At 42.6% G+C, this 134,840-nt stretch overlaps 1 protein-coding gene across 1 annotated transcript; it reads left to right on the forward strand.

Moving 5' to 3' along the window:
- Positions 1–30,505: 30,505 nt before the first annotated feature.
- Positions 30,506–94,132, forward strand: LOC147465015 (uncharacterized). The gene is made up of 9 exons (XM_086517447.1): positions 30,506–30,769; positions 47,349–47,593; positions 47,744–47,828; positions 48,434–48,619; positions 91,479–91,649; positions 92,900–93,103; positions 93,182–93,353; positions 93,438–93,609; positions 93,699–94,132. Exons 1-9 carry the CDS (start codon positions 30,527–30,529, stop codon positions 93,799–93,801), a joined length of 1,581 nt encoding a protein of 526 aa, XP_086373573.1. The 5' UTR covers positions 30,506–30,526; the 3' UTR covers positions 93,802–94,132.
- The last annotated feature ends 40,708 nt before the right edge of the window (positions 94,133–134,840 follow it).

Consider the following 134,840-nt stretch of genomic DNA (forward strand, 5'->3'; position numbering starts at 1 on the left):
GAAGAAATGCCTTTTCTGTCCTTGTCCTCACGTGGAAGAACGTTCAAACCACTTCTTGAACTTGTTAGCTACATCAATGGAGGGTTTCTTTGTAGGAGGCACAAAAGGCTTTGCTGCAACATTGCCCTTGGTTGAAAATTGTTTTCCCTAGGATCCTCTCTTGTTGCCATTAAATCCATCTTAATTTCCTTTCTAGCCACTATTGCATTCTCAATCAACTATACCATATTCATGACATTAGTCTTGGTACAATAGTCCTTGATTAACTTGGGCAATCCACAATAGTACTTCTCAATCTGTTCTGACAACGGCACAAACACGTAGGAGCTTATCGGAAATAGTGTAGCCCAGAACTGCTTACTGTACTCTTCAAGGTTCGCACAATTTTCAACATTTAACTCGTGCCATGCTATTATCACATCCACTTTAAAAGTGTTTGTAAGCCACATAGGTGTGAAAAACTATTTGAATTGGACCCATGTTGCAGGTGCTTGACCTTGGTTCAATAATGTGGTCCACCGCTGAAGCGCATTTCCTTTCAAGAAAGTGACAGCCTTGTATATCTTCGAATCCTTAGGTTGACTCAACGGAGACAACCTGTCATAAACAGGTGCCCTTAAGAGTGGTGCTCCAGAATTGACCGTTCCAGCACTGGGATCACTTGTTTTACCTGTCATATCCTTGTCCTCACGTGGAAGAAGGTTCAAACCACTTCTTGAACTTGTAAGCTACATCATTGGAGGTTTCTTTGTAGGAGGCACAAAAGGCTTTGCTGCAACATTGCCCTTGGTTGAAAATTGTTTTCCCTAGGACCCTCTCTTGTTGCCATTAAATCCATCTTAATTTCCTTTCTGGCCACTATTGCATTCTCAATCAACTATACCATATTCATGACATTAGTCTTGGTACAATAGTCCTTGATTAACTTGGGCAATCTACAATAGTACTTCTCAATGTGTTCTGACAATGGCACAAACTTGTAGGAGCTTATCGGAAGTAGTGTAGCCCAGAACTGCTTACTGTACTCTTCAAGGTTCGCATAATTTTCCACATTTAACTCGTGCCATGCTATTATCACATCCACTTTAAGAGTGTTTGTAAGCCACGTAGGTGTGAAAAGCTGTTTGAATTGGATCCATGTTGCAGGTGCTAGACCTTGGTTCAATAATGCGGTCCACTGCTGAAGCGCATTTCCTTTCAAGAAAGTGATAGCCTTGCATATCTTCGAAGACTCTGTGAAGTTTCCTCCCGCATAAGCTACATCAAACTGCTGTATGAAGTCAAAGCCTTCAATTGATCCTCTGTTTCAAACTTCACTGCCTGCCTACCTTCCTTGTAATCCTTGTTACCATATACATGTGGTAGTGTTGTGTGTGAACACACTAGGACCGCCGGGGCATTTTTTCCCTCTTTATGAGGTTTTTTCCCCGTGCATTGTATATACGCACATCACTCTGGGGCTATCTATCTTTCCATTGCACACTAAGTAACACACTCTCTATTGTGTGACTTGAGCTTCCTTCGTCTTCTCCAAGCTGTGTGCGTTTCCTTTCAACCCTAACTCCAACAATTGGTATCAGAGCAGGTTGCGTCCTCCCGAGCTGAGTCGCGAGCTGCTCCAGCACACACCTCCTAACTTTCTCCGATTTTTGTGAGCTTTGGCGAGCGTTCGCAGCTCATATTTCTGATTCGAGCTCATTTCGGCCTCCGTTTTCACTATAGGCAGGTCTGCACAAGCAATTTCGTCATTTTGTGCAAAATTTCTGTCAGTGCCGTTTTCTGCATAACAGGTGCCTTACAGTCTTCTACGGTTTGTTCTATATAGTACGTGTTGTTCCCGCTTCATTTCTTCTCTTTTCGGGCAGTTTTCACATCAGGTGCAGCATTTACTATGGCTAACAACAACACAGATGTGTTCAAGATGTTTGCTGCAGAGGACAGGTTGGATGGGGACAATTACCCTATGTGGGCTTACATGATGCAACATGTTCTTGTGTCAAAGGGCGTCTGGAATATTGTGTAGGGCATTGATGTACGTCCTGGTTCTGAGGATGCAGGCGATGTTGAGGATGTTGCAGGTCTTGCTTCAAGAATTGTTGCTATTAGAGTTGTTTTGCCTACGGCAGAACAATCTCGTTGAGATGTAAAGGATGCGCAGGCTCATGCATTGATTGCGTCGTCTGTGAAGCGCACCATTGTTCCTCACATTCGTTTAGCAAAATCTGCAAAACAGGCTTGCGATATTTTGGCTGGTCTTTATGCAAGTCGCAATGAGGCTAAAATTGCTTTGCTGCGTAAAGAGCTGGAGTCCAAGATTATGCATGAGGAAGATGATATGGACACTTTCCTTGCTAGTGTCAAGGATATCAATGAGCAACTTATTTCTGCAGTTGAAGTCATTTCAGACAGTTCCCTTGTGCAGACTGTTCTTGATGCCTTACCAGATTCTTACCAGACTTTTGCTAGTACTTGGAGACTTATGACCCAAGGAAATCCTGAAGTTGTCAAGTTTGATGCATTATGCACATTGCTGTTGCAAGAGTCACTTTCCAGGAAAAACAGGACTAGGCAGCGTACAGTTGAACATGCTTTTATTGCTTCTCAAAGAAAGGGTGGTAACAGCAATGCAGCCACTTTGTATGGTTCTGCTGCGAGCGGCAAAAATTCTGTTCCTAATGCTTCTGCTGGCAGCAATTCGTTTGGAAATTCTGGTGATAAGGGCAAAAAGAAGATGCGTTGTCATTGTAAAGCTAATGATCACTTGATCAAGCAGTGTCCTAAATTGAAGGCCAAAGAGGCTAAGAAGAAAGAGGGTGGTTCCACTGCAAATGCTGTTTCCACTACAAATGCAGTGATTGTTGAGTCTTCTGTGAAAGGAGACTATGATGCTGATGTTGATGCAGAATAGGCTTTTAGCGCAGAGTGCACTTACAGTCATGTTGTCCATGATGCATGCTTGTCAGTTGTTGCAGATTCACATGTGTGGTATTTTAGCAGTGGTGCTACAAAGCACATTACCTCACATCGTGAATTGTTCACCTCTCTCGAGTCTGTCCCTCATGGGAATTTAGTCACTTGTGCCAACAATGCCTCTTATCCGGTTCTGGGAGTTGGAAAGATTGTGCTTACTGCTGCAAATGGCAGTTCTTTCACACTTGTTGATGCACTTTACGTACCTGGGATCAAGAAGAATCTTTTGTCTGTATCTGCACTTGCTAGACTTGGACTTGTAGTCAAATTTGTGGATGGCAGATGTACAGTTGATGATCTTAGTTTTGGTGATGAAATTGTTGCATCTCGCCTTTTGTGCCGTGGGCAGTAGAAGCTCACTTTGTATGACAAGTGTGGACAAAATTTTGCAAATGCAGTTGTAGATTCAAGGGCTATTTCAGATGCAAACTTTGGCATGCACGTTTTGGTCATCTGAATTTTGCCAGTTTGTTGCGTTTGCAGAAATCTGATATGGTTGCTTCTTTGCCGCCTCTTGAAGGCTATATTTTACGTAAAATGCAGCGTTCTAAGTTTCCAAAGGGGATGCTTCAGTTAGGGCCACATGCAGATTGCAGCTTGTGCATAGTGATGTTTGTGGGCCCATGCAAACTCTGTCCTTGGGCAATTACCTGTACTTCGTGACTTTTCATTGATAATTACTCTAGGCATGCATGGGTATTTCCGCTTAAAGCGAAGTCCGAAGTTTTTATGTGCTTCAAACAATTTTTGGCTATCGCTGAAAATATATCGAAATGTACTATGGGCACCCTCCGTTCCGATCGAGGGAGGGAGTATATGTCTCATGAATTTAATGCATTTCTGGCTAGTCCTGGGATAAAATACCAATGTACAGTGTCTTATACACCTCAATAAAGTGGTGTTGCTGAGAGGAAAAAGAGATCACTTACGGAAATGGCACGATGTATGGTCAAAAGTCAAGCTTTGCTGCATTCTTTTTTTGCTTGAGGCCATCATGTGTACCACTTATGTACTAAACAGGTGTCCTACGAAAGCTTTGCAGTCCACTAGTCCATATGAAGCATGGCATGATAGAAAGCCTTCTATTGAGCACATGCGTGTTTTTGGTTGTTTGCCATATTCTTTGGTGCCACAAACACAGCGCAGAAAATTGGATGATAAGGCTGTCAAATGTATTTTTGGACGTTACAGTGCTGAAAGCAAAGGTTACAAGTTGTATCATCCGAAAACAAAGCGTATTCTGGTTTCATGGGATGTAGTGTTTGTGGAACATTTGGTTCAGTCCTTGCTGTCATGTACTAGAGACAGTAATGTAAGCTCACAGGACATTTATGACACTTTTTGTTGCCTCTTTTCAGTGGTGGAAGTTCGAATGTAAATTCCAATGAGGCAAATGTACAGTCTATTGTGTTTCCGAAAATGTTACAGATCAGCCTATTACTGATGTAGATGTACATGATGTACTTGACGAGGAAAGGGCTGAAAATGAGCAGGCTAGAGGTATGCCAAAATGGCTGGTGCATACATTGCGTGACAGTATATTGGATGCACCTTTGTCTAGTCGTACTCGTTCAGGCTCTCGCCATGCATCTTATGCATCAGATTGTTATGCTTTGGCTGTGTCTAGCTTACATGATGTTGAGGAACCTCCGTCTTTTGATGAAGCACAGAATTCAGAAAATTGGATGCCTGCCATGCAATCAGAATATGATGCTTTTATAGAAAATGACACATAGACTTTATGTGATTTGCCTCCTGGCAAAAAGGCCATTGGTATGAAGTGGGTTTACAAGTTGAAACGCAAGCCGGATGGTGAGATCGATCGCCATAAGGCTCGACTTGTTGCAAAGGGTTATGCACAACAAAAAGGCATAGATTATAAAGAGACTTTTGCTCACACTTGTCGTATGACTACTGTGCGTTTTCTATATGCATTGGCAGATCATTTTGGTTGAGATGTACATCAATCAGACATTGTTACTGCTTTCTTGAATGGTGACATATTTGAGGAAGTTTATGTAACGCAGCCTCGCGGTTTGTCAAGAAAGGACAAGAGGACAAAGTGTGCAGATGTAAGAAGGCTTTGTATGGGTTGAAGCAATCTCCTCGTGCTTGGTATGAGAAAACTCACACTCATTTGGTCAAACAAGGCTTTCGTAGTCCAACAGAAAGCACATTGTATGTAAAGCGTGAGGGTGATGTACTTGTCATTGTGGTTCTTTATGTAGATGATTTGTTGATCACTAGACCAAATGAGAGACATATTGCTGAATTCAAGGCTGATTTGAATGCTACTTTTAAGATGAAAGATTTGGGACTGTTGCATCATTACTTGGGTATATAGTTTAAGCAGTGTGATGGTGGTATTGCCTTGTGTCAGAAAAGTTACATAGAGACATTGATATGTAAGTTTGGACTTGAGAATTACAAACCTATTGCCACTCCCCTGGAAACAGGTTGAAATTGAGTCTTCATGATGCTCGTGATCCTGCAGATGTCACTCTTTATCAAAGTGTTGTTAGATGCCTCATTTATGTATGCAACACGAGATCGGATATTCAGTTTGCAGTCTCACAAGTCAGCAGATTTATGCATATCTCAGGGTCTAAGCATTGGCATGCTGTCAAGAGGATTTTTTGCTACCTTAGTGGCATTTTACATCTTGGCTTGTTTTATCCCAAGGGGGGATCATTGCCCCCACACTTACATGCTTTTTCGAACTCAGATTGGACTGGTTGTTTTGACAAGCGAGTGTCCACAAGTGGTTTTTGTTTCATGCTTGGCAGTTCATGTATATCATGGTTGAGCAAGAAGCAACCTACTGTGGCCAGTTCGAGTTGTGAGGCTGAGTACAGGGCAGTCTTCACAGCTACGGTTGAGTGTGTATGGCTCAGACGCCTTATGGCTGATTTGGATGTTGGACAGGACACTGCCAACACTATCTACACTGACAGCCAGAGCGCATTGGCAATTGCGAGGAACCTAGTTTTTCATGCTCGCACAAAGCACATTGAGGTGCATTACCACTATGTCAGGGAGAGGATCTCAGCAGAGAGATCAGCTTGGTTATGTGCCAACACAGGACAACCTTGCAGATCTTTTCACAAAGGAATTGTCTCCTGAGAAGCTCGAAGCTTTCTGCAAAGCTTTGGGCTTATTCCCCTTTGTGGACTGATCATGTCCTCAGGGCATGGCACTTCCCTTTACGCATGGCACTCCAGGGGGATTTTTTACCATATACATGTGGTAGTGATGTGTGTGAACACACTAGGACCGTCGGGGTATTTTTTCCCTCTTTAGGAGGTTTTTCGCCCGTGAATTGTATATACGCCCATCACTCTAGGGCTATCTACCTTTCCATTGCATACTAAGTAACACACTCTCTATTGTGTGCCTTGAGCTTTCTTCGTCTTCTCCAAGCTGTTTGCGTTTCCTTGCAACCCTAATTCCAACAATCCTTAGGTTGACTCAACGGAGACAACCTGTCATAAGCAGGTTCCCTTAAGAGTGGTGCTCCAGAATTGACCATTCCAAGACTCGGATCACTTGTTTTACATGTCATATCTACATTTTGGACATATGGTTGTGAGAAACTAGCCATACCAAAGTGTGTTTGAGACATTTGAAAATGACCATAGGCACCGTAGAAACCTCGTTGGAGACCTATGTTCCTATACATAGGGTTAACCATGCCTGGTTGCATTGTCCCAAAGACATTTCTTGGCACATAACCTTGCAAACTTGTGAAAGGTTTAGCCATAGCTGGAAACTTGTGGAAGGTCCACGCATAGCTTGAATCACTGAACCCTAAACCTGTCCTCTTCTTGAAGAATTGTAGGAACTTTCTCTGTGCCATGTGAGGAAGATCCTCTTCAAATACCTGGTCTCTCTTCTTTGCCATAAAGATATGCTCTGTGTTGCTTTCACCCCCAACAATCTACGTTGCACTTTTTGACGAAAAAGTGACTATCCTGTCGATGGAACCATATAACTGGCGTGTACACATTAGAGGGCGGTACTCATTCAGTTAATTGTTAATTTTCACACAGAGGATTGAGAAGAAGAGAGAACATAGATACATCTAGCAGCTGGATTGTCGCTACGCACATGCAGACCGACACTCTGTAGGCCCCAAAGACTGGCACCCCTTTTGGTATTTCTTTAATCAATTGAAAACAAATGATCCGGACACTTCGACCAAACTTCCACCAAGTTGTCCAAATATGTCAAGGGCTGAAATTGCAAGCTTTCGATCGGTAGCATAACACCGCCAAAATCTATGTAGGTCAAAAGTACAAGTCTAGGACGGATTCCCTTGCACTTTAGAAGCTTTTTGGTGAATTGTACGTAAATTTCAGTGTGCTGTAATTCACTGTTTTGGTCACTGATAGGTGCCCAAACTCTTGAATAACCACCCCAAGGTTGCTTCGAAGCTTCCCAGGTGTTATCTTGCAGTTTAAATGCCAAACCCTAAACCTGCAAATGAACACAGCAAGCTGAAATTCTCTTTTTTGGATTGTTTTGAGCGTAGCAAACACGTCTATGAGTGTTTCAAGAGCTCCCACACACAATGGGACATTTCCCCTTTGATTTGGACGAGTTTTAACGCGAGAAAACTCTCATGTTTCGTAATCTTTCGTGATGGAACTATGCGTACCTGTGGGGATTAGCAGTTAGCTAATCCGGTTTATGTTCAGAAGGCTCTTGCCTGGCAAACGCACATAAAACCCACAAGACTCTACAGTCATCTGAGGAGCCCAACTAGAGGGGCATTAGCATATGTGTAAGGGAGAGAGATGCACGAGAGAAAAATCATTGCACTACATGAGACAAGGGAGAAGGCAGCTTTCCAGTAACGCTATGAACCTAAAAATCCACTCACAAAAATGAAAAATCGGCCCCCTCTTTCTTTTGGGCGCCCCCAAGCTGGGAATCAACCTTTTCGAGTGTGTATTGACCAGTAGGTTGCTCTCCTACCAACATGTGTCCACTCCAAATCCCATTTACGTGCACCCATGCTTCCATACTCATATGAATTCACTGCTAACTAGCTCAACTAGTCACCAACCTAGATTCCCGATTTGAGAAGCCCATTGCCGTTTCACACTGGCCATGGGATGTCCACTTGTACCTTTTCAAGGGTTTCGGGGGAAACAAGTAAAAATAAAATAAATAAGATATATAATACATATTTTATTTATTTTATTGAAAAAAACGATTCGGACACTTAGGCCAAACTCCCACCAAGCTGTCCAGACCTATCAAGTGCTGAAATTGCAAGTTTTCGACCCAATTTCGGCAACATAACGGCACCAAAATCTCTCTTTTGGGCGCCCCTAAGCTAACAATTAGCCTTCTGGAGTGTGTGTTGACCAGTAGGTTGCTCTCCTATTGACATGTGTCCACTATGCCCCTTATGGTAAAGTTTCCTAACCCCTCCCAACTTATAAAAATGTCAGTGACTTTCTGCGTGGCCCAAATTCTATTGAGGCACACCCATGCTTTCATACTCATATGAATTCACTGTTAACTGGCTCAACCAGTCACCGACTAACCAACCTAGATTCCCGACGTGAGAAACCCGTTGCCGTTTCACACTCTAAGGGAAAACCAAGTAAAAATAAACTAAAGAAAAATATGTAACACATATTTAGAGAAGGTAACAGGGAAAATAAAAAAATCTTGACTGAATGAATTCCAACCCACAAAACGATGATCTCGACAATACCAATGTGATAATGACCAAGGCTTAGATGATCCACTGATCAAGTCGCAAAAGGAAGCTAATAGAGTGGCTAAGTATGGAAACCCAATGTAACTGAACAAAACAAGGCGAGATGCTCCTCCCCCCGAAAAGGAACACTCTGACCAGAAGGAGAGAAATTGCCAAGGTGAGAAACTGGCAATAAGTGCAAGTCAAGGAGTCTTTGGCATAGGAGGGAGGAAGTAGTCTCGAGATAATAGAAGCTGCAAAATTATCTACCCTTCCAAAATAGACACACAATATCGGCACAATACTCAGAGGAGATCGTGGCTATGTCTACGTATGGAATCAAGTCCACCACCGGGGTCAAGATAAAATATCTATGAGATGTCTTGCAAATGCAAGTCAGACAAGCACATTGCATAGCAGAACACCCCTAGAACAGTGATACAATGCCAAGAGGTAAGGAGCAATTGATAGGATCTATTGGAAAGAATGAATGTCAAAATACAAGCCAAGAGTAGACCATCTTGGCACAATCTACAAGTTGAAGAAGACATGATGCAAGTACAAAGAGAGAGATGCCCACCAAGAAGCCAACACCAAAGCAGGAATCATACAGAGGTCTTATGTACACAGAATACAACCCCTTTTCTCACCAAAAGTAAATAAATAAATAAAAAATCATCAATGACATCTTTCACTGTACCAAGGTTACATAGGTACATCCAAACTGAAGAGGTAGAAACCACAAGCCCAAGGAGAAGCTAGCTAGAAGCTCCACCAACAAGAGACAAGGATAGAGAATCACAAGAAATCAGTATGTAGTTGAATACGAAGCGGGCATCCAAATGCCAAAGGATACTCAACTCCAGAGGAATATTTTCAAAAGTAGTATCTGACGTGCCAAGAGTAGGCATGGGTCTATTGTCACAAACTGTTGATGTGTCAAGCCACTGAAGACCAGAGCCAACCTACAGATCCCAGCCGAGGGTCCTAAACTCTAGAAGCAGTAGCAGAAATTCTCACCATCTTACGGATCCTCGCTGAGTGGGCAATTAAAATAAATAAAGTTTACCAACTTATGAAATTCCCATCTGATGGGGCGCCAGTGACCCAAAGATAGTTAAAATAAAGCACCCATGCAGACACACTTTGAAGATTAGAATAGAAAACTGATGACTTCACAGCAATTGTACGGATTGTCTAGATTTCGCATTGACATGATGATGTGGCAGATTGTAAGAACAAGCCCGCGAATCATGTTGACAGCATGTTGATGTGGTGTCTTCACGTTACAGTGGTATCAAAGCTTTAGTCGTGTGCTTTTCTGAAAGCATACCGGTCCTCCAAAAGAGCAGCCAAAGCAAGATGGCGCTTCCAAATTTCACATGAATTTTTTTTCCCCCTTTGCAAAAGAGAAAGATTTGATAAAAGATTTACAGTATTTGCAGTAGTTTGAAACCATCTATGCCAGAGGGAATTACTCCAAAGAATCAAAGATCATTCGAGCCATCGCTTTTCTCAGATAAAGTGCCATGCGGTGGTGGATGTCTATAGCTACCAAGCCGCATACTGCAAGGACTTCGCAAGCTTCCAAGAAATGCCCGAAGTTACATGCCATTTGACATCTTCCTTCGGAGTGCAGCTTCTAGTAGAGTGGGGTATACTGGAATGTTTGCCACGCAAACCCTAGCAGATTACAACTTGAAATTTTTTGATACCTCTCAGTAGGTGTCTTTTCTTGAGCCGATAACCTTGGAGGCCCAATATGATTGCTATATTATTGTACTGCCATCACTGCTACGGAAACACTATCTGTCCAAGCTGGTTTTGACCATTCAAGAGCTTATGGACCATGTTGTGGTCGGCTACAAGTTTTTGGCTTCTTTCAAGAACGGGGTATGTCACAAACTACTGACGTTGTCGTATTGTGGCATGCATATAATGTGAAAATGTCTTGAAAACTCACTTTCTATGCCTTTTGGATCAATGGGAACAATTCCCATCATGAACATAGTATGCTATGTGTGGGAACGGTTGCTGTCGTGTACATACCTTCAAGGGGAGTTATGGCCCCGGACGCAACGCTGTAAGTGCTTTTATTATGTAAACAATCCCTTATATGCTTTGGGAATGTTGATGGACCTAATACAACGTGGTCGACCACTCGTCTCGTCTAGAAAGTTCAATGCGGACGATCACGTCCAAAAATAGCAGGTTCTATGCACAGCCGCAAACAAGGCATCTAAAGTGCTTGCCAAGTGGAAAAATAAGGTTTAGCATGTAATTTGAGCCAAAGGGGGGTTTTATACAATTTAAGGGATTTTTTCCAACTCGTTTGGGCTTTTTACGGTCAGAAAATAGCATTTTTGGGTGAAAAATGGCCATAAAATGGTAAAAAATAACCCAAAATTGGCAAAAGATAGGTCAACATGCCACATCAACAACGGTAGGTGCTACTTCTAGTGTGTGGGAATCTTTTGAAGGAAAAAAATCAGCACTTTAAGCCTCTCTATGAAGGGATACACAGGCCGCTTCTATGGTGTGCTAGTGTTGGTCGCCATACTCGCCAGCAGGAAAACGCATAACCCTGACCTCCTCACAGTAGCAGACACAGATGACGGCTTGTGCTCCACCCCAGAGGGACTCACAGGAAGCCCCCTCGCCCGACCCCGCCAAGCCCACCATCCGACTTGCTATGCCGCTAGCGAAGCAAGCGAGCCTTGCAACATAGGTGGAGCGCCTCCAGGCCACCTCTATTATCTGCAAGGTCATTGATAGTCGACCCAGCCAAGGCGGAGTATACGACTTCCAGGCTTGCCTTCTTGCAAGGGTGGGAAAGATCATCGACATACAGCTTCTCGGGCGAGGATACCACCAGATCGAGTTTGAGACTCTCGAGATGGCTACCAAAGTCATCTCGATGAACCCACTGGCCATCCGAGCGGTCAAGGCTCATTTTCGACAATTGCGCCATGGTTTTGACCTAGCTTTCGATGTTCTTGTCAAGGAAGCAGATCTGTCAATCTCGGTCTTCTTCGCTGACCTAAGGAGAAAGTATCTCCTGCTTGTTTCCAGGATTGGTTCCTAGATCGAAACAGTCTTGGAGACCCTCTCAACACAGCTTGCTAGTCTCGACTTGTCGGAAATGGTATTATGTTTTTGGCCACTAATTTGCAGATATTGGTCACATCCAAGAAAGACACTGTACAATGCTTCAAGAATCAATACTATTATTCATAATTGTAATCTTCTTGTTTTAGACACCATTGGTCGTTGTTTGTTCTTTATGTTAATAGAGGTGCAAAGCTCCTTCGCTTGCCCGGAAAGAAGCACTATTTGCTCTATTTTGACTCCTTACATCTCACCAGTCTGTTTGAGTGCCTTGACACTATGCACATGTCAATATTCTTAATACCTACGTACGTACATTGCTTTCTTCTACATGACCTCAAGTAACTACCCGATTTAGTGCCATGAATTTTTTGTAGTGGCCTTCGGAGCCTTGCTCAAGTGGTGCATGATACAACCCTTCAATGTGCCTTGGTTGATGAGTCACAGCTTGAGCTCAAGTTTGTGGATGCCCCGCAACAGCCGAATAGAGTTGATTGTGGATTTTATGTCATGAAATACCAGGTACCTATTGATTGAAGGGGAAATTGAAATGTGTTGAAGTCCTTGCCTTTGAATCTGTTGGTTAGGGTATGCAGTTGTGTTCTCAACAAGTGAAGTTGCAATCGTCTCCATCTTTGAACTCATAAGTTATGACCATTGTCACCTCATTATGCACCCATTTAAATTTTCTAGTTAAGGTTGCTAAGTCTCAATATGCTGGTTATGATCATTTGTTATGTCTCTGGCATTATGTCTCGAATGGTCATTGATTATGCAAATTGTGCCTTGACCAAGGTCACTGCCTGTGGTTTCAAACTTTTTATTTCGATTCATAGTGCCCGGCTTTGTTGGTTATAGCTATGCTTTGAAGGTTATGGTTTGCAAATGCATTCTGTAAAGGTGAAATTGAAATGTGTTGAAGTCCTAGCCTTTGAATCTCTTGGTTATGGCATGCGGTTGTGTTCTCAGTAAGTGAAGTTGCAATCGTCTCCATCTTTGGACTCATAAGTTATGGCCTTTATCACCTCATTATGCGCCCATTTAAATTGGCAGACTTTACAACCTTAGCCTCTGAGGAAACATCATTTTTGGCTTGCGATTTAGTTTAATATATGCCCAACCCATGAGCCAAACTTGAGGAAGAGATCGTTAGTATTCCATCCTGATATTGAGGTCTCTCTACATTCGTCAGATGGTATGAAATTGTGGAAACAACAATCTCCTCAACCAGATCGCTGAGCAACATCTTAATCGTTACATTGATCATGTCCAAATCATCACATTCAATGTCCTTGGCTGCCAGCACACCTGTGATATGGTTTCTATTGCCGCATGCCCGTGCGACCTCCATGTCCTCCTCTAATCAAGTCCGCCACTTTACAAGCTGTGCATTATCCTCTGGAGGCATTGTGTCAATGTTGTAGGGGAAATGAGTGGCAAGTCTCTGATTGACAGGAGCTGGAGCAGCCTGTGCATTTTTCAAATTCTCTACGATTTTAGAACCCAAGATGAAGACAGGTCCACATAGCTTGGCAACCATCCATCGGAGAAGGAACAAAGTTTTGGGGCCGTTGGAAACCAGGTTCTCTACGTTGCACGGGAAGAGAACATTTACTCAACTTTGGAGAGCTTCAGCAAAGCCCCATGCAGCACAACCACCAGCGTCACATCCTCAAAATCCCAGGACCTGGTCCTCTAAAAGATCAAATTTTTCATCCATGAATTCCCTTTCGAGCTGGATGACCGAGAGCTGTAATTGCTTCTGCCGCTCCAGATGATCTGGCATTGCAACATTTGCATTGCACCTTTTAGGAGAAGTCTGTTATGTCAAGAATGAGCAGTTTGGCATCGAACAAGTGTGCTCGAGCCTTGGCCGACATCTGATGATAGGTTTCCGTCCCAGAAGGACCGGAGAGGAGGACTGTTTGACTGGCAGGTGACAAGCTCCTGGCAGCTGCTGCTTCAAATGCACCCAAGCTACATTTGTAAGAAGCACCCTTGTGTGCTCGTTGACATAATCGAACCTAACTGTGCTCTCCTTGCCATCTTCAGCCTGCAACATAAGCTCCATCTCCAGGAGCTGCACAGAAGGGCAGGAGTATGTGCCTGTTGTCCGCTTGTAAAATTTAGTGCGTGTGCAGGTAGTCGCAAAAGCCATACTTAGCCCTAGTCCCAGAGCCAGAGCCAGTCCAGCTACTCTTAGCACTATCTAACACGGGGTCTTAATTACCCAAGGTGGTGGGATCAACTGTGACGGGATTGCCTTGGGGCTAGGCATGGGATGGTGGGATCTACAACTGGGGGATTGTGGGCCGTAGATCTGGAATGCGAGTATGCTAAATTACTTTTGTAATCTAAGGTACTCGTGTTTCGAAAGTAATGTGTGTGGGTTCTGAACCTATGACCCCACCTTTGATAGATGCACACCCTAACCACTTTGCCATGCATGCGTTATGAAGTGTGGGGGCCCTAATTTACTTAAAAAACATGTATGCAAAGTGGTGACAGTTGAAAGTAATCTAGGGTACCCTAGATTACAAAAAGTAATCTAGGTTACCCTAGATTATTATCGGTGCCGCCACCTAGATCTACGGCCCACAATCCCCCGGCCGTAGATCCCACCCTCCCGTGCCCGTGCCACTTAGTCCCGAGGGCCGGATTGGTTGCGGGAATCTTGAGGAGGACGAACGACAGAGAAAAGTGTCAACGCATTGACTCGCAAAGCCCCCCCCCCCTCTAGGGACTCAAACTCGGGACCTCGTGGTTGGCAGCCCAATGCCCCAACCACGCGTCCGCGTGGGGTTGCACTCTCCCAACCAAAAGCCCAATGCTTTCCTGGCAAGACCGCAAACTTCTCAACAACGTCCAAAATAAGGCATCTAGTAGCTTTGCAGCCAATGGAGCTGGCATGGCTGAGCTCAAGAAGTGGAATGAACTATATAGAGAAGACGGAAGTCGCAAAAAAGAGGAGCTTACCTACTTCTTGTAGTCCATTGGTCAGATGCAAGTCAAAGAAAACATAAGAGTAGAAGTTGCACCATAGCACCTGCTATGATTGGTTGTGCTCAATACACAAACCTGAGAGAGCAAGGATAAAGAGCAAGAAAGAGACTTCCCTTGGGAATGTCATTCGCTATTATGAGATAGAATTTACAAACAAAGATGTGTCTGATTTTTGGGTTCCTTGGGGATATTTCTAGCTTGTGGCTTGACCACTATATCGCTTATCTCAGATTGAATAAACTATGGTTTTTCTACTATATTAGTCATTCCATGTCAGCTACTACAATGTCTTCTAAAGAGCTCATCTTATCATAGCTATAGCAAAGTTCTCATTACAATGATTTTGTTGCTTGAAACTGTACTAAGCTAGGTTCCATACTGATTGCTACATAGCTAGGCTGGTTGCTATATAGCTAGCTCTTCTAAACACAATAATAGAAAAAGGCCTCATTATTTGGTTATATTATTTGTATTGTGTTTTATGGTTCTTCTTTCAAACTAAGTGTTATTTGAAACTCAAATAGAAGTAACCCTATGTGCAAGTTGGGCAAAGGTCGCTTGAGATGTTGAAGCCTTGACTTGTACAAATGGTAAAAGATCAAAATAAGTGTCTTTGTGTATACCAATTACAACTCAAATATTTGAAGAATGCATTTAACATTATGCACTCACCTACTTTGTGTATACCAATTACAACTCAAACATTTGACTTTTACAAATGGTAAAAGATCAAAATAACTCTCTTTGTGTATACCAATTACAACTAATATTTGAAGGATGCAAATAACATTATTGTAATGGAAATGGCATATGAACTTTGAGAGTAGCGGAATTAGAAAATTAGATGAAGCACTTTTGTGAGATTTTACTTTGTGAGCATAGCGGGTGAACTTAATTGATGGTAGCAACATAAACATGGTACTTAGTTAACTTGGCACGAACAATACTTTTGCACAAGAGAGAGTTTAGAGAACATGACAACAATTGAGGATTGGATTCATAAGGAGCCGGTCCCCCCTCCAATAGGCATTTGTATTATAGTTTCTCCCATCAAGAGAGACTTGGTACAATACAATCTTTGTGTTCCTTGTGACCTTGGTGATGCAATGAAGATGGAAAGCTTCATGCATCATAAGCATAACATAAACTTTGTAGAAAGCATTAACTATCCCAAGCCTCAGTCCCAAGGCCTCAAACACCTTCGAAGGTGGAGAGAGCTAGCAGGCAATGAGGGTAGGGAAGAGGAAGAAGAAACATTCCATAGGAGAAAGAAACAGTTCCTCACTTATCATCACTCTTCTTGCTAGCATACATAATAGCATAGTAATGAAGATGGAGAAGATGGAAAGCTTAAGCATTGAAGCATGGTTCTTGGTTGGATTTGCATTCCATAACCAAGAGTGTTGGTGTAAGTTCTCACTTCTCACAAGCTTGGAGAAGGAGGTGGAGTTCCTCTACTTACACCAAATGAGAATGAATCCACAAAATGAGTGTGTGTGTGGTGTATACCCCCCATCATACCCCTTGCTTGCTTGGGGCAAGTTCTACTTTTTGCTCATTCCTCAAGATCATTGGACGCCTCTCCCCCTAGCCAATCATATGCACCATGCATTTCAAGTACATGGGTAGTCTTTAAACAAGTGTACTCATTACCCCCCTTAGAGAGAGAGAGAGAGAGAGAGAGAGAGCTTGAAAATATCTAGATATTTGTTGAATGGAACTAGAAGCTCATTGGATCCCTCTTTAGCCCAGCCAATAGCATTCAAGCACACCATGTGGCTAAGCATAGGGAGAGTCTGACATGTGTCCCATGTACCCCTTGAGGAAAGGGTGCCCTTTGAGTGAGTGGGAGGTTAAGTCAAATATTTTCCTAACTTTGGGCTTTCCCCCTCCTTTGTAGGGTCTCTTTTTTACTCAAGCACCTTATCCCCCATGCATAGGAAGATTCTAAGGCACCTTCTTCATCAAGCACGACAAGCACCTCAATTACCTTAGTCATCAAGCACCTCAAGCACCTTAGTCATCAAGCACCTCAAGCTTAGGTCGGGTTCCCACCTCAAGCTCAGCCCTAGCTTGCCTAAGGTCAAAGGACTTTTAACACTAACTATTGGAGGTCTTTAATGAAGCTAACCCTAAGGTCTTTTAAGCTCCATTAGATGTAGGTTGCTATTTGATAGACTACCTCCTTTTGGATCCGTATTGAGATATAACCATCTCTCCTCTTGGTCCCCTATTGTGATAAGTCTAGAAGCACTTATTGCACATTGCTCTTTGGTAGACCGTCTTCTTTTGGACCCCTATTGAGATGCAACCATCTCTCCTTTTGGTCCCCTGCTGGGATAGGTCTAGAAGCACATGTTTCTATTCTAACTCTTGTTCCCGTTTATTCTCCCACATTAAATGATCAGTTTAATATGAGAAAACCATTTGGGTTAGCTAGATATTAGATTTTATGACATTACCTCTCTCTTGAAATCATAGTCGTCCTCGACTATGAGGTAGAGAAGATAAAGCCTAGTCATTAGTCCATGTTACTTAGGAGGTAGAGGATCCCTTTTTACCCTACGACATCATTCCAAGATGGATGACTAATCCATTTGGTGCTTGGGAGACGGAGCTGCCGCAAGCATGTCTGCTCTTTAGTTCATTTCATCCTCCCAAGTAGGGTGACAAATTCTACTTGGTGTTTGAGAGACGTCGTCATCACAAACATGATTCTAAGCATGTATACTATTTAAATTTGTGTACAATAAAAAGAGAACTAGTCTTATAAGACAAAAATAAAAATTCATTTAAAATGTATTTTCATATGCTTACTCTAGTGCGACATTGTAAGCATTGACAAGGTTCATATTATCCTTAAGCTAGTTCCTTGCATCCATTTAGCATCTTTTAAAGGATAATTCTTTAACTTAATAAGATATCATCAAATAATCTTGCCGTTTCTTGATACCTTGACTTCATGTCATAGGATGGACTCAGATTGGAGTACTTCTTCTTGATCTTCGATTTTTGGAGGGTCTGCAACTATTGCTTCTTTTGGTGGCACTCCTTTGTAAGGCTTACGTAGGCTTTTATGGAAAACATTGTGCATGAGCCAATGGTTGGGCAAATTTACTTGATAAGCCATCTCATTGATTAGCTTAAGAATTTAAAAAGAACCATAGTATCTTTTTGTTAGTTTAGCATAATACTCTTGGTGGCCCGTAGGATTCTTGCCCCCCGTAGTATGCCTTAGATGAGCCTTGAGAAACTTTAGCAAACACAATCATTTTTCTTAAAGGCTGAGGCTCTTTTGTGCTTATTAGCAGCAACCCTTTTTGCCTTTGCTATGAGATGGATATAACCATTTTAATCTTTGAAAAAGATTCTTATAAGTCTTGGCTATATTCATCAGTAGTGAAGATCTTCCCATGTACTTTAAGTAGTAAGGGATTTTTGGATCTTCCCTCTTTAACCTCAAAGGGTGCTTTCCCCCCGGGGCAGTCACTTATCAAAAGACCCCTATATCATGTGTGTTCAAGAGGTAATTAATAATATCCCAATATACATACTATACTTACACTCTGAGCCTATTTAAAAAACTCCCACCCCCCTCTGTATGTATACATTTTTATACATTTTGGTCTTTTAATAATCCTCTCCGGTTAACTCACGTGATATCATACACATTCTAAAAAGTGACCGCCCAGTGCTTTCCCCATAGAAGTATGTACAATGTCATTGTACGCATACTCTATAAGAGGTAGGTACTTCTCTGATTGAGAATGTGGATCTACATCCATGACATAGGCTTTTAGTAGATTCAAGAATCATTAGATTATTTATTTCACTTTGGTCATCCGTTTGTGGATGATAGGCCGAAAGAGAAATTTAATCTACTTCTTAGGTTCTCAAAGAGACCCTTCCATAAATTACTGGTCATTCTAAGATCTTTGTCCGACACTGTGGATGTTGGCAAGCCATGATACTTGAAAATTTGAGATCTGAAGAGGGTTGCCGTTTGATGTGCCTTAATAGTCTTTTTGATGGGCATAGACCGTGTTTTCTTGCTAAGCTTGTCGACCGAAACAACCCAAGTTGCTTCCCTCAATCAAATTTCAACTTTTAGTATACCACACATTTTGAAACATACTCTTGTATGTTTACTTTTCATGGTAGACCAACAAAAATACAATTCTACTCCACAGTAGATTATGGAATCCCTCTTTGCTCCGCATAAGGAGAAGCATGGGATTCATACATGACTTTCGTATTGTATGGGTGAGTAACACATAGCCTATTGCCGTTTGGAAGATAACCATCCTTCAAGGTGAATGGTTCTTTTTTCTTCCCTATTGCAAAGGCTGTAATTACATACTTAAAGTCTTGGTGAGTATCATACTCATCTATCATGAAAGATAGATCATTGTGAGTTGCTATAGACACCACATTTACCCTTGGTCGTTGTGAAAGTGCATCGACCACTTGATTGTGCTTGCTAGCAATGTGCGCAATATGAAATTTAAATTGCAAAAGAAAATTTGCCCACCTATTTGTTTGTCAGAGAGCTTGATTTGCGTCATGAAGTTCTTGAGGCTTTGTGATCCATTTGCAGGATGAATGGAGGCCCCAAGAGATAGCATTTCCACGTGTCTAGGGCATATAGAAAAACTAGTAGCTCTTTCTCGTATTTGTCCAATACTCGCTTATAGGAGTTGAGTCTTTGAATCTCATATGCTATGGCATGCCCTTCTTGAAGCAAAACAGCTCCAAGGCAATCACCACAAGCATCACATTGGACCTCAAATGGCTTTGAGAGATCTAGTAGTGTGAGCACACGTTGAGAGATAAACTTCTCCTTAAGCTTCTCAAAAGCTTCTTGCTATTTTTTAGTCCATGAATAACGTCCTTTTTTTTGTTAAGTCATGTAATGGGCACACATACCTACAAAGCTTTGTACCTCCCGTAGATTCCTTGGATTAGGCCATCTTTTTATTACCTCTTACTTTGTTGGATCCATAGGGGTGGTATCTTTAGAAATAATGTGACCTAAATATTGAATCTCTTGTAGGAAAATTCACTTTTCTTTTGATTAATGAAAAGCTTATTCTCACTCACAACTTGAAAGATGACCTGGAAGTGTCGCTTGTACTCCTCAAGAGAATTTGAATGGCCTGAAGATTATTGTCCATCATGAGTTTGAATGCGTCTGGAGCATTTGTCAAGCCAAAACTTGTATCTTATCAAATAAATCTTCTACCCCCGGCACAGGAAATCTATTTTTGATAGTGATCTTATTTAGTTCTCTATAGTCGACACACATGTGATATGTGTCATCTTTCTTTTGCATTGAAAGCAATGGTGAACAAAATGGAGAGGAGCTAGACCTCACCATCCCTTTTTCCACCACTTCATGCACTTACCTCGTGATCTCCTCTTGTTGAGCTTGTGAAACTCGATAAGGAGGCTTGTTAGGCAATGAGCTTCCTAGTAGGGAGCTCAATTGCATGGTCATCATCCCTAGTTTTGGAGGTAGCTCACTAGGGATGTCATCAATGAAAACATCTTGGAATCCATTTAGGAAATTAGGCAACTGTAATTCCTCTTGATTCCCTTTATTGCAGGGATATGGTGTTCCCCAACTCATTAGCATCTATGTACATGCTCTTTTCCCTGTAGGTGAAGTAGATTCTCCTTTCTAGGAACTTCATGTTGGAAGCCATCCGGTTAAACCATGGTGCCCCAAAAATATCATCCTCATGTTTGAGAGGGGAGATAAAGACATCCTCTTTGTCCACATTTGGTTTTCCTCTTGGCACCACTTTTGTCTTTATTTTCCATGGGCTTGACATTTTGTTTAGCCCTTGATGCGCGAAGCAACCATGGTGTGGTGGATTACTTCAGTGATAGAACCAGGCCGTTGAGAGTTGACATACTCGGTCATCTCTTTGGATAATCCCACACAGAATTGTTGCTTTTGCTCGGTAAAGTCTATCTTTTGAAAGACAATAGCCTTGAGATATAAATCCCAAAACTTGTCCACATATTTGTGGATAGACTCATGAGAGAGAAGCTTCTAACTTCGACATTTGATAAGCACTTTGTCTTTGCATCACTTGCAAGGAGTTGTTTCATGATGGAAACTCATAGAGTTTTCCATGTCTTTGGGGCTTCACCGTTGCCACGAAGGCTAGCCCCACCATTGACGAGCCAATTTTTGGAAGTGTATAGCTACATGGCGTAGCTTGGAGGACTCGTTTAAGCCCTCATCTCCAAAGACCGCATCAAATTGTTGGATGAAGGACAATACTTTGTCGGTAGCACCAAAGGTGCCATCATAGGTAAGGAAAGAGATATTCTTTCCTCCCTCTTTGAACTTATTGAGCTTTTGTGACCTTCGCATGTAGGATAAGATTTGTGATGTCCTACCCTCTTGTATTCTCTAGGAGAATAACTATTTCTTTCGTCGGAAGAGGAGGAAGGTGAAGAAGAAGGAGAAGAGGGTGACCTCTTTCTTGTCATTTTCTTCCTTTGTTTCCTCTCTTCCCTTTTTGAAGTGATAAGAAGGACTATGGGTTGACCGTTTCCTCTTGGGAGGAGTTGGCGATTGTATAGTCCGTTGTCTTCGTGGAGCCACATCTTTGGAGGAACTTAGGGATTCATTACTTTCTTGTTCTTTGGATTCCTCCTCTTGTATGGGAGAGTCTTCTTTTGGGGGTCTCATCAAGAGGCATCCTAAGCTCTCTCTCCTCTTGGAGAGGAAAGGAAATCCCATAAGCACGAAGTTGTTGAGTAACTTCGGCTTGCAAAGAGGGGTTGCCCATAGCTTGTTGCAACCTAGTAACAAGATAATCAACAAACATGGGGGCATCATCATTAGCACCTTCATGTGCAAAATCAAAGTTGTTAATGTTCATTCTACTCTCTTGGTTATTGTCAGCCATGTTAATTAAACTTATGTGTTTACTTAGTGTATGCTTTGGCAATTCTAAACCTTAGTTGCTACTCCTCTTAGCCTTTGAAAATAGGCACTTAAGTATCTACACCCATGGCTCGAATTGGTTAATTATAGAGACTAGTGGAGTGGGTCTAACATAGCAGAGTTTTTGAGGGATAGCTCCTTTCGGACTTCTTATGACTCAATAATGGTAAAGCTGTTGGGGTATAGGCGTCTGTGCCTTGCCCGGCCGCCCAGAGTCTGGGCGCCCACTGACTTGTATACCTTATACATAGCATAAGTGTATAGGGGGTTGCTCACTCTTTGAGTCTCCCCACCCACATCGTGTGTGTCTCCTTCTCTCTCTCACTCTCCGTCTGTGGTGTGCTCCCCGATCCCCTTCAATTGGTATCAGAGTGTAGGTGCGGAGGGAGCGCGTATGTGCACAGTCACGACGACAGCGGAGAGCCAGTTTTATTCCCGAAATCGCGTCCGCGCGCGCGTACTTTCAAGAGTGCAAACAGGGTTTCGACTTCGGCATCGGCAAATTCAGCTTTCCGAGAGCGTTTCCTCCAGGTGTCCTACGTTTTACCCCCCTTTCGAAGCCATTCGAGCCATCAAAAACTTCATTCGAGCTACGGTTGAGGAGCTGCATTTTCAGTCCTCTTTTGGCAGTTTATGCTGCGTTTTTGGGTCGAAACGAGGTTTTGTGGCATAGCTTTCATACCCGGACTCGGATACATGTGATCCAGGAGTCTACCTTGGGGTTTTGGCACGCTCCGGACGCGCTCATCATATCAGAATTTTAAAATTCTGAACGCTGAATTTTCTGCAGCAGCAGTTGTTTATTGTGTGTCGAGGATTCCACACATGGTTTGCTCTCAGATGTGAGAGTGATATTTGCTGCAAGTTTCCTCACAGGTGGGAGGATACGATGTATGCCTTATGTGGTTTGATGCTCAGGGAGACTAATGTGATTGCATTTTGAGCTCGGCAATGTATGCCTCGAGCATGTTTTTTGGCAGTCACAGGTAGAGAAGATATTTGTGTACTAGATTTGCAGGTGTTTGCAATGATGTATGCAAAGTGTGGAGATTGGTGCATGCATTTGGAGTGCGGTTTGATGCGCTTTGGTTGCTCATGGTTTTGAGCGTGTAGTCAGTTTGGTTACTGGTTTTGTGACCGTTTTATTGACGAAACTCTGGCGAAATTTTCCCATGAGTTTTATGCGTATCATTTATGCGATCTAGGTAGAGATTGCGGGTTGCACTCAGCATTTGCGTGCGGTGTTCTCTGCAGGTGGGAGATTTGTGCGTGTGTATGCATCGATACCGCACAGTGTGGGCTTGGTGATTAGCTCACAGATTGCAGTGTGATACTAGAGCAGGTGAGGCTTGTATTGACATTGCGGGAGCTCTATTTTGGAGTGTGTCTCACAGGTTTTACATTGTGTTTCTGGCCATATTTGTAGACAGTTTCTAGGTGTTGTTGGTGAGGTGGTTGTGCTTTCTAGTTTGCTACATTGTGCTCATGGCAGAGATAGGTGATCGATCAGATTGTGACCTCTCACAGATGCGCGTGTTTGATGGGTCAGACTTTGCGGCATGGAGAGAGTGTATGCTTGATGCATTGACACAGCGAGGGTTGCATCGACCATTGAGTGGTGATGCAGGTAGACCTTCAAACATGTCTGACGATCAGTGGCAGGAGCTAGAGGAGATGGCACTATCTACGCTCTCTTTGCACCTTGCGGAATCTGTATATGCTCTTGTTATGTATGAGACTACTTCGAGAGCAGTTTGGCGCAGATTACATGATATGTATGATAGATCTGAGACATCACGGACTCGTGTGAGACATGTACATTCACGAGTACGTCGACAGGTGACATGTTGGTATTGTGGTCATTCTGGACACGTTAGACGGCGTTGTTTTCGTCGTATGCGACATCGTAGGAGACATGGTAGTCTCAGAGATGTATGTAGTGATGCCATGGACTCAGTTGCTTTGACAGTTGAGGCACATGTAGTGTCGGAGTATACTAGTGACGGGGATGTCACTTTTACCTCGAGCTATGCACGAGATGCTATACATGTGGATAGTGCACTCCCTTCGCAGTGGTTGCTAGACGCAGATGCTATGTTTCATGTCACGCCGTATCGTGCATGGTTTTGTAGCTATTCTAGCGGGATGCTTGGTAGTGTACGTTTGATCGATGGATCCGTGCATGCAATAGCAGGTGCAGGAGATGTGAGACTGTCATTACCGAGTGGTGCATCTTACTTGTTACGACATGTGCGCTATGTACCAGATTTGACAGTGAGTTTGATCTCGATTGGTCAGCTTAGAGATTGTGGATGTCAGATTTCGCTACGAGAGCGAGATTTTGTGATGCATTTGGGTTCGCTAGTGATTGCGAGAGGTGCCAGGAGTGGTACAGGTTACCCATTGCATGTGGATCACGTGAGAGACAGTGTTGTCTCTGTGATCATGCAGCCAGGTAGAGAGTGAGAGAGCAGGCGAGTCTCTTTTGCTCATGGGTTGCAGGATGCTTTGCATGGAGTGCAGAGTAGTGAGCTCGTTGTGCACACAGTTGGGGCACGACTTGAGCAGTCACACAGAGAGGTGACAGAGTCAGACATGCATGCTTTGCTAGTGACTGAGCAAAGCAGAGAGTCAGTTGTGCAAGATACTTCTATGCAGGATAGACAGGTAGAGCGGTCTTGCTCTAGTGAGTCACGACAGGAGGACGTTGTGCAAGAGTCTATGCATACGGAGTTAGAGCATGAGAGCTCTAGTGAGTCACAGCAGATTGAGTGGTCATGTTTACAGTGGATGATTGCAGAGGAGACTGAGATGTCAGCGATTATGCAGTCATTCCTTTCTATGCTCGACAGTGAGCATGGGGATATAGTTGTGCAGGATATGTCTTCCAGCAGACACCTAGAGCAGCTGGTTTGCTTTGAGGTTGCACGACAGGTTGATGCGTCTTTTGCGGACAGTCAGGAGATGCATGTGGCTGACACGCCTTGTCAGTCAGAGATGCCTATTGCCAGGGATATATATGTTGATGCATGCTCCGTAGAGCTAGCAGGGCCCGCTAGCATTGCATCGGCATTCGGTGGTCTCATGTATGAGATGTTGATCTTGAGACCGGATATCGCAGCTGCAGTGGGAGCATTTGCAGTTGGGGTTGTCAGTCGTTTGTTGATTGATGATGGCATAGTGCACGAGGGAGATATGCAGGTATTGCGTACATACTTGCAGTACGTGTGCGGTACGTCTGGTGGTGTATGGACTTACACGGGAGTAGGACAGTCGGATGCACACGATCACAGCCAGCCAGTGGACATCGGTTGAGAGCGGTTTTCTCTCACCTTTTGTAGTCTTTAGACTAGGTTCCCTTGCTTAAAGGCACAGTCGCCTTTAAGTGGGAGGTTCTTGGGGTATAGGCGTCTGTGCCTTGCCCGACCGCCCAGAGTCTGGGCGCCCACTGACTTGTATACCTTATACATAGCATAAGTGTATAGGGGGCTGGTCACTCTTTGAGTCTCCCCACCCACATCGTGTGTGTCTCCTTCTCTCTCTCACTCTCCGTCTGTGGTGTGCTCCCCGATCCCCTTCAAAAGCCATAGGCAAGTCTAAAAAGACTCCATTATTAAGACCAAAGCTCCCGAGGTGTGCACCATATCCCACATAGTGGGCTCAACAAAACCGATAATAAATCCCAGTCCCACTGACCCTAATATAATTAACAAAATCAACCATTAATAGGCTACTTAAGGTCCTCTCTTCTTAAGCAAAAAAAGAGAAACCAAATGCTCTGATACCAATGTAATGGAAATGGCCTATGAACTTTGAGGACAGCGGAATTAGAAAATAAGATGAAGCACTTTTGCCCGAGATTTCTTTGTGAGCATAGCGGGTGAACTTAATTGATGGTAGCAACATAAACATGGTACTTAGTTAACTTGGCATGAACAATACTTTTGCACAAGAGAGAGAGTTTAGAGAACATGACAACAATTGAACACCGGATTCATACAGAGCCGGTCCCCCCACCAATAGGCATTTGTATTATAGTTTCTCCCATCAAGAGAGACTTGGTACAATACAATCTTTGTGTTCCTTGTGACCTTGGTGATGCAATGAAGATGGAAAGCTTCATGCATCACAAGCATAACATAAACTTTGTAGAAAACATTAACTATTCCAAGCCTCAATCCCAAGGCCTCAAACACCTTTGAAGGTGGAGAGAGCTAGCAGCGAATGAGGGTAGGGAAGAGGAAGAGGAAACATTCCATAGGAGAAAGAAACAGTTCCTCACTTATCATCACTCTTCTTGCTAGCATACATAATAGCATAGTAATGAAGATGGAGAATATGACAAGCTTAAGCATTGAATCATGGCTCTTGGTTGGATTTGCATTCCATAACCAAGAGTGTTGGTGTAAGCTCTCACTTCTCACAAGCTTGGAGAAAGAGGTGGAGTTCATCTACTTTCACCAAGTGAGAATGAATCCACAAAATGAGTGTGTGTGCGGTGTATAGGGAGAGTCCGACATGTGTCCCATATGCCCCTTGAGAAAAGGGTGCCCTTTGGGTGAGTGGGAGGTTAAGTCAAAGATTCCCCTAACTTTGGGCTTTCCCCCTCCTTTGTGGGTCTCTTTTTGACTCAAGCACCTTATCCCCCATGCATAGGAAGCTTCTCAAGCACCTTCCTCATCAAGCATGACAAGCACCTCAATCACCTTAGTCATCAAGCAAGACAAGCACCTCAAGCACCTTAGTCATCAAGCAAGACAAGCACCTCAAGCACCTTAGTCATCAAGCATGACAAGCACCTCAAGCTTAGGTTGGGTTCCCACCTCAAGCTCAACCCTAGCTTGCCTAAGGTCAAAGGACTTTTAACATTAACTATTGCAGGTCTTTAATGAAGCTAACCCTAAGGGCTTTTAAGCTCCATTAGATGCACGTTGCTCTTTGATAGACTACCTCCTTTTGGACCCGTATTGAGATGTAACCATCTCTTCTCTTGGTCCCCTGTTGAGATAAGTCTAGAAGCACTTATTGCACATTGTTCTTTGGTAGACCGTCTCCTTTTGGACCCCTATTGAGATGCAACCATCTCTCCTTTTGGCCCCTTTCTGAGATAGGTCTAGAAGCACATTTCTCTATTCTACTCTTGTTCCCGTTTATTCTCCCACATTAAATGATCAGTTTAATATGAGAAAATCATTTGGGTTAGCTAGATATTAGATTTTATGACAATTATGCACTCACCTACTTTTAAATGTCAAATGATAATCCCCAAAGGGTTGGTCTAACAGTAAGGCTTCGGACTCTCAACGTACGGGTTGTGGGTTCAAATCCCCCATTGGGTTAAACACTAGAGGGTCCTCCTGGGGTGGGTTACCCGAGAAGGAGGTTCCTAGTTGGTTGTTACGAGTTCTCTCTGTCGTTTCCAACATGTGGTGTATCAATTAGGTGGCCGTGGTGATGCCTACGCGTGACTCTCTGCCCGATGGTACGCGTCCCTTGCCCGACCATGTAACATGGCTAATATTTGGAAGGGATAATGACCTCCCTCTGTGGGTCCTCTAGTGTGTCAAATTTTTTTTGATGTCAAATCATATGCTTTTGGTTGTAAGATATGCGAGTGATATATTTATACATGGAAATGTGTTGCATAGGAGAAGTCTTCCTTTGGGACCACAAAGCTATGGCAATCATGTTTATGCAACAAGTTTGCGGCACAATTACAAATGCCATGATGGGCTAAAGTAGGGAGTGTGTTATGGAAAATCTTTCAATTTCTCCGAGGGAGCTAGTAGGGAACATGGGGTCGGTGTCATCGTTACTAATGACCCAATTGGATCATGCTGCCTATTTGTTGGATGACAATGTTTGAGACTAATTTGCAGAGAGGACATTGAGGAGCATCTCTTGCATGCATTGGTCTTGTGATATGTTTCGCTCATCCTCCAAAACCAATCATTCCTTCTCCGCTCAACTGCCAAAGACAAGCGCTATTTCTCTCTCTCAGTTGCCAAAGCGAAGCATTCTTTTTCTCGGTAGTGATGCTCTAACTTTGTAGCTAGTTTTTTATCTTTTCATTGATGGTAATTGATTGCAACAGAGACACACAAGGCTGGATGTGCATGTGATAGTCTTGGTGTTAAAAATCATCGCCTTGGTCTTGTTGAGGTTCACAAATAGATTTCTATCATATGCATATCTTTGTAATGCATCGAACTATTTTTGTAGCCCCTCTGGTGAGTCGATAATGAGAACAAGATCATCGGCATAAAGCACCAAGAGTATCTGGATCCTTTGGACAAGCATAGTCGGAGTTAGAAGGTGCAAAGTAGCATGCAATAATGTATAGAGGATGACATTATTTTGTATGCTCATCCCTCCCTACTATCTATATGATAGGATGCAACTCCTCCTTGTAGAGTACAACAACACATCCTGATCCCCTAATAGTTTTCCCATGAGTTTTTTCCTAGTCACTAACTCCCATATATACCTCAAAACTACGAGTAAGGTCCTCTACGGCACCAAGCCTGAAAATTGAAGGGCACCGCTACCCTTCCTAGGGAAGGGAAAGCTTTATGGTTGCATGTCCCATAGGAAGGTCTATTGTAGTTGTCAACCTTCACAATGCATGGCCCAAAATTCTCAATCCTTCAAACTTGACCACTCAGTAGGGTAAAGGGGCCAATAGTGGGACGTCCCCTTCTTTAAGAACACATCCAATCCCATATATAGTACACTAGTTTATCGATAATTTTATATGACATGTAAGCCTCTCATTGCCTTTATGAGGTCAAAATTGGAGCAAAAGAGGTCAAACCTTTTCATTCTCAAAGGAGCGACCGTCACAATTTCTGCCCACATGGGACAAAGTCCACCAGCTATGGCACGCATAGAAGCAACATCCCTTGTGCCACATGATAGGCAATGCTTGTCAATTCCCTTTTCTGCCAACAACGATAAAAATGATGCCCTTATGGTCAATGGCAAACAAATCATCTCAGCCTCTTTAAGAGTTCATTGATACAGAACTCCTCGAAGCGTGTCCAATTTTGCTGCCTCAACACCCAACCAATTGCCTGCAACCCTTTCCAATGGTATGGCAACCTTGATTATGCCCCTCATAATCCCAAACAAGGCATGGTGCACAAACCTTTTGGTTTCAAGGAGCATAGTGGTGCACGCCCTGAAAACTTCGCCTCCAGGTGTGAGCCTTGAAGTGGGATGGTCTTTAGGTTGTCGTTGGCCCATTGTGCAGAGGTAGAGGCACACACGCGCACGCACACACACACACACACACACACACACACACACACACACACACACACACACACACACAGAGAGAGAGAGAGAGAGAGAGAGAGAGAGAGAGAGAGAGAGAGAGAGAGAGAGAGAGAGAGAGAGAGAGAGAGAGAGAGAGAAGTGGCTAATGAAAGATAGACAAATATAACTGAAAATAGCAGCAACAAGTGCAACAATGCTTTAGATCCGATGGTAAACAACATCAACCTTCGAATGTGGGGCCTTTGAGAGCAACCCGTCACGATCATCTCCTAAATCTGCAATGCACGCACAAAGGGAGAGTTGCCTAGGGCAAGAGAGGTTTGCCTGTAGGTGGAATCCAATGCTATTGGGTACCAAGGAAAAATACCCCCGACCTGAAGACCCCAACTAGGCAAACTATATAACATTGCTAGCAATTCAACATGCAAAACAATGGCGGGAATATGCCAAGTAACCCACATAGGCCAGGAACAGCCACAAAACAACCCTCATTCCCTACCATCAGTCCCCTTCAGATATTGGGGCACTAGCAGCTTCGCTAGGATTGGTCGGAGAGGTGATAAACTCTAAGAGTTTCAACCCTAGATCTTCTCATTGTAGGGTTATGAGGAGAGATTCTACATCATTAAAAAACTATTTTTAGCACCATATTTGATATTATTATCTAGGTGTGTATCTATATCTATATCTATATCTAAACTAACATAATATGGCGGAAGGGGTAGCCCTTTATGCGTGTCGAAATCTGTGACATGAAGGCTAAACCCCAAAACACAGAGAAGCCCCTGTGCACGCGATAAAGAAAGAGAAAGAGACGCGACAGGCCGTACTAGTGTACTAAACGACAGTGAGCCGCCAAAAAAGGCTGGCAATTCACCTTTAGCCACGTGTCTTGTCCCCTCTTACTCCCCTGGATATATTTATGGGGAAATTACCAAAATACCCCTCTAATTTGTGGAAATTCCCAAAATACCCCTCAAAATTCAAATATTCCCAAAATACCCTTGTATCTATTTTAGTTGGATTGTTCACGATTTCCTAATTTTATTTTTTTTGACAATGTATATCCGTTTTTTAGTGCTTAGCATGTAATTTGTCACAAATTACATCCCAAACAAAAGACAATTATGTCTAAAAATAATGAAGCAATTCATCTCCAAAGCCTACATAACCAGCTCAAATTCTACTTTTAATATCTTGTATTCATAGACAATCAATCTTCTTATGAAAAGCTACAATTTTTTATTTTTTGGATAAATTTACTCTCACAACCAAGGGTATTTTGGGAATTTTGGAAAATTTGAAGGGCATTTTGGGAATTTTTGACAAAATATTGAAGGATATATTGGGAATTTTTGAAATTTGAAGGGTATTTTGGGAATTTCCACAAATTAGAGGGGTATTTTGGTAATTTTCCCTATATTTATTAATTCCTCTATTTTGTGCACACGCACGTTAATGCTCAAAAACCTTGAGAATTTTGCTTAAGAATGAAGCGGGCAAGAGAAGAAGACGAGGAGGGAGAGGAGGTGGCTGACGGCGCAGCTCAGAATGGTACTAACAAAGAAGGCGCTGCTCTTCCAGGTTTTGCTTATGCCGACGAGGACGATGAAGACGACTACGAGGAAGCCGAAATTCAGGGTACCCCTCGCTCACAGCATTCCATGGTCCGTCGCCGCCGAGACACAGAGATCCGACGTGACTGCCCCTACCTTGACACTGTCAACAGACAGGTGCGTCTTTAAAAGAGAGAGAGAGAGAGAGAGAGAGAGAGAGAGAGAGAGAGAGAGAGAGATTGATTTCTCTAGATCAGTCTATGAGACAAATCAATGTACAACTGTGGTATATCCTTTGTCATCATGATACAAAAAGGAAAAATTCATGACAAAAGGAATTAAAGCTAACACTGACTCTGGAATTAGAGAGGGTAACCAATAATGGTTGGGGGATAATAGGTAGGCTAATCCAGAGGAGAGATGGAGCTCTATGACTAGTGGCTAAAATATGCAATCTATCGGCATCAAGTATAAAAATATGATATGCATAATCTAATTAGCTCCATCGAGTACCATAATGAGGGTATATTATGGCTTACATCGGCAGTGGGGGTGTAAGGAAGGGGGGGGGGGGGGGGGGGGAAGAGAGAGAGAGAGAGAGAGAGAGAGAGAGAGAGAGTGTGTCACAAACTGCTGACGCTTCAAGCCACTGAAGAATGGAGCCAACTTGCAGATCCTGGCCTAGGGGCCTAAACCCTAAGTGAAGAAGAAGCAGCAGAAGAAGAAGTAGTAGAAGAAGTTTTACCAACTTGCAAAGTCTTGCTGGGTGGCTTATTTTTAAAGAGGAGTTCCCACCAACTTATGGAACACCGTCCGATGGGGACCCAAGGGGCCTAAAGACAGTAAATAAAGCAAAACCAACACACACACACACACACACACACACAAATCTTATGCGCAACTAGTTGATGACGTGGCAGGCTTGCACGGATCACCCATAATTTGCGTTGGACTGTTGACATGGCGGATGTATGGAATTCGGCGTTTTACGTTGACTGTCCTGACGTTGTACCTGTACGGATTTCCTTAATTTATGCTGGCTGATTTCAGCGCAAGCTTTTGGCCAGATGCTTTCAAAACTTGTCATTATTTTTAGAGGCCAAGGGCCTTTAAATATGGGCCAAGGGCTCGTTCTCTGGCACATCTCCGTATGGGAGTGCAAAGGACAAAGTACCGGCTTGTACTGAGTTGAAGCAATATAAAGAAATACTGTAAGGGGGAAAGGGGCGTGAGGGTTTGGGGCCATTGCTCTTTCTTGGGGTGGAACTCCGCTACTCCCTGTCTCGTGCATCTCTTTCAATTCAGTTGTTATTTAAAGTGCTTAAAGTTGTTCAGTCAGTTCGTTTCCGTTGGCACGTGGTGCCCGTCCCTGTTATAGTGGTATCAGAGCTTCAAGCGTGTGCTTTTCTGAAAGCAAACCAGTCCTACCAAAGAAGAGACAGAGCAAGATGGCGCTTCGAAGCTTCACATGGAATTTTATTAAAGAATCTTTGTGCCCCGACCTTGGACTTATTAGTCACTCCGACCCTATTGTCACAAACTGTTGACGTGTCAAGCCACTGAAGAACGGAGCCAACCTTCAGATCCTGGCCAAGGGGCCAAAACCCTAAAAGGAAGCAGCAGCAGCAGAAGAAGAAGTTTTATAGACTTACAAAGTCTTCACGAGTAGCCTAGTTTTAAAGAAGAGTTCCTACCAACCTACGGGACCCCGTCCGATGGGGCCCAAGTGACATAAAGGCATAAAAAATAAAGCAGAACACACTCAGAAGACTTTGCACATCAAAATATGATGATGTGGCACCTGTACGGACGTTCCGCAATTTGCAGCGGATTTTTAGAAAAATCCCAAAATTTTAGGAAAGTGTTTTTTTGGGGTCAGCTTTTCATATTTGATGCTTTTAGGCTTTGGGCCTTTAAATATGAGCCTTGGGAGCCCTCTTTGGCACTCTTCAACGCGCAGATTGCAGAGGAGGTGCTCCTCGATTGTTGTACTTTGCGAATCAGTAATAATAAAGAAATACCTAAAGGGGCGCCAGCGTTTGGGGCCAATGCTCTCTTGGGGTAAAACTTTGCCACTCCCTGTCTCGTGTCGTGCATCTCTTTCATTTCAGTTGTTATTTGAAGTGCTAATGTAACAGACTTGGACACTCCAAGTCAAGAATCAACCGCGACAGCACCAAATAACCACTTCAAAACAATTCACAGATCACAATAGATTTGCACTGGCCCGGCGGAGTTCCGTGCCCAGAGATATTGGCCCCAAAGACTGGCGCCCCTTTCGGTATTTCTTTTTGTATTAATCAATCATCAAAGTACAAGAGAGCGGTTAGGGTTTCACTCTCAGACTCTGCGTCCAGATGCTCTGAGAAGTGAGGCCCTCACCACTAATTTAAAGGTTACAAGGGATGCCCAAAAGCAGAGCCCCAAAAGCTTTTAAAATCAAAAGCATCAGTTCTCTCTCTCTCTTAGAGAGTCTTTTCTCTTTTTTTTTTAATAAAAAAAAGCAAAAGCAAAATTCGCGTCGCTCATCATTTTCCAATTTTTTTTTTTTTTTTAAAAATAATCCGCCTCCGCGATTTCCGGAATTTAGGGTTTTTGGCAAAAATTAGGGTTTGCAGGAATTTTAGGGTTTCTGGCAGAAATTAGGGTTTCTGCTGTCCGCCACGTCATCACTTTGTGACATACCCCCCTCTTGAAAGCATTGTAATCGACCGCGATTACGCCTGCAAAACCGACAAAAGCCATAAACCGTCTTAGCAGACACTGACTGTTAGTACCTACGTACTAGGAACACACATCTAGCACATGTACAAAATCGACAGTCACATCACATGACATCACAGGACATCACCAGACATCACAGGACATCACATGACATTCAACATTCATTCGGATCTTAGACCATGATTTATCGGCAATGTAGCTAGCAATCACATCTAGGTCCAATCGGGACCTCATCGATGTCCGATTGACTAACCCCTATTGCAACCATGTCTATTCGAGATCAATCAGACCAAAATGCTGCAGTCATTTCGTCTATCAGTTCCTGTACTCACAAGAAGTCAAGAACAAATCAGTATCATAATCAGGAATTCCATTTCATAAAGTCATCCAGCAGAATACTGTCAGCTCTCAGTATCCCTGAAGCTCAAAGAGACATCAGTGACTTTAGTATCAAAATCGAGGCATCTGTTGACAAAGGAGTGGAGCGACTCCCCTCTTGTGCATCCCACTGCACCAGATCTTCGGCCAAGCTGAGTTTCTGGGTTCCGTTTGGAGTAGACTATGCTAAACCAAAACATCGAGGTAAAGTTTCACAATCCGAGGAGTATCTGCTAGGTCCTCCTCCTCCATCCACTTCGCATCAAATGCAGGAAAGTTCTTGAACTTAACCAAGAACCGCCTTCGGACTTTACCTTTCTTCGTATCATTATGTGCCAAAATTTGTTCAGGAACAAGGATCTCCTCGTTTTCTTCCACTTCGGGTTGCTCATCAGGCTCCCCATCATCGGGCACATCACCCTTAACAGGGTTCAAGAGACTCACATGCAATGCATTATGAATCCTCCAAGTATCTGGCAGGTCCAATCGGAAGGAGACATCATTTATCTTGTCAGTAATCTGGAAAGGTCCGTAGTATCACATACTAAGCTTTGGAAAAAGCCTCTCCTTTCCCTTTTTTTTTTCTTAGGCGTGCCTTCTCAAAAGTAAGAGCACCCAATCATCCTCCTTCAGTTTCCAGTCGCGACGATGGCGATCCACTGCCTTTTTCTGTCGTTCTTGAGACTTCTGTAAAGTCTCGTGAACCTTGGCAAAAGCCGTATCCAAATCTCGCGAATATTCATCCGCTTCAAATTTCTAATCTTTCGTGCTCAGGAAGGATGGAACCTTCGCAGCAGTTTCAACAATCTCTCATGGCGTCTTCCCCGTCGAAGAGTGTATCGTGTTATTGTAGGCAAATTCCACCAAAGGTAAGTTCTTTTCCCATTGAGTCTTCTGATGCGAGATACAAGACTTCAATAAATCTAAAATCACTGAATTGGCAATCTCAAATTGCCCGTCAGTCTGCAAGTGGAACGATGACGAGAACTGCAACCGCGTCCCAATGTTCTCCCAAATTGCCTTCCAAAACAAACTCATAAATCTGGGGTCTCTGTCGGAGACAATCGTCTCAGGCGTGCCATGTAATCGGAAAATCATCGTGATCATTTTGTATTCTCGGGAGATCAAAAAAAATGAAATCCATTTCAATATTTTCCCAGGGGCGGGTGGGTGGGTATGGGTAAAGGCTGTAACAATCCCTGTGCCTTATGCCTGTCAAACTTGACCTTCTAGCATACCAAGCAACTGCGCACAAACTCTTCCACATCCTTCTTCAGTCTCCGCCAAAAGAAATCTCTCTCTACCCCTTTCATGGTGGTAGCAATGCTGCGGTGACCCGTAAAAGGTGGACAGTGGCAATCAGTCATAACCTTTTCCCTCAACGGCTGTGTAACGCACAACATAGTCTTTTTCATCAAGTAGCCTTCCCGAAGGGAGTATCCAGCTACTCTCTCCCCATCCCGTATCCGTGTGAAAATATCTGCAAAATCTGTATCTGTGGCACACTGATCGACCATATCCTCGAAGCTCCTATGATGTTTCGCGGAAATAGCCAGAACCAACGATTTCCGAGACAAAGCATCTGCCACCACATTCTTCTGTCCTTGCACATGGACAATCTGGAAGTGGAACTGTGACAAGATGTTCGCCCACCGCATCTGTTTTTCCGAAAGCTGCTTCTGTGACAAGAAGTAGCGCAAACTCTGATGGTCTGTAAAGACAGTAAAATCCGCTCCGAGTAGGTAATGCCGCCACTGAGTAAGAGCATGGATAACTGCCAAAAGCTCTTTCTCATAGATCTGTGCTGTCATCTCCGGCCTAGAGAACAAACGGCTCTCGTAAGCTATGACATGGCCTTCTTGCATCAAGACCGCACCCAGACTACGACCACAAGCATCACAATATACTTCGAATGACTTCTGCAAGTCCGGCAAAGTCAAAATAGGTCCCGTAGTCAATTTCTCTTTCAATGTCTGAAAGGCAGTCACCTCTGTGGGTCCCCACGAAAAAGGTACTCCTTTTTGTGTCAAGATATGCAAAGGGGAAGCAACCTCTGCAAACTTTCGTATGAACCGCCTGTAGTACGAACACAGTCCCAAGAAGCTTCTAACTTCATGGACATTCCTCAAATCGGGCCAATCACGGATATTCTCTATCTTGGCCGGGTCCATTCGCACTCCTGCTGCTGACACAATGTGTCCCAAAAAGTGTATCTCTGGTAGGAAAAAAAATTCACTTTTCTTTGCATTAATCACTAACGTGTGATCTCGTAATGCCTGAAAGACTTGAAGCAGATGATCTCTGTGTTCTGCCTCATTCTTGGAGAAAACAATGATGTCGTCAAAGAAAGTGCCAACAAATAGCCTGTACTCTCGAAAAATCCTGTCCATCATCCGGTTAAATGTCGCAGGAGCATTGGTTAAGCCAAAAGGCATCACCAAAAACTCAAATAACCCAAAAGTCGTCCGAAAAGCTGTCTTGTAGACATCTCCTGGCGCTATCCTGATCTGATGATATCCACTCTTCAAGTCAATCCTGCTAAAGCACGAGGATCCCTGTAACCTGTCGAGTATATCATCGATCCTAGGAATCGGAAATCTGTTCTTGATGGTGATTTCGTTGAGAGTGCTATAATCGATGCACATTCTCCAAGATCTGTCTTTCTTCAAAACCAACAACACTGGAGAGCAATACGGTGAAGTACTAAGCTGGACAAGACCCTTTTCCAAGAGGTCTTTCACTGAGTTCATAATCTTTTCATTCTGTACTCGGCTCACACGATAAGGTGGCCGATTCGGTGGCGTGCTTCTAGATATCAGATCAATGGTATGATCTTCAGGCCCTCTCAAAAGCAATCGGCATGAGCGTGGAGAAAAAAATCTTGGCGTTCTTTTCTTCAGGTCAAAACATATTCCACCTTTATCCATCGTTCAGTTCTCCCAAAAGAATGAGTAAGAAAACTGAAGTTCATCAAGTACAATCTCTAAGCCCTTCATTTATCAAAGTCGCTTTCTCGGCCCGGTAGTCAACCACGGCGTAGTTCTTGTGGTACCAAGGGATCCCGAGTAGAACGTCACTCACGTGCCCTGAACACCCCTGTCATTGCAAACGAAGTTTGCCAATGCTCGGTGTAATGGCAACATCCCATCCGGGTGCCAGTCGAACTACCTCCGCCTGTGGCGTCAGTCTGTCGGGCGCAGTTCCAAATCGAGCCGCCAATTCCAAGTGAAAAGAAGTTGGCCTTGGCTCCTTCAAAAGAACTTCCTGATCCTTCACTTTGCCCAAAAAAAAACGGCAAAGTTTGTACTTTCATTCATTTGATTCGGTGCAAGTCCCACGCCATGTGGTACCAGTTCTGCTTTTCTATCTGCCTTTTCTGCCACATTCCTCAGCTGCTCTCGAACTCTCAGACCTGTCGTCGTCTTTATCATTCTGTTCTTTCTGTGCCTTATCAGGGCACTTTGCGGAAATATGTCCATGTTTCCCGCATCCAAAGCACTTCCCCTCTCTGATGAAGCGAGCTCTCTCCTCAGGAGTAAGCTTGGGTCGTGCATCCTTTTTTTTTCTCTGGGTTGCTCTTTTTCATTCTACTTTCATTCCCAGAAGTCTGTTTGGCTCGTTGTGTCATGGCCTCATCTGTGGGGTAAGTCAGACTGCCAGAGTGAATGGCAAAGCCCCGCTTCGCATGACTCATCCTGAATAGAAGCTGACTTCTGTTCCAAGCAGTGATCTCGGATCTCTGTAGGTAGACCCAAGGTAAACCGCTCAATTTGTTCTCTGAACGAGATCTTCTTGAATGAAGAGGCGGGTAGAAAAGAGCTCCAGAATCTTTCACAATAAGAATTCATTGTATCGCTCTTGGTCATCCGGAGATGGTTCCAAGCAGCTCGTATATCTCGCTCAAACTCTTGAGTCAACCAAGAAGAAATAAAAAGCCTCTTGAATTTCAGCCATGTAACCGGCACAGTCTTGCTTAATAGAAGCGTGGACCACCAAGTGCGAGCATTCCCCTTAAAATAAGAGGCAGCTCTTCGAATCTTGGAGTGCTCTGAATAGCGTCCTCCCGCGAAAGCGATGTCAAACTGCTGTATAAAAGACAAAGCCTTCGAAGCATCGGAGTATCCCGAAAAAGTATCAAACTTAAGTGCTTGGCCACCTTCCTTAAACTCTCGAACTTTCTTGCTTTTATCTTCGAGAAAGTCATACTGGTTGGCTTTGTAAAAAAAAATTCTTCTTGTTCGCATAAAACTTTCCGTCATCGGAACCTGAGCTGTCTGTAGACGAGTCCTCAGTAGAACTGCGAGTCTCTGGGCGAGATTTAGCCTTCTTTGCCTTTCTCTTGCCCTTTCCAAAGCGTTGCTTCTTGCTTCGCTTTTTACCTTTTCTGTCTTCTTCACTCGAATCCGAGGAGCTAGAAGAACTGTCAGAAGAAGAAGAAGAAGAACTGGGTAGGTCTTCAAACTTGACGCGCTTCTTCAATTTCTTTGCCTTGTCAAATGTCGACCGACGACCTAAATATCCCGGGAAGTCAGTGCCTTTCTTCTGCTTTTTGCCGTGCTTTTTGGCTTTCTTTTGCGTGTCAAAAAGCTGAGCAATCCGTGCATCAACCACGTTCTCCAGTTCCTTCTCCGTATATTTCTTGGAGGCAGAAGGTTTCTTGAGAGCGGGTTTCGGGAGTGGTGTTGTGGTTCTCTGCCACTCCATCTGTACCTCTTCCAAAGAGGTCTGGTTCATATATTTTACCATCTTCGGGTCCTTGGCAAAATTGAGCATCATCTTTGTTGCATCGCCAATCAATTGACGACGCTCCATCTCTGTTTGCTCCGCCTGAGTAGGCCGAGGCGGGCCATACTCTCTGTCTGAATCTTCGTTGTGATCCCAGCCTGCATCTCCAGATGCAGAGGGAGTCGACTGATCATTGCCTGAAGCCATAGGTGCCGCGGAAAAAAAAATTCGGGGATCGGATTTCCCGTAGAAGAGAAATCGGCCGTGCTCTGATACCACTGTAACAGACTTGGACACTCCAAGTCAAGAATCAACCGCGACAGCACCAAATAACCACTTCAAAACAATTCACAGATCACAATAGATTTGCACTGGCCCGGCGGAGTTCCGTGCCTAGAGATATTGGCCCCATAGACTGGCGCCCCTTTCGGTATTTCTTTTTGTATTAATCAATCATCAAAGTACAAGAGAGCGGTTAGGGTTTCACTCTCAGACTCTGCGTCCAGATGCTCTGAGAAGTGAGGCCCTCACCACTAATTTAAAGGTTACAAGGGATGCCCAAAAGCAGAGCCCCAAAAGCTTTTAAAATCAAAAGCATCAGTTCTCTCTCTCTCTCTTAGAGAGTCTTTTCTCTTTTTTTTTTTATAAAAAAAAGCAAAAGCAAAATTCGCGTCGCTCATCATTTTCCAATTTTTTTTTTTTTTTTTTTTAATAATCCGCCTCCGCGATTTCCGGAATTTAGGGTTTTTGGCAAAAATTAGGGTTTGCAGGAATTTTAGGGTTTTTGGCAGAAATTAGGGTTTCTGCTGTCCGCCACGTCATCACTTTGTGACAGCTAAAGTTGTTCAGTCTGTTCTTTTCTATTGGCACGTGGTGCCTGTTTTGTGATACTTATGCCATCGCGCATCGGGTGCGCTCCCGTCTTCATCGCCTTGTCTTACAGGCCATAAGCCATAAGAAATTCAAGATTACTTGCGCGAGAAGGATCAATTTTTTTTCGATCCATCGTTTTTCTCAGAGGCAGTGCCATGAAGTGGTAGATGTCTATAGCTACCAAGCCACACTCCAAGGACTTTCTTCTGGTAGTGTTGGGTATGCTGAAATGCTTGCCATGGAAACCCTAGCAGTTTACTACTTGCACTCTTTGTACATCTCTGAGCAGGTGTCTCTTCTTGAATTGATAACCTTGGAGGCCCAATGTGATTACTATATCTTGGGGCTACCATCATCGCCACAGGAACATTGTCTGTCGAGAGTGATTCGACTATTCAAGAGCTTATGGACCATGCTACGGTTGGTTACAACCTTGTGAAAGAAAAATAACCCTAATTTTGGTGCAGGTTTTAGGATGGAAGCCTTTCGACTTTCGAGGTTGAGAATGCTTTTCTGATTTTTGTTTGAGAACTTGTTTGATGATTCTGTTTGGAATTTGTTTGAAATGGATGGTAATGTTTTAAACCTATCTTGGTGTTGACTCTGGTTTTAATATTGGTTTCAATGATTTGTGATTTACTCTCGGGTGTATAGCTGAGAATTGATGTTTGAGAATGCTTAAACATACTCATGGCCTGGATCCTTGTCATTATTGGGGGAAGTATTGAATGTTTGAAAAGTGCTGTTTTTACTCATGGCACAGACCCTTGTGGTTATTTACGGGGAGAGTATTGTTGTTGTTACTCATGGCTCGGAGTTGGATGGTTATTTATGGAGGGAGTATTAATAAGTCTTAGCAGTGGTTACGCTCAGCACCTCCCTACGACGCAGGTTGCAGTCGGGGGGGGGGGGGGCGTTTGGTTGTAAAAGGCCTCTATATCTCATCGCTCGGACCTTTTTAGGTTATTTGTGGAAGGAGTGATGAGGGAGTCGTTGAACAGCTCATGGACCGGACCAAGATGGTTATTTGCGGGGGGAGTGTTCATCGGCGGTTTTATGTTTCTATGTCTTGTAACATGCATATACGAGCATTCGTGTTGCATCGTGACGTGCCAACCACGGAATATTCCTAATTGGATGAGATTGCTTGGGTATGTAATTTTAGTGCATCAAGACACTTGTTGGATATCAACGTGGTTTGGGTGTGATTGCTGATTTTACTACGCAAGAATATCAAGAGCTCTGATCTGGAATGAGAATATACTCCTTATTGGGTGAGATTTTTTTGGGAGCCAACGACCCAAGATATCAAGAGCTCCAATTTGGAATGAGAAAATTGATTGTCCCTCGGAATGTCCCACCCTCGGAAATTTTTGAGCGAACTTGAGTTGTTTTGCAGGTTTGCTATAATCACGGACAATTACTCTCTTTCAAGAAGGGGGGGATGTCACAATTTGCTGACGTGTCAAGCACTGAAGAACGGAGCCAACCTGCAGATCCCGGCCCAGGGGCCTAAACCCTGAGTGAAGGAGCAGGAGCAGAAGAAGGAGTTTTAACACTTGCAAAGTCTTGCCGAGTGGCCTATTTTTAAAGAGGAGTTCCAACTTCCCACCAACTTATGGGGGTCCCAAGGGACATAAAGATGGTAAATAAAGCCGAACCAACACACACTTCACAAATCTTATGCGCAATCAGCTGATGACATGGCAGGTCTGTACGGATCACCCATAATTTGCTTGTAAACTTTAGAAGTCACTAATGTAACATGCTGCCTACATTTTTAGCAGGGGAAAAATGTTGAACACTAAGACTCTGACCCTGGGAAATCGTAGGAACAAGGGTCCCAACTCTTGCCAGCCTACCGAGTAGGCAACACCATGGGATGCACTGCCAAGAAAGTTCGTCTACCTTGGGTACGGCTGGGCACAGCCACAAAACAACCCTCACTCCCTAATTTGCTCTTGGGAGATATTGGAGCCTCCATTGGACACAAATTTGAAACTCTTAACATATGGGAGAACCAAAGCCTAGAATTCTCGTGTCTCAAGTCGAAGCAGCAGCATCAAAGGGTTAAAGGGGTTGTGAAAATTGCACACGTGGAATTGTCAGGTTCAGTGAAATTGAAGTGGTAAAGATCTAGATTTTACACTTCCACAAATTTTTTCTTCTTGCGTTAATCTTTGCTTCTTAGCATGAATGATGGTTCCTTTTATTTCCTTGAAGAGAGGGAATGAGAGAGAGAGAGAGGTAGAGATGTGCAGAGAGAGAGAGAGAGAGAGAGAGAGAGAGAGAGAGAGAGAGAGAGAGAGAGAGAGAGAGACGATGGGGTCCCAACCAACCCTCTCAAGGGCTCCCCCACACCGTTACCGATGTGGTATTTGTTTTTGATTGCATAAATGGAATGTACACACATGCAATACCTCTAAGTGCAGACTCTATTGACTCAAATGGGGAATTTCGGCGCGATAACTCTTCAAGATGAAGCACCTCTGGGGCTGATTTGATGCACCTTTGGATCTGTCTGAATGTGGGATTGTTGATGGTCACCTAGGGGTAGATCTGGGGCTGATTTGCCCTCCTGATGTGAGAGGAATGAAGGGCTGAACGCAGATCTCGATGATGCCGATGATGGGCAGCAATGGGAGCACTCGATATGCGGCGAGGGAACGACCGAGAAGAGGCTCAATGGGCTGCCGAAGTATTGGATTGTCACAAAATGATGACGTGGCACACATTTTTGGTTGGATCCGTTTTGATGTGACAGGCTGTACGGACAAGCCACGTGGCAGGAGGACAAGCCACGTGGCAGGAGTACTGAATCTCGTAAAACGCGTTGGTAGGCTGACGTGGCAGATTGTATGGATTTCCACGTTTCATGCCGGCTACTGATGTGGCAAGGCTATACGGATTTTCGTAATTTGCGTTGCCTGCTTTTTGGGGCAGATTTTAGACCAGATGCTTTTGCAGACTATTTGCTTTTGAGTTTGAAGCCTTTGAGGCTGCGCTTTTGGCATCCCTTGTAAACTTTATAAGAGCTCGTGGGGCCTCACTCTGCAAAGCATCTGGACGCAGAGTCTGAGAGCAGAGGTCCCTCGAGAGTTGTACTTTGCAATGATTAATGTTAAAGAAATACCGAAAGGGGCGCTAGACTTTGGGGCCAATACCTCTAGGCACGGAACTCCGTCGTGCCGTGTCGACTCTCTCTCTCTCTCTCTCTCTGAAAGTTCAGTGATTATGAAGTTTCTGTTCGTGTCGCTATTGATTTCTTGCTTGGAGTGTCCAAGCCTGTTACGGTGGTATTAGAGCACAAAAATATTTTTCTTCTACGGAGGATCCGATCCTTTTTGCAGCACACGTTGGTTTTTGTGAAAAAATCTTCGTGTCCCGACCTCGGAGTTATTAGCCACTCCCACCCTTCGTACATCACGCATTGGGCACACTCCCATCTTCATCGCTCTATCTTACAGGGCATAAGCCATAAAGAATTCCTGATTACTCATGGGTTCTCTCGCAGAATCTGACAGAGATAACACCTTTGGGTGGGCAGGCAAAAGAAAAGTTGAAATCTGGCGCGGGAACTGAAGAAAAGAATGAAGATTTGGACAGATTCTTGGTGGAAAATTTCGCTAGAGCAGAGTACAAATGTCAATTGTAGGTTGACACGTGTGAAAAGATTGATCAAGTACTTCAGAGACCCGAGACTTCCGGAGAATCAGAGGGTTCTGACGAACTAAGGGAACCAGATGCAAGTTCAACAAAGGATTCCAGAGAAAGGGGATCATATGATAATGCATCTTAGGGTTCCGATGATTGAGATTGACGTGCCAATGGACAAGAGAAGCGAAAGACGCTACCCACACGTCCGAGGGCACAAGGAAAGAAAGGAAAAAGGGAATCAGATGGAAGATGAGAGAATTCCCCAGACCTAGGATAAGATTTTTGAAACAGATCAGTATGATCTAGATCTGGATACTGCTTTTGCCAAGGTGCACAAGGCTCTTGAGAAGCGTAAGAGAGCAGCCGACAATATTCAACGCGACTTGCAGCTGAAGGAAGATGATTGGGTGATCTTATGGTTTGAAAAGGCATGCCTAAGGAAACGAAAAGGAAAGGAGCAGGTTTTTCCAAAGCTAAGATACTATGGCCCTTTCCAGATTCTAGAGAAGATAAATGATGTATCCTTGAGACTGAAGTTGCCAAAAACTTGGAAGATTCACAATGCTTTTCATGTGAGTCTGTTGAAAAATTTTAATGGTGACGTGCCAGTCGACAAGGAGCCTCAAGAGCAACCTGAAGGGGAAGAGAGCAAGGAGATACTCATTCTGGATCATATACTGGCTCACCAAGAAAGGAAAGAGAGGTAAAGTGAAAGGCAGTTCTTAGTCGACATTGAATGCGAAGTGTATGGAGGAGGAGGACCTAGCAGATACCCCTTAGATTTGGAACTTTACCTTGACGCTTTTGGTCTAGCTTTGGCTATTCCAAGAGTTCCCGAAGATAAGCAGGTTGAATCTGGTGCAGGCGGGACTGCAAAGAGAGGAGTTACTCCGCTTCTTTGTCACAGATTACCTAGAAAGAATAAAGTCACCGAATTTCCTTGGATTTCAGTGATATTGATGGGCTGACAATATTCTGTTGGATGACTTTATGAAAGAAGTACTTTGACATGGGTATTTTCGGAACTGATTCTGATTGATGAACACTCTAACATGTAGTCGACTGTGTTTGAGTGCAGGATTGAAAGACGAAATGACTGCAGTATTTCGGTCTTGAAAATCTCTATAGACATGATCGCAGTAAGGATTAGTTAATCTGACATCAGTGAGGTCCGGAATGGATCTAAATGCGATTACTAAATACGTTGCTGGTAGTCATGGTCTGAGATTTGGAATGAATTTTTTTTGTGATTGATTCGATTTATCATGTGATGTCATGAGATGTGATGTGATTGTCGTCTTTTCTACAAGTGCTGGATGTGTCGTGTCTAGTGTGTCCGTACTTAGAGTCAGTGTCTATTGAATCAGTTTATGGCCTCTGTCTATTTTGTAGGCGTGATCGAGGGCGATTACAATTCTTTCAAGAGAGAGGTATGTCACAAAATGATGACGTGGCCCCCTCCCCCTGCCCCGTAAAATGCGTTGACAGGCTGTATGGACAGGCCACGTGGCAGCAGTACGGAATCCTGTAAAACGTGTAAACTTTATAAGAGCCCTTGGGGCCTCACTTTGCAGAGCATTTGGACGCAGAGTCTGAGAGCAGAGGTCCTTCGGGAGTTGTACTTTGCAATGATTAATGTTGCGGCGCCAGACTTTGGGGCCAATACCTTTGGGCACGGAACTTTGTCGGGCCGTGTCGACTCTCTCTCTCTCTCTCTATTAAAGTTCAGTGATTATAAAGTTTCTGTTCGCGTGTTGCTATTGATTTCTCGCTAGGAGTGTCCAAGCTTGTTACAGAACCGCATCTGGATGGCTAGCGTTAGTAGATCTCGTGCATCTCCGGCAAGGAAATGGCTGAAAACTGAAAAAGCTAGGCTAATCTGCTGGTATCTGCAATCCTGGCCTGATCTGCAGCTTGGATGAAAAAACGCTGGGTTGCTGTGCAAGAAAACGCTAGGCTGATCTGCTCTACTGCAAAACGCCACGGCTGGTCCTTGCAAAACACTGGAGCTGAGGAGCGCTAGCTGCAAGTGATGAAATCGCTAGGCTTTGCTCCTCCCTTCGTAGGTGAGATTTGGGCTTAAGAACAACTTAAGGCTTAGGTAGGGAAAAACCTTTGTCAAATTCTTATAAAATAAATCATTAAAATGATTTATTAATAAGTTTGACTAGGGTTAAGTTTCTGGGTGAAATTGTCGCGTATCTGTCCACCCGAGAATCAGATTAACGTGGGGAATGGCTCATTGGATTCCACGTCATGCTAGACGCCCACCGTAGTGTAACAACATTTGTCAAAACACTTGTACAATCCATTTATGCAAGAGGGTTCCAAAACTAGAAAACCTAACTTAATGGAGTCATCTGGACATGCAGGTCTTGCGAAGAGGCTCACAAAATTGCTGGTACTAATCCTCCTAGGATTCTAGACACTCCTATCCAGAGATGGGTACAAAATTGGCTCTCGAATTGATGAAGCATGTCCATGTGGCACACAGAGCCTTGTGCATGTGACAGGAAGCACCAAAACCAACAAGAAAGAGGGGAAATGGTCAAAAAACCACCAAGGACGTTGAGAGTCAAAGACCGGGCAAAATCTCCCGGCTGTCCATACCAAGGTCCAAAACGCAGCAAGCAAGGACTGTTATCACAGTTGTACACTGGTGTTGCCAGCAATCCCGAGGATGTCAAGGCACCGGATGCAAGTGGAACAATGAAGGGAGAGTAAAGTAGAGATAAAGTCTACAAATGCTAACTCAAAGGGGAAGGTAGCCGCATATGGAGAGCAATTGCCAAAGCCAAGCGGGAGTAGAGCTTGCAATGGAAAAAACTCCAAAGAGAAGTGCTGCCTAGGGCAAGATCACTAGTAAGAGAGGATGTTGCAACAATTCGTTGAAAAGAATCACCATCGTCTCAAGCATCAGAAGCCACATGTAGGGGTGATGGTTTTTGAAAATGTTGACGTGTGGTTTAAAGAATTGTTGGGGTAGCGATCTCAAGCGATCAGAGAAAGGGAAAGCGGTAGGGGCGATGAGGGTAGGGTTATGACAAATCTTGAAAAATGACACATGGAGCTCTGATACCATGTTAGAGTGTGCAGCAAGAAGGGCAAATATCTTCGTCAAATACCACGACCAAAAATAAAACCCTCATCCTCAACATGGAAAATGGCCAGATAGGCACGAGATGGGCAAAGTGGAGGTGCAAACCCCATGTGCTTGAGATCGGAGTCCTGCAGGTATACTGGTGGCCAACCCCCTTGACCCATAAATAAGAGAATATAAAAAGTCGCAGCCTGAAAATGGGGCGCTCAACTTAAATGGGCCGACAATGGCTAGACGGGTCCATATAGTCACAAGGGACGCGTTCCGAGGAGTGGGGACGGGGCTCAAATGGATTTTTTATGTAAAAAAGAGGGAGGGACGGCAAGTGGGGACGGGAAGCCCAAAAATGGGCGTCCCTCGTGACTATGCGGGACACAGACTGGGCACTGAGCAGGACTTATAAACATGAGATGAGCCTAACAAGGCTGGCACAACCACAAAGCCCTCTCTCCCCAGAATTACATGGAAAATCTAGGAGATGACTCTCAAAACTCTAACACCCCCTCACAGATACTAGGTGAAGAGTCCAAGGATCTAGGGCCACAAAGTGATAAATGGCTTTGACAAGTCCAACTGCCAACAACAGTATCCACCTCAACAACAAGCAGCAAAAGAAGCTGCTACTGAAAGTAATCCTTGTAGGGCACCAAGGTAGACAAACTTGTCCACCAATGGCAAACTAATGGAGAGAGTATCTAAAAACGGCCATCAATGTTAGAAGCCAATATAATATAAATGCCCAGTGACCAAGGACCATGAGGTGAAAGGGAGAGACGCAGCGAAAAAACGCAGGCTCGGGTGAATGTCAGCAGATTGCCCGCACTAACGTTCATTCTAGGAGCACGATGTTTCAAGGGGTCTCCTCTGCGTGCATGCATGTGGCTTGTGATGGGAGCATACAATGCTACGTACTTCTTTACACCAAGATTTGGGCACTGACAAAAACCGATTTTGTAGCATTAGTCATGACTGTGTATGATGGTCAAAGTGTTGCATGGATGACCACCATGAGTGTACAACTTGCACGTTCTTTTGAAGGAGGGTTTGGGCTTTTCCTGGGGTTGGGGTTCATCTAGGTGAACTGTGTGTGCACGTGCACGTGTGCTCTATCACTCGAGCTAGGTTTCCACTGAATGGAAGGATGCAGCTGCTTGTTTTGGCTGATCATGGCAGTTTTTATGATGTTATTTATGGTTTGAGTCACTGTTTGTTTCATTTTAAATGTAACCGCTCATCACGTTTTAAAATTGTGACATGAGTTTGCATGGACTGTGTTCTTACTTGTGCAATTTCTGTCAGGTCCTTGATTTCGACTTCGAAAAGTTCTGCTCAGTGTCTTTATCCAATCTAAATGTCTACGCTTGCCTGGTCTGTGGAAAGTACTTTCAAGGGAGGGGTCGAAATTCTCATGCCTACACGCATAGCTTGGAGGCTAGCCATCATGTCTTCATCAACTTGCTCACAGAAAAGGTGTATTGCTTGCCAGATGGATACGAGGTGAATGATCCATCCCTGGATGACATTCGTCATGTGCTATACCCAAGGTAAATGATTGAGTGAACGTTCATAGTCAGGTGTCTCTGGCATTCTTTGAAATTGTGTTGCAGAGGCTTTCTCTATGGTCTTTTTTCCGTATCACTATGGCACAATATGTTTGCTACACTTTTACTTATTTATTTTTGTCACATGGACAGGTTTACATGGGTACAAGTAATTCAACTTGACAGAAACAAACAGTGGGCTAGAGCATTGGATGGTTCAGATTACCTGCCAGGAATGGTTTGTATATGTCAAATCAAAAGATATTACCAGAGAACATAAAACATTGTTTCTTGCATAAAATCAGTACATCTACTCTGCATTACAATAAAAGGGGGGCCAAGTTCTGATGTTTTTGTGTCACTTCCTTATTAGGTGTGACTGCTCAGCCATTGTGGGTATGGTGTCCCTTGGAGTTTAGGTCATATTCACGAAGTAAATGACTTCAACTTTACTTGAAGAATGCACAGATGCACAAGTTTTGCTGCTTGGTTTTTGATGAGGATTTTAGTGGTTGACGGGCTGAAATAAGTAGTCTTGCTTAGGTTAAGAAATTTTCAATTCAGTGGTGAATGTTTGGGAAGCAAAGTGTGCTTTGCTGAGTTTACTTTAAGGTCTTTTTCTTTCGAGCTGGAATCTTTCATGGTCTTGGCCAACGTTTTTCTGTTACCAGTACTGATGTTTACTTGAAGGCCTTCCCTTTCGAGCTGGAACTTTCTTGGTCTTGACCAATACTGATGTCTTTGTTGTGTTTATGTATGCCTGATTTTTTTCCTTTGCTCTGCGCAAAGCTGCTGTTGCTTTCAAGCTGAATAACGCGTAAATTTTTTGTATGTACTGCTTAGGTGGGCCTTAACAACATCAAGGAGACAGATTTCGTAAATGTGACGATTCAGTGCTTAATGAGAGTTACTCCTCTTCGAGATTTTTTCCTGATATCTGAGAATTATCAGATGTGTAAATCTACTCTTGTTCATCGGTTTGGGGAGTTAACACGGAAAATTTGGCATCCCCGAAATTTCAAAGGCCAGGTAATTTTGTGCATTTTTACTTGGCTACAAGAGGATGCATTGAGCAACGTGACTGGTTTTGATTAGTGTAAACAATGGAAAAGTGACTTTGGCAAATTAAGAACATTGTAGAAGGAGTGTCAAGGCACACATTTGGCTTGAAGAATGTTGTTTGTCCTTCTGACATGGTCATAAAGAATTTATTGGGCCGAAGTTGTGAAGGAAATCAGTTAGGCATATTGTAGGCTGCTAGCTTTCAACACCTTTGTGCTTATTCATGTGCATCAAAAAGTGGGTTGCTTTTGCTTGCTACATGATGTTGCTAGTTATAGATGAATTTATGCTTATGGTAGCTGGATTACGTAAGGGAATTTATTGGTCCTACGTACTATATAGTTTTTGACTTAGTTATGGGGAAGGTGGGTCGACATGGGATTAAGTAATAGGAAACAGTAACAACAATGAGAATCAAAATCGTTGGAGGGACATAATCGGAATGAGAATGGTAATGGTCAAGGTACAAGAATGAGAATGGGTACAATAAATTATCAAAGGTAGCAACCATCGTAAACATGCAAGGTTCTTCACACTATATATAGTTTGTTGTCAATCTCAAACTTAAAGAGGAAGAGAAGGGACAAGGATGTTTCCATTGAAAGTTGAAGATTTCAAACTGAGAAAGAATCGAGCAAAGGGACAAAGATATTTCCATGGAGTCTTCAACTGAAAACAAGCTGCAATGGTAGGCAATGCAAAAAGACACAAATTACAAAGAGAGGGATCAATACAAAAAGTGAGCAAATTGCAATTACTTGCTTGTTCGGAACCGATCTGTTGAATCGCTTGCAATAGAAAAGGGGGGGGGGGGGGGGGGGGGGGACAACTACGAGTGCCCTAAGGAGGAGTTGTTTGTCTCACCCGTCCATAGGTTTAACACTAAGAGACACGTCCAAGCTTGGATACTTGGTTAGCAGAAGGATCTTACGGCTACATGAACCGCCTATGGACGCGTTGCACCCGACCATAGCCACCATAAAGAGAAAGAAGCGTGGAGCAAAGGGACAAAGATATTTTCATTGGGTGTCCTATCAAGAAGTTGCAATGTAAGGCAATGCAAAAAGATTCAAGTTACAAAGAGATGGATCATTACAAGAAGTGAGCAAATTGCTGTTCTTACTCGTCTAGTACTGATTTGTCGAATGCATGTGATAAGTTTTAGGGTTATAGTTTCTACGTCAAGGTCATAGACGCATTTGATCACGGTGTTCGTTTGGCCAATCACAAACTCTCTTCCCTAGAAAGGTGGTCCATGCCAATCTCTTTGTCAGAGCCAGAGTCCTCTATGCCGTGCATAGATTCTCTCTCCTCTTTTATGTCGTGTACTTGCATCCGTGATCACGTGTGTTGCATGAGAAACATTGATGGATTCTTGGAGTGATCCTCGGGTTTTGAGCTAACTTGATTGAGTTTCGCAGATTTTGGCGGAGGGGCCTAAACCCTAGCAGAAGAAGAAGAAGGAGAAGATCTACCAAATTATTGAATATAGGCCAAGAGGCTTGAAAGACAAAGTGGGTTAGGATCAACCAACTTATAGAACCTTGGCTGAGGGGCCTACACCATAAATAAAGCAGATGCTTTTGGTACTTAGTGCTTTTCGACTTGAGCTTTTTGGGCTCTGCTTTGGGCATCCCTTGTACGAGGGCCACTTTATTGGAGCATCTGGACACAGAGTCTCAAAGAGCTAGATCCTAGGGGAGTTGTACCTTTGTGAAGCAATAATAAAGAAATATTAAAAGGGGCTCCAATCTCTTTTTTATCACTTCAAAACGACTTAGATAACTGAGAGAGAGAATCCACGCGATAGACACGCAGTGGCAGAGTTCCACTCCTAGACAACACTTGCTGTAGAGTTTTGCAAATCGTAGGTACCTTTGTGTCTCTGTTCGATCCCTCGCCAAAAGTGATCACAATGGTATCAGAGCTTAGCTTGATTCCTTGCCCTGTGCAAATTGAAGCATGATCCTAACAACATGGACGGAGAACATGGAAACCACAACGGAGATGTTGGAATTAGGGTTGCAGAGAGACACACACAGCTTGGAGAAGACGAAGGAAGCTCAAGGCACACAATAGAGAGTGTGTTACTTAGTGTGCAATGGAAAGATAGATAGCCCTAGAGTGATGGGCGTATATACAATGCACGGGGGAAAAAACCTCCTAAAGAGGGAAAAAATGCCCCGGCGGTCCTAGTGTGTTCACACACATCACTACCACATGTATATGGTAACAAATCCCCCCTGGAGTGATGCGGTGAACGAGAGCTGGCACATGAGTAAAGGGAAGTGCCATACCCTGAGGACATGATCAGTCCACAAAGGGGAGTAAGCCCAAAGCTTCGTGAAAAGCTTCAAGCTTCTCACGAGACAATGCCTTTGTGAAAAGATCTGCAAGGTTGTCCTGTGTTGGCACCTAAGCCAAGCTGATCTCTCCTGCTGAGAGCCTCTCCCTGACATAGTGGTAATGCACCTCAATGTGCTTTGTGCGAGCATGAAAAACTGGGTTCCTCGCAATTGCCAATGCGCTCTGACTGTCAGTGTAGATAGTGTTGGCAGTGTCCTGTCCAACACCCAAATCAGCCATAAGGCGTCTGAGCCATACACACTCAACCGTAGCTGTGAAGACTGCCCTGTACTCAGCCTCACAATTCGAAGTGGCCACAGTAGGTTGCTTCTTGCTCAACCATGATATACATGAACTGCCAAGCATGAAACAAAAACCACTTGTGGACACTCGCGTGTCAAAACAACCAGCCCAATCTGAGTCCGAAAAAGCATGGAAGTCTGGCGGCAATGATCTCCCCTTGGGATAAAACAAGCCAAGATGTAAAGTGCCACTAAGGTAGCGGAAAATCCTCTTGACAGCCTGCCAATGCTTAGACCTTGGGCTATGCATAAATCTGCTGACCTGTGAGGCTGCAAACTGAATATCCGGCCTTCTGTTGCATACATAAATGAGGCAGCCAACAGCAGTTTGATAAAGAGTGACATCAGTAGGATCGCCAACATCATGTAGAATCAACTTCAAACCTGTTTCCATGGGAGTGGCAATAGGTTTGCAATCCTCAAGTCCAAACTTACATAGCAATGTCTCTATGTAACTTTTCTGACACAAGGAAATACCACCATCACACTGCTTAAACTGTATGCCCAAGTAATGATGCAACAGCCCCAAATCTTTCATCTTGAAAGTAGCATTCAAATCAGCCTTAAATTCAACAATATGTCTCTCATTTGGGCCAGTGATCAGCAAATCATCAACATAAAGAACCACAATGAGAAGTACATCACCCTCACGCTTTACATACAATGTGCTTTCTGTTGGACTGTTACGAAAGCCTCGTTTAACCAAATGAGTGTCAGCTTTCTCATACCAAGCACGAGGAGATTGCTTCAACCCATACTATAACCGGCCTGTACAACGTAGAGGGCGGTACTATTTCAATTACCTGTTAACTTTACACAGAGCACTGAGAAGGGAAGAGAACACAGTTGCGTCCAGCGACTAGAATGTCACTGCGCACACGAGACCGACACCCTGTAGGCCCCAAAGACTGGCGCCCCTTTCGGTATTTCTTTATTCAAATTAAGGTAGACGATCCGACCACTTCGCACAAGCTTTCACAAAGCTGTCCAAACCTGGCGAGGGCTGAAAACGCAGGTTTTCGACCTGATTTTGGCAGCATAACTGCGCAAAAACCCCTGTAGGTCAAAAGCACCTGTCTAGGACGGATTCCCTCGCTATTTGGAAGCTTTCTGGTGAGCTGTCACAGAATTTCAGCGGGCTGTAATTCCCTGTTTTTCACTGCCGGGTGCCCAAAAGCTTGTACACGCATCCCAAGGCTCTCACGAGGCTCCCCCGGTGTTCCCTTGCAGTTTAGGTGCGAAACCCTAAACCTGCAGAAAAACACAGCAGGCTGTAATTCGCTGTTTCGGATCGTTTTTAGCGGAGCGAACACGCCTACGCGTGTCCCAAGGGCTCGCGCACGCAATGGGACAGTTCCCTTGTGAATTGGACGAGTTTTCACGCGAGAAAACTCTCCGAACTCGCAATCTTTCGCGATGGAACTGTGCGTACCTGTGGGGGATTAGCAATTAGCTAATCCGGTTCCTGTTCAGAAGGCTCTTGCCTTGGCAAACGCGCATAAACCCCCAGAACTGTACATGTTCATCTGAGTAGCCCAACTAGTGGGGCATTACCATATGTGCCAAAGGGGAGAGAGAGATGCACGAGAGCAAATCATCGCGCTACATGAGACAGAGGAGAAGGCAAGCTTTCCATTAAAGCTGTAGACCTGCACCCACTACTCACACACACACTGTAGCTCACTTATGAGTCAAATCAGCCTCCTCTCTCAAATTGGGCGCCCCCTCTTGCTGATGGAAGTGGAAAACTGCACCAGGAGCCGCCATGTGTTTAGTTTGCCCCTTTTGAGTTAATTCTCTAGTTCCCACTGACTTATAAATTTGTAAGTGACTTTCCGAGTGGCCCAGATTTCATTTGGTGCATACAGGCTTCCATACTGATCAGAATTCAGTGCTAACTGGCCCGACCAGTCCCAGACTGACCGACCCAGACTCCCGCTGTTAGAAACCTATTCGGCCGTAGCCGTTTCACACTGGCCATGCAATGTCCACTTGCACCTTTTCAAGGGTTTCGGGGAAAACAAGTAAAAATAAAAATAAATCAAAATACCTAGTACTTATTTATGGAAGGCAACAGGAAAAATACACCTCTTGGTGACACATACAAAGCCTTCTTACATCTGCACACTTTGTCCTCTTGTCCTTTTATGACAAAACCGCGAGGCTACGTTTCATAAACTTCCTCAAATTTGTCACCATTCAAGAAAGCAGTAACAATGTCTGATTGATGTACATCCCAACCAAAATGAGCTGCCAATGCACATAGAAAACGCACAGTAGTCATATGACAAGTGGGAGCAAAAGTCTCTTCATAATCTATGTCTTTTTGTTGTGCATAACCGTTTGCAACAAGTCGAGCCTTATGGCGATCGATCTCACCATCCGGTTTGCGTTTCAACTTGTAAACCCACTTCGTACCAATGGCCTTTTTGCCAGGAGGCAAATCACATAAAGTCCATGTGTCATTTTCTATAAAAGCATCATATTCTGATTGCATGGCAGCCATCCAAATTTCTGAATTCTGTGCTTCATCAAAAGACAGGCTCCTCAACATCATGTAAGCTAGACACAGCCAAAGCATAACAATCTGATGCATAAGATGCATGGCGAGAGCCTGAACGAGTACGACTAGACAAAGGTGCATCCAATTTATTGTCACGCAAAGTGTGCACCAGCCATTTTGGCATACCTCTAGCCTGCTCATTTTCAGCCCTTTCCTCATTAAGTACATCATGTACATCTGCATCAGTAATAGGTTGATTCGTAACATTCTCAGAAACCCCCATAGGCTGTACATTTGCCTCATTGGAAATTACATTCGTATTTCCACCACTGAAAAGAGGCAACAAAGTGTCATAAATGTCCTATGAGCTTACATTACTGTCTCTAGTACATGATAGCAAGGGCTGAACAGAATCTTCCACAAACACTACATCCCGTGAAACCAGAATACGTTTTGTTTGCGGATGATACAACCTGTAACCTTTGCTTTCAACACTATAACCACCAAAAAAACATTTGACAGCCTTATCATCCAATTTTTTGCATTGCACTTATGGCACCAAAGCATATGCCAAACAGCCAAAAACACGCATGTGCTCAATAGAAGGCTTTCTATCATGCCATGCTTCATATGGAGTAATAGACTGCAAAGCTTTCGTAGGACATTTGTTTAGTACATAAGTGGCACACATGATGGCCTCAAGCCAAAAAGAATGCGAAAAGCTTGACTTTTGACCATACATCGTGCCATTTCTGTCAGTGACCTGTTTTTCCTCTCACCAACACCATTTTGCTGAGGTGTATAAGGCACTGTACATTGGTGTTTTATCCCACGATTAGCCAGAAATGCATTAAATTCATGAGACATATACTCCCCCCCTCGATCGGAACGGAGGGTGCCCATAGTACATTTCGAGACATTTTCAGCCATAGCCAAAAATTGTTTGAAGCACATAAAAACTTCGGACTTCGCTTTAAGCGGAAATACCCATGCATGCCTGGAGTAATCATCAATGAAAGTCACGAAGTATAGGTAATTGCCCAAGGACGGAGTTTGCATGGGCCCATAAACATCACTATGCACAAGCTGCAACTTGCATGTGGCCCGAACTGAACTATCCTTTGGAAACTTAGGACGCTGCATCTTACCCAAAATACAGTCTTCACAAACATGTTTGATAGGTGCTTCAAGAGGCGGCAAAGAAGCAACCATATCAGATTTCTGCATACGCAGCAAACTGGCAAAATTTAGATGACCAAAATGTGCATGCCAAAGTTTTGCATCTGAAATAGCCCTTGAATCTGCAACAACATTTGCAAAATTTTGTCCACACTTGTCATACAAAGTGAGCTTATACAACCCACGGCACAAAAGCCCAGATGCAACAATTTCGTCACCAAAACTGAGATCATGAACTGTACATCTGTCATCCACAAATTTGACTACAAGTCCAAGTCTAGCAAGTGCAGATACAGACAAGAGATTCTTCTTGATCCCAGGTACATAAAGTGCATCAAGAAGTGTGAAGGAACTACCATTTGCAGCAGTAAGCACAATCTTTCCAACTCCCTGAACTGAATAAGAGGCGTTGTTGGCACAAGTGACTGAATTCCCATGAGGGACAGACTCGAGAGAGGTGAACAATTCATGATGTGAGGTAATGTGCTTTGTAGCACCACTGCCAAAATACCACACATGTGAATCTGCAACAACCGACAAGCATGCATCATGGACAGCAGGACTGTAAGTGCACTCTGCGCCAAATGCCCATTCTGCATCAACATCAGCAACACAGTCTCCTTTCACAGAAGACTCAACAATGGCTGCATTTGTAGTGGAACCAGCATTTGCAGTGGAACCACCCTCTTTCTTCTTAGCCTCTTTGGCCTTCAACGTAGGACACGACTTGATCAAGTGATCATTGGCTTTACAATAATGGCAACGCATCTTCTTTTTGCCCTTATCACCAGAATTTCCAGACGAATTGCTGCCAGTAGAAGCATTAGGAACACAATTTTTGCCACTCGCAGCAGAACCATAAGAAGTGGCTGCATTGTTGTTACCACCCTTTCTTTGAGAAGCAATAAAAGCTTGTTCAACTGCACGCTGTCTAGTCCTGTTTTTTTTGGAAAGTGACTCTTGCAACAGCAATGTGCATAATGCATGAAACTTGACAACTTCTGGATTTCCTTCGGTCATCAGTCTCCAAGTACTAGCAAAAGTCTGGTAGGAATCTGGTAAGGCATCAAGAACAGTCCGCACAAGGGAACTGTCTGAAATGACTTCACCTGTAGAAATAAGTTGCTCATTGATATCCTTGACACTAGCAAGGAAAGTGTCCATATCATCTTCCTCATGCATAATCTTCGACTCCAACTCTTTACGCAGCAAAGCAATTTTAGCCTCATTGCGGCTTGCATAAAGACCTGTTAGAATATCCCAAGCCTGTTTTGTAGATTTCGCTGAACGGATGTGAGGAACAATGGTGCGCTTCACAGACAACGTAATCAATGCATGAGCCTGCGCATCCTTAACATCCCAACGAGCTTGTTCTGCCGTAGGCAAAACAACTCTAACAGCAGCAATCCTTGCAGCAAGATCTGCAACATCCTTAACATCGCCTACATCCTTAGAACCAGGACGTACATCAATGCCCTGCACAATGTTCCAGACGCCTTTGACACAAGAACATGTTGCATCATATAAGCCCACATAAGGTAGTTGTCCCCATCCAACCTTTCCTCTGCAACAAACATCTTGAACACATTTGTGTTGTTGTTGTCAGCCATGGTAAATGCTGCACCTGATGTGAAAACTGCCCGAAAATAGGAGAAATGGAGCGGGAACAACACGTGCTATATAGCACTAATCGTAGAAGACTATAAGGCACCTGTTATGCAGAAAACGGCACTAACAGAAATTCTGCACAAAATGACGAAATAGCCTGTGCAGTACTGCCTGTAGTGGAAACGGAGGCCGAAATGAGCCCAAATCGAAAATCTGAGCGCCAAAGCTCACTGAAATCAGAGAAAGTGAGCTGGCGTGCTGGAGCAGCTGGCGACTGAGCCCGGGAGGACGCAACCTGCTCTGATACCAATTGTTGGCATTAGGGTTGCAGAGAGACACACAGAGCTTGGAGAAGACGAAGGAAGCTCAAGGCACACAATAGAGAGTGTGTTACTTAGTGTGCAATGGAAAGATAGATAGCCCTAGAGTGATGGACGTATATACAATGCACGGGGAAAAAACCTCCTAAAGAGGGAAAAAATGCCTCGGCGGTCCTAGTGTGTTTACACATATCACTACCACATGTATATGGTAACAAAAGAAGGGGGAAAATTCACCGACTCAAAAGCATCTAGAGGAAACTCATGCTCAATAGAAGCTATGGAGTTGGATGAAGAAGAAACGACAAGAGGAGGAGAAGAAGAAAGAGGAGTTTGTTTTTAAAGCTGTAGAAACATGCTTTTATATATTTTTCTGTGTTGTAGAGGCCTAGAAAATTCTCTTCAACGGTTGAGAATTTGGATACGCAATAGAAGTCAAAGTTGATTATCTCAACAAGCCCTACACATTGACGTGAATGGATTTTGATTTCGACAATTTTGAAAAATTAGGGTTTTCAGCGGGTTTTTGCAGTAAATTTTCAGCATGTGAAAAATTAGTGTTGTGCAGATAACAGGTAATAGGAGCAAGGAACATGCATCTAACAGCATTTGGGAGCGACCACGACTTAGGAATGAATCCGATAATTTTTCGATTGACAATAAGAACCATGAATTTTGTTTTGTTTTATGAAATTTGTATGAATAAACGATGTTGAGAAATGATGAATGATGATGATTATGATTATGATGAGCTTGGGTGCGTGCGATCGCCATCCAAGCATGATCCAATGTCCTTTTATAGGCATTGGCTATGATACTCGCATATGATAGATTTTCAGACGCACTCGAGGTGTCTACAGTTAGCTTATCTCTTTAATGCACACGACCATCCTTGCACAAGTATGCATGAGTGTATGATTACTCGTGGGATTTTAATTGTGTAAACGTTAAAAGTGTGGACACTTTTATTAATTTCTCTCTGCTATATCCTGTAATCAAGGACGATTGCTTTGATTTTAGAGGGCAATATGTGACAGGTTTTAGGGTTAGGGTTTCTACGTGGAGGTCATAGACGCATTTGATCACTACATTTGTTTGGCGAGTCAGAGACTCTGTCCTTAGAAAGACGGTCCAGGTCAATCTCTTTGTCAAAGCCAGAATCCTCTATGCTGCGCACATATTCTCTCTCCTCTTTTATGTACGGTACTTGCATCTGTGATCACCTGTGTTGCATAAGAAACACTGATGGATTCTTGGAATGACCCTCAGATTTCAAGCTATCTTGATCAAGTTTTGCAGATCTCGATTGAGGGGCCTACACCTTAGCAGAAGAAGAAGGCGAAGAAGGTCTATCAACTTATTGAAGACCAGCTGAGAGGCCTAAAAGACAAAGCTAGTTAGGATTAACAATCTCAACCCAACCAACTTATAGAACCTTGGCCGGAGGTCTAAACCATAAATAAAGCAAATGCTTTTGATACTAAGTGCTTTTGGACTAGAGCTTTATGGGCATTCTTGTACTGTTTATAAGTGTCCTGAGGGCCACTCTTTTGGAGCATCTGGACGTAGAGTCTCGGAGAGCTGGATCCTTGGGGAGTTGTATTGTTGCGAAGCAATAATAAAGAACTACCTGAAAAGGGGCGAGTCTTTGGAGCCAGTGCTCTCCAGGAGTGGAACTCCGTCACTCCGTGTTATCGCGGGATCCCCCCCCCCCACCCCCACAAAACCCCCACCCCAAGCAGGGCTACAGTATCATTGGCATAGGACGGGCATTTAGTTACAAGTGGTCAGGAGTTCACACTGGACGGACTCTTGCCTGGGTAGTGACACATGGCAAGTGATATGGGTGGTGGTTTAGTGGACACCATGGCCAGATCACCACCACCACAATTTGGAGATAGACTGTACGGTGCAGCGGAAGTGAATGTTGAACTTTGCTCAAGATGAGTGCTCCGAACTGTGCTCAAGGTTCCTTCTACTTACGGAAGGGAGAGCCTTCCGTTCCTTTAGTGAGAGAGTGCAATGGACACAAACAAAGTGGATGAACACTGTGAATGAAGGTGCTAAGACTGAGAGAGAGAGAGAAAAGAATACGACACCAGAATGTTGTCAAACTCTCCTCCGAAGGCCCCACTCTCTATGGCGAGAGCGGTCTACTTATGAATGTACAAATTTCTATAATGCTTGGACTTGCCGACGATGTCGACGACGATGAGAACGACGACGAGACAGGCTGAAGTCTGAAAATGCTAAGGGCTGAAATCTGCAAATCTTTATCTGCTGAAGTCTGACTCTATGTCGATGACGACGATGCAACGACGACGTGCTAAAAACGCAGATACTGAAATCTGCGTTTTCGGGGCTGAAACTGCGAAGTTTGCAGGATCTGACCGTACGACGAGAATCTGCTGCGGGAAGGTGAGATCTGCGAGGTTGGGGACGTCTTCTGTGGTAACTGACTGCTGAAAACTGAAAACGCTGGTTCTAGGGCTGAATCTGTCGTGATGGAATTGCAAAAGGTCGAGGCTGATCTGCAAACCAAAAACGCTAGGGCTGATTTTGGTTCCTGCGGTGGAAATCTGCTAATGCTGGGAATGTGCTGTCTTCTATGGGGAATCTGTTAACGCTAGGGCTGATCTACTGTCTACTGTCGTCGGGAATCTGCAAGTGCAAAAACGCTGGCTGATCTGATGCAAAAACGCTAGGCCTTCTAGTGAGAGAGAACGCCAGAGTTGTCGCGGGGGGGAGTCTTGCTGAGAAGTTGCCTGTTGAACAAACTGTTCCTGCTGCCTCTTCTGCCAGAAAGTGCTAGCTCTAATTTCCTTATATATTATCTTAGCAAAATTGCCCTACCTAGTTCCCAACAAAAGTCACTTAATAAATAAGTGAAAAATGTCAAAAATAGGAAAAATAGGTTTAATGCACTGAAAATTACCTTGATGGATTCTGATGGTAATGTTGATGATCATGCTGTGTGCAACCGGAGGATATGCATCTAATCTAAGTGTCTGGGCATGCACAGATTGCGAACAGACTCACAAAAGTGCCAGATCACTTCCTACTCTAGACTGGCTTGATCGAACTGAACCCTGGTCATGCTGTAGCTTGTCCACGGACACATAAGGTTGGATGTGTCACGTGATATCCTCTTCTTTTTAAAGTGAGGTATTAATACCGAACTGTATGGCGTCGAGTGAGATCGCCAACAACATCCGGAATCCTCGAAAGAACTCTTCACCGGCCCACTCTGAGGTGTGGGTCGTGCGATACTTGAACTTCAGAAAGGTCTGCAACGCTTGCTTCTTTGGGCCGCGCCGAAAGCGACACAAAATCATCTGTAGCTCCTTCGATGCTTCAACTTTGTCTATGGACGTAGGTCCATCTTCTTCAAGAATCTCCAAGGCTGAAAATTCCTGAAACCACTTCCAACACAAAAACATGAACATACCTATTCCATGTAAAGTGATTGGAAAAAGTCTCACTTGCTAAAAGACTGTGCATGCAATGTAGATGAACAAATAGACGGAGTGCCAAACCGTTCATCACATGCACGCAAACAATGAGATCGAATATTGTCTTGCTGATCTAAATCAATCAACTGTGGCAATTCACAACAGAAATGCCCATGCTTGGTGCTTGTACTTTCTTGTGCTCTTTCTACAACTGTGTCGTGCCAAGGAAGAGAGATGGAACGTGATTTCCTTGAATGCATACTTTTTAGCTTTTCATGAATAGTCCGCATACATCCGTGCTCATTCATGAGTGAAACGTGCTCAACGTACAATATGTCATGCCTAGGAAAAGGAATCACATAAAGACGCTGAATAAAATACAAGAAACGATCACGAATGAAACACTCGAACAATGCGTGCTGACGAATCATTCGAACACCTAGTACTTCCCTTCCTGTAAGGGTTCTTTGGACCTAGGCTCGAGAGCCAAGATGTTCGTCGTGTTTGATCGAATCTTCCTGGGGGGGGGGTTGCTGTGGACCTCGACTCGAAAGCCAAGATCGATTCTTCGTGATTGATCGAATCTGCAACGAGGTTAGTTTCGCTAGAAAAAGCATCAACTAAACCATCATCCTTGTGAACAATCACAGCTTCGTCATGCAACTCATCATGCTTGTGAATAATCACATCATGATCATCATGCAAATCATCATGCTTGTCATTGTCATTTAAATCATCATGCTTATCATTATCATTCAAATCATCATGCTTATCATAATCATGCAAATCTTGCAAAGAAGAGACTGAGAGAGTCTCCTTCTCCTGAATCCTTTGAATCTTCGCCTGCACATTATAAATGAGAGATGGAGAATGAACAACTTGCTCTCCATGAATGACAAGGGGAGATCACTTTTGGCATTGAAAGTGAACGTATTTTCCGCCCAATCAATGAGAGGGTTATGCTCACGAAACCATCGAATGCCCAAAATCATATCACACCTTGAGAGAGGAGAGACTAAAAATTTTCTACGGAAAGCAGCTTGTTGAACTGTAAATAACACATCAAGGGACTCTTTCGTGATGAGAGAATCCATACCAGGAGCGAAGCCAAAGACCTCGAGAGGAGATTTCTGACTAATCTCTAGGCGGGCTCTTTCAACAAGAGAGGGACTAATCACATCATGCATACTACCTGGGTCAAATAATATGACAAAACGTTGCCCCATCGTATGATCATAACATTTAATGAGAGACTCATCAATGGGAGGGTCATGAGAAACTTGGGACACACTCGTGTTATCATTTATTGCATTGACAAAGGAAGTGGGTTCTGTGGATTCTTTAGATTCATTAGAGTCAAGCTTAGGAGATGTTCTTTTTATGTGACCCTTAATGTGACAATGAAAACAACAACCTTCCTTAGAATAAGTGCTTTGTTCTTCTGACGTGTGATGTATCCTCTTAGAATTCCTTGTGCTACCTTTTCATCTGGAGTGAGCTTAGGTTTAGCAATTGTGTTAGCTTTACCCTTAGGTTCATTTTGAGAGTTCTTTTCTCAGAGACTATTGGAAGATTGGTTAGAAGAGTTACGTTCTTACCGTTCTTACCGTTTTGAGGGTTCTAAGAAGTCTGAGAGGTACTTGTGGAAGTCTTGTTTTCCTTAGGCTTTCCCTTGTTGTGATTCATCTCCTGCGCGAGAGCAATCGCTACCGCCTTGTTGAGATCGATTGGATCGAGCACCTCGACATCATACTTGATATACTTGTCCAATCCATAAAGGAATGCCTCCTTGCGCTCCGTATCCGATTTGCGTAATTGAGTGCCGAGCTGCAAAACACGATTAGAGAAAGACATAACTGGCATACCATTTTGCTTGAGACGCGCCAATCGTCCTTCAATCATGCGAGATACTGAGGTGGCATAAACCGCGTCTTGAGCTTGCCTTGGAAATCAGCCCAATTGAAGGAAAGGGGCGTGAATTCGTCTGCGTCCTCTAGGCGCGCGGTTAACTGTGCCTCTTGCTATGCGTGGTACCAATTGATGGCATCACCGGTAAGGTACGCTGCCGTCAAAACTTTGCTATTTTCTGTCTTCTTACTTGTCTCAAAATAAGCATTAAATTGATGCAACCAAGAGTGAATAACCATAGCATCCATCTTACCATCATACTTACTGAACTGGATCTTCTCTGTGACTGGGTTGTTGGAGTCCGAATCTCGGCTTGCGCCACTTGATGAACTACCAACATCTTTGGCTAGCTCGGACTTTGAGGCGAGAACATGTCGGACCAACTCTTGCATGCATTGTTCACTCTGTGCCGCACGCTCTGCTTGTCTTTCTTCTGCCGCCCAACGCGTATCATCTCACTCACGCTCCAAAGCTGCCTTTCTTTTTGCGTTTCTTTCTTTTCGTTCCTTGTCCGCCAAGCGCGCTTGTTTACGCTCGCGAATCATCCGTTCCTCGGAGGCTGCCTGTCGTTCTTGGCGCTCATGCTCCAAGGTAATGCGCTGCGCTTCTTGTTGAGCCATCGCAACGAGATTCGCTTCTTGTTGTTGTGCCATCATGTCCATCATCGTCTTGACCAACTCCTCCATAGGATTTGGTGCAATCCCTGGCGTAGATGGCGAAGGGGGAGGGTCAGGAAAACCTCCATGGTGAGGAAATTCTTCTTCACTACTTCCATGCCCATCACCTCCATGCGAAGTATCCATTCCGCTTCGGGTGACGACCATACACTGTGATCTTTGGTTCTTAAGTTCACGGGAAACTTGAAGTCTTGTGGGTATTGGGTTCTTGAGGGTCTTGAGGTCTTGAGGTTCTCGAGTTCTTGAGATTCTTCTTTCGCTTGCAATTTGTGTTAGAGAAGGATCTTCTCTTCACCCGAGTTCTGCTCTTTTCCGCGGGCACCTTGGCGGCCTTGCGCTCACACCAAGGTTGCTTTTTCCCACCTCACGTCGATTGGCCGGCCGCTAAGTGCATGGTCCGCTCTCAATGAGTGGAAAGAGGCACAAGGGGAGGCTGGACAAGCCCTTCTTTCTTGGGTTTCTTGTCACTCTTCAAAAACACGATTAGGAATCGACACGCCCAAGAGGTCTTGGGTTACGTGCGACCGCAACAAGCAAAAAAATTATGTGGTTCTTTCCTTGAGTGATACAGAACACTGCCAAAGCTTTGATACCAATGTAAGGTGCAGCGGAAGTGAATGTTGAACATTTGCTCAAGATGAGTGCTCTGAACTGTGCTCAAGGTTCCTTTACTTACGAAAGGGAGAGCCTTCCGTTCCTTTAGTGAGAGAGTGCAATGGACACAAACAAAGTAGATGAACACTGTGAATGAAGGTGCTGAGACTGAGAGATAGAAAGAAGAGAATACGACACCAGAATGTTGTCAAACCCTACTCCGAAGGCCCTACTCTTTATGGCGAGAGCGGTCTACTTATGATTGCGCAAATCTCTACAATGCTTGGACTTGCCGACAATGAGGACGACGACGAGACGGGCTGAAATTTCCAAACATGTGCTCTACCACATACTTGTGAGAGCAGGGAGTGTGTGTAAGCTTCAATTTCTTGACTAGCTTATAGTTCATGAAGTTATGAGTTGCACCATCATCCACTAAAATACGAACACGTTGTCCGTTAATAGTGCCATGCATGCGAATCAACTCATGGGGGACCAAAGGTGGCCTGCCACATTGAAGCAGACACACAACACTTGTGCTTTTCTTCCATATGACAAACCTCTACAACACATATTTAGGAGATGAATCTAATGTGAGGCGTTGCACCATGTGCATGGCCTTTTCTTTGCCTTGCAAAAGAGGACAATCCTTCTTGTTATGCTGATCCGCAAGACATTCGAAACACAAATTGTGTTTCTTTGCACGCTCAAAATCGGCAGTGCTGAGAGACCCACGTGGAGTATCTCATGATTGCATAGGCTTCTTAGCCTCTTGAGAGCGCGGAGAGGTAGATTGTCTCTTGTTCCTCTTGGAACGTGTGGGAGATCTACCTCGTCAATTGCTCTTAGCCGAATTGCTCTTAGCAAAAGTATTCTTAGAGTAAGGAACATCATTTCCCTTCCTCTCTTGGTCATCATCATACGTTTGGGCATGAGCGATGGCTTCTTCCAAAGTTTTTGGATGCTGGGTCTTGACATGAAGATGATAGTCTTTGTCAAGACTGTTAGAGTTTTGGCATCTCAAGTGAACTGCCCAATGTGATCCCATTATTTAGTTTGTCTTTAGGTATGTACTTATTTGTCAAAGTCTTGGGTGGGGCAATTAAAAATTTACTAGGATTGCTATATAAGCAACCCCTTGCCTCCATTGTATATACATTCAGTTATTTATTGCCAAGGTTGATTGGTTCAGGAGACTCTCTCTCTCTCTCTCTCTCTCTCTCTCTCTCTCTCTCTCTCTCTCTCTCTCTGTTCATAGTTCACGAATGGGGATTATTGGACGTAGTATGGTCTACAATTCAAAGTTTCTACAAAGGCAACCGATGCTCAAGATGGCATTACTTCCAAGTACAAAGTTGAGGAGAGCAACACCGAGGTGTATCTAGTATCCCGACCGGTGCTGGGGTGTCCATGGTAGCTTCTTCATCGACTTGGTCTCACTATTGATGTCCACTATGAGCTGCAGAGAGGGTGTTAAAAGTTTTGGCATCTCAAGTGAACTGCCCAATGTGATCCCATTATTTAGTTTGGCTTTTAGATATTTATTTTACTTATTTGTCAAAGTCTTGGGTAGGGCAATTTACTAGGATTGCTATACAAGCAACCCCTTGCCTCCATTGTATACACATTTAGTTATTCATTGCCAAGGTTGATTGGTTCAGGAGTCTCTCTCTCTCTCTCTCTCTCTCTCCTTCCTTGGTCTCTATGCTTCCGCACAAAGACTCCTATTGAAACCCTGTATCTTTTGGAATTCATCTAGATCTTCTAGTTTTAATATGATTTCTCGATACTTAGAAAGATATTGAGTGAGAGAGAGGCCAGAGATGCGGCATGCATGCCATGCTATCCAATTCTTATCTTCTTCATTGGAGTCCAAAAACTCTTTGGAGAAAGAAGCTTGAAACGTAGCCCAAGACTGAGGACGAGCATCTATTGGAAATGTCATCCACCACTTATAGGCCTTGCCTTTAAGAGAGAGACTTGTTTCCACAACTGTCTTAATATCTGGGGTGTGTCTCAGCCTATGAATATCACTCCATTTGTGTAAGAACGTATTGACCGCATCCTTGTTGCGATCACGCTCTTCACCCTGAAACTCAGAAATGATGATATTCTTAGGTAATGCATTTCTACCTTTTGCATCTTCAGAAGCACTTGCCTCATGGACTCTTTGACTCGTGCGAACGTGGGTTCCTTGAACCGTGCCAACTTGGGATCCTTGAGCCGTCTGTGAATTCATAAATGTCATAAGTAGCTCAGTAAGGTTTGTAACATTTGCATTTAATGCAGAGAAGTTGCGTTCAAGTACTCTTTGGCGATTTTTCAAAGTCTTGAAAGCAGCCATATCTACATATCCATGATCTCCTAGACCATCATTGTCATGCATATTAGTGTCGGCAGCGCTCATGGTCGCCACATTTTGATGTGCGTGCTCAAAATCAAAAGTGTTTTTATGTGGGATATCCTCGTTGGCGATGGTAAACACACGCTAATGTAGAGAGAGAAACAAAAACGTCAACTTGTACCTGGTAAATCTTGAAGTCTTCGTGTTTTTAATACTCGGCGACTTGTGCGTTGCATGCGATCCTCGCCTTGCGGAATTTGTAGCGCTTCACGTCTTGTTCTTCGTAAGAACACCTTCGTTGATTCTTAACAAAAACTCGTTGTTTTTGTGAAGGCTTTTGTTCACTTGTGAAGCTTCTTTCTTGAAGAAAAAGGAATTTTGGAAGAAAACCAAGGTTGGATCAAAACGTACGTACTGATCCGTTCCGTACCGTACGGACGTTATGTACAGATCCGTACCGTACGGAACGATCCGTACGCCTTTTTTTCCCCCCCCTCTTGCAATAGTTACACAGTATATGGTTGTCTTGTAAAACGTGTCTTTGAATGTCTCTATAAGTTGTTGGCTTCTCTCTTGTTTTTTATTGGAAATGTCCTAGAAAATTTAGTACTTTGCGGTTTTTTTACAAGAATACGTATTTTTATGTACGTAAAAATTTTTCTTGTATGGAACAACGTACAGTACGTACACATACGCCACGTACAGTACGTTTGGTACCACCTTGAAGAAAACTTATCTTTCTTTAAGAAGTGAAACTACTTCCTTGAAGTTTGTAACTTTTCTTTCCTTCTAGCTTTCTTTGTCAACTCAAGTATGTTATCTTTCCTTGTTGTATACAAGTCTCAATAGCTTGGATGGTAGGGTGTTCGCCTCTTACCCTCATGGGGTGGGTTCAACCCTCGTTTATGCAAGGGTTTAGAGGGCTTTTCTACGCGCGCAACCAATGACGCGAACAGAGCTTCGGCCGTAGTGTTGCCGGTTGAGTTTGCCTTGGTCGCCCGCCTTGGACGGCTGCCTTGGATAGCGATCGTGGGTGGCTACTGCTGCTTCCTCTCTGTTCTCTCGTGCTGCGTATAGGACGCTGTGTCTGTCTTCTCTTTTGTTGCGCTGTGGGCCGTCGTCTTCCCTGCCTGCTGCATGCGGGTTGTGGGAGAGGAGACGTGCGTTGTATGCACATGCAACCTGCTTTTCCCCTTTCTTGAAATAGCTTGGATATCACGAAAACGAATGGAGTAATGAAGTGTTCAATGGTATCTAAGCTATTTCGGGAAAGGGGAAAAGCGGGTTGCATGTACATGCGACGCACATCTCCTCTCCCACGATCCGCATGCAACATACAAGGAAGACAACGGCACATAGCGCAGCAAAAGAGAAGACAAACATAGCGTCCTGTGCGCAGCATGCGAGAACATTCAATAGCTTGGATGGAGAACGTAGCAAACTCGACCGGCAACTCTACGGCACCGAGGCTCTGTTGGCGCCGTTGGTTGCGTGCATAGGGAGGCCCTCTAAACCCTTGCATAAATAACAGTTGAATCCACCCCATGAGGGTAAGAGGCGAACACCCTACCATCCAAGCTATTGAGACTCCTTGTATACAACAAGGAAAGATAGCATACTTGAGTTGACAAAGAAAGCTAGAAGGAAAGAAAAGCTACAAACTTCAAGGAAGTAGTTTCACCCTTCCTTTTCACTCCTTAGAGAAAGGTAAGTTTGCTTCCAAAATTCCTTTTTCTTCAAGAAAGAAGCTTCACAAGTGAATAAAAGCCTTCACAAAAACAACCGAGTTTTTGTGAAGAATCAACGAAGGTGTTCTTGTGAAGAACAAGACGTGAAGCGCTACAAATTCCGCAAGGCGATAATCGCATGCAACGCACAAGTCGCAGAGCATAAAAAAACACAACAACTTCAAGCTTTACAAGGCATAATTTGACGTTTTTTTTTTCTCTCTACATTAGTTGTGTTTTTTTTTCTCTCTACATTAGTTGTGTTTACCATGGCCGGTGAGGATATCCCATATATACACACTTTTGATTTTGAGCACGCACATCAAAATCCGGAAACCACGGGCGCTGCCGACACTAATATGCATGACGATGATAGTCTAGGAGATCATGGCTTATAAGTATGGCTGCTTTCAAGACTTTGGAAAATCGCTAAAGCGTACTTGAACGCAACTTCTCTGCATTAAATGCAAATGTTACAAACCTTACTAAGCTACTTATGACATTTCTGAATCCACAGACGGCTCAAGAAGCCGAAGCTGACATGGTTCAAGGAACCTAAGCTCGCACGGTTGAAGGAACCCACGTTCGCACGACTCTAGAAGTCCATGAGGCAAGTGCTTCAGAAGATGGTAGCAATGCATTACTTAGGGTCCTACGGGCAAGGCCACCGGCACGGCCGTAGGATCCATGTCCTTACAACTGCGTCCAAGAATCCCCATTCGTGAATTGAGAACAGATCACGTTCAAAATACTTCTAGATAATGAACTTTGAAACACATCCTGTCCATAATCCAAGCAACAACAATGGATTGGTGCACTCATCCATAGTGTTTTAGATATGTCGAGTGGTTCCCTGCCAGATGCATGTGCCTTGAACTCCAACCTACAGGTTCAAACACCAACAACTTGAACTCCAAGTAGCAACAGAAGGGTCCAAATTAATTATATGGAGCACTGTTTGCCCCTTTGTGCCACTCACAAGGCTCTTTCTGGCTGAAGCTAGTGGCAGTAACTGCCCTCTGACTAGAAATCTGACGTCGTGGCCACTGTGGTCGCCGCTACGTGTGCCATGCCTATCTCCCCTGTCAAATCTTTATTTCCGTTATCTTTGTCCAACTTGCCTTTTGCCTTTGTCCTTTTAAGAGTTTCTGCTTTTGTCTTTGGCTTCAAACTCCCGAGCCAAACAAAGCGTCATGTCACATTTTTAACAACTGTTGTCGGACCTCGTGGGTATCGAGGCAACTAACTGAGTACTGGTACTGCCATCCTTGTCAGCTTGCCTTTGCCTCTGTCCTCTAGGGAACTCGTCCATTTGCTTTTGGCTTCACAATCTCGAGCCAAACAATTAACCGGTTTCCTTGAGGACTGTGGTTGAGCATAGGCAGCTAACTGGATGGTTGATTTGCTGTCCATAGCCGATGGCCGGTCTTGGTTGTTGGTATGGAGCAAGGGGGCGCCATAACGTGAGTACAAGGTCTGGAAAAAAACTGGTCTTTCTCCTCGCCCTCCAAAAAGCTTGACAAGTTTCCAAGCCTTGTACTTTGCAAGCCCTCCGAGGGGCTCTAGTGTTGCGAAAAACAAGGGAGACTAAACTGCCTCAAATGTGCTCTTCCAAGGGTCCTAGCCAAGGGGGACGAGCTCCACTTCTTCTACAGCTGGTGGCTCAAAATGCATCAAAATCGCTGCCCATTTTGGCCTCTTAAGCCGTGCCTCTCAGAATGCTATGCCACGCAGTGCCTATTGTGGCACCATGAGCGCTATGCCTTTCAGGATGTTTTTTTTTTCCTGAGAAAAAGATCCTTCTATTAGTTAATGAAACTGCCCATTGGGCTACAACCACCTCTACAAGAGAGGGCTACAATAATCATGATGGGGAGACTCTCGCAATGAAAAAAGAGCATATGCACAATGAGGCTAAATCAAGAGATGGGAGGAGGGAAAAGCCACACAGGTGGACGGTAGTGCCATCTGAGCACACCCTGGACCATGGTGAAAAAGGCCCAGGACACCAAAGTCAAAGGAAAGCCTCTCTGTGCTCCAGCATGGGGCCGAAGCTGCCCTGGAGTCTCTCAAACTGTCCTTTGAAAGTATGGATCAGCTCTAGCCAAAGATCCCGAACAGTCTCTGCTGGTGGTACAGGGCGAGCCTCGAGGGTGCAGAAGCAGTGGGCGCGCCAGATGAACCAGAGTGTCAGGCAGCTGATGAGCTCCCAACACTCCTCTCTCTCACTGCACCACTCCTGTGGAGTAAGCTGTGTAGTAGGCTGGAGTGTAGCTCAAACTGAAGTGCCGGGCCCGTGAGAGTGGACCAAGCAGCTGTCCCCCAAGTGTATTGCCGAGCTGTGGAAAGAGCTGGCATTAGTCGAAGAACACGAAGACCACACCTGCTGTGCCAAAGGACAGTCCCAAAGACAGTGACGCTGACTCTCCACAAGATGGTCACAAGCTGCAAATGCAGCCAACTCCCAACTGCTGTAGCTCGGTGTGCAACCAGCCATTGGAATAAAGTGACTCGCCTCGGCTGTATGGAATCCCACAACCTCTCCCAAAAAGCTGCCAAGGACTCAGCTGTGAGACCCTCCTCTTGCCAATGAGGTGCTGCAGCAGGACGAGCCTCTCTCTGCGCTGCCAGTATGTGACGTCTTAATCGAACAGTGTACTGAAAGAAAGGGACACCTGGATGGTTTGCTGAGGAGAAAGGGTCCCTCCAAAACCACTCTCCAGGATCCCAGTGTACTCGTGCCATTGAACAACTCTCCCAAGCCCACAACCTCCAGTGGCCAGTCTCAAGAGCTGCTGGCTTGGGATCTATGACACAAGTGCTCCCACAGATGCCCACCACTCGGATCTTCTGAAAACAACTCTGCCATCTGTGGGGCCTCTATTGCAACTCGATGTAAGCGTCCCTCATCCTGTAGCTCGAAAAACAGGGAGGGTATAGTCTCTGAGCAAGCGCGAACTGAGATGAGAACCTCTAGTCGCGTGAAGGTCCCCATTTATCTGGGCGCTTCTAACTCCAGAGGTGTGAGCCACTCAGCTGGTATTGCCTCTGAGATGTCCAGACACATGCTCTGCACCCCTCTCATGCCCTGTAGTAGCTGAATGCCTTGAAGCTCCTCTGACAAGCCTGAAAACTGTAGCCAATCACCTAAAGTGCGTGTTGGACCCCAGGAAACATGAGGCCGACTACCAACCAAGTGGCCTCTCTGAGTGCTAACCATGGGGTTCCAAACAAGGGGTTGTCTCAAGCGCTCCTAGGTTGACGCTGCTCTAGGCCTCTCCGCAGTTGCTCCCAAGATCGGAGCAGACTCACAGTGAAGCGGTCCTTCAGTCTCCTGCTTAAGCCAACTTTGCGCATCTCTGTGAAAATCCATCTAGTCGAGGGTTGCCAGGGGCCTCCAGCCTTAGGCACCCTAGCACTAAGCCGTTGAAGCAAGAACTCCTTCCAGGGAAGAAGTTCTCTAACGATACACTTCCCAAGAAGGGCTCTGCTCTACTGTGCTGGGTCTATGATCCCCAATCCTCCCTGAGAACAAGGAAGAATGATGACCTGCCATGCCACTTTGGCCCGGGCTATCTGAGTGTCACGCCCTGACCAAAGGAAGTTCTTGATCAGCCTCTCTAACTGGCTGATACAAGAACTCGAAAAGATCCAACAAGAAGTGATGTACCACATAGTAGCCAACAACACATGGTTGGCCACTATAACTCTGCCTACAAGAGAAAGTCGTGCGGAGCTCCAATGTAACAACTTCCTCCTGATGGACAGGAGGAGGGGAGCAATCTGTTGCTCGGGAGACAAGTCCAAACCAACCTGACAGCCCAAGTATCGAACTGCAGTCCTTGGGGGAATCCACCTGAAACCCTTACCTGGCATCCAATCAGGCGTAGGAGCACTAGCAACCGAGAAAGCCACTGTCTTTCTCCAGTTGATCAGTGCGCCTGATGCACAAAAAAAAGTCTTAAGAGCCGTCTGTGAATTCATAAATGTCATAAGTAGCTCAGTAAGATTTGTAACATTTTGATTTAATGCAGAAAAGTTGCGTTCAAGTACGCTTTGTCGATTTGATAAAAGTCTTTAAAGCAGCCATATCTACAGGGCCATGATCTCCTAGACCATCACCGTCATGCATATTAGTGTCGATAGCGCTCGTGGTTGCCGGATTTTGATGTGCGTGCTCAAAATCAAAAGTGTGTATGTGGGATATCCTCGCCGACCATGGTAAACACACGCTAATGTAGAGAGAAAAAAAAACGTCAACTTGTATCTTGTAAAGCTTGAAGTCGTCATGTTTTTTTATGCTCGGCGACTTGTGCGTTGCATGCGATCCTAGCCTTGTGGAATTTGTAGCACTTCACGTTTTGTTCTTCGTAAGAACACCTTCGTTGATTCTTCACAAAAATTGGTGCTTTTTGTAAAGGCTTTTGTTCACTTGTGAAGCTTCTTTCTTGAAGAAAAAGGAATTTTGGAAGAAAACTTACTTTTCTTTAAGGAGTGAAAAGGAAGGGTGAAACTACTTCCTTGAAGTTTGTAGCTTTTCTTTCCTTCTAGCTTTCTATGTCAACTCAAGTATGCTATCTTTCCTTGTTGTATACAAGGAGTCTCAATAGCTTGGATGGTAGGGTGTTGGCCTCTTACCCTCCTGGAGTGGGTTCAACCCTTGTTTATGCAAGGGTTTGGCCTTCCTACGCGCACAGTCAACGACGCCAACAGAGCCTCGGTGCCGTAGAGTTGCCGGTCGAGTTTACCTTGGTTGCCCGCTTTGGACGGCTGCCTTGGTTGCCTTGGATAGCGATCGTGGGCGGCTGTTGTTGCTTGCTGTCTGTTCTCTTGTGATGCGCACAGGACACTGTGCCTGTCTTCTCTTTTGTTGCGCTGTGGGCCGCCGTCTTCCCCGCTTGTTGCATGCGGATCATGGGAGAGGAGATGTGCATCGCATGCATATGCAACCTGCTTTTCCCCTTTCCCGAAATAGCTTGGATACCACTAAAAGGAATGGAGCAATGAAGTGTTCAATGTTATTTGAGCTATTTCGGGAAAGGGGAAAAGCGGGTTGCATGTGCATGCGACGCACATCTCCTCTCCCACGATCCGCATGCAACAGACGTGGAAGACAACGGCCCACAGCGCAGCAAAAGAGAAGACAGACACATCGTCCTGTGCGCAGCACGCGAGAACATACAGTGAGTAGCAGCCGCGTCTACGATCGCCATCAAAGGCAGCCGTCTAAGGCGGGCGACCAAGGCAAACTCGACCGACAACTCTACTACATCGAGGCTTTGTTGGCGCCGTTGGTTGTGTGTGTAGGAAGGCCCTTTAAACCCTTGCATAAATAATAGTTGAATCTACCCCATGAGAGTAAGAGGCGAACACCCTACGATCCAAGCTATTGAGACTGCCTGTATACAACAAAGAAAGATAGTATACTTGAGTTGACAAAGAAAGCTAGAAGGAAAGAAAAGCTACAAACTTCAAAGTAGTAGTTTCACCCTTCTTTTTGACTCCTTAGAGAAAAGGTAAGTCTTCTTCCAAAAGTCCTTTTTCTTCAAGAAAGAAGCTTCACAAGTGAACAAAATCCTTCACAAAAATGACAAGTTTTTGTTAAGAATCAACGAAGGTGTTCTTACGAAGAACAAGACGTGAAGCGCTACAAATTCCGCAAGGCGAGGATGGTATGAAACGCACAAGTCGCCGAGCATAAAAAACACGATGACTTCAAGCTTTACAAGGCACAAGTGGACGTTTGTTTTCTTTCTCTACATTAGCCTGTGTTTACCATGACCAACGACGATATCCCACATACACACACTTTTGATTTTGAGCACGCGCATCAAAATCCGGCAACCATGGGCGCTGCCGACACTACGACGCATGACGATGACAGTGTAGGAGATCTTGGCCTTGTAGATATGGCTGCTTTAAAGACTTTGGAAAATCGCTAAAGCATACTTGAATGCAACTTCTTTGCATTAAATGCAAATGTTACAAAGCTTATTGAGCTACTTATGACATTTCTGAATCCACAGACGGTTCAAGGAGCCCAAGCTGGCATGGTTTAAGGAACCCAAGCTCGCACGATTGAAGGAACCCACGTTCGCATGACTCAAGGAGTCCATGAGGCAAGTGCTTCAGAAGATGCAGAAGGTAGCAATGCATTACTTAGGGTCCTATGGGCAAGGCCACCAGCACGGCCGTAGGATCCGTGTCCTTACAACTGCGTCTAAGAATCCCCATTCGTGAATTGAGAACAGATCACGTCCAAAATACTTCTAGGTAATGAACTTTGGAACACATCTTGTCCATAATCCAAGCAACAACAATGGATTGGTGCACTCATTCATAGTGTTTTAGATATGTCGAGTGGTTCCCTGCTAGATTTCATGTGCCTTGAACTTTGACCTACAGGTTCAAACACCAACAAGTTGAACTCCAAGTACCAACAGAAGGGTCCAAATTATATGGAGCACTGTTTGCCCCTTTGTGCCACTCACAAGGCTCTCTCTGGCTGAAGCTAGTGGCAGCAACTGCCCTTTGTCTAGAAATCTGATGTCGTGGCCATTGTGGTCGCCGCCACGTGTGCCATGCCGATCTCCTCTGTCAAATCTTTATTACTGTTATCTTTGTCCAACTTGCCTTTGCCTTCGTCCTTTTGTGAGTTCGTGCGTCTTTGGCTTCAAACTCCCGAGCCAAACAAAGCGTCATGTTACATTTATAACAACTGTTGTCGGACCTCGTGGGTATCGAGGCAGCTAACTGAGTACTGGTACTGCCATCCCTGTCAGCTTGCCTTTGCCTCTGTCCTCTAGGGAACTCGTCCATTTGCTTTTGGCTTCACAATCTCGAGCCAAACAATTTACCGGTTTCCTTGAGGACTGTGGTTGAGCATAGGCAGCTAATTGGATGGTTGATTTGCTATCCATAACCAATGGCCGGTCTTGGTTGTTAGTGTCGAGCAAGGGGGCGCCATAACATGGGTACAAGGTCTGGAAGAAAAGTGGTCTTCCTCCTCGCTTGACAAGTTTCCAAGCCTTGTACTTCGCAAGCCCTCCGAGGGGCTTTAGTGTTGCCAAAAAAGAAAACTACCTGAAATGTGCTCTTCCAAGGGTCCTAGCCAAGGTGGATGAGCTCCACTTCTTTCACAGCCGGTGGCGCAAAATGCATCAAAATCATTGCCCATTTTGGCCTCCCAAGCCGTGCCTCTCAGAATGCTATGCCACGCAGTGCCTATTGTGGCACCATGAGCGCTATGCATTTAAGGATGTTGACAACGATAGAGTTTCAAAACGCCTTGCGATATGCCGATGGAGTCCCAACCTTTTTCAACGTATCAGAATGCTCCTCGACAACAGCTCAAGCTTCCCTCAACGTTCGAAGAGGCCTTGCTGGTCTGCCTTCCACGCTTTGCATGCCTTTCAAGTTGCAAATAGGCAAAAAACGCTCCTCCATGAGGCTATACTGTGAGCGTTTTTGAACTCCTCGGTCCTTGCCCTGTTTCTCGACGAACTTAGAGCTCCTCTCTTCAACAAGTCCTCCTATTCACGCCGTTTCTCTCCCGCGATCAAAGAGCATGCTACTCTGATACCATGTCAAAGTCGACAATGCGGAAGTGGAGAGAGAGAGAGAGAGAGAGAGAGAGAGAGAGAGAGAGAGAGAGAGAGAGAGAGAGAGAGAGAGAGAGAGAGAGAGAGAGAGAGAGAGAGAGAGAGAGAGAGAGAGAGAGAGAGAGAGAGAGAGAGAGAGAGAGAGAGAGAGAGAGAGAGAGAGAGAGAGAGAGATGAAATGAAATGTTATATTAAACGTCTTCAAAAGGCCAAATGACCTATGAGACCAGATTGATACAATCCTTGTGGATCTAATCCAATGTCTGGGTACAAAAATAAAATGAAGTAAAGTGAAAGATTAAAATCTTTAGACTGAAATCATCATCATCATCAGCCATGCCCAACATCGAGTGTTGTCCTAAAAAGTATTACATCGGTCTGACGAGCTTCGTCAATGTCCGCCTCTGTAAGTAGTCGTACTGGGCGTTTCCCATGTCGTGCTAGAATAGTCCTGATTCTCTAATGGAGCCTCTGTGGATGTCGTGGTCGCCCTCGTAGACGTGGGCATCTAGCTCTCTGGAGCTCAGTGGCTCTAGAGCATCCACTAATATAGCTCTGGTAGAAGTGGGCTCTGAAGTCTGCTGTGAAGCATGCTCCTTTTGCTGCTGAGTCCCTACTCTAAAGAAGTCAATGATCTCCCTCTGTGAATGTCTCCCATTGCCCGATCTTCTCAAGAGACTCTCCTTGTGTCTACGCAGCTCTAGCCAAAACAGCCTGAGGCATGGCTGATACTTATATCTCACGACTTTGGCCAATGGTCCAAAGCCCTCTCTGAATAGACAGTGAAAGTGGCCTCGTATCTCATAGTATACCGGACAATGACAAATGTGTGTAACTCTGTCTCTGGCTCTATATGACACAACTGGCATATTTTGGCTTCTGCTGGTACTCTCCTAAATCTGCCAGTCTCAATCTCTAGCTGATGCGATGCATCGGACCAATAGCACATCGTATCCCATAGGATAAATGAGTGTCCATATAGGTTGGTTTGATCACATATCCATCCTCTGTTAGTTGGAGGAGATGCTCGCTATAGAAATCCATCTTCGTGCCCAACTCATGTGTCGTGTCGGTTGTATCCATGTGCTCTTGGTATCTAGCTAAATCAAATCCTGACGTATGAGTCTAGTGGTCTCTATCCGTGTGAGAGATGGGAAGGGTGCATCCAAGGAGTACTGGAACGGTGGCAGTCTATCCATGCTGAAGCCATGTGAATGAAACCATGATGTCATCTGCCCATACCAGCATGCTGTTCCCCTTTGTAGCGCTAGCTGTCGGGATGACTAAAGGGCTAGCCGAGCATATTTGTCTTTGGGGAGGTCCCATAAATTATGCATAAAGGAAACCGATCTATTAAGGGCCTCAACTATGAGAGGGGTGGCAGCTAGCTCAGCTCGAATAATTTCATGTGGCACAGAGGCCTTAGCCCGAATAGTCCGAGAGATTATAGAGATTAGAGGCCTCTCCATACATCTCCAACCATTAGTGCTACCATATCTGCCCTGGTGGTCCACTGAGGCCCCCCAAATATGAACCCCATAGAGCATAGCTGAAGCCATTAGATATATATATATATATATATATATATAGAGAGAGAGAGAGAGAGAGAGAGAGAGATGAAATGAAATGAAACGTTATATTAACGTCTTCAAAAGGCCAAAGTGACCTATGAGACCAGAAAGTTACAATGTAGTGGATTTGATACAAAGTTAGAGTAACAAAAAATAGCAACATAACAAAACAAAAATACTATGGAATCCTAAGCTGCTCGATGTGAACTAAGCAAAGTAAGCAGCTGGCTGGGATAGCTAAATAGCTAAATCACAGGAGATCCAGCATTGGTCGTTGGCGGATCTCATCAATCTCCTCCATGGTCAGTAGTCTGACCGGGCGTCGTGCATGCCTGGCCAAAGTGATTCGAATCTTCTAATGCAGCCTTTGTCGATGCTGTGTAGTCCTGTGCAGTAGTGGGCGTCTGGATCTACCCAGCTCAATCGCTCGGTCAATTAGTGTACCTCTAGTGCGAGACGAGTGTGAGCTCTGCTGCGGGAGTAGCTCCTCTAGCTGTACAGTGTCTGCTCTAAAGAAATCTGTGATCCGTCTCTGAGATTGGCTAGCCTCTCCTCTCATCAGGCTATCTCTGTGTCTGCGTAGCTCGAGCAAGAACAAACCCAGGCATCTCTGATCCTCGTATCCCATGACTCTGGAGAGTGGTCCAAAACCTTCTCTAAACAAGCAATGGAAGCGGCCTCGTATCTCGTAGTAGACGAGGCAGCGGCATGTGTAGTGCAACTCTGTCTCAGGCTCCATGTCACACAAGGGGCATGTCCTCGCCTCTGCTGGTACTCCGCTGTCGAGAAATTTGCGGTCTTGCCAGGAAAGCACCGGGCTTATGGCTGTGAGAGTTTGTGAGAGAACTCAACAAAAACTATATGAAGGAGTTAAACCATAGATGCCATGAAGACTAGGGTTTGGAAAGAAGTGTAATCAAAGAAGACCCACTCTTTCTCTCTTGTACTCACACACACAAAGAAAGAACGCAAAAGAGAATGTCAAAACAACACAAAGATGAAAACATCAAGGCTATGGTCATATCGTATCATGGGTAGTATGAAAGGGTTAATAGATGAGTTAATGGCATTCAATCTTGGCTGACCAAATAGGCTACGAATTGTTCTTTGGAATTGTAGCTTTGTGCTTATCATAATGTATATATTTTGTCTAGTGATTGGGATTAATTGTGTATACAAATCCTCTTGGTTCATAGCAAGATAACTAAGCTTACATCAAAAGAAAAGTTATAGTCTATGAGAGGTAGTATAATGGGATCCGGTGATAGAAGTATTTCATTGAGCCTTTCTGGGCCAAAGAGAAACACTATACGTTGTTGAAAGTGTATTTTATGGCTAATCCATACGTTAATTCTAATAGATCGTACAAAGTGAAAGCGATAGAAATTATCATTATGTGGATTATTCATCTAGGATAATATGTGAGAAATGTAGATATGAGAGAAGTGAAGAGATGACAAGTTTCCCTCCCAAGCCCTATTCTTGCCCGTAGGCAATAAGGATACTGCGGGGAGAGATGTACCTGTATAGCAAGGAGAACCTAAAATTTGTAGAGAGGATGAATTACTAAGAGTGAGAGAGATAGATTTGGTTAAGGAGATGATATTAGATATATATATATATATATATATATATATATATATATATATATATATATGTTAGATTAGAGATGACAAAGAAAACAACAAGAAATCAAGAAAACATCAATGTAGAACACATCTTACTTGACAAACCCTTTGGCACCATTATTGATGGAGAGAGAAGAAGAGGGGAGAACTCCACTTTGATTGATACGCCAAGTGCAAGATCTTCTTTGATTAGAGTTGATCTTCCAAGGTTAGCTTGTTGCAAGAATGGCTAGTCTTCTTCTAGGAGAAAGTGTAGGCTTAGGCTTATGTTAATGGCTAAGTACAATTTGGCATTACTACTCACTCCCTTATGAATTCCTCTCATCAATGGCTTGAATGCTTGAGTTCCTTTTCAAGGAAGAAAAGGTCCCCTTTTATAGGTGAAGGGAACCCCCAAGGGTTTACACAAGAAGAGAGGAGCCAGTGTGAACAGAAATTGGAAAAGTTGGAAATGAGCTGTCCCTGCATGATGTGGGCAGACTGGGGTCCAGTGTTTTGATCATATCTCCTCAACCGTGGCTCCAAATAAAAAAGTAAAAATATGGGTTGAAACTTCAGCTCATTAGCTACGATTTTCATTTTAAAATCATTTTCCAATTCGGATTGGAACCTTGTGTAAAAAATTCATCAAAATAGGGTTCATTTATGGCAGCAAAAGTCTTCATGTGGTCTCCTTAGCATAGACTTTCATTTAATTCACAAGGACACCTCATGCCATATGAAAGCATGACATTGCTCCTTGACAAAGATTTGTAATCATGCTTGCAATAATGCATTAAAATAAGTGTATCTTTGAAATCATGCCACCTAGTGTCCCACTAGGATTTGATTCTCTCCTAGTAGCTATTTAAAAAGAAATATAAGAAAAGTATAAAAAATACGTAGAATATATATATATATATTGGAGTTTACCCTAGATATAGGATCTAGCTAGGGTGTGAGATGATAATGAAATAGTAGAAATAAAGAATCAATGCTTTTTGCCCCAAGTTAAAGAGGCGGAGCTATTGATGCTTTTCCCATAGTATTTTCTGATGGTAAAGTAAGGATAGGTTACCCTTGAGAAAAATAATAGGATGAGATAGAAGGCTTATTATTATACTTAAATATTCATATGTACACTATAGGAAATATAATTATGTATCTAAAAAAATACAAGATAGATCTTGTAGCATGCGTTCCCACTATGTACGTGTCACAGCACGACACCGTTGTATCTCCCAGTCTCAATCTGCAGCAGCTGGTGTGAAGATGTGCGTATCTGGCCAATAGCACATCATATACCATGAGACAGGTGGGTGTCCATGTATCCGAGTCTCGTCACAAAACCGTTCCCCATAAGCCGGAGAAGATGCTCTCTGTAGAAAGCCATCTTCGTGCCCAGCCCCTGTGCTTGCTGTATCCATGTCCTCCTAGTCAAGTCCTGGCGGATGAGCCTGGTGATCTCGGACTGTGTAAGAGTGAGAGATGGTGCATCTAGTGAGTACTGGAGGGTGGCAACTTGTCTATGTTGAACCCATGCGCCTGAAACCATGATGTCATCTCCCCATACCAGCATGCTATATCTCTGTGCATGGCTAACTGGCGAGAGGACTCAAGTGCAAGGCGGGCATATCTGATTCTGGGAAGATGCGGTGTTGCCTCATCAGTGCGACCCGATCTCTCGTGATGATCCAATGAAGGTCCCCTTATCTTAGCTCTATAGAGCAATGCAGAAGCCACCAAAGTGTCAAAGAGCTAGAGCTTCGTCCGAGGCTCTTGAAACTGAACATGCGAACACATCCTCTCTAATCTACCCAATGTTGCATGGGCTCTAGTCAATCTGGTCTCTTCTGCTCTCCTCAGTGAAAATGCAGGTCCGCTAAAAACCACTCCAAGGTAAGTGTAAGCATCTGTATACTCCACGGTCTCCTGGCCGTATGTGAATGTAGTTGCTGACCTCCTGATCCACTGTGGGGTGGTATTAAACACCATAACCTTGGTTTTACCAAGGTTGACAGACAAACCACTTTCGTGGGCAAACCTATGCAAAGCATCCAAGTGACGCTGCATCCCCTCCGGAGAGTCGGAGATCAACACAATATCATCAGCATATAACAATCGCTCTCAATGTAGTCAGAAACCTCATCCACATACATACCGAATAGAGTAGGAGAGAGCGGGCAGCCCTGCTTCACTTCAATAGTGGAGTGAACCAGTGTAGATAGACCCTTTGAGGTGCGTACATGCCCCACTACTGACCTGTATAATGCCATGATCCCCAAATGAGCTATGTGGGTACTCCCATCTCATGTAGTCTGCGCAGCAATCTGGCTCTGGGTACTGTGTCAAATGCTTTGCGGAAGTCCACAAAGCTACAATAGATCCGTCTCCCATGTGATTTGCCCTCCTCAATGATGGCTCTGAGTGTCAAGATATGGTCAAGAGTAGAAAAGCCTCTCTTGAACCCTGCCTGCCCGGCTGCGCGTATCCTCTCCCTCTCTGCCCATCTACTGAGCTGCTGCTCAAGAATTGATGCGTAGAACCGTGCCAATGTGTGTCCAATCATGATAGTGTGATAATTCCCAGGCTCCATAGGGTCTCTTGACTTGAAGAGAGGTAGTAGATAGGCTCCAAGTATCAGGCAAGCCTTCACACATGGCACGGGTAAACATAACTGCTAGAAGCTTTGCTAGTAGATGTCACAAAGTGATGACGTGGCGGATAGCATAAACCCTAAAATTCCTGCAAACCCTAATTTCTGCCAGAAACCCTAATTTTCGGAAATCGCAGAGATTGGGGATTTTTTTTTTTGAAAAATGATGAGCGAGGCGAATTTTGCTTTTTTTTATAAAAAAAAAGAGAAAAGACTCTCTAAGAGAGAGAGAGAGAACTGATGCTTTTTATTTTAAAAGCTTTTGGGGCTCTGCTTTTGGGCATCCCTTGTAACCTTTAAATAAGTGGTGAGGGTCTCACTTCTCAGAGCATCTGGACGCAGAGTCTGAGAGTGAAACCCTAGCCACTCTCTTGTACTTTGATTTGATTAATATAAAAAGAAATACCGAAAGGGGCGCCAGTCTTTGGGGCCAATATCTCTAGGCACGGAACTCCGCCGGGCCAATGTACATCTATTGTGATCTGTGACTTGTTTTGAAGTGGTTATTTGGTGCTGTCGCGGTTGATTCTTGACTTGGAGTGTCCAAGTCTGTTACACTGGTATCAAAGCACGACCGATTTCTCTTCTATGGAAAATCTGATCTCCGAATTTTTTTTCCGCGGCACCTATGGCTTCAGGCAATGATCAGTCGACTCCCTCTGCATCTGGAGATGCGGACAGGGATCACAACGAAGATTCCGGCAGAGTATGGCCCGCCTTGGCCTACTTAGGCGGAGCGGCGAGAAATGGAGCGTCGCGAGTTGATCGGCGATGCAACAAAGATGATGCTCAATTTTGCCAAGGACCCGAAGATGGCAAAATATATGAACCAGACCTCTTTGGAAGAGGTATAGATGGAGTGGCAGAGAACCACAACACCACTCCCGAAACCCGCTCTCAAGAAACCTTCTGCCTCCAAGAAAATATACGGAGAAGGAACTGGAGAACGTGGTTGATGCACGGATTGCTCAGCTTTTTGACGCGCAAAAGAAAGCCAAAAAGCATTGACTTTCCAGGTTATTTGGGTCGTCAGTCGACTTTTGACAAGGCAAAGAAACGGAAGAAGCGTGTTCGATTTGAAGGAGTACCCAGTTTTTCTTCTTCTTCTTTTGACAGTTCTTCTAGCTCCTCGGATTCGAGCGAAGAAGACAGAAAAAGCAAAAAGTGAAGCAAGAGACAAAGCTTCGGAAAGGGCAAGAAAAAGGCAAAGAAGGCTACATCTCGCCCAGAGACCGACAGTTCTACCGAGGACTCGTCTACAGACAGCTCAGATTCCGATGACGGAAAGTTTTATGCGAACAAGAAGAATTTTTACAAAGCCAACCAGTATGACTTTCTCGAAGATAAAAGCAAGAAAGTCGGAGAGTTTAAGGAAGGTGGCCACTCGATCAAGTTTGATACTTTTCAGGATACTCAGATGCTTCGAAGGCTTTGTCTTTTATATAGCAGTTTGACATTGCTTTCGCGGGAGGACGCTATTCAGAGCACTCCAAGATTCGGAGAGCTACCTCTTACCTTAAGGGGAATGCTCGTACTTGGTGGTCCACGCTTCTTTTAAACAAGACCGCGCCAGTTAAATGGCTGAAATTTAAGAAGCTTTTTATTTCTTCTTGTTTGACGCAAGAATATGAACGAGATGTACGAGCTGCTTGGAACCATCTTCGGATGACCAAGAAAGATACAATCAATGCTTATTGTGAAAGATTCTGGAGCTCTTTTCTACCCGCCTCTTCATTCAAGAAGATCTCGTTCAGAGAACAGATTGAGCGGTTTACCTTGGGTCTACCTACAGAGATCCGAGATCACTGCTTGGAACAGAAGTCAGCTTCTATTCAGGAGTTGATGAGTCATGCGAAGCGGGGATTTGCCATTCACTCTGGCAGTCTGACCTACCCCACAGATGAGGCCATGACACAACGAGCCGAATAGACTTCTGGGAATGAAAGTAGAAAGAAAAAGAGCAACCTAGAGAAAAAGGATGCACGACCCAAGCTTACTCCTGAGGAGAGAGCTCTCTTCATCAGAGAGGGGAAGTGCTTTGGATGCGAGGAACATGGACATATCTCCGCGAAGTGCCCTAGAAAGGCACAGAAAGAACAAAATGATAAAGACGACGACAGGCCTGAGAGTTCGAGAGCAGCTGAGGAATGTGGCAGAAAAGGCAGATAGAAAAGCAGAACTGGTACCACATGGTGTGGGACCTGCACCGAATCTAATGAATTAAAGTACAAACTTTGCCGCTTTTGGGGCAAAGTGAAGGATCAAGAAGCTCTTTTGAAGGAGCCAAGGCCAACTTCTTTTTCACTTGGAATTGGCGGCTTGATTTGGAATTACGCCTGACAGACTGACGCCACAGGCGGAGGTAGTTCGACTGGCACCCGGATGGGATGTTGCCATTACACCGAGCATTGGCAAACTTCGTTTGCAATGACAGGGGTGTTCAAGGCACGCGAGTGACGTTCTACTCAGGATCCCTTGGTACCACCAGAACTACGTCGTGGTTGACTACCGGGCCGAGAAAGCGACTTTGATAAATGAAGGGCTTAGAGATTGTACTTCATGAACTTCAGTTTCTTACTCATTCTTTTGGGAGAGAACTGAACGATGGATAAAGGTTGAATATGTTTTGACCTGATGAAAAGAACGCCAGGATTTTTCTCCACTCATGCCGATTGCTTTTCAAAGGGCCTGAAGATCAAACCATTGATCTGATACCTGGAAGCACGCCACCGAATCGGCCACCTTACCGTGTGAGCCGAGTACAGAATGAAAAGATTATGAACCTAGTGAAAGACCTCTTGGAAAAGGGTCTTGTCCAGCCTAGTACTTCACCATATTGCTCTCCAGTGTTGTTGGTTTCGAAGAAAGACGGATCTTGGAGAATGTGCATCGATTATAGCACTCTCAACGAAATCACCATCAAGAACAGATTTCCGATTCCTAGGATCAATGATATACTCAACAAGTTACAGGGATCCTCGTGCTTTAGCAGGATTGACTTGAAGAGTGGACATCATCAGATCAGGATAGCGCCAGGAGATATCTACAAGACAGCTTTTCGGACGACTTTTGGGTTATTTGAGTTTTTGGTGATGCCTTTTGGTTTAACCAATGCTCTTGCGACATTTAACCAGATGATGGACAGGATTTTTCGAGAGTACAGGCTATTTGTTGGCACTTTCTTTGACGACATCATTGTTTTCTCCAAGAATGAGACAGAACACAGAGATCATCTGCTTCAAGTCTTTCAGGCATTACGAGATCACACGTCAGTGATTAATGCAAAGAAAAGTGAATTTTTCCTACCAGAGATACTCTTTTTGGGACACATTGTGTCAGCAGCAGGAGTGCAAATGGACCCGGCCAAGATAGAGACTATCCGTGATTGGCCCGATTTGAGGAATGTCCATCAAGTTAGAAGCTTCTTGGGACTGTGTTCGTACTACAGGCGGTTCATATGAAAGTTTGCAGAGGTTGCTTCCCCTTTGCATACCTTGACACAGAAAGGAGTACCTTTTAGTGGGGACCCACAGAGGTGACTACCTTTCGGACATTGAAAGAGAAATTGACTACGGGACCTATTTTGACTTTGCCGGACTTGCAGAAGTCATTTGAAGTATATTGTGATGCTTGTGGTCATAGTCTGGGTGCGGTCTATATGCAAGGAGGCCATGTCATAGCTTACGAGAGCCGTTTGTTCTCTAGGCCGGAGATGACAACACAGATCTATGAGAAAGAGCTTTTGGCGGTTATCCATGCTCTTACTCAGTGGCGGCATTACCTACTCGGAGCGCATCTGTCTTTACAGACCATCAGAGTTTGCACTACTTCTTGTCACAGAAGCAGCTTTCAGAAAAGCAGATGCGGTGGGCGAACATCTTGTCACAGTTCCACTTCCAGATTGTCCATGTGCAAGGACAGAAGAATGTGGTGGCAGATGCTTTGTCTCGGAAACCGTTGGTTCTGGCTGTTTCCGCTATACATCATAGGAGCTTCGAGGATATGGTCGATTAGTATGCCACAGATATAGATTTTGCAGATATTTTCACACGGATACGGGATGGGGAGAGAGTAGCTGGATACTCCCTTCGCGAAGGCTACTTGATGAAAAAGACTATGTTGTGCGTTACACAGCCGTTGAGGGATAAGGTTATGACTGAATGCCACTATCCACCTTTTACGGGTCACCGCGGCATTGCTACCACCATGAAGGGGGTAGAGAGATACTTCTTTGGGCCGAGACTCAAAAAGGATGTGGAAGAGTTTGTGCGCAGTTGCTTGGTATGCCAGAAGGTCAAGTTTGACAGGCATAAGGCACAAGGATTGTTACAGCCTTTACCCATACCCATCCATCCGTGGGAAAGTATTGCAATGGATTTCATTTTTGATCTCCCAAGAACACAGAATGATCACGATGATTTTCCGATTACATGGCACGTGTGAGACGATTGTCTCCGACAGAGACCCCAGATTTATGAGTTTGTTTTGGAAGGCAATTTGGGAGAACATTGGCAGGCGGTTGCAGTTCTCGTCATCATTCCACTTGCAGATTGACGAGCAATCTGAGATTGCCAATTCAGTGATTTTAGATTTATTGAAGTCTTGTATCTCGGATCAGAAGACTCAATGGGAAAAGAACTTACCTTTGGTGGAATTTGCCTACAATAACACGATACACTCTTCGACGGGGAAGATGCCATGTGAGATTGTTGAAAGTGCTGCGAAGGTTCCATCCTTCCTGAGCACGCAAGATTAGATATTTGGAGCGGATGAATATTCGCGAGATTGGATACGGCTTTTGCCAAGGTTCGCGAGACTTTGCAGAGTCTCAAGAACGACAGAAAAAGGCAGCGGATTGCCATCGTCGCGACTTGAAATTGAAGGAGGATGATTGGGTGCTCTTACGTTTTGAGAAGGCACGCCTAAGAAAGAAAAAGGGAAAGGAGAGGCTTTTTTCCAAAGCTTAGTATGCGATACTACGGACCTTTCCAGATTACTGAAAAGATAAATGATGTCTCCTTCCGATTGAAACTGCCAGATACTTGGAGGATTCACAATGCATTGCATGTGAGTCTCTTGAAACCTGTTAAGGGTGATGTGCCTGATGATAGGGAGCTTGATGAGCTACCCGAAGTGGAAGAAAACGAGGAGATCCTTGTTCCTGAACAGATTTTGGCACATAATGATACGAAGAAAGGTAAAGTCCGAAGGCGGTTCTTGGTTTAGTTCAAGAACTTTCCTGCATTTGATGCGAAGTGGATGGAGGAGGAGGACCTAGCAGATACTCCTCGGATTGTGAAACTTTACCTCGATGTTTTGGTTTAGCATAGTCTACTCCAAACGGAACTCAGAAATTCAGCTTGGTCGAAGATCTGGTGCAGTGGGATGCACAAGAGGGGAGTTACTCCGCTCCTTTGTCAATAGATGCCTTGATTTTGATACTAAAGTCACTGATGTCTCTTTGAGCTTCAGGGATACTGAGAGCTGACAGTATTCTACTGGAGACTTTATGAAATGGAATTCCTGATAATGATACTGATTTGTTCTTGACTTCTTGTGAGTGCAGGAACTGACAGACGAAATGACTGCAGCATTTTGGTCTGATTGATCTCGAATAGACATGGTTGCAATAGGGGTTAGTCAATCGGACATTGATGAGGTCCCGATTGGACCTAGATGTGATTGCTAGCTACATTGCCGATAAATCATGGTCTAAGATCCGAATGAATGTTGAATGTCATGTGATGTCCTGTGATGTCGTGTGATGTGACTGTCGATTTTGTACATGTTCTAGATGTGTGTTCCTAGTATGTAGGTACTAACAGTTAGTGTCTGCTAAGACGGTTTATGGCTTTTGTCGGTTTTGCAGGCGTAATCGCGGTCGATTACAATGCTTTCAAGAGGGGGGTATGTCACAAAGTGATGACGTGGCGGATAGCAGAAACCTTAATTTCTGCCAGAAACCCTAATTTCCGGAAATCGCGGAGGCTAGGGAAATTTTTATTTTTTTTTTGAAAAATGATGAGCGACGTGAATTTTGCTTTTTTTAATAAAAAAAAGAGAAAAGACTCTCTAAGAGAGAGAGAACTGATGCTTTTTATTTTAAAAGCTTTTGGGGCTCTGCTTTTGGGCATCCCTTGTAACCTTTAAATAAGTGGTGAGGGTCTCACTTCTCAGAGCATCTGGACGCAGAGTCTAAGAGTGAAACCCTAGGCACTCTCTTGTACTTTGATTTGATTAATATAAAAAGAAATACCGAAAGGGGCGCCAGTCTTTGGGGCCAATATCTCTAGGCACGGAACTCCGCCGGGCCAGTGTACATCTATTGTGATCTGTGACTTGTTTTGAAGTGGTTATTTGGTGCTGTCACGATTGATTCTTGACTTGGAGTGTCCAAGTCTGTTACAGTAGATCACTGGCATGCATGAAATGCTCAGCCACTAACCATCATGATCATGTGCTCTCCCAGTCCTCATCCTGTCAATGGCCTTCTTCACCATCTCAGCGGTGCATGCGTGTGGGCATGAAGCGTACTGTCCCAGGCCTTTGCAACGTAATGGTGGGGGGGGGGGGGGAGTGCTCATGAAAGAGCCGCCATGCCTCACGTGAGTCGTGACTCAAGAATAGATGGTATAGATCTTGCTCTAGTCTAGCTAAAAATGCCCTCTTCTACCGCCGCACTAGGCGTCATAAGTTAGACTGTCTGTGAGTGATATCCCCGAAAAGCACCTCTCTCTGAAGTCTGGCTCTGGTCTCACGGCATTCCACATCATACCAACCGTTCTGCGGCATGCTTCCATAACGGCGTCTCTGCTCAGGCTGAGTGTGGGTATGCCTCTGCTGCTGCATCATGTAATGTCTATGTTAGTATAGTAGTAAGCTCCTCGAGAGGTCGCCCTGGCTCCTCAGTGCACAGCCGTCTGTAGATCCCATCTATCAATAGAAGGGCATGATCCACTACCACCCCAATAGGTATGGGTCCAACCGTGAGATCTTGGATACTAGAGATGACGCTCGGTTGTGCCATGACATAATCCACTGTGCTGGCTCCATGTCTGTGTGGAAAGCATGTAAAACCTCCCGTAGCGGGAAATCTCTGTAGGCCATTCAAGATGGCAAGTCCATGTGCAGTTCCCATGTCTATCAAGTGTCGTCCATACTCAGTATGTTCCACATCCTGTGATAGTCTGGACAAGCCCGTCTCTACAACATCTAGCTCTCTAAGCATCTCCTCTGAAGTATCATAAAATATTGTCTGGTGATGGGCAGTCCTAGCATTGAAGTCCCCTAGAATGATAATGTCACCATCTCTAGAGAACTCCCATATGTCATCATCCAAAATAGAAAAGGGGGGTTGTCCTCTGGGTGAAGCATAGACTGACATACTCAGGGGAAAGTAGCAAATAGCAATGTAAAGATATCTGCCTGTCTCTTCTCTCAATCTCACCCACATGTACCTAGCCTGCTCATCCCTGCGGGCTATATGTATCAATGGCTGCAACTCCTCTCTAAATAACACTGCCACTCCCCCTGAGCCCCGCCGTCTGTGCTCTGATCACGTCTCCTGTCTGCAGGCTGTCTCCCATTTGTATCCATTGATAGATTGCCCAGGGGCCTAATGTGTCTCAGAGTAGAAGATGATGTCTCTTCCAGTAAAACTATCCTCAAAAGCACCCACACCAAGGCGCATAGATCCATTACAATTTCAGGCAGCAACTTTGAGTGTGGTCCCATAGGTCTCACACCGTCATGTGGAGCGTCGCTCCAATATTACCACTCTTCCATCTCGGTAAAAGGCAATCTTGCCTTCCCTTAACCAACCAACCTTGGCAATGAATAATTGATGTAATACAATGGGGGCTGAGGGTTGCTTATATAGAAACATCAGTAAATTGCCCTACCCAGACTCTGACAAATAAGTAAAATGATTACCTAAAAGCCAAACTAAATAATGGGATCACTTTGGGCAGTTCACTTGAGATGCCAAAACTCTTGACAATTCCTGTAGTGGTGCATAGGGCACAGTTTGAGGAAACTTTTCCCCCTCTTGGATCACAGAAGAAAGTATATGTTAGGAGATATGAGAGAGAATTAAAACTTGGTCATTTATTTATATTTATGGACAATTTTGGGATCACCCCTTTGTGGTGATTGCCTTCTGTACATTTTACCTTGCGGTTGTGCCCTTTGAGATGTTTATTAATAAAAGATTTTCTCTTGGAGAAGAAAAGACATGGATGCAGTACTATCAAGATAGATTTCAAAGCATGGTCTGGGCTCTAATCAATCGATTTAAATACGTTGATGTATATAGGTCACGCTATGGAGGGGACGTGGAACAGCTGTAGGTATCATCACATAGAATGTGGACTGAGGCTGGGAGGGATTTATGTAAATGATGGGAGAGTAGGTGCAGGGTATACCCTCTAGAGATAGTGATGAAAGAACTGGCTTATTGTGCTCTTTCTGTTAGAGTTATGGCATCTCTTTGTATTCTTCCAGTTGGTCCCAACATCTCCCAAGGACAGGTAGTAGGGAGTGAGGGCAGCTGTGCCCAGCCGGAATGAGGTAGTTTTCTCATGTCAGGAATGAGTAAGCCATGTTTAGCTCGGGATTTTGGCTTGGTTCCATGGCTAGTAGGGTTCTGCAGGCTCGGAGTATTTTTTCCAGCTGTGCAATGTTTTCTTCATAGCCCTATGGAGCTTCTGGTGCTTTTTCCACTTTATTTGCCATTTATCTAGGTCATGTGGGCTGCCTTCTGGCTGACCTTATTTGGCATATATATGTGTGGGCAGGGGCACTTGGGGAGTTGTGTGTTATAGGCTTTGGTCTGCAGGGTGTCCCTAGCGGGCAGCCCTAGGGTGGCCAGTGGGCAGGGGGGATCAGTTTCTTGTGTTTTTGATCAGCCTCTTCCTAGCATTTTTGCAGCCCATGCGTTTTTGAGTCACCAACAGATGAGCAGCACCACAGGCAGTCGATGGGCAGCAGGGGGATCTCCCTTGCGTTTTTCCTTCTCAAGGCAGATATGTAGAGGCGTAGTGATCATGCAGATTCAGAGCACCTTCCTCTTGGTGCAGGTATAGGGGAGGAGGAGATCCATGATCTCCAGAGGGTAGCCACACCATGGCCAACCCTGATCCTTGTCCTTCTCCCTCCAGATCAGTTCTCGTGCCAGGAGAAGTTCCACCGGAGCCTTGCTTTCTGAGGAGGCTAGGATTGTAGCCCATGTTCAGGCTGAGACATTGGTCTCGTGTGTAGGAGCAGATGGCAATATCAGTAGCAGTTGTGTACCTTGGGTCTATCCACTGAGGCATGTCAGTTCTATGGTGGACCACCCTTGGTCACTTGTTTGAGCAGTTTGTTATTATCATGGAGAGCCTTTCCCAGATCTCTCTCTCTCTCTCTCTCTCTCTCTCTCTCTCTCTCTCTCTCTCTCTCTCAGAACAGACACTTGACATCAGGAGGAGCTACTACCACAACAGAGCCCACACTCGCCTCGCACCAGAGGCACGTTGATCGACCGAGCAGCCGAGCTGGGGTAATCCAGACGCCCATGATTGCGCAGGACTACACAGTATCGACGGAGGCTGCATCAGAGGATTTGGATCACTTTGGGCAGACTATTGACCATGGAGGAGATTGATGAGATCCGCCAGCGACCGATGTTGGATCTCCTGTGATTTAGCCAACCCAGCTAGATGCTCATTTCACATCTAGTAGCTTATAATTCCGTAGTATTTTTATTTTTGTTACTCTTGACTTTGTATCAGACCCACCACATTGTAACTTTCTGGTCCCATAGGTCACTTTGGACGTTAATATAACATTTCTATGTCTATTTTTCTATTTCTCTCTCTCTCTCTCTCTCTCTCTCTCTCTCTCTCTCTCTCTCTCTCTCTCTCAATTGTCGTCTCTCTTTCCACCTCAGTGATCTCTTTTCTCCATAGTTGCCCTGTTCATGTATGTGGCATTGCAAGTGCTCTCTAGTGTCAGAATAGCTTATCGGAGTCGAGGTGTCCACTTGATCGGAGGCAGTTCTTGGTCTTCATTGCATCTTCCGCTGCCTATTCTGACACTTTCTGCATCTCTTTCCAATTTGCTCTTCATGGTTTTACACTTTGTTTGACCATAGATTGGAGGGTTGGAGGCCATGGATGGCATATGTATGATGACAATAGGTGAGTCTTATGAATGAATGCAGTGACTGACTCCTTTCCTGTTACCATAAACTGAAGGGGTTTGTGGAATCATCTGAAAGGTTATCATGACCCGGGGTGCAGAGGGCCTTGTGAGGGATGGGGGTGTTTCAAGAGGATATGCTTGCATTTTTATGTACTTTGCAAACCTTTTGTGTCGAGTTAAATTTCAGAGGTGAGTGTTGAGGTTCCTGATTGTGTCTTTTCTTTTCTTCTCTCTTCTTTTTTGTATCAGGTTAGTCCACATGAGTTTCTTCAAGCAGTTATGGTTGCAAGCAAAAAGCGATTCAGAATTGGAGTGCAGTCTGATCCAGTTGAATTTATGTCTTGGCTCCTAAATACACTTCATACAGATCTTGGAGGAACTAAAAAAATGAATAGCAGTGTCATATACAAGTGCTTTCAAGTAAGCATCGTCAGGATCCTTTTGGTTTCGATGAAACTTTTACCATGTTTTTCTCTCTTTGTGCTTACATTCTTCAACATGCGGTGTCCAGGCCAGTTGTTTTCAAATAAAAGATCCCTCTGAATGTGTCAAATCTAGAAATCCACTACTCGAATCAAAGATTTATCTCAGGGTCATTGACAGTGGCAGTTTAGGGCCTTCCTCTTGTGCGGGAGCATCGTGCTTCTCCATCCTCTCTCCTACTCTTTTAGAGCACAGTACGTTGTGATTTGTAGTGCACTGTCTTCACTCCTTTTTCTCTGACAGAAGCTGGTTACACTTTTGCCCTTTAAATGCCAAACACATTGCTCAGGAACTTTGAGGTAGGCATGATTTAAAAGCGCCTTTCTAAAGAGAACTTATGACACATGTATACATATAGTTATTAAGGGTTGTTACCGCATCAAAGCATATATATATCAGTTGTCTAGAGGAGACCATGGCTGTCAAGCTCATCATTCAATGAATGTACTTGATACAAATACATTACATAGCAGGTTGTAGCTGTCAAGGGTTGAATTTCAACAATAGACGTGTAAATGACCTTATAAGTTGCGTGGATGTACATAGAGCGTGTCGTTTTTTGAAAATCATTCTCGAGTTGGTCATTTTTGGGATGGTTTGAAGAAAGGAAATGTGGATACTCTCAAAAAACGAGGAAACAAGGTTTCCTGGCCATGAGTGAACTTTTCTGCAGGAGAGTTTGACAGGATTTTTTGCAAGTTCTGCCCTCAGAGATTCTTTTAAGATAGGACTAGGGTAAAAACTGGCCCCTTGTACCGAGACTGTCGGCCCCTTTTAGTAATGGAAATTATCTCCAGTAGTGGGACCCACTGAAGCCAGCGTTGAGCTGGTTAGCGCAGGCCAGGAGTGCATCATGGCCCTTAGATCGTGAGTTCGAGCTGATGTGGCGTAACGGTTTAAATTCCCCTCACTGGCTCCTTTTTCACGGCCTTTTTTGTTACACTGAAAATATTGAATGCTCTCCTGCATCGCGAGCCGAGCTCTGTTCGCGTCTAAATTTTTCCTATAGATGCCGGCTACCATGAGCTTCCAAATGCGCCCCTAAACACACATTCTGTGCAGCAGGGCTTTTGCAATTTGCCGCGTCTCTTAGGTGGCCTAAAGTTGGCCCCTTTACCCTAATGTGCTTTGGTACTTCTTGTTCTCTTCTTTTTCTGGCCATAATGCTCAACACAACTACTTTGCAGGGTGAACTAGAAGTCACAAAAGAGTTTCAAAGAAGGACTCTTACAGATAGGAGGGATGATTCTGATAAGGTTCCTGGGGAGGACGAAAGAATTACCGACGGTCTAGAAAGGGAAGTTAGCAGAATGCCGTTTTTGATGCTTGGCTTGGACCTACCGCCACCCCCTCTTTTCAAAGATGTGATGGAGAAAAATATTATTCCCCAGGTATTCATGTATCCTTACTCTTCAGTATTACATTGCTGTCAATATTACGGGTCGTCTGAATGACATGCTTTATCACAGGTTCCATTGTTTAATATACTCAAAAAGTTTGACGGTGAGTCAGTTACAGAGGTTGTAAGGCCCCAGCTTGCAAGGATGCGGTACCGGGTCACAAGACTTCCTCAGTACTTAATCTTGCACATGCGAAGGTTTACAAAAAACAATTTCTTTATTGAGAAAAATCCCACCCTCGGTTAGTACACATCAGCTACACTATTTTTCTATTATTGAGTGTGTGAAGAGGTTTTTCACATGGATTCACATTTTTGCCTGCCAGTCAATTTCCCTGTGAAGAACTTGGAGTTGAAGGATTATATACCATTACCAGTGCCTAAGAAAAGCGAAAGGCTGCGCTCGAAGTATGACCTCATAGCAAATATTGTCCATGATGGAAAACCTGGCGAAGGCTCCTACAGGGTGTTTGTACAAAGGAAGTCAGAAGAGATCTGGTCAGTTGCTTTTTTCACTGCAATTTTTCTGCTATGTTCCACTTACATTTTTAGAACCGGCTATTGAGGTTTTATTTTGTCGAGGTCAGGTACGAAATGCAGGATCTACATGTGGTGGAGACTTTACCTCAGATGGTAGCCCTTTCAGAGGCCTACATGCAAATATATGAGCAACAAGGTGGTTCCCAATGAGGCGTTGGAAAAATTGAAATTGGGACTGAATGTAGTAGCGGCTACAGGCAGTGTGGACGATACGTCCTTGCAGCAAGAAAGACGTGGTACAGCATTCATAGCGTAACTTCACACACTCACTTGCACCTCTTTTAAAAGGATCAACATGATGAGAGCCACCCTTCAACAGCAAAGAGTGCTTGTATATTGGAAGGATGATTTTTTATAGAAACATTCAGGCTGGATATGAAGGGGTCTGGCCAAGTGTTTCTGAAGATTTTGTTGAACTCCGTATTTTGGAAAGTAAAAGGAAAAAGAAAGAAATGCTCAAAAAAACCAGCAACTTAAGATCCATGTGTGCATGTGTGAGTTGGGTGAACCCATACCATGCTTGAAGGTTGTCGATGCAGATTACTCTTGAGGATCACACACGACTTGAAATAGGTCTTCTCGACCATATTTATCTTGCTACTGCTCTTATCTTAACGTGCATGAATACTAGTTTAGTCTATCCATTACTTGCTTTTTGCAATGCAGAAGATACAGTAATCTCAAGCAGGTTAAGGTGGAGACTGACTCTAAAGAGAATGCATCAGATAATGGATAAATCCACAAGATTAAATGTTCTGTATTGATTGACAATTCCACACTCGCGGGGGGGCGGATATCACATGGTAAGGTGACTCAAAAGTTCAGTTTGGCTAGTGTAGCGTAGTCAATTGAGCGTGCGTGATCCTAACCTAGAGGGTTCAAGGCTCATGGGCTGCCTTCGAAGGACTTCCCCATTGGGAAATTTGTTTCGACGGTATCGCCCCCTATGGGTGTAATGTACAACAATGTACAGTTGTAAATACATGGATATGTAGAGAGTTCTCCCTACTTCCTTCCCCCGTGCTTATGGTTATTATGTTTATTGCCCCCCGTGTGATATTTCCAAGTTGTAGCCTCACATAGCTAAGCCTCCACTCCTACTATAGCAAGTAAGTGAAGCTCCATATCGCCTCATAACTATTGATTGAAGCATCTCACCAATACAAGTCCTCTCTATAATACAAGTTTCAACAATATCATTGATTTTTGTTGATAAGGCGGGCAAGATTTCACATAGGTCTTAAGATTGTTACCTCGAAGGTCACAAAGTTGGCTTGCCATTTTTAAGTCGACATTTTTCTTTTCACTAATAAGGGGCACTCTTTGAGTATCATCATTGGTTGCCTTGACAACCTATACTCCGGTAATCCTTTGTTTGGTGGCCCTTGTTGTAATGTAGTAGAGATTGGTGGAGGCTACTGTTGCCATTAATACTACTACTATGGCCATCACGTGTGACATCTACTACCTAGGGGGCTAGCGTTGCCAAGGCTAGTTTTCGCTCGGAGCTTCCACATCTAGAGTTGGGACAATCAGATTGAACTACACCTTGATCTTCTCCTTCCTCAACAGATTCTAAGCTTGGATGTTTCTCTTGAATGCTCTTCATGGCTGCAAATGCAGCTTTGCACAACAATTGTAGCAGGAGCTGGGACTGGAGTGTCGGGAAAAGTCCCGTGGTCACCCGAGTTTGACTAACCTTGACCCCACTAACTCTAAACTAACCCTTGTAAACATGAGCAATAAAGAAACACACACACACACACACACACACATTCATAATGTCCTTCTCATATAAGGCATATGCATATCTTCATTATATGCTTTACATGCGCATACACTTTTTTTTTAACGTATACGACAAATACTTCGATAGGTATTATTTCTTTGATGTTGTTACACACACACATATGGATTCACTTTTTTAACTTCTATTAACATTCTTACATCCACACTTTCATTGTTAGGTTAGTTAATGTACTTGAGTTAAACTAAAGATAAAAGTTCTTTATCTTTGCATGACGATCATTGAGATAATTTTAAGAAAAATATTCTTTTTTCTCTTCTCCCCATGTTACCCTTTTTTAAGGACGTTTAATGCTTATCCACCTAACTTTTCTAATGTGCGGACTTAGTAACATACACCTCATCTTTTACTTCTAAAAATAGCTGCTCATAGCCTTCTGCTTTGAAGGCTCCTTGGAGTTTTCTCTCTATGAGTTGAGATACCGTTTCGTCCTTTGTATACTTTTAAAGCACCATTACCTTGCATAGTGTGTAGGGACTACCTACGAGAGACTCCCCTTCTGCTTGCAAAGCTTGTTCCCTATCAAAGCTTATGCCACAATCCCTATTTGACAGGTCACACAAAATTCACGCATTTTATTTCCGGGCAGAATTGCAAGGCTTTGTGTTGTACTGAGAATTGGTGGTAGTGGTGTTTGCATGCAAAGCCTCCTCACAAATTTTCAGAGGATGAGATCTTCCTCACAAACAAGATACTATGGCATTGCTACTTGCACCCCCTTCATAGGTTGGCTCTCCAATTTATGTGTAAGCCAATCTTTCTACTGCCTCATAACTTTTTGTACTCCTTATGGGATTGACCTGGTGTGATGAGGGCTTGGGGGATGTATCCTCCTTAGTTTCATTTCATTTTACTTATAGAAACTTTTGGTTATTGATTGTGGTTACCCACATTTACACACACATACGCGCGCGTGCACACGCGCGCGCACACACACACACACACACACACACACACACAAAATAAATTGATGTGGTGAGTTTCTTTCCAAGCTCAATTTTATTAAGACTTTGTTTTTGACTTCTTGTTCCCAGGTCGTTCTGCTTTTTCTATTTACAATTTAGTTATGCTTGTACCCTTTGGATATCTTTTTATGTTCTATAAGGTTTTGTTATTGTAGCCTATGGATTTTTGTTTTTAGTTACTGGATGGTAGTTTCCTTGGGACATGCCAATAGCTTGAAAACGTTTATATCCCTCTCATACTCTCTTATATAACACACACACACACACACACACACACACACACACACACACACACACACACACACACACACACATAAATGCAAACATTTTTATACGAGAATATCCACTTAGCCTAATGCGCTTAAGCATGTAAGTTTCAATTTGGCTATGTTTCATTCTATTTGGTGATAAGATTAGTGAATTTGATTTTATTTATACTTGGCATGTGAATTTTTTCTCTCCCCCAGGCTATGGATAAGTTTGAGTCTGTACACATCACATGGTTAGGTTGATATCAAGCTTTATGAATATTCTCCTAAATGTATGATTAAATGGCCAATTTCATTTGACATTGGCAAAAAATCTAACCTAGATGCTTGACATGACATCGATAGGAAAAGGTGGTGACACCTGCCTTCCCTTTACACAAATACGGTTTCTAATATAGTGTTTTGTGGGTTGGATGGTGGCAAGTACAGCTTTTTCCCTTCGGATCGTGTTAGGGTGATGGTTTTCTTACTAAAGCTACTAGCTGCATCAAGTTCAGCTTCAAGATTGTGAAGAGATCCTCTTCAACAACTCTAACTTATCTTAATCTTCATTGTACTTTGGCTTGCTAGATCTTTGGTTCAGATATTGGTGTCTTCATCTTTTGACAATTTCATTCTCACTTCTTATAAGACCTATTCAAGTTGTATTAAAATTGTATAACTAAGGTGTATAAGTTGTGGTTGAGGGATAGTAAATCATAGAACACACTCTCCTTCCATAGTGTGGGGTTACCCCCTTTGAGGCTTCCTCTCCCCCTTCCCTGCACGCACAATCACGGGCCATAGCCCTCACAACTAGTATTAGAGCTGGCTCTCCGACTCCGAGCTCGACTTCCCCCTCGTACCTCGTCTGTGCAGCTCCCTTTGGAGCTATGGGCGATTCTGGATCTACAGAGATCATTGTGCAACATGTAGCGCAATTTGGGGGGCTCAAGGTGTGTTTCTGTATAGCATTGGACACTAAGCTTAGAAAAACCGGAGAAAAACAAGGCTCTGCAGGAATCAAGAGCAGGGCATTTGCATGGAAACGAAGCCACATGCCATACGTGTGCTTGTGTGTGTTCACACATACAAGCAAGCGCGCGCACACACACACACACACACACACACACACACACACACACACACACACACACACACACACACACACACACACACACACACACACACACACACACACACACACACACACATTGCAAAAGATTAGCAGCTTGTAACCTTGCAACAAATTTCGAAATCAGGCTCAGTGTTCACCAAAAGGTTTTTTAGCAACCAATGAAGAAAAGGAGAGCATTGGAAATCTATCGGTCCTAAGTGAAAATTTTAGGTCTTTAGTGAAATTTTGAGGGTTTTTGTCGGTTTGTAGACCAAAATCCTCTAAATTTGGCCCGTTTCCATCATGGTGACCCTCCAAACTAGCCGGGAATTTTACCTTTTGTCCTTTAAAAATACACTAAAGGCCGGTATTGTGTGAACATTGATCAGGCTCACACCAAGGCAGAGTTGAAAGCGAACAACAACATAGAATCAAGGGGTATCGAGATAAACAACAGGATTTGATTAGCAAAAATCGAGCTTTTTTTTTGGAGCTTTTGAAGGTGAGTTTAACCCAGAGTGCACACACACACTTTTATTTTTATAAATCATTTTGATTAATTTACTAGTGGGAAACCTCGAGGCGAGGAAAACCCATGGAAAAGATCGTATACAAAGGAAGGAACACAAAAGTGTTTGGATGTGAAATAGGGCGAAAAGCGTTCACAAGAAAGCTGATTTATCTCTGTGGTGATATCACCAACTTCCAAGGCAAAATGTAAAGATTGCCTAAGGAAAACCTTGAAGAGCAGAAAACGATCTGCATCAAAGCGGTGGAACATACAACCATTACGTTGGCATCACAAGGTCTAGTAAGCCCAATATTTGACCCACATAAAGAAGATCGCAAATGGCTATAAGGAAGACGGGACTGTGCCAAGAGCCCAAAACTGTTTGTGGAAGACCATAATTGGGAAATGGAGTCGTATACAAGCTGATATGTGGCGAATAAATTTTCTAGTAATGCAGCAATCCCAAAGCAGGTACCGAATAATCTCTTCCGAAGTCGAGCAGCTGACACAACGAGAAGGGCAGATATGACATGCGGTGAGAAAAATTCCCACCGGGAGAACTCCATGCTAGCAGCACTAGAGAAACAATTGCTCCTTCAAAGGCAAGTGGCTTTTCCACAGGCAGAGAGAGGCTTCCTCCACTAGATATCAGACTTGTGTATGTATAAGAGGGAATTACAATGGTCAGCAAGCCAAGGCTGCGGCAAAAGAAGAGCATAAACTCAAGTGGCAAAAACGGCCTCAAAAGGCGTTTTCGGAAAATTCCAATCAGACATGTGATTACCACCAGCCAAAGGTGAAACGGTTAAAAAGTCAACTAGCATGTACTGAAGCTCTCTCCAAAGCTAATGGTAATGCATACCCAATCCAAAATGGCGAGCGGCAAGGGGAAACTTGAAAGTATAGCTCACTTCATCAACCACACAAATGCCACAACAAGAGAGAAAGTATGTCTGACAAGGAAAACGGTCAACCAAAGTAAGAGAGGATGCTTGACTCCAATGAAGACTTGCAATGGTTTTCTAACGCCTCTATTATGGACGAGATTGCTTGGATAAAATCTCATCTCTTTATTATTGATGTGGATAAGGCTAGTAATACTTTCCTTTTCATTTGTAAATCTTTACTTCGTCAGCTAGCACTTGATCGTATTGCTTCTTCTGAATTTATTAAAGTGCATCTTTCTTTAGATCAAGTCATTTCTCTTAATCAAAATAAATTAGATTGCTTTAGTATTCATGCATCTTTTCCTCTTTCTACTTCTTTACCCTACCTAATGCGCTCTTATAAGGCACACAAGCATTCATTTCACTGGCTTACTAATGCTCATGATTGCATCTTTTCACATCATACACACTTTATTTTTACGGGCTTGCAAACCTTGAAAGATGCGCTATTAGAGTATTCTTTATTACTTCAAGATAAATCAATTTTTTTGCAAAAAGCTAACTTTCAAAACTTTTTGGTTCATTGATAATCACTTGACTTCCTTATTAATCTTTTGGATAAGATTTACTCATTGTTTACTTTTGATGTGGAGGTCTATTTTGAAGCTATTCCTCATAAAGGCCCATCTAGCTTGATGGAAGCTTTAAACTCTATAATTATTTGGGTTAAGTCACTCGGATATAAGGAGTTCTACGTATACTCATTTTTTTCCTAAGAAAAAAATGACTTTTCCACCCTCGAAAAATTTCAATATACTTCTTGCATTATGGATGATCTTTGTTTTGCTAATAACTTGTAGGTCATGGATCGTCTGAATCCTCACTCATCCAAGGATAAATGGATCTATCCACTTAATGTGATCAAGCTCAAGCCAACCTTTGAAAAGAAAGATGGCTCACTTCAAACCACATTTCTCACTTTGTTGGATTCGCATCACCTATTTGAGATTGTACATTTTAAAGGTTATGACAAATGTTCCTTATTCGCTTCATTTCTAGCATTCATAGATAAAGATAATCTTCCGGGTATCAGATTTAGCCTCTCAAACTTGAGACACCACCTTCACTTGCATTCAGATTTGGTTGTGGGGTAGGCACACTACTTGGCGTGTCCTACCCCCACCAAGTAGTGTGTGTATGTGGGTCTCTCTCTCTCTCTCTCTCTCTCTCTCTCTCTCTCTCATACACACACCCGCATGCATGCACACACACACACACACACACACACACACACACACACACACACACATTCATAATGTCCTTCTCATATAAGGCATATGCATATCTTCATTATATGCTTTACATGCGCATACACCTTTTTTACATATACGACAAATACTTTCGATACGTATTATTTCTTTGATATTGTTACACACACCCACACATATGGACTCACTTTTAAACTTATATTAACATTCTTATATCCACAATTTCACTGTTAGGTTAGTTTATATACTTGAGTTAAACTAAAGATAGGAGTTCTTTATCTTTGCATGAAGATCCTTGAGATAATCTCAAGGAAAATGTTCTTTTTCTTTCTTCTCCCCATGTTATCCTTTGTTAATGACGTTTAATGCTTATCCGCCTAACCTTTCTAATATGTGGACTTAGTAACATACACCTCACCTTTTACTTCTAAAAATAGCTGCTCACAGTGTTCTGCTTTGAAGACTCCTTCGAGTTTTCTCTCTATGAGTTGAGGCACCATTTCGTTCTTTGTATAATCTTAAAGCCCCTTTACCTTGCGTAGTGTGCATGAACTACCTACAAGAGCCTCCCCTTCTGCCTACAAAGCTTGCTGCCTATCAAAGCTTATGTGACAATCCCTATCTGATAGGTCACATAAAATTCACACATTTTTTCCCCAGGCAGAATTGCAAGGCTTTGTGCTATACTGAGAATTGGTGGTAGTGGTGGTTGCATGCAAATCCTCCTCACAAATCTTCCGAGGACGAGTTCTTCCTCACAAACAAGATATTATAGCATTGCTACTTGAATCCCCTTCACAGGTTGCCTCTCCAATTTATGTGTAAGTGCTTATGGGAGTGACTTGGTGTGGTGAGGGCTTGGGGGACATATCCTCCTTAGTTTCATTTCATTTTACTTATAGAAATTTCTGGTTATTGAAATGTGTCACCCACATTCACACACACACACACACACACACACACACAAAATTGATGCGTTGAGTTTATTTCCAAGCTCAATTTCATTAAGACTTTGTTTTTGACTTCATGCTCCCAGGAGGTCGTTCTGCTTTTTCTATTTACAATGTAGTTATGCTTGTACCCTTTGTATACCTTTAGGAGTTAGTATTCAAAGGTCTTTTTATGTTCTACAAGGTTTTGCTATCGTAGCCTATGGATTTTTGTTTTTAGTTACTGGATTACAAATTTTTTGGGACATGCCAAAATAGCTCGAAGACATTTATATCCCTCTCATACTCTCTTATAACACACACACACACACACACACACACATGTATACTTATACAGCAACTTAAAAAATATATATATATGAAAATATACTTTTTGGTTCCTCGCAAAGGGTACTATGTACCTTAGTCTTTTTTTTTTTTTGGGGGGGGGGGGGGGGGGGGGGGGCTTACATGGGTATCCACACTTAGGCATAGTATGGATGATATGTCTCCTTCATGAATACCGTAAAACTTCTCACGCCCTTGCTCTATTTGTCTAAATGTACACCGCAGACTATTGCACACACCTACTTGCAAATCTCTCTCCCTCTCAAGCACGAGCATGACTTGACCCATTCACGCCCTTGCTCTATTCGGCTAGCTTGATCAACACATACCGCAGCCTACTGCGCAATCTCTCTCCCTCTCAGCCACCATTATGAGTGCAGAACTGACCATGAAGGCGCTTTGGAACCTGTAACCATTAAAAAAGTAGATCGTGGGGCGTCTATTGTCGCTGAGCAACTCAAATAGCCTATAAAAAGGCGAGGGCACTTTGAGCCCCTCACTTAGTCTTTGGGTATTCTTTCTCTGTGTGTGTTTCCCAAAGTAAGGTGTGAGAGCTTTGATACTGTGCCGCAATGGAGGTTGTTGAACTGCCAACACAGGTTGGTCAAATTACTTGAGAAAAGTCTTGTTACTGTCTGCTTTTCTGCGCAGTTACCGATTGGGTTTTTAGTTTTTGGAAAACATAATGTGCATAAAACAAGGAAAGGTTTGTGTTTTTAGGAAACTATGCTGCAACTGCACATTATGCATAAAATAGGATGGGGTTTTATTTTTTGCTATATTGAATAGTTACTGACTGGCCTTAAAAAAAGGCTTTTTGTTGATATTATACCATGACTGTATACTATACATAAACTGGGTTGTTGAATGGTTGACTTGCAGTATTGGTTTTTGTTCATTGAGTGGATTAATGACCTTGTAATCTATAAACAGGTCACGCTGTAAACTTATGGTTTTTTGGTTTTTCATGGTAGGATATTGGCTGTTTGATCATTTTGGTCTAGGACACAAAAAACTGTTGGTTAACTTGTATATTGCCTTATGGTTAAGGCTTCTAGCTATCCTTAATTCTTGTGGCTAGGTAATGCTGTGGATTGAACAACAAAATAAAGATAAAAATTTGGTTACTGGGTATTTCCATGAGACTGATATTTCTTGATAAAACGTAGCTTATAAAATTGGTTTTTTAACCTCTAACACTTAGTTAATGGTAAAGTTGGCTCCGAAATACGACTATTCTAAAGAGAGTAAGCTGTGGGAAATTTGAAAATGATAAAACACTGAGTATAAGCTCATAGCCAACTAATCTACATCTTGAAAATGCAATCTTTTAAAAAAAAGTCATTTTTTGAAATAGTTTAAAGCTAGGAGTGTTTTAGTAGATTTCTTGCTTTATCACAACACATACTGAAGGAGGTAAGTTGGATTGGATATACCCATGAGGGCCTACAAGTTTTGGTTTTTACTTAAACCAAAAGTACTTATCTCAAGTTGTTAAATTAGTTTACTGTATGCTTTATGACACTTAGGATTTTCTGGCCTAGAAACATGGCAAAACAAAATATGAAAAACTAACCTATGGGTTAAAATAGGACACGGATCAAAAGGGGTAATCGCCTTTTGATCAAAATGATATGTAGGTTAAATATCTATTTAAGGACTTATAAAACATTGAGCTATATAGAAACCATACATACAATTAATATCAAAAAATGAGATAATAAACCTCTTTCCAAAATTAAAAACAAAAAGACTGGAAGACAGAAACACTTTGACAATGGTTTTAAGGTAAAAAAAGTTGTAAGTTGGACATGGATAATAACTGATATAGTCCATTGACACTTGAAAAACACGTTCAAGGTTAACGGATCTGTTGTCTTGTTTGAATGAATGCAGGTGAGGACTCTTTCCTTTCTTGGATTTTTTTTTGGCTTAAAGATATTGTCTGTCCCATTAACACACTTGCTCCTACAAGTTGGGAAGTAATTCTTTATTGGATCAATAACATTGTACTCTGGAATGTGGCTTTGTTTTCATATGCCATGTACAAAGATAATTCTAAGACTAACTTGTTTTTGTACTAATTTTTACCTTTTCTCTAAAGCCAGTTGTCTTTTGAATGTAAAAGTTCATTTATGTCTTATTATATAAGTTAAAATAGCTACACACACATGCATATACCCACACATATATGCAAGCATTTTTATACGAGAATAATTGCTATGCATTTAGCCTAATGTGCTTAATCATGTAAGCTTCAATTTGGCTATGATTTTCATTCTATTTGGTGATAAAATTAGTGAATTTGATTTTATTTATATCTGGCATGTGAATTTTTTCTCTCCCCCAGGCTATGGATAAGTTCGAGTCTGTACACATCACATGGTTAAGTTGATATCAAACTTCGTGATTATTCTCCTAAATGTATGATTAAATGGCCAATTTCATTCGACATTGACAAAAAATCTAACCTAGATGCTTGACATGATATCGATAGGAAAAGGTAGTGACACCTGCCTTCCCTTTACACAAACATGGTTTCTAATATAGTGTTTTGTGTGTTGGATGGTGGCAGGTATAGCTTTTTCCTCTCGAATCGCGTTAGGGTGATGGTTTTCTTGCTAAAGCTACTAGCTGCATCAAGTTCAGCTTCAATATTGTGAAGAGATCCTCTTCAACAACCCTAATTTATCTGAATCTTCATGGTACTTTGGCTTGTTATATCTTTGGTTCAGATATTGGTGTCTTCATCTTTTGACAAATTCATCTCACTTCTTATGAGATATTCAATTTGTATTAAAATTGTATAACTAAGGTGTATAAGTTGTGGTGTGAGGAACAATAAATCATAGAGCACACTTTCCTTCCATAGTGTGGTGTTTCCCCCTTTGAGGCTTCCTCTTCCCCTTCCCTGCACGTACAAGCACGGGCCATAGCCCTCACAACTAGTATCCGAGCTGGCTCTCCGACTCCGAGCTCGGCTTCCCCCTCCCACCCCGTCTATGAAGCTCCCTTTGGAGCTATGGGAGATTCTGGATCTGCAGAGATAATCGTGCAACAAGTAGCGCGATTTGGAGGGCTCAAGGTGTGTCTCTTTATAGCGCTGAACATTAAGCTTAAAAAGACAAGGCTCTGCGGAATCAGGAGCAGGGCATTTGCATGGAAACGAGGCTATTTGCATGGAAACAAGGCCACATGCCATACGTGCTTGTGTGTGTTCACACACACACACACACTCACACACACACACACACACACACACACACACAAAATCTTTCACTAGACAAAAAAGCTTAGCTGATAATTATTTAAGGAGCCCTTCATCTACATCTCTATTATGCCGCCCATTACATGATCGCACAAACAGCTGTCACAGTAAAAGCAGGTATTTGGACGCTCAACTAATGGTAGGATACAAGTCGCCAAGGCTACCCCATACTCCCGAGTGCGGTGAGTACAATTAAAATATCCTCTTAGTTGATGACCATAACTACGGTACAAGAAAATATTATGAGGAGGTAGAAACTGGGCTAGCAGGTATAACCGACCTAAAAAACCTGGCTTTATTGAATGCTCGATGTAATAATACTTTGGCCCTAGGCCCACAGCCTTAGTAACCATCGCCAATCGGATAATGTTCTTGAAATGTTCACGACCCCAAAGGGTCACTCGTGTCACTCGGTCCTGATATGTCCACCACTTAGTTTGGGAAACAGAGGTTCCTAACTACGGAATTAGATGAAGTTCATAGCGGAGTAATGTTGCTCTCCGAGTAGATTCATTTGACATAAAGAGATGTGCAGTTGCTATGGAAAAAACCTGGTTGTGACTGTATGCCATAATTTGCTAAATACACCGGGTAAGAAAAGTAGCTGAAGACTGCTAACTCCGGAGAAGATACTCTGGACTCGGGTTTTATATATGATCAACCATCTTGTATAAACCCACTTTTTGACTCCTAGGAAAAATTGGAAATAGAAAAGTTTACCCAAAATTGATTAAACTCTCACCTTGTAGATCGGTGCATATTTTACTCTAGTGGATTGCTAAATTACATAAGCTTAATGTAGGATTGGGATAGTAGGTGTAAAACCAGCTGAGTATGTTTATCCAAGGCCTGATACAATAAACTCGCTACAATTCTACGGATCGGGCATTGACTATGGGAATAGATGGTTATCTATTTGCCTTGGTGTTGGGGTGGATTGTATGACCTGGCTTTGCATTTAACTTAACACTATCTTTTCATTGTACTAAAAATACTCTATAGCGGGGTAGTATTCTCTGCATTAAGTCTTCTTGCCTCTGCTGCACGCCACCGCCTATGTACTGGGGTGTGGGTCTGCTACCGATTATAGTAGCAGATGTGGCGCATCTTGCCTGTAAACCTCCGGATCTTGGGTTGTGGAGGATCCCATGGTATTTGCCCGTGCTGGCAACCTCGATTGTGGGTAAACCTGTCCATCTCAGGTGTCGTGTCTTCTGCAGATGAGCATCAACTAGTATAAAAAGACTCATAAGGTGAGTAATCATACTCACTTAGCTGCGTGCTCTGTTATCACCTCTATGTGTGTGAGTTCAAAACTGTGTGTGTTATTATCTACTGGCTGCTGTGGGCTCAAAATGTCGAAAAAATGGGAGAAGGCTATTGTGGAGGCTTCGTCGTCTCCTAATCTACAGGTTAACAGAAATCTGTTTTTGATTCTTGAATATGTTGAAAGAAAGTCTGAGCTGGATGATGTGGCTGTAGCTTATTTTGTTGGAAAATAAAAATGTAGAAATAAAACATTGTTCAAATTTGTCTGTTTGTAAAAAGTACCAGGTTCGGAAAATAGGTTTCTTTCTTGATAAGAATCATTGGGTATTTTACTTGAGGTTTACTTATGACAGTTGTGAAGTAGGGATCCTCTAATAATGCTAGTTCTCCGTGGAATAAGTGGTGGGGTGAATAATGTCTCGGTTCTAAAAACAGTTTTTTTAGTTGAGATTATATCCTATGGTAAGAAAAATGGCCTGGTTTCGAAGATCGGTTAATAAATGACTGTACTGATTACTATATGGCATGGTGTCTAAATGGAATTTGGTAGTTCTATGAGTTTTTTTACTTCTCAAAAGAAGGTGAGCACTGATAAAGTGGATACTTCAGGGCTGGAAAAAGCGGGAATTTCATTAAAAAATTAACTTAAAAACAATGAGCTGGAAGGTTTGGTTTCCTTGGTAGGTTGGAATACAAATTGAATTGTAGTACTCTTTGTAATGTAACAGATCCTGGACTGATTTTTTTAGAACAGACGTCTATTTTACTTATTCAAAAAGTTGTTCTGGAAATTACTAAATTCTTCGGGTGTGTAGCCATAGCTTCGGTTTTTTTGTAGGAAATAAGTGGCAGCATATACTGGATTAAGGTAGATAGCTGGTTTCAAACTTACTTGAATTTTTTTTACTATAGTACTTCACAAGTTGATAAGATATATCGGGCAGTTGTAATACTATAGGTCTATGGTACTTTGGGTAAGTGGACAGACCCAGACTGATTCGTGTTCTAGCTAGGGTGCTTATTTTTGAATCGACTGAAGAGGTCACTGTATACTGATTTCGGAAAGTGTTGCCCTGTCTTCTTATATTCTGTAGGTAGTGTGTGGCATCACATAACCTAGTCTGGGAGTAAATATTGTTTTTTGCAAATTGACTCGACCTTTTTTACCGGATTACATCACCTACTAGAAAGATTGATCTTTTTTGCAGATGCCTATCTTACTGAATTGGCTAATAGGTGTTTTGAAGTCGCCAAATACTGGCTTCGGATATGTTATCTTACCTTTTGATATTCTGTAGAAAGTGAGATGCATCACAGACCGTATTGTGGTAGTGAAAATCTGGTGTCAAATTTACTTGATCTTTTGTTACATCACATGCTAGGATGTTTAGTGAAAGTTTCGGGTAGATGATCACTGATTCAGCATGTGACTAATTTCTGTTGGCCATGGTTGCTTTGAACCTTGGCTATTCGATTAATTATGCTTGCCATCATCTGCTCGCTTCTTAGTATCACTCAATTATATATGATCTGGTCTTTACCTACAATCTTGCAGTATATACAACTAAAAGCTTCTAATTAGTTGAAAAGGTTCTCGATACTATGAGGAAAGTCATTTTTTTCCCTTTTAGCTGGTCTGGGCTGCTACTCTTATGTCATTTCTTCCTCGGACGAGGGTTGAGCTAGCTCTAGGTATTGAGTCGTGGATGGTGTTATGGTATGAAATACAGTGTATAGCTGGCTTGGGCTACAGTATGTCAGACATGACATATAACATAGATATTTCTTGATAAAAGGAAGTGACTAAATTTTTTTTTTAAAAAAAGGGGGGGAGCTTTGGTTTGTAAATTGGTAAATTCTTAGTTTTTTGGAATATCTCAGCTTATTTATAGAAGGGTTCTTGAAGTAGGATCTGTTCCAAAACATTGTTTTTTCTAGACTTCAAACTATAAGGAAGAGGTGGTCCTTAATAAACTGAGATCTGGCTCGAGATTACTTGTGCCTACCTCTATAGAGGAAAATTCTCTCCAGTCTAATTAAAGAAGAAGTTTCTTTTTTTAATCTACCTAAAAATCTCCCAAACCTAAGAAAGTCTTTTATTATAGAAGAAAATATATATATTCAAGAATTAACCAGATATATAGCTGCTCTATGTGGTTTTCACTCTCCTTTTTCAAATTGGCAAAAAAGCCAGGTGATGCTAGGCATCCTAATTGTTTTTTTAATGGTGACATGGATAACAATTAGGATGCCCAGCATCACCTGCGTACAGTCACGTGCTAACACTTGTGGCTATGGGTGCAGGTGAGGGCTACCTTCCTTGATTAAAACATTCTGTTCTTAACATATGGAGGATCTCTTAATGTGAAGCAAAAGTTCCCAGACTTTGGGCTGGTGGTTTCCCGAGCTATATTCTGTTTTCTTCATTACCTTGTACAAAATTTATTTTCAACTGCAAATAAATTCTTGTACAAATCCATTGTACTTTTCTAGAATTGTTGGTCTGTGAATAGTTAGTGTTCGTTTGCGTATCTATATATAGATTTAGGACTGCTACACACACACACACACACACACACACACACACATTGCAAAAGATTAGCAGCTCATAACCTTGCAGCAGATTCCGAAATCAGGCTCAATGTTCACCAAACACTGTTTTAGCAACCAATGAAGAAAAGGAGAGCATTGGAAATCTATCGGTCCTAAGTGAAAATTTTAGGGTCTTTACTGAAATTTTTAGGGTTTTTGTCGGTTTGTAGACCAAAATCCTCTAGCTTTGGTAGGTTTCCATCATGGTGACCCTCCAAACTAGCTGAGAATTTTTACATTTTGTCCTTTCAAAATACACTAAAGGCTAGTTTTGTGTGAACATTGATCAGGCTCACACCAAGGCAGAGTTGAAATCAAACAGCAACATATAATCAAGGGGGATCAAGATAAACAACAGGGCTTGATTAGCAAAAATCGAGCTTTTTTTTTTTGGAGCTTTTGAAGGTGAGTTTAACCTAGAGTGCACACACATACTTTTTTTTTGTAAATCGTTTTGATAAATTTATCAGTGGGAAACGTCGAGGCAAGGAAAGCCCACAAAAAAGATCATATACAAAGGAAGGAACACAAAAGTGTTTGGCTGTGAAATAGGGCTAAAAGCGTTCACAAGAAAGCTGATATATCTCTGTGGTGATATCACCAATTTCCAGGGAAAAATGTAAAGATTGCCTAAAGAAAACCTTGAAGAGCAGAAAAGGATCTGCATCAAAGCGGTGGAACATACAATCATTATGTTGGCATCAAAGGTCTAGTAAGCCCAATATTTGACCCACATAAAGAAGACCACAAATGGATGCAAGGAAGACGGGAGAGTGCCAAAAGCCCAAAACTGTTTGTGGAAGACCATAAGTGGGAAACGGAGCCGTATACAAGCTGATATGTGGCGAATAAAATTTCTAGTAATGCAACAATCCCAAAGCAGGTAACAAATAGTCTCTTTCAAAGTTGAGCAACTGACACAATGAGAAGAGCGGATATGACATGCAGTGAGAAAAGTGCCCACCGGGAGAACTCCATGCTAGCAGCGCTAGAGAAACAATCGCTTTTTCAAAGGCAAGTGGCTTTTCCACAGGCAGAAAAAGACTTCCTCCACTATAGATATTAGACTTGTGTATGTATAAGAGGGAATTACAATGGTCAGCAAGCCAAGGTTGTGGCAAAAGAAGAGCTTAAACTCGACTGGAAAAAATGGCCTCAAAAGGCGTTTCTTGAAAATTCCAATCAGACATGCGATTACCACCAGCCAAAGGTGAAATGGGTAAAAAGTCAACTAGCATGTACTGAAGCTGTCTCCAAAGCTAATGGTAATGCATACCCAATCCAGAATGGCGAGCGGCAAGGGGAAACTTGAAAGTGTAGCTCACCTCATCAACCACATCCTCAACCACATGAATTCCACGACAAGAGAGAAAGTATGCATGACAAGGGAAGCGGTCAACCAAAGTAAGAGAGAATGGCTGACTCCAATGAAGACTCTCCAAACAAAGCGAATTCCCGTCCCTCCAGGCATGCCATGATAAATGAATCGTAACCTCTCTCCAAGTAAAAATCAAAGTGGAAGTAAGAGGACATCTAGGAATGTGCGCTTTCATCTTGCCAACTACGACCTCTTAGAGAGATGATTGCCAATCACCAAATGAGGAAGTAACAACGTGCTGACATAGGTAGGCAAACATTAGATTCCAAGGCTGAGTTTTTTGCACAAGGATAGGCAACAACATAGCTTTCCTAGCAAGAACATGCATGCACAAGTCCAAGATATTGAGACCACCAAAATGCTTAGGAATGCAAAGTTTCCCATTGGCATCAAATGCATGCCTTTTTTGTGAGTATGAGTTTGCCACAAATGAAACAAAATGACTGACATATGAGAAGTGAGACAATGACAAGGTCAATATATCAGTGGCAAATAGAATGGAACATAATCCATGAGGATACTTTGAATGATTCACAATCAAACATGCAATGGCCATGTGGATAATTTCCAGTAATGTTATTTAAGTGTTGCATAACCTAATCCACTTTTTGAGTGTGAGTGATGCTCCATCCAATTAGATACCCCAAATGCCTGGCAAGCACATTCAGAGGAACAACCTCACCTGGCCATAACAGACTATGCCAACCACAAGAATTAAGTCATCAAGAAGAGGATGGGGTGTAGGAGGGCCTCTTTGTTTTCCATGAGCTTATGGAGGTGATTAACATTTTGAAGAATAGGTGTACGCCATGTGTGCAAGAATGGTGGGTGTGTAATAAATGTGTAAGAGTGGTCAAAGGATGCACTTTTCCCCCCAAAAAAGGAGGTGGATAATTTTATGAATTTTGGCCTTCCATAACTCCCACTTATGATCTCCGATTTGAGCGCGGATCATGGATCTACAATCTACACATTGAGCTTTTTCCATAGATGTGCTACATGATATGGTTTAATTCGCTAGATTTTAAATTTCATTTTGGGGCAAAACTTTGAATTCAAATAAACTAGCCGTTTGCCTGTTTGAATTCAAAAGTTGTCCTTTGATTACTTTCTTAATACTAAAGGTTTGACTTCCTTAAACTGCCAAATAAAGAGGCCCTCTTAGACTCCATTCCCTTCCTAATGTGGCAAAAGCTTTGATTTGTGGAAGTTGATTCTAAGACTAGTCGCAAGCCGAAACAACTAAAAAGCGCCCATAACCACTTGGACATCAGCCTGTTGATTGGAAGGCATAAACAATGAGTCATGTGCATAAGCCTGCCTAATAAAGTTCTGACCCGAGGGTAACTGCAAACCATGAAGATGATCAACGGAGGTCAAATGACCAAGATACATCAACAAGGGGTGAGTGGCAATAGCATACAACAAAGCACTAGGTGGACAACCCTCCCTAATTAAACAACCAAGAGGCCAAGATTCAGTTAGTTCACCTTCAAGGATCCTCGATGACATACTGCAAGCATATAAGAAATAAACTTATTTGCTAATTTAGGACCAAACCCTAGACACCGCATTGTAGCAGCAATGTAGTCCAATTGCACATTGTCAAAAGCTTTTTCAATATCAACTTGCATAAGAAGTACATCTTGTTGTGTGTATTTTGCATACTCCATGCCAATCATAACATTAGACAAATTGTCCATGATTTGGCAACGTGGAATGAAACCATACTACTGAGCGTGATGAAGTCATGTAAGCGGGTGATCTTTAATCCAGTTCACCAACAACTTAGCCAATATCTTGTAAACCAAAAATATTCATTAAGAAGTGAATGGGGTATAGGAGAGCCTCTTTATTTGGAAGTTTAAGGGAATTCTTAAAGCTTAAGCCAAGATTGACCGAGCCTAAAAGAGTGGGCAAAATGCCTATGCTAAGATTAAAAAAAAAGCCATTTTCATATTTTGTATTTGAAAATAGTTTATTTAGTAACACAAAATAGATTCTCTCTCTAACATATAAAACATTCTCTCACTTAGATCTCATTAAAAGAGACAGTTTTTAGTCCCCCTACCAGAAAAGCATATTTTCCACATTCTCTCACTGCATTCTCTCTCTAAAATGTGAGCGAACTCTCTCTCTCTCTCTCTCTCTCTCTCTCTCTCTCTCTCTTTTCCCACCTTTTCTCTCTTGTCACTTCCCCCTCCCAATCATTAAGGGGACATTGTTTGCTACCTACTTCTGACAGAAAGTGTAGATCCTCCAAGGTTGCAAATCTGCTCTCTCCCCCACTCTCTCTTCCTCTCTCTCTCTCTCTCTTATGCTTCTCCCACTCCTGCTCTAATGAGAGCAATGGAAAACTCCATTACCTGTGTGCAACATCATTTCTCTCTCTACACTCATGATCAACAATTTGAATTCAAAGGAGATTGAGCTGCACTCCCTCTCTTTCTTCCCTCCACAACATAATGCTTTTCTCCTATCTCTGAGTACTCTCCACTACTTTCCTCCATAGCCAGCTTCACCTGCTTGTAGCTGTCACCCGTACACATTCTCTCTCTAATTTACTTGATTAGCTAACACAAATGTCATTAGATCCCCTACCACTGCAAGAAATTACTAACAAGACAAAACGATATCGATTAAACACTGATTTGGAGCAGGAGTACACTATTGTGTGACTTGGCACATCTAATCCCAATGCTGTAGATCAGCTATACGGAACAATGGGTACAAGGAAATTGTAAGCAACAAGCTAACCCATGTAACATTTTTAGGGAGCTTTATCGTAAAAAAATTATCCTTTTGATAAATCGGGAATATTATAACTCCTATTTGCCAAGTAAATATTGTAATCTATGAGCTAGAGCTATAAGCTTCCAGATTGTATCAATTTATCCTTAGTTAGAGCTCCGGATGATTAGTTTTTGACCTAAGAAACCTTGGCTAAGGTATGAAAGCCAATTTTGTAAAGTTATTATTAAGTATTTGGATAAGAAATACACAGCATGAGCTAACGGCGCTCGCTTCTCTCCTTCTCATGCTTCCATCTCCCTTGTCGGTTTTGTCACATTGAGTGCCGTCTGTTGCCTTGCAACCACATGTAAGAGCTCCACACATTGACGTAAACATATCATGGTAAATCGTAGCTTTTGGTGTCGCCAATCCGTGGCCTAATTTCATCATAAGTAGAAAATTAAGCTAGGAAATCACAAAGTAAGCATAGGCGAGGTATTGGGGCATCATTGCTAAGCATTTAGATGCATTCGGGGTTTGAAAAAACTAGGTTAAAATCTCACTGCTATTTATAATCGCATTTTTTGCACTTCACCTAAAGTGAGATTTGAGACCATAAGCATGCGTGCTTAGGTCTTATATACTTGTCTTAGAAGTTTTGTAACATTCGGATGTCGTTTGATGCTGTAATGGTGATGTTTTGTTTGATGATTAGTGACTAGCTTTTGATGACTTAGGTCATTTGAGTGTAGCTTGTTCTAGATGCGAGTTGTCTGTTTTTTTCCAAGACATTGATACACTCTTGTAGCCTTTATGCACTAGTCGAGTTAGCTTCGTCCCATGGACTGACAATTATGTTGGTGGTTCTCGCTATGTGTGCAATAAGATAAGAGTGAGGTTAGGAAACCCATCCACATTTGGCACCACTGCAAGGGACGAATAGACCTAAACTAGGGAAAACAAGAGCGTCTAGTGTAGTTGTCCTTTAACTTCCTCTAGGATCACCTAGAGTTAAACTTTGTCTTTAAAGAGTGTCGTCTTTTGTTGTGTAGAGGTAGCTTGGGAGTAGATTGTACTTGCTAAGTACCTTGTAGGATTGTAGGATTATGTTAGGATTTTGAAAATGATTGATGGAGAAAACAAGTCTTAAGATCAAGGCTCAGGATACCATAAAAAACAAGAAAATAAGTGTTTGTGGACACCTTCCACAACCCAATTGTAAAAGAACCTAGGAGTAGCGTAAGTAGAATCCATGGTAGGATCTCAAATCATTGCTCACTCCAAAAGAATCATCTGAGTTGTTTATGTGGTTGTAGAATTTCAGATCTACGGCTTGAAACAACACCAAAAGACTGTCAACCATGAACCGGTTGGAGATGATGCTCATAAAAGTTGTATGAACCAGTGGATAAGCATAAGAATGCGTTTGAGGTAAATTTTCAAGAGTTTGTAAAAACTCAGATTATTTACATTTTCTTGAGAATTTAGGCCAAATTAAGTTTTGACTTGACTCAGAGGCTTAAAACATGTCACATAAAGACTGACCATTGAAAAAATTACAAAAAGTGTTCATTTTAGGCCAAAAGTAAATAATCGCGATTATTTACTTTTGACTCAAAATTGACCAAGGTTGATAGCAAAGATTCTATGCATGATTACAAACATCTTTTGTGAAGGCTCATAGAATTTGGATCACAAAACAGACCAAAAACTTGATAAAAACTAAAATCTGTACGGATTGTCGAGAAACTGAGTTTGACTCGGTAAGTCTTGTTCAAATTGGGTGAAACTTGACTCGAAGGCTTAGTTTAAAGTGTTTAACATGTATATATGCTTAGGTGATCAAAATTATGCTAAAATTTATGAAGTAAATAATCGCAATTATTTACTTTTGTCCAATTTTCAAACTTTTTTGGCCAATAAAGCATACCACAAGTTCTATCATGTTGTATTGAGTACTCACATCAAATTTGGTAAGATTGGATCCTTAAAGTGGAAATTATGGCCAAATTTGAAAAGTCAGTCTGCAGATACAAAACTGTTGACAAATTGAGCAGGGTTTATCCAAACCTATTGAAACTTTGCGAGGGAGCTTAAGTTGAGTTGCTTTACCTATTTGTACCAACATCTTGGTAAAAAATGCTAAAAAAACACTAGAAGTAAATAATCACGATCATTTATATCTACTCCAGAATTGAGAATTTTTGCACAACTGAGTGTACCACAAGGTCAAGCATATCAAATAGACTATTCATATCAGATTTGGTGAAATTTGGACCCCAAAAGTGAGACTTAAGCCAGATTCTTGAAAACTGAGTCTATGGACTCTAAATAGTTGATAACTTGGACAAATCTTGTTCAAACTCAGTGAAACTTTTCCAGAGACTACAACAAGATGTTTATATGGCAAAACAATTCTAAAAAGTGAGAAAATTTGAGAAAAGTAAATAACTTGATTATTTACTTTTGAGCCCCAGAGACAAGGTTTTGGGCTTTCGAGCTTGTATAGTGTTAGAACAACATAATACAAGGCCACTGGTCAAGTTTGGATTACATCGGGTCCAAATTAATACATATTAAATCAGTTTCCAAGTTGTAGATTAGTCCTTTAGCTCTTTGCAAGGGTAAAAGCTAGAATTCTCAATTGCTGACTCACTTAGCTCAGATTGAAGTGATATACATAGACCAATCACAATAGTTAGCAAATTTTGTACAGTCTTTGAGAGAAAATAGCTAGCTGGGTTAAAACTGACATAGGAACCAGGTTGCAAGAAAAGAATTGAGAGCTTGATAGGAGTTGAATTCAAGTCAAGTGGAAAAACGGATAACAATTCAATCCAATGGTAAGTACTCAATCCAGGGCTTAACAGGTCTATATGAACCTTAGATCTGGTTGTATACTATCTAATCAAGGCATATTTGGAGAGACCGCTAGTAGGGTATCCACCAAAGAGAGTGCTAATCAAGGTGATCAATTGGGCAGACACTTATTCCGACTCAACATCTGAAATGTCTTCTTATTTGACTCAGTCAGGAACTGGAACGACAATGCAATATAAGCACATACTCATCTTTTATAAGTCTAATGTCCATGGATCTCATGTTTACCTGGATCCTAATAAAGAGTATGCCATTTGCATTGATAACCATGACATAGAGTTTGAAGAGGAAATCAGAGAAAACAAACAAAGAAAAATGTATATGGATAAAAACGGAACTCAGTATGTAAAAGTTGAAAATTCTGATGTGATAGAAAAATGGGGGTTAGAAGTGAATACAATAATTTTGGATATGGCAGCAAAAGAAGGTCCATTGACTTTAAGATTCAAGGGATACGATCAAGTTGATCTAGAACCTTTGAAACGGCTTAGCACTGATAATCCTAGGATTGGAGTCTATTGTTGGAGGATAGGAATGTCAAGGATCTTTTATGGACCTCTCATGCCAAGCCAAAATAGTTAAAACCCATGAAGATCATCTATATCTTCAAAATCAAAGACAAGGCTTCAACAGATCTACCATCTCACCTATTTAGGGATTGTTATAACAATAACTTTGTTATGATGAGTCCAGAGGAGGTAGAATAGACTAGATACCAAGGGTACTCTATAAGATATTGGATATTGGGGCAAGGACCTAATCCTATTCCAAGAGAGGGACTCCATGAGAGATATTTTGGGAGCAATGTTAAAAAACCCGAACCTACCTCATCACGAAGAAAACTGGGTGACATTAGAGCCAGTGTAGGGCTACATGAGTCACTATTTCCAATAGATTGGTTTGAAGGACTCGAGAGAAGACCAACTGCGAGAAGAGTTGGAGCTAAGCCAAACAGACGTGCCCGACCAGCTGATTTTCAAAAATGGTTAAGAAAATATAGTGGATTTGGGAATCCATATGACCACTTAGCTAGCTTCAAGTAAGTGCTAAGAGCAGAATGCATCTTTGATTTTGCATACTCAACTTGAGGGATTTGGAATGACATTAGAAGGAAAAGCTTTTACATGGTTCCAAAACATTCCTCCAAGGTCAATCATGGATTTAAATACATTAGCTCAGGGATTTATAGTTGCATGTTCCAAAACTGGGATCAAACATAATACGGTAGCTCAAATCTATAGCTTCAAACAGAAACAAGGTGAGTCTATTAAGGATTGTGCAACTAGGATGAAGCAATACATTGCAAGATTCCTAGAATTATAAATACCAATAGAGGAAAGATTAGTGTCACTATTTCTAGAAGGATTGCTCAACAAAGACTTCCTGCTATACTGTATAACAAGAAGCATATGACCCTAGAAGAGTGTGTATCAGATGCTATTGACTTGGGAGACAATTATGATATTTTCAACGAAGAAGATATCCCTAGGAATACTCAGAGTGAGAAAACAACATCCACAAAACCAACACAAGTGGGAACGACTGTTGCAACACCACTTACAGCCATAGAAGACATTCTTAAAAGGAAGAACAAAATGATGAATAATATGCAGAAAGCACCTATGAGAGGACCAGGGCAAGGGATACCTCAACAGGGACAACCGATTAGGCCATAAAAATGGTGTGTTATTTAGGATAAATGGACCAACCAAGAAACTAATGAGTGCTATTACTGACCAAAGTACAATGAAAATGTTCAATATGTGCCTATGAGACCACAATGACAACCCATGTATATATATCAGCCTAATATGGCCCTAGCACAAAGACCACCGATGGGTATGGAAAGACCACAACCAGTGTTGGGTCAACAAACTCCATATCCTGGACATAATGCAGTGCCTATAAAGTACATGCATTCAGAAGGAGTCGTGGATGAACAAGCACTAGTGCCTGTTACACCTTATGTTGAACTTAGTCCATCTACAGTAATGGTAGAAGAAGAGTGGTATAATTCACATCCACCTTCAATGGAAGAACCTATGACTTATGCTACACCAGAGCTTAAACCGATGTACTTTGTAGCTAATCAAGGTGTTATACCTCCAATGGTAAGACCCATGATTAAGCCAAAGACTGGAAACTACCATAATTGTGGTGCAGAGGATCATTGGAAAAATGAATGCTTAGAACCTGACAAGAACATTAAGCTAGTTGAAGCTTTTTGTACACAATGTTGCAAAAAAAGTGGACACTTCCTTGAAGACTGTCCAAAAAATCCGTTAGATAAAGGAAAAGTAGTGGTGAATGTAGTCCAAGTGATGCCTAGTAGCTCTTCAAAAAGTGAACCTATTGTTCCAATCAAGGTGATCACTAGAGCCCAAGCTAATAAAAAAAAACATAACTCCTATGATGAATCAAAAAATACTAAAAATTCCTCTCAAAAGACCAAGAAAAGAAGAAGTCAAAGGTATGAGATGAGAAAACAGAAACAAAAGGATGAAAATAAGAAAAAAACCAAGAAACTATACTAAGAAAAAATGAAAGGAAATCACAATAAAATTTGAAGGATCGATTTTGGTAGACAAAATTTTTGAGCCAATCAGTGGAGCCTTGGAATTTTTTCAAGCAGGACTTAAAGCAGGCCAAAACATAGAAAACAATTGGAAAAACTATCCTTCTCCAGATATGGAAGCAGCTCAACTTGAAGCTTATCAAAATTTGGTAAGAATTACTTAAGATATGCTGGAAAAACAAAAACCTAAGCTTGAGAGTATAGCAAAAACTGAGGGCCTTGTGGTGGAAACCAATAAAGAGAAACCCCAACAAGTGATGGTCCTTCAAACTAAAGACCCAAAACTCATAGTACTTGACAATGAAGATGCTTTAGATGGAATTCTGTTCGTATTTGGGTGTTGGACAGGACACTGCCAACACTATCTACACTGACAGTCAGAGCGCATTGGCAGTTGCGAGGAACCCAGTTTTTCATGCTCGCACAAAGCACATTGAGGTGCATTACCACTATGTCAGGGAGAGGCTCTCAGCAGGAGAGATCAGCTTGGCTTATGTGCCTACACATGACAACCTTGCAGATCTTTTCACGAAGGCATTGTCTCGTGAGAAGCTTGAAGCTTTCCGCAAAGCTTTGGGCTTACTCCCCTTTGTGGACTGATCCTGTCCTCAGGGCACGGCACTTCCCTTTACTCATGTGCCAGCTCTCGTTCACCGCATCACTCCATGGGGGCTTTGTTACCATATACATGTGGTAGTGATGTGTGTGAACACACTAGGACCGCCGAGGTATTTTTTCCCTCTTTAGGAGGTTTTTTTCCCCCGTGCATTGGATATACGCCCATCACTCTAGGGCTATCCATCTTTCCATTGCACACTAAGTAACACACTCTCTATTGTGTGCCTTGAGCTTCCTTTGTCTTCTCCAAGCTGTGTGTGTTTCTCTGCAACCCTAATTCCAACAATAGAGATGTAATGAAAACACCCATTCAAGAATTTGACTAAGTCTCTTCAGCTGAATCAAAGCTTTTGTCTTTGTTAAACAAAAGACACACCTATTTGGATGTGTGGAGCCTCAAAACCTGGGAGTTTAAAATGAGAAGAATGTATCTTATAAAGGGATTGCACAGATGAAGCATATGTACCTAAACCCTTTCCGGAGCATTTGTTTGAGCCATTTGAATGGACTCAAATTTTGGCAACAGTGGATGTATGTTTGAATACGTGTATGCCTACTCAATTTTGCAATGAGGATGGTTATGACATAATTCCCATACAAATGATCTCAACCATTCACATTGAAAATGAAGTTAAGGACTTATTGAAAGCTCAACAAGTCTTTTCAAACCTCTATTATGATGCTATTGATGAGTTTGAAGAACGTTCAGCTACATCTGAGAATTGTGGGTCAAAAAAAGAACATGTAAGAGCACAACTACTCATAAAAGGAGGAGAGGAAAAGTTTTTTGACTTTCCAAACCACAAAACCAAGGAGACAAAAATGGTAAAGAGACACAAAAAAATTGTAATCTAGACCTATGTCATCAGTTTGTAGCAAAACACATTTTTTGATGCAGATATATGCACATGATTGTGTTAAAGACAAAATCACGGGTAGATATCCTTTAGACAACAAGCAAGAAACATAAAAAACATCAAGGAAAATGAGAAAGGAAACTCAATCAAAACCTAAGCATCAGGATGATGAATCATCCATGACATGAGTTGAACGGAAGAAAAAATATGAAGAGTTGAAGAAAACTCTATAGAATGTGTATACCACTGAAATGGAAACAACCGAGGAAGAGGGTAAAGATGTAATGAGTATTCCATCTCATTACAAGAAATATACTCTCCAAGACCAAAAGATCATAGTCAAACAACCTATAAGGGAACTAAGAAAGCAGGGTGAGTCATATGAAGGACGTGAAAATGCAAAGAAAATAGATTTAGCCGAATCAAGAGAAGAGCCCAGACTTGCCTACATTGCAAACGACTTGACTGACGAAGAAGAAGAGCTTTTGCTAAGCTTACTGAAAGAATACCGAGATATCTTTGCTTGGTCTTATAAAGATCTCAAGGGTGTTAATCAAAAAATTTGTCAACATACCATACCTATAAGAGATGATGCGAAGCCAAGTAGACAACGACTATATACTTATAATGAAACATTTGCCAAAAAGATCAAAGAAGAGATAGAGAAGCTCAAGGAAGCCAAATTCATTTATGATATTGAACACACAGATTGGGCGTCTCCAATTGTGGTGGTACCCAAGAAAAATGGAAAATTAAGAGTATGTGTCAATTTCAAAGAAGTGAATGCAGCCACCATTAGAGATAACTACCCTCTTCCAATCACCGAGCATGTTTTAAAACGAGTTGTAGAAAAAGAAGCTTACAACTTTTTAGACGGATTTTCAGGGTACAATCAACTTTTGGTTGACCCAAATGATCAGCATAAAACTGCCTTTATAGCTGAATGGGGTATTTTTGCCTATAGGGTTATGCCTTTTGGGCTAATTAATGCTCCTGCCACCTTTCAAAGGTTGATGAGCCATGCTTTCAAAGAATATCTTAGGAATTTCTTGGAAGTATATATAAATGATTTATTGTACATTCAACAATCCAAGTTGATCATTTTGAACATCTCAAAAAGGTATTTGAAAAATGTAAACTTTACAGGATTTACTTAAATCTTGAAAAGTACACATTTATGGGCAGACAAAGAAAAATTCTTGGACATATAGTGTCTAAAAATGAAATAGCAACCCATATGGATAAAATTCATGTTATTGTTGAATTGCGTAGACCAAAAACTGTCAAAGGGGTTCAAGCCTTCATGGGACATTGTGGATATTACAAAAGATTCATTTACATTTATGCTATAATCACAAAACCCATGTAAGGTTTGATTACAGTCTTTGTATGGACTGATGAGTGTGAAGAATCCTTCATGAAGCTTAAGCCAGCTCTCACTTCAGCCCCAACATTAAAAGAACCAGATTGGAATAAGATTTTCCATATACATGTTGATGCTTCCAATTTTTCCATTGGGTTTATATAGCTCAACTAGGGATGGAAAAATTGATTTTTCCATTTCTTATGCTAGTCGATAGCTGAATGTGGCAGAGAAGAATTATATAACCACCAAAAGAGAAGGACTAGGGATGATCTTTGTTGTAAAAAAGTATAGACATTACCACAAATTTGTGTTCTTTGTGGACCACCATTCTTTATTGTACTTGGTCAATAAACCATGCAACACAAGGAGAATAGCGAGATGGTTCATCATTATTTTGGAATTTGATTTCACTGTGGTTGTAAAAAAGGGCACCACACATCAAAGAGCAGATCATTTATCAAGGATTATTTCATAAGAACCACCAAAAAGGGTAGACAATGATCTACTAGATGCATATTTGTTCTCCGTGGAAATGATATCCTGTTGGTCAGAAAATATGGTTTCATTAATGACTATAGCTCAAATGGATTCTGAAATATCACTTCCTATTACACCAAGATTAATTGGGCAATCGGCTATGTATCAATTACTAGAAGGAAGGCAATCAAGATGGAATATTAATTTTGTGTATTAATCCTGAAGAGAAAACCCAATATCTAAATCAAGCACACATGACCATTGTAGGACCACTTTGTGAAAGACCAAAGTATGCAACGGATCTTGAGACTTGGAGTATTTTGGCCAACCATGAGAAGTGATGTTCATTCATTTGTGAAAAACTATCTTCAATGCTAGAAACAAACACGCATACCTCATGTGACATTATTTCAAATTTCACTCGTTCCTAAGTGGAGCAACTATATAGGTACCTACTTATTAAGTAGAACATTTCCGAAGGATATGAGTCCACCAAAGAGCTATTGAAACTGAAGCAAGAGACTATGCTCTTATTGAAAGCCAATTGTATCAGAGAGGAAAGAATCAACATTTGTGTCTTTGTGCAAATGAACATGAATATATACCCACTCTAGAACAAGCACACACTGGATTAGTTGGAGGTCACTTTTCTAGTGAAACCACCGCTAGAGAAATTTTAATGGTAGGCATATGGTGGCCAACACTTTTTGCAGATGCCAAATAATATTTTCAAAGGTGTGATGCATGCCAATGAGCAAAAATGCCATCTACAGTAGATAGCATGCCTTTAAGACCAATGTTGGGGGCTAGAGATTTTGCAAAATGGGGTATAGATTTTGTCAAACCAATACAACCACCTGCTTATAGAACTCAAGCTCAATATATCATTGTAGCTACAGACTATTTGACCAAGTGGGCAGAGGCTAATGCAACCAAGAAGAATGATGCTAGAACCACAGCCGCATTCTTGTATGAGAATATACTCACAAGATATGGACTACCAATAGATTGTCAGTGTGATAGGGGAACTCATTTCCTCAATGAGGTAATTGAGTATCTTTTGAATGGATTTATGGTCATCCATAACAAATCCCCTCCGTATCATCCACAAGCAAATGGACAAGCTGAGCACACAAACAAAATTCTTAGCTCGGTATTGACTAAAGTGGTTAGTTCAGGACGAATTGATTGGGAGAATCTACATGCCGTTCTATGGGCGTATAGAGTTTTCAAGACAACTTTAAATGCTACACCCTTTAGTCTTGTTTATGTTCTTGATGCCATACTACCGATACAAATTCTATTGCCAACACTAAGGGTAGCTAAAGATCTTGAGTGGACCGGACTTGAATTGTCAGAGAGACTTGAAGATTTAGAAAATCTTGATGAACAAAGGCTAACAGCTATAGTTCACATCTATGCACAAAAATGGAAGCAAAAACAATTTTTTGATTCACATCTAGTCACAAAAATCTTCAAAACAGGGGACCTAGTTTTAGTTTATTCCCTTAAGCAACACATTCCCAAATTCAAGAAAAAGGAAAATGAACCGTTTATCATTGAAGACGTACCTCCAACTGGTGAACCAATGGCTATCTGGATTAGTGGATGACGCTTAAAGAAGTACCATTTGCCACTAACCAATGATTTGCTAGAGAAAAGGCATGCAACAAAGTAGAGATAGATTAAACAATGGCAGGTTATTGATGAAACTCAAGAGAAAGCTCAACTTTGAGTACTCAAGAGGAAAGCTGCTTTAAGAAATCAACAAACACCTATTCCCATAAATACTTTGGAACCATATGAAGACTATGGGAATCACAAAATGATGCAATGTCAACGGATCATGAATGGTTGGATGGAATTGACCCTCGCATTATCATGGTACAACTAAAAAATCATAGCATAAATGAATTAGTAGATATCAGAGCTCGAATGAATGTAGTCAATTATTCCACTTACAAGAAAGCTACAAATTGGTCTTTAGCATCAGGAATATCGGCTATCAAAGGATGCAACAAAAACCTAACACCGGCATTGAGAGTAATCAACTTAAATGTGATAGTAAATGGATTTTCATGCCCTCATCAATTTGTATGCATACCAGATGAACATATGAATGAAATGATGATTCTTGGAATCTCATGGATGCGGACATACAAGGCGGTACCAGATTGGGACACCAATCAACTCAAGCTATCACTTAAAGGAGGACAACTCTTAGTTCCAATTGCACCAAGCAAAGAGGAATGGAAAAGAGGCCGCCCACAAAAGAAACAAGAGAATAATCAATCTATGTCAACCCCTAAACAAGCAAATGCTACAAGCAGCATGCAAGGAGTCAGACAGATTTGGGTACCAAAACCAAAACTCAAGGACAATCCGTCTCATATTTGGGTGCCGAAAAGCTCATCTACCATATTGAACATCTAACAACTCAAAGAAAAACATCTTTCAAAAGAGAAACTAGCACTAGATGGGTTTGGAAACCAAAGGAGCATTTATCTTCTTCACTAACTGTAAAGCCAATGAATCAGTGGAAAGTTAAATCTCAAAACACTCAACCACAACAGTTCATCTATTACGGAAAACCAAAATACCAATGGAGGGTTAAATATCAGCAACCGTCATCATTGATACCTACAGCTCAGGAAATTAGTGTGTCAAAGCATCCAAATGGTACAATCAGGCAAAGAGCACATAAATTACAAAATTTGCTATTTAGAAAATATCAACAAGTAACCTCGACTACGAAAACCCTTGAGTTAACTACTGAAGACCCAACTCTTGCACCACATACTGGTTTGAATTGCATTGACCTTCAAAGCATGATAGAGCCAACCACGGGTATGCATAGACACAATACACACAGTCGTCTCGGAGTACTCCATCTAGGAGGGGTGGAAGGAAACTTCATTAGTTAAGGGCAATGTTTGAAGAGGGAGGAAAAAGTTGGATGTTACTGTGTGGTTTTTGCAAAATTACCTAATAATGCCCTTAAAAATCATCAACAGAGGAATTTCAACTGGTAACATCTTCCTGATGAGTGTGAATAGTGTATATACTATGATCATTTCCATAAAAAAATAGCCTTTTTGCTTATTTTCATTAATTTTTCTTGATATTGGAGCTTAAAAATGGAGAAATCCGCCAAAAAGTAATAAAATAGTCTTTTCAATGGATTTTCTTAATTGTTGGTTTTTAAATTATCTTTTTGGTGTATTTATTATTTTCTTTGATTTTTTCAATAAACATGTCAAAAATTAATAATAAATAGTAAATGAGCTCAAATGGAGAAATTGAAGATACGCTAGTGATGAGAAGAACAAGATGGACAGGCACAAAAAATTCCAATCAAAACGACAAACGGAAGCGGGAGGCCTAAATTAGGCCGCCAGGGCCTGTTTTGGCAAATTCTTGTAGAATGAGCTATAGGAGTTTGATTGAGGAAATTTTCGAGTCTAACGTAGATTTCATGGCCTATTAGGACTAATAAAGGAATCTGGGGAAACATAGTTTGGGAAGTCCGAGTATAGATATCCAAGGTAGCCCAAAATCACCTCATTTCCACTAGTCACTCTTGGAGAAGAGAGCTCTCTACCTTCTTCGTGCGTGATTTTCGGAGTCCACAGTCGCCCATTTTCAGCGCCGTTTCACACGAGACATGAGAGGTAAGTTCTAAACTCATCAAAGAACGTTTTTATACAGTTGGTTAACAAGTATAGGCCCAGGAAAAAAACTCTAGAATCCCAACTGTGTATGGATTCCTACGACATAAAAACGACCCTAGTGGCCTGTCAGCTCAATCGAATTGGAGAAGACTTGAACTGTAGCATTCCCCTAGATAGTAGAACACTTTTATATCATTAGATGATCATTTGGCAGGGGTCAAGGGGGTCCCCCAGTAAGGGTCCCCAAGTAAATAATCTAGGTTTTTGCCACATGCCAGAATTGAATTTTGATTCCATAGGCAGCTTATAGACAAGGTCTATACACAATGTACCTAGATGGTTTCAAAAAAACAGTCAAGGTGTAGACTTTCAAAGAGCTTATGAACTATTGTCAACAATCAAAGAGGATGGATCTGCCCAGATCACGTATCAACAAGGACAGAAAGTTGAAATGGTCATTAACAAAGACATAGAGGCTGAAGCACTAAAACTACCCCTGAAGGTATGACAATGAGGGCCAGAGATAGGAAGACAACTGGAACATTCACAAAGGATACAATTTCCGCCACCTTCTCCAACCTTATTCTAAAGCAAATGGAGGATACCATCCATCTCTATCACCAACACTTTCACTTCCTCGCAAAGAGACCACCAAGATACACTACTCCAAATCATGCGGTTGCAACCACCTTCACGCAGTTATTGAAGTCAACAACAAGACAAATAATAGATCATGCTTAGTATGTGCTCACAACACTTAAGAGCACAAAGAAGGAAGGAAGAGTAACATAACTGGGAGCTCCAGAAGTTCTAACCCGGATTGCATACCATGCCATTGGGATGGCCGATAACTTGCCGCCAGCCCCAAATTAGAATACATGGATAGTCATAGCTCAACGCTCTCCACGAGCCACTAGATCAAGAAGAAAAGAATCTATAAATTAGATGAAGAAATCAACAAAAAGCTCACCTGAAGCCCATAGCAGTGAAGAGAGTTATGACAAGGAAGAAAAAAGGGCAAGGAGAGAAGAAATGAAAAGAAAAGTAGTGGTAGCCCATCAAGAAGAACCTCAACAAAAAACAACAAGGTTCAAAAGAGAGAAAGAATCTTATGAAAGAAGTTGCCAAGCTACAGGACAAAACCTCGAATCATGCAGTCCAAGGGAAATCAAGGGTCCTAGAACCAAGAACCCCAAGAAGAAGATCCGAAGGATCTGCTCGAGAGGATGTATGCGTAAGCCGAAGCCCTAAAGATATAGGAGGCTTTGGAAGTGCAAAGAAAAGTGAGAGAAGAGTCAACTATGCAACAAACACATCAAACAAAAGCTGCACAACAATCTCAACCACAACATGAACAAGGAGAGATGTCTCCAAGACCACCTTTGAACAATAAGATCAACCAAGTCCTAGTCCAAGCCCTTCACCAACTGACAAATCCAATCAAGGCAAGGAAACAAAAGGAGAAGAGGAACAAGCCAGTCATGAACAGCCTGAGGAAAAAGACAAAGATGAAGCTGAACCTTCTACAACACCACAGGCAAAATCAGTAGAACCATCTACAAAACCTCAAGCCAAATCTGCTGGACCTTCTAAACAGCCTCAGGTAGAATTTGAAGAATGGGAAACAACGGATGAACTTATCATCCAGGTTAATAAATATGCACAACACATGCAACTGATGATGGAAAAGATGCAAATAGCAGCTCTTAGCCGCAGTGCTAAATCTCAAGAGTTGGAACAAGTGATTGATTCTCTCCAAGGCAAGCTTGAAGACATGATGAACATCATTGAAAATCTCCAAGGCGAGATCAAAGAGCTCAAGAACGAAGCAGAGCAAACACCAAAGCATCAAGTAAAAGCAACAAAAAGAGATGGAAGAGTTAGGGGATTTTCTCACAAAGCTACCAAATACATGTAAAAGCAAGGACCAACAATTGACTGAAGTAACAAATGAACTTTTGAGAACTACTCAGTCAGTACAAAATCTCCAAGTACAATTAAATGTAGCAAATGCCTCTTTGCAATACTCAAAGCAGAGAATCAATGACCAAGCGGCATTCCTAAAGAAAATTAGGGAAAACCCAGTCGTAGCTTCACTCAAGGGGACATATGAAGTTTATAAGAATTTGGAAAAGAGAAACAAAGACCTAGAACTTGAGTTGAAGCTGGAACAGGCACAAAGAAGGGACCTTGCCCTGATGAGGATACAAAGACAAGAGCATTTAATTAAAGAGATAGATTAATTAAAGAGAGCCAATCAGCTAATGAGAGAAGGGAATGTGGAAGCTCGGGAGGAGGTAGGTACATTTGAACAACCAAATTTAGAGATACCATTAGTCCCTTTTGCAGAAATGGAAACACAACCAACAAAAGTCCAGACAAGAGGTTTTGAATCCCAAGTACCAATCACCGAAGAGGAACAAGTGCCAATGGTCCACTCTCTAAAGCTGAAGAAGATGCACTTAAAGAGCAAAGCGGCTATGGATTGGGAGTTGAGGGTTCTTCACTCTGTCAATGTAACACAGCTCACTCCCAACCAAATCAATTCTCAATGGAATCAACAATCGATGTCTTACCCTTTGATAAAGGTGGAGCTACTACAAGTAAAAGAAAGACTTGACAACGATACGCAAGAAGAGGGTTCAGATGCTATCCACCCCAAATTGAGGAAGAACTGGCTCAACAAAAATTCAAGGTAACTCATCTTGTTTACAAGGGCACTAACATCAATACATAAGGATCCAACATTCTGTCCTGTACCAAGGGTAAGAACATGGCAAGCATATGAAGCATTAAAGAAGAAAAAGCCAACTTGGCTCAACTTATCGGCAATTGAGGAATACATGGTGAAAACCCTAACAGGCACCATGAACTTCTTCAAGAGCCTCCTTGACCTCTCGTCTGTGATGCTTTGTGAAATCTGCAGAATGCTCCTCACATGCATCCAAGTTTTTCATGAGCCTGAGCAAGTAGGAGCCGCTTGGATGTCCTTTTTATAAGGAAACAAAGGCTTGTGCTATGATTTGAGTGGGCAACCTTTAGAAAAAGTCCTTTACGGCTTCTATGCCAGATGTATGTTCTTGCCATCAAGCAATATGTTGGCATTTGAAGAAGCTTTTTACACAGGATTCTTCACATGGCGTACAAAGATTTTCAGGCCAATGATCAGCAATTTCATAGCAAGGTTTGTCGGATATTCAGCCATAGAACTCAAAAATAAATTCACTATTCAGTTTCTGCAAGTCCCTGAGAAAGAACGCACAAAGAACGGCGCATCAGATATCAAAAAGCACTTCAAGCACTTAAAGACTGCCACCTTGCCAACCGTCAACCTGAAGACTATTTTAGTCCATAAAACCGTGTCAAGGGACAACACAATCAAGGAGGGGGGGAATGTTAGCAGCAAGCTAATCCATGTAAGATTTTTTGGGAGCTTTATTGTAAAACCACTTATTCTTTTAATAAATCGGGAATATTGTAACTCCTATTTGCCAAGTGGATATTGTAATCTATGAGCCAAAGCTATAAGCTTCCACACTATATCAATTTATCCTTAGTTAGAGCTCCGATGATTAGTTTTTGATCAAAGAAACCTTGGCTAAGGTATAAAGGCCAATTTTTTAAAGTTATTATTAAGTTATTGGATAAGAAATAAACAGCGTGAGATAACAGTGCTCACTTCTCTCCTTCTCATGCTTCCATCTCCCTTGTTGGTTGTCACATTGCAGTGCCGTCTGTTGTGTTGCAACCACAGGTAAGAGCTCTACGTATTGACGCAAACATATCATGGTAAGTTTTAGATTTTGATGTTGCCAACCCACCCCCTAATTTCATCATAAGTAGGAAATTAAGCTAGGAAACGACAAAGTAAGCATAGGTGGGGTATTGGGACATCATTGCTAAGCATTTAGATGCATTCGGGGTCAGAAACGACTATGTCAAAATCTCAGTGCTGTTAATAATCACAATTTTTTCACTTCACCTAAAGTGAGATTTGAGACCATAAGCATGTGTGCTTAGGTCTTATATACTTGTCCTAGAAGTTTTATAACATTCATATGTTGTTTGATGCTGTAACGGTCATGTTTTGTTTATCGATTAGTGGCTAGCTTTTGATGACTTAGGTCATTTGAGTGTAGTGTGTGTTAGATGCGAGTTGTCTATTTTTTCCCAAGAGATTGACACCCTCTTGTATCCTCTATGCACTAGTCGAGTCAGCTTTATCCCATGGATTGACAATTATGTTTGTGGTTCTCGCTATGTCTGCAATAAGATAAAAGTGAGGTTAGGAAACCCATCCACAACAATCAACTTATGGATTGATGGCCATATTTACCTTGATGATCCAATGACCAATTCATCACTACCCTTATGTAACATCACTGAGCTACTGTGTTTTATTGGAGATGGGAGAGACTGATTGTTTGGCCACTACTGGAGATTGGATTTAGCTTTTGTCAATGATAGGGAAGCAAAAAAAATCTCTTTCGCTAAATGTCGATGAGAAGGGAAACACCTGTTTAGGTATTCAATCAGAGAAGAATATTTGGTGGATGGCAACTTTTCATCCCCTGCACGAGAGACACGAGTCCTTGAAATGGTATCTCGATCACACCGAATTGTTGATGTCATTTGTCGGAACAACAAGAAGGACAACAATTGCAGGTTTCAGGTCTGGGTACGTTCCAAGTGGAGTGGCATTTGGCAGGTCTCAAGTGTATGTTAAGGTACAAGTAAGGTGCAATGACCCTCTTTACATGAATTTATTGCTGCCACAATAGAGTCTCATTGGGTGCAAAGGCCGGCAAGTCAAAGGGCAGTAAGGATAAGGGTGGCAAAGCTGCAGTTAGCTCTATGAAAGGTGTATCTACTACACAAACGGTAGTTAATGTACTAAAACAATGGCTTCAAGGTATCCTTAGTTGTAACCAAAGTGTACCCCATAATCGAGACATGGGCAATCCAAATTGGGATCATATTCTACTGATTCCACCGATAAATGTGCATGTGCGCATCCTTCATGCCCGTCTACAAATTCCTGACGAGTTGCTAATGATTCATATTAATTATGCTTGGAATATGGAGCCTGCAGATTGAAGATAAGAGTGTATAAGAGAACTCGAATCTATTCTATAAAGTGTTGGTCTACATGGAGGTGCAATTGAGTTATCAAAGGACAAGAAGGCATCTGAAAGTACACAGGATCGTGCTAGTAAAATATGTATGGGTGATAGTAAAGCTAGGCATTTTCTTCAGACTATTCTAACTCCCAAAGTCCCAATGAGTTTCAATTATGGAAAAAGGTGTGTGACATTACCACCTACAGAGGTAACGATGCAGCCCTAGAATTAAGCGTGCTCGTGTGTGGGAGTCTGTAGATGATATTTTTCATCTGCTTGAAAAGGCAAAGTTAACCCGCACTGAGATATCCCCCTTAAAGTTTGTAATCAATAGTTTCACAGTGCAAATGGTGGTGGCTGGGTGGGGGAGATGCACATAATACATTAGTGGTGGGTTGAACACTTTGTCTTTGCAGTCAGAAAACATAAGTGTTTGAACATAAGTTTAATTGTTTTTTAGCACAATCTTTTTACACATAGTTCATTTTTTCTTGACACATACAGTTCATAGCATCTGGAGTAGCCAAGGAACGGAGCGCTCACACCAAAAGCAATGTATTTTAAAAATATACGGCATGGAGATGGAAGGAAAAAGAGCAATGCCCTACATGAGATGTTCATTTGGTTCTATAGAGTTTTAGCGGGGGCAGAGAGAGAGAAAGAGGACTAGGGTGCAAAGAAGTTTGAAATGAAGAATAGAGAAAGTGGTTAGGTGAGACAATCACAGTCATATCATGCTTCGAGTGTAAAAGATCGATTTCGACGATGGTTGGAGACAAGGTGACAAAATGGCAGGCGTTGGGTGGAAAATTAATAAATTTTTGACACTAACCACTTCTATTGTAAACATGCACTGTAATGCCAAGTGATTTGTTGACGCCCCAATTAGTGGTCTCGTGGGTCAAGTTTTGTCTATTTTGGAGTTTTTTAAATTTTCATTACTATTATTGAGTTTTTAAGTTTTTAAATAAATTGTAAGTACTATATAAGTCAAAATCAACAACTTGAAGTTCATTTCTTGTTTGCACATTCTAGAAGATCCTCTAAATCACAAACGAGCACACACTCATATCTTGCACCACATGGACGATCGTAATGAGCTCGTGATCATAGAGATGCAACACATGAACTCATTCAACATTGAGGTTCTACTGGTAGGGTTGGTCTTTTCCATGTTGCCATTACCCAACATCCTATAGTCTTGGTTATCTCTCTTCCAAGCCATCGCATCAAGGTCAAGCACACCATCATGATCACCACCTCCTCTACCATGAGCATTCTTTCCACCGTGTTTCTACCCTCTTCGGCCACCTTCTACCCTGACATATCCACATGAAAGTTGCAGTTTGATATTATTATGAACCCCACTTTCTCCAATTCCTTGTGCATCACAAAATCCCCTTGCAAGCTTGCTAGCCTTTGGTTTGCTTCTCAATAAGAATAGCGTGTCCATCTCTGCTTCTTTGTAAAAGTGTTGCACTTACACTATTAAATTGTAGACAATCTATTAAAATTACAGATGATATATTGTAACAAGCTATGCTCAAGAACCTACGTGATTTGTAGAAAATTATACGCAAGCCCCTCTATAGACAATCATGAAACTCCTACTTTGAAACCCCTCCAATTTTCTCTTTTGAATGGTCAAGGTCTAGGTGAACTGTGATCGATGACAAGCTTACCCAATAATATATTAATGATAGCCTGCTTAGTGCATAGCCATGGCAAAGTTGGACAGGGTAAGATAGGCCGGTAGAGCCACTGGTTGTCCAAAGCCTGTCGATTCTTGAGAGTCTTTGACCAAATCAATGAATGTACATTATTGTAATCCTCCAACCCGTTAATTCTATGTGTATCATGCTCCCAAGTTTTCTCAAGAAGTACAACATCTGCTTTGCTTGTCATTTCATCTATGCCAATCCCCACATTCCATGGGTATCCATTGCAATTCCAAATCATATTTTCAATTGTAACTTAGTCTCATAGGGGGTGCATTCTTGGTTTTTTGAGGGACTTGCCTTCACCTTGGGCACGTTTTCTTCATGAGAGATCTCTTTGTTTTTCTTATTCCTATCCTCATATGCCTTGCGATATACATTTTGTTGCTTAATATTGCGATCTTCACATTCACATACAAAATTTTTTAATCCCTAAAATAAATCTAATTATTATCAAGGATAATCCTTTTTTTGTTTCATCCGGCATGGTGTAAACAATTGACCATTCTCTCAAGCCAAAAGCTCCTTGCTTACCCACTCTATGTGCTTCATAAATCATAACTCTTGACATGCCAAAGTGGGTTTTGAAGAAATCTTTGATAACAATGGCAAGAGAAGGAGGTGTCTCTAGCTTCTCTTTGGAAATTCCACAAATAACAATGTTCTTGGAAATTCACTCCGTTCCTTCAACTTCTCTATATCCACATTCTCAACATTCTTTCTTTGAGCCATAGCTTGTACGAGAGAGGAATTAGGAACCATATTGCTACCACATACATCAACCCAGGACTTGTTTGTGCATACATTTTTCATGTCGCATACATCATGGCTCATAGTGTCAAATTTCTCCACTTTCAATACATGGTCATACTCCACTTTGCTCACGTGCTCCTTCAAAGCATTCAAGTCCAAAAGAGAGCGTTTAAGTTCTTTGACTTCTCTTCAAGTTGCATCAAACATGTTGTTTGCATCTCATGAGTCCTCTTGAGATGCTCATTCTCAACAATACAAACCCTTAGCGTACCATTCTCCATTGCAAGTGCCTGTAAGTCTTTACCTTGCTTGTTTATGGTCTCTTGCAACAACAATACCAAGTATGCCATAATCATGGTTCTTGATGTCTGTGGGATGCATGCCTAACCTCATTATCTTATCTTATTGCAGTATTAGCGAGAACCACGATTAATTTGTCAAACCATGGGACGAAGCTGACTTGACTAGTGCATAGAGGATACAAGAGGTTGTCAATCTCTTGGAAAACAACTAACAACTCGCATCTAACTCAAGCTACACTCAAGTGACTGAAATCACCAAAAGCCAATCGCTCATCGGCAAGCAAATCACATCCGTTACAGTATCAAATGACATCCAAACGTAACGAAACTTCTAGGACAAGTTTATCACACACGTCTATGGCCTCAAACCCCACTTTAGGTCAAGTTCCAAAATCGCGATTATTAACAACAGTGGAGTTTTGACCTAGTTGTTTTCGACCCAGAATGCATCTAAATGCTTAGCAATGATGCCCCAATACCCCGCCTATGCTTAGTTTTTGTTTTAAAAGTATAAATTCCTAGTTATGATGAAATTAGGCCGCGGGTCCACGACGCCAAAAGCTACGAAATACTGTGAATGGCTTACGTCAATGCGTAGAGCTCTTACCTGCGATTGCAATGCAACAAACACATTCGCAATGTGACAACCGGGGAGGGAGTAGGAAGCGCGAGAAGGAGAGAAGTGAGCGCTGTTAGCTCACGCTGTATATTTCTTATCCAAAAACTTATAAAAAACTTACAAAAATTGTCTTTTATACCTTAGCCAAGGTTTTTGGGTGGTCAAAGTAATAATATGGAGTTCTACCAAAGCTAGAAATTGAATGGTTGATACAATCTGGAAGCTTGTAGCCCCAGCTCATTAATTACAAAGTTTACCAAGAAAATAGGAGTTACAATATTCCCGATTTATCATAATAATAATTGGTTTTACAAGGAGAACTCCGAAAAATGGTGTCCGCGTTAGCTTGCTGCTAACATTCCCACCCCTCCTCGCCAGTGTCGTTCCTTGACACAGCTTTATGGATTGAGGTAATCTTTGGGTTGACGGCAGGTGAGGCGGTCCTTCAGTGCTTCTAGTGCCTTTTCGTATCTGATTTTGCGTTCTTTGTCTGGCACTTGCAAAGATTGCAAGGTGACTCTATTTTTTAGTTCCACTGCCGAGTATCCTACAAATCTTGTTGTGAGGTTGCTTATCACCGGCGCAAATATCTTCGTTCGCCAGGTGAAAAGCCAGTGTAGAATGCCTACTCAAAAGCTAGCATATTGTGCGAGGGCAAAAACATGCATCAGGCATAAAATCCATAAAGAACTTCCTCTGAGGGCTGCCTACTTAAATCATAGCAGAAATCTTTGTTCCCTTCCAAAAATGAGAGCCATGGAGCTCCTGTCTGCTCAGGATCATTGAAGACATGTATGCATGTGAGTAGCATCCGACAGATTTTATATAACATGGCACAGGAGAGATCTGACAGACTTTTGAAGAATGTCATGGAGCTCGTTAGGGTTTTCACCATGTATTCTTCTGTTGCTTG

Source organism: Adiantum capillus-veneris, chromosome 1, assembly GCF_014529385.1.
Source record: "Adiantum capillus-veneris isolate H3 chromosome 1, ASM1452938v2, whole genome shotgun sequence".
In the NCBI taxonomy this organism is placed as follows: domain Eukaryota; kingdom Viridiplantae; phylum Streptophyta; class Polypodiopsida; order Polypodiales; family Pteridaceae; genus Adiantum; species Adiantum capillus-veneris.

Coding starts and splice junctions, on each gene's coding strand:
- LOC147465015 (XM_086517447.1), top strand. CDS start 30,527: ATGAAGCGGGCAAGAGAAGAAGACGAGGAGGGAGAGGAGGTGGCTGAC. Junction 30,770..47,348: donor TTGACACTGTCAACAGACAG/GTGCGTCTTTAA, acceptor AATTTCTGTCAG/GTCCTTGATTTCGACTTCGA. Junction 47,594..47,743: donor CGTCATGTGCTATACCCAAG/GTAAATGATTGA, acceptor TCACATGGACAG/GTTTACATGGGTACAAGTAA.